Source organism: Passer domesticus, chromosome 1, assembly GCF_036417665.1.
Source record: "Passer domesticus isolate bPasDom1 chromosome 1, bPasDom1.hap1, whole genome shotgun sequence".
NCBI classification, from domain to species: Eukaryota; Metazoa; Chordata; class Aves; order Passeriformes; family Passeridae; genus Passer; species Passer domesticus.
In genome coordinates this window covers 106,719,718-106,863,896 of record NC_087474.1, presented here as the reverse complement: position 1 = coordinate 106,863,896, position 144,179 = coordinate 106,719,718, and the positions used below count along the sequence as shown (strand labels likewise).

Below are 144,179 nucleotides of genomic sequence, written 5' to 3'. Positions count from 1 at the left end.
TGCAACTCTCCATATTTAAAAAGTAATAACTAAAAATGCTCCATTAACATAAAAATAAGGAAACATTGATTTTCAGTCATGGAATAGCATGGATGAGAATGAGAAAATGTCATATATGTTTTTAATTTATCCTCAGTAAATCTCATGTACTTTGTTAAAAAGTCTTAAAATAGACTGATTAGTAGTGTATTAAATTATTTGATAATATTAAATAAAAAATATTCAAAATTATTCTTTTCTTGTAAAAACAAACCTATAAAAATATCACAATACTTGCTTCTGAATCCAACAATTATGCTAAAAATAAATCAAGAAAGAAACTCAGAAAGGTAATATAGCTGTGGTTTCTCTGTTTAGACAAAATGTTGCCCTTACATTTCTAAAAATCATTAAGGATTCTTATATATAAAAAGAAAAAACACAGAAAATTGTTGTAATAAAGGATTTAATAATGAGAAAATATGTATGTGAACATGAATCATCCCTAACAATATAAGACTACATTTTTTTTCTGGCCTTAGATGGACATCATCTGCTCATTAATTCAGATTAACAAATGGGAGTTCATGGCGTTATGTTTGAGGGTGACATATCTCGGACATATTTGAAATCCATAGCATTACCAACAATGTAGACATATGTTAAGTGCTAAGCAGGTTGAACTTCCCCATTTCAAGGTTAGCATAGGTCATAAATCTGCCCAGACAAATACTGAAAAATAAGATTTTTCTCTGGATGCATGCACTCATTTTTCTTGTCTTTCTTGCACGAAAAAATATGTAAATGTGAATCAAAACATACAAAAGATGCAATTCTAGTTTTATGTAATCTGGTAACAAAACTTTTAATTTCATTTGGGCTGCTTTCTATGACAAATATAATAAATAAAATTTAATATATTTTATTATAAAGATTATACTGCAGTTGCATCAAGTACATTAAAATGTAGCCAAAACAAACTTCCCGCTTCCTTGTCTTTGCTAAAGTTTTAGATGAATTCTGAAACCTTAAAATGCAGTTGTAATTTTCTTCACCATAGCAGCAGATGTCTTTCACGTCTTGCAGCCTACCCAATCCGTAATCCAAAGTAAACAGCCTTTGTTTCTGATGCGATTTCTGGAAAAGACCAATTCCCTTGAAACTAAAGAAAATAAAGCTGGTTTCCTTACTCAAAGAGTAATCTGCCATGGACAAATATTTGTAAACAGAAGTAAACCCTAAACAAAGTTAAAAATCAAGGTAGCTCAGGTTATCAAGTAGATACCTAAGCAAACCTGACACTGTATGTCCATAGGCCTGACAGGATGCTTCCACAAAGGACAAGAGAGCTAACTGATGTAATTTCATAGTCACTTTCAATAAGATTTGAATGATCCCAATGAATGGGAGATGTTCCTAATGAATCAAGTCTTAAGGATATTAATTTGTGTTTTGAGATATCTTAAAAATGCCCCATGGAGTTGGATCATTCAGTGTGCTTAATTTATACACTCAACAGCATATGAGACTTTTTTTATGCTCTTAGAATCAGTGTTACTTATATAGTTTAGATAGGCTGGAATGGGATATTTAATTTTAACTTGTTGCTGAAGATTATCAGATCCTGAAAGGTCAGTGTAGATTTCATAAAGCATGCAAATTTATACCAGCTAAGACAACAGTCCATTGGCACTGAAACCCCTGCTTTCCTTGTGTTTCCATATCCTGCTGAGTGAAGAAGGTTAACTTGTCATTGCCTGGATCATTAACTTTTTGGAAAGAGATTTTTGAATGCTCTCATACATAAATTTACATGGCAAGATGAACTTCTCAACTCCATAAAGTAGACATTTCAGAGTCTCCCAAGGACAGCATTTGGAAATCAGCCTTTTGATAAGCAAGTGGGTTTTTTTTCAGAATATAATTTTGAAATGGCACTGAAATACTATTACTGAGGTATAGGGATGATGGATGCGCGAGGTAAACAGAGAAGAAAATGTTCTCTTTGTTTGCTTCATGAAAAGGATAACACTCCCCAGAGAAAAAAATTGTTTAATATATGTGGAGCAACAAACAGGCTACAAATAGTTGCTACTTTTTTAAAAAGTATGTTTTGAAAGAAAAGTGTAGTGGAAACAAGAGTGAAGTCCTACCATGTCTTTTTGTTTGTATTCAAATAATGTCATAGAAGCTTAATATAACTGCATACTGTCATAATTTTCCCACATTTCACCTGTTCTATCTTACTGTCCTGTAAACTTCAACAGCACTATGCATCTGCAGCTACATGCACCAGCTTTTTGACAGCAATTAAAATTGGCATGTAGAGGCATTCTGAGATGAAATCTTATAATTGACAGGCTGAGACACTAGCCAAAGGGGTATTCATTTGGGTTACCCCTGGGCTGAAACACTGCTGGTTTGTCAGCCTCTGAAATTATTGGCAATCTCATAGACTGTATCTAGCAGCTGAGAGGAAGCTGTGCCAACTGGTGGCAGGCTTCAATAGGTTTAGAAACGCCATCAGTGTAATTGTCATCTTTAACACTGAAAAGTGCTTATCTGCCATTGTGATAAGTGTGATAGAAACTGTGTAAATAGAAAAGAGCCAGCAGAGTCTTGGAAAAGGCATTCTGCATTTACTGTCCCCCACTGCTTTGAGCTGCCTGCAAACAGAAACTTTAAAACAACAGACAAATATTCCATCCCATCAAGTACAAAGCATTGTGAGAAAGACCTTGGTGAATTTCTCTGATGTATTGTGCTACATGGCAACAGAGGGATGAGGGCAAGAGCTGTCACTTCTCTGGATCAGACAGATGCAGGATGGGACCATGTCTCTATTTCTGACACTGAGAGAGCTAAAAAGCATGAGGGGTGGATAAACACTTACTGGAGTGTTTTGAGCTACTGTTAGTTTTCTTTATTCAGGGGAGGACAAAGACCTCACTATATTCTCAAAGCTTTAAGTATTTCAATACAAGGGCCTTTGAACTAGCACAGAAATATTAAAGCTATATAAGTCATGCTGCACAGTGTGAAGCTGATAAAATTTTTAGGTGTGTTTTGCTGGTTTTATTTTTAACAAAAAACCAGTCACCTCTTTCATTGTACAGTATGGTTGTATGTTGATGAATGGAAAACAATTTTTTAACCGTCACTTAAAAGACTTTAAGTGTTAAGGCATGATGTTAGAAAAAGTATGGATAGTTATGAACTAATTTAATTGTTAAGTGCCATAGCACTAACAAGAATAAAGGCAAGAGAGAAACAGGTGAAAGTTTTTCTAAAGCAAATGGTATGGAAGAAATTGTCTTTGTGTATTAACTATTTATTTAAAAACAGCCAAATTGAAAGAGAGGAAACAAGACTAATTCTGACTTTTTCAAAAAGTAATTGCTTTCCTGCTTTTACTGAATGATGCAACATATGCACACTTTTGTACACCTGTAGAGGAGCACCAACATCTGTCAAACAGAATTATATATAATGCCTGTCAGCTTCTCTTACCCCAATGCTTTACCTGTTGAGAGACCAATTCAGCTGGGTTGCATGAAATGTCATTTTGGGGAAATATTTTTATTTTTGCTTGATTTATACTGTGGGGATTTTTTCAAGTTAAAAGAGAAAAAGTCATTTGTTGTGTAAAATATATTGGTCAGCACAAATATGCTAAGTAAAATCAAATTAAGATTTTTTTCTTAATTTTTTTTTAATTATGCTAAAAATAAAATTTATGGGGAATTTTACAAGCATTCTCCTCAGTGGAATCCTTCCCCAAGGATTATGGGCCCATTAGACACCCGCTGTGTCACTGTTGGCCTGTTTGTACACAGTCCCCCCTCAAGTGTTATGTCTGTCACAAATCTAATCTCGAAAAGCATTTGAGTCTTCTGCATGGCATTTCCCGAGGTGCCTATGTCTCCGTTTCCAGGCAAGCTTGAATTTTTTATCTCAGGCTCAAGAAGGGGTTTGTTCTTACAAGTGGGTCTGCTCGCACCTGCTGAGTCCTGCTCTATCCAAATTGCAGCAGGAGCTAATACTTCCTTTGACAGAGAGCTGTTCAAAGAGCCACGGATTATTGGAGGAGGCCTCCAGCCCAGCTGGAGAGAGAGTTATGCTGAATTTGCTACTCTGGCACCTCAAATAGCCTCTAGAAAATTGTGATAAAAATCAAGGCAAAGGGACCCAACCAAGTACAAAAGGAGTCCTCAGACTGAAATTAGGTAATTTCATTAAGTGATGCTAGAGATTCCTTGGAATAGAATTAGAATGAGGCTATGTTGATACTGCAACTATTAAAGGAGACTCCTCTACCTGAGGAGGTACAGGGCTGTGTTTGTGTCATTCTGCTCTTCAAGCCAGTTCCACTGGTCTTCCATTGGTGGCATAGTTTGACAATCTGTCTCTGAGACTGGGCTGGCAATCACCATCTTCACATGAGGTGAGGAAAATCCAACCAGCATTTGTATCTAGAGGAGGATCCCCCACATGTTAAACCTGCACACCTTCAAACCTCCATATCTTTAAGGAGTTGAATATGCTGAAAACCTCCTCAGATCCAAAGGTGGGAGTTCCTTTCCTGATTTGCAAAATAAGAGGGTAAACACTGTGTGTTATTACTTAAGAAAAAAAAAATAAAAGTACATTTTCATATTCATTTCTTGTACGGGAGAATGTCTTTACAAAAATACCTAATAAATTTCTTATAAATTTATGTTTTTAAAATAAAATACGTTTTTTAAAAAGTATTTATTTCCAGAGTCTTTTCTGCTCTGTCAAGAAAAGGATGAATAATGAGCATTTGAAGCACAAGCACGATCAGCAAAGGGTATACACTGAACTATTAGTAAGATTGCAGATAGCAGAGCCATTTTAGATCTCTTTGATTAGTAGAGTGAAGCTTTTCCTTTGTACACATAATGTTCCACCATGTATTTACACAATAAATGGAGATGAATCAACATCTTATCTCTAATGGAGATTAAAGCATCTCATTCATAAAATAACAACTCAGAAGCATCTGCTTACCCATCCTTATTTAAACAATATGATGCACAGTTTGGTTTCTTGTGGAAATATAATGCACATGCGGAATAACAGCAGTGGCATTCCCATATTTTACAGACTTACATAAAAGTATAATGTGCTACTGCACAACACTGAAATTATTCTAATTCAACTGCAAGTAAATATGGGTTTTTTCAGTGTTTTTGTAAGATTATAATTTCTTTACACTTCATGCAAATAAGGATAATGAGGTTCACTAGTTTAGTAACATCTTTTTCTAATTTCAGAAAAAATTGCCATCAGACACTTAGTGTAGATTGGCTATTTGGTGAATATGCAAATAGTGCTTTTCCCTTGTATTCACTTTCAGAAAGAACCTGAAATATTTAGGTTTTGTTTGTTGTGAACCAATGAAATAACTGGAGTTTCAATTTTCTACAGGAAAAGACTTTTATAAAATAAACTCACAAATTGCACTGCACTATTCTCAGCCAGTCTTGGATGCTTTTGGTTTACTGATATTGGCCAAGTTAATCACCACATATTTTTGCCATGAAATATATTCTGTGTAAAGCCCAGGAGAAAGCGAACACTTGAAATTTTTATTTAACTCTTAGAGTACAAGCGTAATCACCCACAGGCTCAGAAGAAGGCTGTGCTGTAGGCAGTCTAACCTGCATGCAGAAAGCCTGAATGTTTTTGTGGCAAGTAAAGATTCATTAACAAAAAATATACACACTATATTAATTTAAAGATATTCTGACTTCACTATCTTGCTTTTTTTTTCTTCAAAGGCAGTTGTTCTTAACTTAGATAGTTCTCAGCAGTGCTCTGATTTTCTCAACAAAGCTCTGATTTTCTAATGAAAATTCTGTAGAATTATTTGGTCAATATTTTCTTCTAATGATCTGAAAAGCCTAAAAAATTGCCATAGAAAGACTAAACTTTTTGAGTGCATTTTATTGTAATTGTCTACTATATTTTTTCTACTCTATTAACTTTTAATAGGCATTTTTTTTAAACCCTAGTAGGATCTACTTAAGAAAAAAAAAGTCATTTATTTGGCACAATGAAGCATGTGTCCTTGGGTGTTCTGAATAATGAAATCATAGAATAGTAATGGAATGGTTTTGGTTGTAAGGGACCTTAAAGACTACCCAACCAGGGCTGGGGACAAGATGTCACCTTCCAAGAAAAGGTGGCATGAAGTTTTGTCTAACCTGACCTTGAACATTTCTAAGGATGGAGCATGCACAATTCTCTGGGCAACCTCTTCCAGTGTCCCATCACCCTCACAGAAAAGAATTTCTTCCCAATAGCTGATCTAAATCTCTTTCAGTTTGAAGCTATTATATCTTGTCCTATCCCTGCACAACCTCATAAAACATGCCTTTCCATCATTCTTTTAGGCCCATTAAGATACTGGAAGGCTGCTGTAAAATCTCTCCAGAGCTTTTTCTTCTCCAGGTGTAACAACCCCAACTCTCTCAGCCTGTCTTCATAAGAAAAGTACTCCAGCCCTGTGCTTATCTTTGTGGCTCTTCTCTGGACCCACTCCAACAGGTGGAGTTTCACATCCTTCCTATATTGCATGTCCCAGAGCTGGATGCAGTACTCTGGATGGGGTTTCACCAGAGCATAGTGGAGGGGCAAAATCGCCTCCCTCTTCCTCCTGCCCATGCTGCTTTTGATGTAGCCAGGTTGCTGTTATATCTTTCTGGTATGCAAGCACATGTTTTTGGCTGATGTTGGGATTCTCGTCAACCAAGACAAATTCCTCTCCTCAGGCTCTTCCTGATCTGTTCTTTCTACAGCCTGTATTTGTACTTAGGAGTGCTTCAAACCATGTGCAGGACCTTAAACTTGGTTTTGCTGAGCCTCATGAAGTTTTCACCTGCCCATCTCTCAAGCTTGTCAGGGTCCCTTCTTTGCACAGCATGCTTCCCCACACAGCTCAGTGCTGTCAGAAAACATGCTGAGGGTGCACTCAATTGCACTGTCCATGTCACTGACAAAGATGTTAGACAGCACCAGTACCAATACTGACCTCTGGGAAATCATTCATCACTGGTCCCTGCTTGGACATTGAGCTGTTTTATGCAAGTATTGAGTGTGACCATCTAGTCAGTTCCTTATCCACTGAGTAGTGCATCCATCAAAACCATGTCTCTCCAGTTTAGATACAAAGGTGATGTGCAGGATAGTTTCAAATTCTCTGCATAAGTCCAGGTAGGTTACATTGGTCACTCCGTCCTCATCCACCAACACCATAATCCCATTACAGATGATGTCCAAAATTGACTGGCATGATTTTGCCTTGGTGAAGCTGTGTCGACTGTCATCAACTGCATTCTCATTTTTCAGAGTTTCCAAGAGGATCTGCCCCATGATCTTGCCAGGCGCCAAGGTGAGACTGACCAGTATATGGTTTCCCAAGTCCTTCTTATTTCCCTTTTTGAAGATGAGGGTTATGTCCTTCTTTTTCCTGTCAGTAGAAACTTCACTGTATTGTCATGACTTCTCAAATATGTTGGATAGTTAGTTAGCCACTTCATCCACAAGTGCCTTCTGGATCTATATTATCAACTCCCAAAGACCTGTGTACTTTCAGGTTTTTAAAATTATCTCAGACCTGTTCTTCATCTACAGTGGCCAGTGATTGCTAGTTTTCCCAGTCCCTGCCTTGCCTTCTGTCACTTGGGCAGTGTGGCTGCAGCAATTGCTGGTAAAGGCTGTAACAAATCAGTCATTGACTACCTCAACTTTCATCACATACCAGGGTAGTCAGATCTCCCATTTCCTTTCAGAGACAGTCCATATTATCCCTAGTCTTTCTTTCACCACCAGTATACCTACAGCAGATTATCTTGTTGTCCATGATATTTCTGCCCAAATTTTATTCTGCCCAGGCTTTAGCTTTCCTAATATGATCCCTGGCTGTTCAGGCAACTTCCCTGTATTCCTCTAGCATTACCTGTCCTTGCTTCCACTCTGTGTGGGTTTCCTTTTTGTGTACGTGAACTTGTCCAGGAGCTTTTTTTCATCCATGCTGGTCTGCCAGATTTATTTTTTTTTTTTGCCTGACTTCCTCTTTTTTGGGATGCATTGCTCTTGAGCTTGGATAAACTTGAATATTAACTGGCTTTCTGGGGTCTTTCTTCCCTTAATAAGCTTACTGTCTTCACAAACAAATGAAAGGTATATCATAAATGGATGAAATATCCTAGATTACAAAGGTCAGTCATCTCCTCTGAATTCCTAATATGCAAAACCTGTTTGCTATCCATTTTCTCATATGCTGCAGCACAGGTAGTATAAGGACAGTCTTAAAAAAGTAGATAGAACTGTGTTCAAGGAATGTAGAGGAGAACTATACAGCTGGTTTTGTAAACTTTTTTTAACTTTATATTCTTTTCAGCAGTGATTATTAAGGATTTATCTTTGTAAGATGCTTTAAAGAAGTATCTTTACTAAAATACCTAATAAATATCTTATATATTTATGTTTTTAAAATAAAACACATTTTCTAAAAAGTATTTATTTCCAGAGTCTTTTCTACTCTGACAAGAAAAGGATGAATAATGAGCATTTGAAGCACAAGCATGATCAGCAAAGGGCATACACTGAACTGTTACTAAGATTGCAGATAGCAGCAGAGACTTTTTAGGCTCCGAATTCAATAAGCATTGAAGACCCAGACTTGTCAGGCATAATAGTCTCAGAGTAATCCTAAATAATTTTTTCCCTTGCAAACTTAAAGAAAATCCTAAGTAAGAAAATTCAGTAACAACTTCCTAATCAAAATATGTGTAAAACAACATAACCAAGAAAAAAAGAAATCAAGATTCTTCTGGAATTCAGTTTACTTTGTAAACCCTGCTATGTTTCATCCTGGAAAGAAAGAGATGGGCAAAATGACCTAAAAGAATCAGATGTTTCAACACGGCTTAGTATTTATTGGAGAAAAAAAAATAAAATAAATAAACATGAAAAGGAAATTAGAAGATCAGTTTTATGTGAGCAATAAACATCAATGGTTTTTTGAAATGTCAGCTCAGAAAAGAAGAATAATGAATAACAAGAGCATCTACATTAACAAGAATAGTGATAAGCCAAGATGATTATAGTATTTTGCAGATTGTTTTGAGGCACTTTCTTTCCTTTATATGTTAGAATAAAAACCTATAATCTTTTGCCAGCAGATGAGAAAACAACAATTTTAAGCTATTTGATACGAAACTGGTTGGTATAAAAACCAAAATGCTGTGAATGACGATGAGAAATTTCATGACTGCATTTTATAATGTTGAGCTCATTTAGTAAACATAGGTATGTAGCATATATAATTGGGTGAAAAAAATTCAGTGGAGGTACAAAATACAGTAAAAATCTTCTTGTTGTTACAGTTATCATTTTCCAGATAAATTCTCTGTTGTATGTTGAACTATGCTGGAGCTGGTTGCTTTTCAATTTTATTTTTTTTTACAATATATCATAATCAGACATTCCTGATACCAATGCAGCTTGTTAATTAATATCTTTTTCTGAACTTTGTGGTAGTTAGGGGTTATGGTAGTTATTTCAGATTAACTAGAAACAAATAATTGAAAGTAATTGACTTTGTTAAAATGGAAACTCATAATGAAGTAAAGTAAATGATTATGAGTTTTGCAGAATAATAAGAGATTGCTGAATCTCTTGTTCTAGGCTTCATCTGCAATGTAAAGTTTTGAAGTCATTTAATCAGATTTCATCCATATTTCATGACTTCCTATCAGCAGAGGGGATGATTATCTCTCATGCCTACATTTCTTTGCTGTTAATTCCATTCTCACATAATAAAAGATAGTTTGGACAACTTCTTTACTATCTGGTGTTTCAGGAAAACAATATTGCAAACTCTAATTCATCTTGCAATTTTCTTATTATATTCTTATTGCCTCTTTTCATGTTGCTTTGCTGTGTGTGCTTGTTTTGTTTTTCTGAGACCCTTATATATTGCCTATCTTAATCACACAGGTTAGAATATGTTTTTCCTAAAATCAGTTGGCTCAGATTTCATAGTGATGAAGCTAAAAGTGAATCAGTGAGTCGAATAAATACATTGTCTTGTATTTCAATCATTCAGGATGAAATAGACTTCTATAAAAAAGTTAGAAGATAAACTGGTTTAATTCCTAGGGTACTTTAAGAAACCCAAAATCCCAAGTCAAAATAGTTAGTCTAGAGCTTTTCTGATTTTGAAAGTGTTCATTTTGGCAGAAATAAGTAATTTATATTTTTGATTGACAAACTTATGATGAACACTACCTGTCCTGAGAAATTTACAGAGATTTTTTTTAAGTCTTTGGTAGCAATGCTGGTTTTGGGAAGGTTGCTGGAGAAGGCAGGTGAGAGGGGCAAAATACTGAGGTGGTTCCTACATTTCACATACACAGTCCCAGTGTCTCAGACATCCTCTGGAGAGTTCAGAGGGTTCTCAAGCACCTTGTACCATAGGAGAACAATACCTACAACTACTGCATGACAAGAATTTTATAACTTCAGAGAAAGTCTGGTTAATTTATAAATGTTCATAGGATGTATACTTAATACAGCTAGGAATGGGGATCTCTCATATGTGAGGGTTTCCTTTTGTCAGAGCTATGATGCTCTGATGTATTTCCCACGTGACATATGAAGTGATTGGCATATTGCAAGACTGAATATTTAGGGAGGGTTGAGTTTATTTCAGGTTTAGCAGGAAAGTCATTAAATTCAAATTACCAAATATATTCTAAGAGTTTTAGCTGTTGATATCTTTTAGCTACAAGAAATTGCCTCAGAACATCTGAGCTGAATGGAAGATATACATGCAAGTGCCTTCACTAAAAAATTGCATGTTATTGTCTTAAAATCTTGCTATCTCAATGTAGATTTTAATCAAGACATGCAAGGCACCTAAGAGCTTACCTTGCATATTTCAGTATAGTATAAAACTTCAGGAAATTCAGCACAAGCTATTTAAATAATTTTTCAAGTTCACCTCACAAACATGGAAGATCCAGAACCAAAACCTAAATCTGCTTACAAACCTCTTTCCTTTAGTGAGGGAAAATATTTTTTTTTTCTGATGTTGTTTCTCAGTGAAGTAACATACTCCTCATTAATTTAAAATAACAGATATAATCTTTATGGCTCTTCATACTGTGGGACAAAAGAAAACATTAATAAAATAATCTAGAAGGGAAACATAACATTCGAAGAAATTCTTCAGCTACAGGGCCTTCCTTGAGCTTTAACCAAATACTGAACAATGTTAGATTAGTTTTCCTTTTAATCTTGTACTTCTTTCCCCCCACAATTTATTTAAAATTCCAAATTCCAAGAGTCAGGGGATTTGGTCTCTTCAGCCAAAGAAAAAGGTACAATGCCATTAATAATAGTAATGGCATAATACTAATGGCATTTTAGACTAGATTTAAGTGTTCTTACCAATAAGAAAACATTCATCCTCTAGAAAAAAAAAAAAAAAAGGTAAGTATATGCTGAAATTTGAAATAAATTCAGCATTTACTTGCTTGATTGTTTGGTTTCGGAGTCCTTGTTTGCTTGCTTTTTCACCAGTGCACCTGGGTGCTTTTTTTGGAATACAATCATACTTGAATTACTGTAAAAGAAACAAGATTGAAGCTCCTATTAAAAACAGAGATGTTTAAATAATTGACTTATACTTAACTTCATTTTGAAAATAGATCATCAATGAAAATTAAATATAATGGCAAAGCAGAAAATATTTTGTAACTATGACAAGTTATTTCTCCTATGGTTTCCGTCTTCTACAGATTTTTTAAAAAATCCCATACAGCCTTTTTTTTTTTTTCCTGAAGGCTGGATCTATGTAACCTTCAATATATTTTTCAAGCCGAGTTTATCCATTCTGGCTGCACAGAAATAATCCTTAAGAGACAGACTTAGGGAAAAATTTCCATGCAAATTTTGTAGAACACAGAATGATAATTTTGTATAAAACCAAACCTATAATATAAAAACCACATAATTTAGAAACTACATAATTTAACAAACAACATAAAGAATGAAAGGCAAGATGGCATCTTTACAGAGAGAACTAGTTTCTAAAATACCAGAAAGAAATCTTGGTACTGTTGATGCATAATCTGACTTACAGAGCAATCCTTACCAGAGACACAAGATCATTTTGCTTGGCTCACACTGAACTATTTTTAAATTGAAACTTGAAATAAGAAAAAAATAGATGTTAAATTTACATCATTTATTTTTCTATTGATTTGGAAAGCCCAAGTTCACATATGTGGCAGTCATGTTGAATTTTAAATTTTCCAGGATTTTTGCAACACAGACTATTTTCATAGAACAAGAAGGGTATTCTTCTGCTGGTCTCCAATTTTATATATAACAAAGTAAGGAAGCAAGCCTGTTTTCCAAATTCACTAGCTCTTTCCTTGTCGGTGCTTTGCACCATTTCATTTACCCTAAAAGTGAAATCTAGACCTAAAGGAAAAGATCCCTCCTAACAAGAAAATATGACCAAAAGGTTCATAAAATATAACTGACAGTTTGTCTCTCTTCCCTGAAGTCCTTGCATGTAGATAACCAATGTTTCTGGTTTGTTTGTATTTTGTTTTTTGGTTTTTTTTTAAACGTTGTTAACCTGTGAAATCTTTGATGCAGATATAATAACTTGGATCACAATTATTTCACTCCTAAGTGCAAATGGAAGTCAGCCATGACTGGGTCTCTAGGAGCTATGATAATGCATTTAAAAGTACTTATAAAATTAAAATGTATCTCTGCACATGTATCATAAAACTAGTTCTGCAGAGACACAATTTCCTGCACATGAATTGTGATCAGAATGTTGAAAATAATGTCAAATTCAGATTAAAATCCACAGCTCTGTAAATGCAGCACATTTTTCTCTTGGAACAAAAAAAATGGTATGTACTCAAGTTAAACATTGTAGGTACCAATTAATTAATTCTGAAAATAAGAAGATAAAGTTTTCCTAGTTATTTTTAACAGTTTAACAGTTTATTCCTCAAATAGTTAATGTGTTAGCTATTACAGGGTAATTTTAGTGATGCCAATCAAGATATCTTTAGAGTAATAGCTACTACTGCTTACAAGTGTCAGATGTTTTATTGTAAACCAGGAGAGAAAAAAAAACCAACAAGCCAACAAGTAACACCCACCAACCACTCGCTCCCAGAAAATAAAAACCCTCTCTGCCCTCATTATTTGTGATTGTGGATAGACGAAAAATGGAGCACTTCGAAATAGACAATTTTCATAGAAGCCACAATTTTATATGAGAAGTGAACGCTGACAAGCCTACCATCAAATTAATTATCTGAAATTTGTAAATAAATTTCTGGAAACTTCCCAAGTTCTCTGTAGTTTAGTGATGTCCTTTGGTTCTCATGTTTACAATTCAATGCTAAAAATTTATTGCCAACCTGATTTGGAAGCTAGCCTATGAAATCAATGCCTTTATAAAAGACTGAAAGTCATTTCAATGAATGGCAAGTTCAAGATACTAATTTTCTGTCTCTGAAATCCCAGATAATTTTCTATGATTCTGTTAAACATGGAATAATACACTTCACCAGTTTAGAAGCTACAGAAAATTGTGTTGCAAATGTACCATTTTTAATGTATTTTGCATTATTTTAACCTATTCTTGAGTCAAATTGTACAATAAATTAATTTATGAAAGACTGAGAAAGAATTTCCACTTGCCTAGATATATAATAAAAAAAAAGCCACCTGGATTTTACAGAACATTTTGTATTTTTGAATTGAGGAGTCAATTTAAAAAAAATGTATTCTGTTTCATACAAAGCAGCAAAATATTACTTAATCTATTTTATAGGTAGAAAAATAAATCAATATTGTCTCAAAGTCATTAATATTCCAGAGATTTGAGCACTGGTTTGATTAAGATTCTGCTGCGAGTCAGGCACTCAAATACAGCAGAACATAGGTCATAAACAAAAGGTAAAATCCTAGAATAACTAAATCTGGAAACCATTTCCAGGCACATGAAGGACAAGAAGTTGGTTAAAAGGGATCAGCAAGGATTCGCAAAGGAGAAGCCGTGTTTGACTACTGTGCGAGTCTTCCACAATTAAATAACTCAGTGGGTAGATGAGGAGAGAGCAGTGGACATGGATACCTGGTCCTGTAAAAGGCTTATGGCTCCATCTCCTGTAAGATCTTCAAAGACAAGCTGCTGAAGCACTAGCTGGATAAACAGGGAGGTGGATTGAAAACCATTGAGCACCTGAGCCCGAAACATTGTGATCAGTGGCATAAAGTCTGGTTAGAGGCCAGTATCAGGCAGTGTGTCTCAAGGATTCAGACTGGGTCCAGTCCTCTTCAAGACCTTATTAATGATCTGGGGGAAATGCTGAAAAAACTCACAGTCTGTTCCACAAAACAGAGCGTGAGGAGGTGGAGAGGTAAGAGGGTGAACCTTGCTGGGATCCCCTGCCAACACTAGATATGGCAATGCAGATCAGCGATGACTTATGTGACTCTCATCTACATAATAACAATCTTACTCAAAAAAAAAGTAATTCAAAAAAATAATAGAGTGAAAAGATATGGCTGAGAGGTAAAACCAAATGCTACAAAATCTTGAAGCCAGAGAAGCTATTTCTGAATTAAAATACTAGTTTCACTACTTTGACAGCAGATTCCTAGAGATGGATGTAATATATAACAGAACAAAAATATGGTTTAAAAGCAATACCAATTGAAACAATAAGACAATATCTGAGGAGGAAGTTAATACTAAAAAGAATGCTTGGAAGATTAGATTATATGGAAGAGAAACACACAAAAACAACCATTATTATAGACTAAGACAGCCATGCTTAATCTGGGCTCATGCTGGAGTCCCAGCACACCTAACAAACTCAAATCAATGTCATGACATTGCGTCAAATGTTCATCAGGAAGACATATATATATTTATATATATATATATACACACACACATATATGGAGCTGATAAAACAGTTGTAAAATATGTTGCCCCAGAATCCTCTACCAGGAAGTGTAATGAAAAAAAAACAAAAACAAGAAATTTTAAAAAAAGAATCAATTAAACTGAATGTTCAAGTATCATCAGCTGTGATAGCCAGTGTCACATATTGAACAACCAGAATTTGTCATTCTTACTTGGTGCCAACTATCTTCTCTGGCATACCAGACAAGAACCTGATGGTCAATAGAACCTTCATGCAAATTTTGAAAAACAGGTTAAGGGGAGAGATACCAACTGCATGGGAGCTTCTATCTGAATTGCCTTTTACAGCAATTCGGTATATTATGGGAACTTTTTCATGCCCCTTTCTCAGACAAAGCTCATCATGCTTTAGGTCAGTTCATTCTGAAGCCAGGTGCCTTCTGGCTTTCAGTTTAACTTTTTGCACACTAGGTTTGGGTATCTTAGATTAATCATCAAGCCTAACTTACCATCAGCTGACCATGCTGCCTAGAGTGAGGCACTTTGTGTAAGCTCTTTGTATAAGCTCTGACCTCATTACCAACGAGGAGGATGAGATGGGTGCTCCTTGCTTTTCCCAAGCTCTGGCTTCTTTAAGAGGATGTTGATTGTTTCATCTACATCTCCCTTTCCTGGCTTCTGACTCTCCTACAGAAACCACTGCAGTCCCTGAACAGCGAGAGACCTACCATGATGGAGAAACAGAGGAAGCCCAATCTGTAACACCTCCTACAATTTCCTTTTTCTATTCTTTTATTAGAATTCTTGCTTTATTCTTTTTCTTAGAGATCTTTTAATATAATGCTCTCTCTTGGTCTGATTTGTCAATATGTGCAGTATTTCAAAGCTCTTCATTTAAAGCAATAACATATCTCCATTGGCTGGTATTGTTTATTTTTCATTCTTTATAACAAGAATAATGTCAAAACAGAACAAACAACTGCTCAACTGCAGTAAATTATCTGGCTTTCCATTCTCTGTGCAGAGTAAAAATAGTTGAAGTTTATTTCATAAAGTGAATGTTTTCAGGCTGTAGTATGCCTGACATGAGTACTGCTCAAAGGAGTAATATAACCTTTCATATCTGGTTTAAAGTGCTCAACTACTCTCCCATAATTTCCAGCAATTTTTGACCCTGAGTTTCTATAAGTCTTATATTATCAATTAATTAGAAAACAGAGCACCACTTGAAGAAACAAGTGATTTGTAATGGAGAGTCCACTTCTGCAATTTGCAATGTTATTGGATTCTGTTAAAATAGTTAACCCAAAAAATACTGATGCGTGTTCCCCTGAGAAACTGCTCTTTTGAATTTGACCCCAACAGTAAAATAATCCTCACAGAATTAGTCAGGATGAGGCTAATATTAGAGCACCTCTCTGCAGAGAAGTGCAGGCAGGCAGGTGTAGATATGTCAAGGCAGGCATATGTAAACCTGTTGCGATTTCAGAGCTGCATAGTGGAGCTGCTTTTAGAACAAGTTAGCACAATTTCTTTCTAATAAGTGTTTATTTATGTATTTGAATGATGATATGGTTTCTATAGCTACAGCTGGTTGGCATCTGGACAGCTCAGGGGATGGTGGAAAGATTCACAGTACTCTCTTTTTTCACGCATACAGACACATAAATGAGAGTGACAGGAGCAGAACAACTCCAGTGCAGATCCTGTTTGTGACACGTTTCTTTTGCCACCTTCCCAGCCACATCCCGTAAAGCAGAGCATGCTCCATGACTCCGTATGCTGCATTGGGTACCACTGTTCACAGTGAACTTATCAAGCATTCCTAGTCCCTTGCACAGAAACTCTTATTGTCTATGTATGCAGCAAAGTAAATCATTTTGAGGTGTTGAAGGATGGAGATCAAGATCCAGACTAATAATTTGTTTATATAGTTAGATTTACTCTGACTATATTTTTAGAAATCAGAAGTAAAAAAGTTCATGAGGCAGAAAGATGTTGTGCATACAGTGAGCTAAATAAGAAAATCAAACAAACAGAAAAAGGATGTCAGTTTGTATACCTATATTAAGTTGAATTTATGGTTGTTTCTGAGACAAAATATCACTGCATGGAATATCAGCTGCATGGAATTATATATGTTTTAACAGCTCTACAATACATTCATGCTTATCACAAGAAGAATATCAAATACTTTAGTATTTCTTATACAGAATAGCAACAAAAATATTTATAATTTTTTTCCTCTCCTCCTGCAGCTGAACCTATATAGGTGAGCCACAAATAAGGCTGATTTGTTTACCAGTAGATGTTGCATTAACAGTTATGTGTTATTTCATAGAAAAATCACTTGGAAAAGAAAATAACTGAAATATTAACATTCAAAAACCTTGTTTGAATCTATTCTGAAATGAATCCTTTTAAGAAAGAATTAGAATTATTTGCAGAATAGGTTTACTAGAAGGTGAAAAAGAGGATGTAAAAAAAAAGCATTTTATGTGGAAATTGTGTGTTTGTAACCAAAGTGTTCAACTGATAAGTGACATAAACTTATTAAAACCTAGAATTAAAAATCCCATTCTGTTGCCACTGAAAAGTTAATCACAGCATGAAGCTAATCCTGGATATCAGGATTTTCCCACCAATAAGCTCCACGGTATATAAAGTAGGCCCTACAGTTGCACATCTATGCTTTACATACTAAGACTTGAGCCCATATGAATCATCTTAAGTTAAAAAAAATAGAAAAAATTAAAAAGAACCACAATAATCAGCATTTAAGTTAATATAGGAGCATGAAAGGATGTATATATTCATCTACTTAGTGGAAGCTGCTTGTGGAGTAATTCTCAATAAGCACGGGATCTTCGGGTCTTCTGTAAAGTGATAAAAATTCATTGCTTAAATAGATGAAAAAGCTGTCTTCTGCAACCATCAAAAAAAGAAATAAAAAAAGCTAGCAGACCTAGCTATATTTCATTAGGATTATTTCAATAGCTTTGCAAGATAAGTTCAGTTGATGGAAACTTTTAACACCACGAATACTTTACTACAACAACAAAGATGTGTTAGAGTAGTAGTAGTAGTAGTTTAAAACTCAGGAGCTTAGTTCTATTGTTTTACTCCAAAGTTTTGCAGTAAGGTGCAGAAACCCAATGGACAAATAGCAAGGTACTTAGTGAAGTGTTTAGGCTAGCCCAGAAAATCAGAACACCACTTATATAAAAAGATTGGGCAAACATTATCAGAATTCTTTCAATAGTATAACACTGTCTAAAACTTCTCGTTGTTAAAGCATATGAGTATAGCCTTAATGAGCCAGAGTGCATCTCCAGACACACAGAATTTCCAGCAGGGTAACTGTTTAGTGATCTTCTTCCCATCCATTATTCTAAGGCAAATCTTCATGAAACATAACCCCCAATAAATGACTCCACTATAAAAAAAAAAAAAAAAAAAAAAAAAAAAAAAAAAAATCAACACTATAAATATACCCTAAAGGGGATATTAAAGGGGATATTTTAAGGACTTTTTAAATATGGTTTCTCAGTGTAGAATGATTGATTGTTCCAGCCAAAAATCTTCTCTCAGTAAAAAGAAAAATACCTTCCAAGAAAATCAGTAGACATTTGTTTATTTTCTACTTGTTTTATCTAAGACAGGGTTAAGTACGCTCTAGGACTTCAGAATACCAGTTTCAGGTGGTAGGAATTTAGAACATGTGTTGTAAATTGGATAATTAGGTTGTTTTTTGTTGGTTTTTTTTAATTAGCTGTTTTGATAAGGAAGCATGCATAGTCAAAAAAGGCATCTGAGAGCAGAAGAAGGAAGTTTTTGAAAGCTATAATGTCAGATTGAGCTGGACTGCTGCCTGGAATGTGCTCAAAGATTAGCCTAAAAACTCAAAGTGTAAATAGCATTGAAGAAAATAGTTTTTCTGTCAGAAAATTACGTTTTTCTCTCTTTACACTGTTGCCATGTATGTACTTCTGAAAACTCAAAGGGTGGTTCAAGGTATAGTGCCATTTTAAAACAATCACAGAGAAAAGAAAATTGATGTTTCTCTTTCAGGTTCATCTTTAAAGCTTGCCTTTTAATGACTTTTCAAGGTCTGAGGTTTTTCTGGTTTGTTTTTATGCTCTGTTATATAATATGAGTTATGACTTTTTTTATTCTTATTTTGGTTTTGAGACGCATGATATTTGTTTTCTTTCTTGTCCTCACACATTCTTTAAGATGCAGGTTGCAGGGCTTCCCTTCAACTACAATGAGAGATAACAGCAAATGGGTAGGAATACAACAAGTCCTTTGGGTATGCCTAGGTTTAATCTAACGTTTTTTGGGGCATGCCAGCTTCTGAAAAATGACAGAGAATATTAAATTCCCAGGAAGTCAGAAGCAATCAAACATATAAAAATTGCCTAACTGTGATCAAAGAAAGAAATGAGCAAGAATTGTTTGAATTAAGATGATGTTATTTATCTAAAAATACAGTTCGTATGCATTTTTTTGCCCACGTATGCATAATACTGTTTTCACCTCTTTAAAAAAAAAAGCCCCAACAGATTTTGGGGTGGTTGAAGTCCAAGAACCATTGGAACTTGTCTGGTTCCTTCTTGTTCGTTTGTTTGTTTTAGTTTTAGTTTTTTTTGTTTGTTTGTTTGCTTGTTTTTTTTTTTATTTTTATTGTTTAAAGTTTGTTTTGTTTTGTTTTGTGCAAATTGACATAAAGAATTCATTATGTCTTCTGAAGCATTACCTGTAGACAAGGACCACCCATTCTTGGACTGCTAAACTGCAGACTTCAGAGGTCAAATTATTATTTCATACATGAAAAGGTAATAATAAAATCAAAGGAATATGAGATCAGGTAGTTTGTGTTTAGCCATCCTGATTGCATCTTTGAAATCTTTCCCATTTTCAACTCCCAAGTAAGGATTATAAACAATGCTTCTTACCACTCTATCATGAACTTAAATCTACAGTGAAATATCTGTAACATATCACTTTAAGACAACAATATAATGGAAATTTCTAATGTCCCAGGTCTCTGCAATAGCAACAATGCTGTTAGGTGTCTCTAACCATATTTTTCATCCTACAAAGATAAAAGAAGGCTTAAATTATTTTTTTATTACAGCTTAAGTTGTAGAACTCCCAGTAGGTTCCATTTCTGATTATCTTTCAAACTGCATTCTACAATGACTCTTTTGCATGCTTGCTGAGGTTTTGGTCCTCCTGCTCTTTTCTTTTTTTCTCTCTTCTTTTTTATTTTTTCCCTTAAATTTCTTCTTCCTTTTAGAGGTGCACATTAAAGACACATCAAGAAAATACTCAGAGCAAAAAGTGCGCACTTGTCAGAATCCTACAAGCCAGTAAATCAATAAGGACTTGGAAAGAAAAAATTGTTCTGTGTGATCTTTGGAGAAAACCAATATAAAAATGCAGTGTGTATTTTGCAAGGAATGTCAGGAACAGTTAATTTATGTCCTGGATAATGCAAAGGAAAATTAGAAAGATGGTACAAACTGGATTTAATTTTCAGTGCCAAGAAATTATTTGTTTCCATTTACACTGCTATTTAGTATCAACCCAACATATTAACTATACTAATAGTCTGAAAACGTCTGCTTTATCCCTAAGGAATGAAGACTCCAGAGAGCTCTTCTGCAACAGCTATTTGGTGCATTTGGCTGTCCCTACAATGACTTGCATTACAGAGTTATTTTCTTGGACAGAAGAAAAAGCAGGTAAGAAAGTATCAGCCAAGTATATTCTTTGAAATTTTGCTTTTCCAAAATCAGCAATCAGTTTGTGGATCTTTTTTAGAAGACTGCTTCTCTAATCATTAGGTTCTCATTGTCTCTGCCACTCTCCAATAATAATGTAAAATAAATATTATAAATATTTCAATCCTGTTGTAATAAATCTTGAAAACTACTTGTGGTTAGTTGGTTTGTTGGTTGGTTGCTTGGGTTTTTTACTGAATCCAAAGCATCTATCACATAGAAGCAGTTAGACAGCAGAAGACCAACGAATCTTCTGCTGGGTAAAAGAAAGATGCATGAATAAAAACATGGTGAACAAATAGGAATTTCATATTACAAACATACTCTGAAGAAATAGCAAGGGTGAAACTACATTTCTGAAAAATATATAACAATTATAATATTCTAATATTGTTTACTTTTTCTTTGTAACGTAGACTAACGTAAAGGTAAGGGGTATCTTCTCTTTTCAGGGAAATTCCTCGTCCAGACATACTTGAGATTTTAGCAGATTAATTCTTAGTTTCTGAATGTGTTTTCTCTTTCAAAACATTCCAGTAAATGTAGATGTGTAGGTAGTAACTATGCAGATGTTACTGTTTGTGAGATGCTTGGTATTAAGATAACACAGGTCAGCTATTCTCTGGATTTATCTTGGCCTGAGAGAAGTTATGGCTTGTTTAAACATAAAGAATTACATAACCATCAGGTAACCATTATCTGATTTGTTTCAGATCAGTTTAGCTTTCATATGGTGTAACTCTATATATCTCTATTTGCATTTTTGCATTTGTTTGAAAGAATTATTTGCTGTAGAATGAACCTATTATCTTAAAATAAAAACCCAATTAAAATAAAATCATAAAATGAGAAGAGGCCTTGAAAATATTGCTCCAGGATTCTGCCATTGGAATAGGATGCTACAAGGTGCAAACAGCTTACTAGTGCTTAGTTTCTGATCACTGAATGGATGCAATATTGCAACCTGGCTAAAATGAGCTTTAAAATAAAGAAGAATTCAATCTATGTAGAACAAACAATATGAAATATAATCAGACTTGTAGACCTTCTTCATTTGCAGTGAAGAAAAATAATGAATAAAAAATTCTAGCATACATATAAAATGTCCTCAAGCAAATATTTTGGTCATAGGCCAAAAATCTTTTTTCCCAAAGACCTACAAAACCAGAACTGACCAACTCAGGTGGATATAGAGCTTTTACATGAAATGTTGTAGTTTAAAATTAGCTGGGAATTAAACTCCAAATAAGCTGCACGCCCTTCGCTGTGTCCCCTTCTGGTGAAGGAGGGACAAAGACAGACCTATGGCTTATAATAAAAATTTACTGAAAACAAATATTAATGGGATGAGAAATGAAAAGTAACATCAATATTAACAACAAAAGTATACAAAAGAGAGGGTGATTTACACACAAACAAGGTGCTCACCATCTTGACTCAGTTCCCCACAGACACTGAGACAAAGAAAATTGATGGATGATATTTCAGGATCTACAAGTTAGTTTTTTCCAGCTCAGGAGCTAAACAACTATAAGAATTATTTGACCTCTTTTGGCCTTGATTTCATGCATCTTTGTATTTCCTGAAATTTGTGATATCAAAATAGCTATCTCCACGAGGAGCTAACTTGGAAACCTTTAGCTGTTAGCAAGAAAATATAAAGCAATAATAATAATTCAAGACTGACAGAGACTATCACCAAAGAAAAAACATAGAGTTTTTAAAAACAAATCCAAATGTACATGAAGATAAAAGGAGTTAGATGGGTCCTTATACCCCTATCTGATTGGGGAAAGTAGATGAAGCTTTAGGTGATCATTATCAGTGAGTTAGTGTTCACAGTGAGATGAAGGAAAGGTATTAGGAGGAGTTCTTTGCTGTGGAAGGTCTACTGTGCCTAAGCCTTTCCCATAAGAAAAGATGCCTCTCTCACTTTGAAGTCCTGGAGAGTCCAGCCTGCCTTGAATTTCTATGATGTCTAAGGTAGTGGCAGCACAGAATGGGAAGGAAGTTGAATAACTTACTCCAGATTTTTAGGTGGCTGAGGTTGAGTAAGATGTACCACAGGGGATGCAAGTGCTTATAGAAGCTGTCTAGGATGTTTTCACATTCAGTGGTGAAAAAGCAGAGTAAGACTTTTGTGATAACAAGATACAGAAAGAACCTGGAGGATGTATTACTTTAGACACTAATCTTTGAGAATTCTTATAAAATAATTGCAAAGTAATGGTACTAATACTTTGAAGTCATAAGTGATATAAGTAAATTGTCATATCCAACCAATGAAATGAGGTCCATCAGATACCAATGAAAGGTGGGCATATTGATTTAGATTGTTGAAAGTCTACAAGGAGGCGTTTAAGGATAGCTTATTTTATCACATCTCTTATATCTCTTGGACACCTTATCTTGGTTTGCCAAAGTGTTTGTACATCTGCAATAAAGAATAAATTAGAAACTAGATTTTTGTGAAATGAAATATGAAAATATTTTATAATAATATTGGGACTGTTTTTGGCATTCTGTATAAATGAATGGGTGAATTGCAGAAATAATACTAGTGTGGCTGGTCAGAGTCTGACAAACAGAATGACCTGTCAAATAATTAAACAGTTCAGTACTCTATTATTGTTTAGACACATAGTCAACATTTTATATTATCTATTGTATTGTACAGGTGCTGTTTATATTTGATTTTTTTTTCTTTTTCTGGAATTAATGTTGTTGTCATTTCGTAGTTATTTTAGCAGCTAGGCCATCCTTGTCCTGTTTAATTGCCTACTGGATTAGTGCCCAGTATAATAGCAGATTTTTATTTTTTTTGAGTACTATTTCCAGAGTGGATGATCTTTAACTTTGGCAATGCAGTTTAACCATTTTCTATTTTTCTTCAGGGTCATCCAATTTTTGTTTATCATTCAGGTGTCCCCACTATTAGTAATGCAGGACATTTTTGACATTTTTAAATCCAATTTACTGAATCAGTATATAAAAAATTCCTCTTCCAGCTCCCAAGCTACTAAAATTTGTTGAAGATGTCCATATGGGTAAGTCTGTATCCTTTTAAGCTTTAATGTAATAACTTTTGTAGTATCCATTAGGTCAGATATATGTATGTAGACTTCATTGTCTCTCTACAAACCAAATATATTTCAATTCCCATATGCTCATATGTGGAGTATTACTTAAATTGTGAACTTTAATATTATGAAAGTATTATCTAAATAATAATTAAAATGTATGGGGAATTAAGATCCTTTGATATCCTGTTCCAGTTTCTTCTATTTGAGAGTTTTTTGAAGCACTGATGTTTTCTAATTATATTTATTAAGTTTTGCTCTTAGTGCTATATATCTAACTGCCTTTGCTGGCAAACGTCTCGTTGAGTCCTATACATATTTCTGACTAATGTTATTATCTGTTTGCTGCAGGTAAGGTGTTTCATACTGATGTAAGCAATCTCTCTGTAAGCATGTTTTATCCTTCTCTACATATCAGAGTTAAAGGTTACTGTTCCTTGAACTCCATGTGTGAGACAGAAGGTCGATATAAGATCATACATGAAGAATTTGTCTTTTCCCAAACAAATACAAAAGCAAACAAATTATTATTTTCAAATGTGTCTTCTTTTTTTTACAAACATGAATTCTCTCTTTTTTTCTCTCTAAGACATAGGTTTACCAGTTTTATGGTAGAAAAATATTGTAGACTTTACTAATAGCTACTGTTTTTTTCATATAAATTTTATTCTATTTTTTCGTAATCCGGATCAAGGTGAAATACCTTCATTTCAAGAGTGCAAAATCACATAAACTCCTCAACTACTTCTCTTTAGAGAGCATATATTAGATCTGACTTTCAAGCATAAAATGCACACTATTATTTCAAACAAGTGTTACTCTCCTCTGACAGGGTGACCCATTATAATTAAGAATGATTGTTAAAATAACCAGATTTTCAATGAAGATTTTGAAAACAAAGCTAGGTGTGTAATGACAATACCTGTGAGAAAAAATGAGGTAGGAAAATTATTGAAGATGAAAGATTGAAAATGAATTGAAGAGTAAGACTACTCTCAGTAATATGCAGAACTTCTTCTCAGTGTTATGACAATAAAAAAACCTGCATCGGGATGTATGAAGTCAAAACCAAACTGAAACACTTTATTTTGGCTTAATTGATTAAAAAATATATTTTTTCCACTCACAGCAATGAGTCTGCAGCTACAATATGCTATTAAGTGATTTTTTTTTTTATCTTGAGACATCTGAATGCTAATTATAATTATATCTGCGTAGCATTAATTTCCTTGTATTTTATATAATAAAACAAAACCCACAACATGCTGAATCTTCATGAGACTGAAATAGAAAGCCAGTCTTTTATCTGATATTTCACCAGTTCTTAAACTCTCTTTTTACCAGGTCACAGATAAAGACATCTATAGGAATATCTCTTCAAACATTCATATAGAAAAGCAGTGTATGTGAACATACTTCCTTTCACCATAAGGAATTCACAAGCAAATAAGTCTTCCTTGTATTCCCTTGGGCAGGTCATGAACAGCTGAATATTTTTTTTATCATTTGTCATCATACCTGCTCTCTTCAGTTCGGCCAATAATACAGTGAATTCAAGCTAGTAATCAAATTTTGAAAGATAAAGATAATGGAAGATTCTATTGGGAAAACCATGCCACATTTTATTATATTTCATCATCTGAAACTCCAGCTTGTAACTTATCCTTTATTAAATTAATGATACTCATGACTGTAATCTCTTGTATGATAACTTTTTTCTTAGAATATTTACTTCCTACAAATGACAAGACAATTCTAAAAACCTTTTTCTACACGTTGTTCAGCAAACTTAAGGGAAGTGTGAAGTTAAAGTGTGAACTAAGTTCAGTGGTCCTTTTCTCACATGTGGAAATTAATTGACAAGGCTGGGTTAGATTGAATACCTGGAACCTAATAAGGTGTGGTCCAGTAACAACTAGGAATAAATTCTTGTTTCAGAGCAAAACATGCCCTTTGGCTGTTATGTAGACATGATCTAAGGCTTTTTCATCTAAAGATCATTTAATATCCATAGCAAGCTATTATTCTTTTTCACATAGAAATTACTCACAATGGCCTACACGGGGTTAAAAAAACTGTGTTAGTGGTATGCACTACTTACAAACATTATTTGTTGTTAAAATAGCTCACAGTAAAGACAGAAAATTACAAGCACAATGGTTTAGTGTTGAGGGCTATTTTCCCACATAAATGGACAAAATCTCTGGATTGAGAAAGGATCAGACGCTGTTATCCTTTTTGTACTAAATACAACCTGAAAGCACAAAGAATTCTCTTAAAGCCACTGGGACCATCTGTGGAACAAGGATTTGTTTAGGGTATAACCCACATAAATCTATAGACCTAATCCTAAACATGTAGTTTTCACTATTGTCAACAACTACTTGTGTGTAGTTGTTCTCTCTCTAGTCCTCCCCATGAAGCAAAATATTAATATGTAAAATATTTTCTCAAATAAAAGTAATTTTGCCACATCTGTTTGAAAGTCATTGGCATATGAGGTTACAGTCATTAACACAATGTTTTTACTTTTAAAGATTATTTTCAGCTTCTCATTCACATTGGCATCCTACCATGAGACTGGAAAGAATCTTTTTTTTTCTTATGAAACAGGTGTTGCTTCATCAGCACCTGGTCAGACGGCCACTCTGTCCCTCTACCCCCCTATCCATAATTTTACACCTATGAATATAATTAGTAATATTTCTGTTCTTACCAGACCTCACACTGGAAATCTCTCCTGATTTTCAACTACCTCCATGTTTTATTTTTAGGTACCAGGAATTTAAACTGCACAGGCACTTTTCCACTTAGCCTACATACCTTGGTGTTATTCAGTGAAGAGCAGCTGTAGTAAATATTGCAGAATTTGTTTGTTGGGGCTGGTTTATTTGTTTGTTTCTTCCTTGCATAAGCTTTCCTGAATCTGTAATTCAGTTTCACTTACCTAACTCTTACTTAGAAAAAGAAGAAAAAAAAGAAAAACAGAAAGAAATATGTTGCACAAATTGATTTATCATGATGCCAGCTTTTAGGTGATTGAAACAGTTGATTGCAGGATATAATTTCTGTAAAATGAGTATTCAGTGAAAGAGAGGTGAGTAAAATACAGGTGGGTTGTTTTTTCCAGACAGACCATTTTGAAAACATTTGATGACCTCAGTTCCAAAATTGCTGCTGGGTAGTGGTTTCAGTAAAGAAATGTTCTGAGACAGCTATATATTTGTTATAGAATGGTTGGAAAAAAAGTGTGAAATTAATTTTGAAATCTTACTTGAGTCTTGCAAAATGATTCAGGATCATTTTCAAAGTGGATAACATTTAAAGCATTTTATTATGTTATTATCTAATGTCATACATAAAGTTTTATAACCATCATTTAGCATTTTAAAGATTCTTAATATTGTTATAATAAAACTGACTACTGCAGCTAATTTTATATTCCATAATAAAAAAATAAATCTGTGCTGGTAAATCAGTCACTCTTTAAACTCTTAATAAAAGGAAAAAATGCCTGTATTTGGACAGCATTTTGTTCTAAGTGCAGTAATATATAATGTGGTTGATTGCAGTATTTAAGTTAAATATTGATTCTTTTTCCTGTCTTATTTGCTAAATTAAATATTGGTTTACTCATTTTCCAATAGCTTCATTAAAAACTAAAACGGCAGCAAATACTTGCTGATGTTGTAATGTGCTTTAATTTTTCTGATAGGAAAAGACATTTGTTTTAGTTTTATCATTCTAAGAACAATAAATAGATGATCTTGTAAGCACTTCTGACAATGGTATTAGAATATCTAGGGTCTACCTTTTCACAGAATTATATTTATATAATGAAGCATTATACAAATATGCATGTTTAACTTTGGTTAATGTATATATTCAACCACAACAGCATAAGTCTGTCAGCTTTGGAAACTGTTTAAAGCTTATGGATGACAGAATTTTTACAACATCCATTTATGGCTTCTACTCCTCCTTTTATACTAGCAAGATCCAGATTTTCAGTACCCAGAAGAGGATCTAGATATCCAAAGCAGCAAGGTTTGCATTTAAGCACTTAAATTACCAAGGTTCTCAAACTATAACCTCCATCCCATCATGTGGTAATACCCCTTGTGTGTTTTATTCTTTCAAGAGGTTTCCACATCCAAAACTTTCCATATTAAAACCCCTGGGCTCTTATTTTTCCTGTTTAATGTGGGATGACCTCCTTTTTAAATATCCACAGTTGCGTTTGGTTGCTGAGACTTAGGAAAACAAAAGAACAATTCAAAAAGTGCCTAATCCCCCATAGTTCTATGGGAAGAATACATGCCTGAAAGCTGCTTAAAGTGAGGTCCCCAGTCTGCAAGGTAGTCATAGCTCTGATCCATGTCTGAAGTGTTTGAGCCCAATGAGCTGAGGGATCCTGCCAAGGAGCCAGTCCCCTCAAACGCATAGGTCTGAAGTGAGTCATAGGGAGGAACACTAGGATCTGTATTTGCTTCTTCGAGCTTTTCTGAAATGAATTGCCTGAAGATTGCACTGTCTGGGCCAACCTGCAGAGACTGTCTGTAGAGGCTCTGGATTTCGGAGGCCACCTTCTTCCGAGGTTTGTGCGTTCTCATGACAGTGCGCGTCCTCAGTGCTGAAATATCAAAAGCTTCTGTGTCCTCCTCACCCCCTCCTTCATCGTCGTAACTGACAATGTTCTCTCTGAATTCTTCCATCTTCTCTGAAAAGGGAGGCTGCTTCTTCTGCTGCTGCCTTACGGTTACAATTGCCAAAAAGAACACTGACAAAATAAAAAGAAAAGGGAAGGGACAAGAGAAAAATTAAGCAGAACTAGAGACTATGAATGTACTTGGAAAGATTAAAAGAATAATTTCTTATTTTAGAATCAAGGCTGTTGAAAAGTGAAGATATCTTAACAAATTTATAGAGCTGTAATTTTTATGTGTTTTATGGTTTTGAGAAATGGGTGTGTTGGAAAATGGCTACAAAGAGACTTATAAAAAAAGGCGAATTAAATGGAGCAGTTCTTTTGGTAGACGCAAATTTGAAACTGGTGGAAACACAGGTTATGCTTTTTGAAAATGCTTCTTTATCACATAATATATCTATTTCACATTCAGAATTTAAATTCTTAAACTTTATCAGTCTCTCTGATAAAAGACCCATCAAGACCAAATGAAAAATGAGACAATGAGCAAGATATCCTCCTCACCTGGTTGAATCATTCAGTTCCACAAATTATGCAGAATGGTGTTCAACTATTTCTGTTGTGCTAGTTTGCAAATTTGAAGACTCAGTTCTGTGTCATTATACTGTCAAGGCCTATGAATCAGATGATCTTATTTCTTTAATATGTGAAAGGTTTCTTAAATTTTCTTTTAAAACATTATTTTTTAATCCCACATAATTTCATTTTAACTGAACCATCCCTTTGCAATACTCTATGACTTTCAGAGAGATTAATTCTTTCAGTTTTTACATCTTGCTGCAGTTCTACTTAATAAGTAATTTGTGGACTTTAGTTTTTTACTCAGCACATAAAATGAGTACTACCAAGAATTATGACATTTTGCTTAAGAATATGAAGAACCTGAAATAGTTATTTTTTTCTACCTATTTACAATAAACTATTCTATTTGCTTTAGAGATACCAACACAAGGCTTGAAAGCACTGAAAACAATAATTTCTACTATGTATTCACAAAAGAGGTGGTTTTCCAAATGCTTTGCCTGGTGAACTCTTCTCAAGTTATTTTCCTACTTGAAAATTAGTTTTCAGAGATAAATAGCAAACTTAATAAATATAGAACATTTCATTATTTAAATTTTAAAAATTACAAAAATATATTCAAAGAATTAAGGAGTTTAAAATATGTGTGTTTGTAAAGAGTACAGTAGATTAAGTTTTTTTCTTCTTTTGGACCAATATATTTATCTATATTCCTGCTTTGACTTTTGTGATATGAACAGGCCCAGTAGATGCTATGGGTTTATTCCACTTGGAGAGAGAATCTTTCTGCAAGAACCCAAGAAATCATTGATTAATAATTCCCCTCATGGCCTGGATAATACAGTGGTACAGTTTGCCTGATCCTGAGTCCCTGAAGTCAATAACACAAAGTGAACCTATTCAGATACCCTGCAATTAGCAATCAAAACTTGAAATGCACACTGGCTTGTAAGCGTAAACTGACTAAAAGACATGAAGCCGATATGTAAGCTCAGATTTAAATAAGAAAACTCTGGAAGTGCAGGCAAGCCTAGAAAAAACAAATTCTTTTTATGTTCCCATGTCCTTGATTGGAAGCTAGGGCATGGATGTAGGAAAAGTAGTGCATTCCTGGGCTTTTCTACGGAGTCAAGAAATGGCTGGTGTCGAGAACAGACTTGAGTTGTTGGTTTGGTTTTGAGTGCTGTTTGCCAGTTGTGCACGACCCTTTACAGGGGTACTAGAAAAACTCTTGTGCATTTGGACCACTCTTAATCTCAGTTTTCACATTCACACATTCCCAAATGTATTGGAGGTTAAGCTAGTGTCTCCTGAGAGGAAAAAGGAGATGTCCAACATTTGGAGAAAATGCTGTCTAGAGATGTAACCTTAACTGGCAAAGAAACTCCCTTTGTCTGGAACTTTGACTTTTTCTTTTATTATTTATAACTGATCTCAATTCTACATTTGCTATTCCTTAGGCAGAATGAGTAAGGTGCTACTTCTTTTAATATATTCCTACACTAGCAAATTTTCTTGTGTAATGCTGTCTTCAGCTTTACCTGGGATCAATACAGACTTTGGGCTGTGAAATCTTTGTTATTGCAATGCCAGGAAAGTAAAGAGGACCATGACTCAGCTACATCCAACTTTTAGGAAATTGTGTTAGAATTCAAATTTTACTGAAAACTGGGGAAAGGAAGGGAGAAATTATAATTAAGAAAACAGGAAAGAAATGAAACATTTGCCTTATTTCAATTTTTCCCAATGGCCCAGTACTTCCAGTCTTCACGTCAAGGGTCTATCTTTGTTACTTAAACAACCCCTCTGTAAAAGGAAGCAAAGTAATTTTTCTTACTTGTACTTACCTAGGAATATTAATATGCAAGCCAAAACAGCAACTAAAGCCTCTGTGCTGAGACCCAAGGAATACATGAAAGCTCCGTATCGGCAGTAGAGGGTGTTAACTTCAGTGTCACAGTCGCAGACAGTGACAGTGAGAGTATTTGTGCTCGTCAGCGGTGGGGTTCCATTATCCTGAATTAAAATTGGCAAATAGAAAAAAAACTGCTCTTGCCTGCTGAAGCCACTTTTTCCCGTGAAAATTCCAGCTGTGTTATCTAGAAGATAAATTATTATGATGATATTCATTTATGTATTTTGTAACCACAACAATATTTAGTGTAATCTGACCTATTTAAAAGCAATAGTACTCTGCAAAGCTATACATTAACAAAAGTTAAAAATGTAAAAGCGGGCACTGCTATTTGGTGCGTATTTTGTCAATTGTGAATAAATTGTATTTAAGTTTTGATATATGTACTCCAGGGGCAATAGTAAAATTTGACCGAGGATCTCTGGTCTTAATGTACAGAGCTAAATAAATTTACATATTTTCAGTTCCTGGCACCTGCTTAGACTAATTAATTGGTTCTTAAAATGGTTCCATGTATCCAGCTGCTACCAAGCCAGAAGTTCACAGATAAAATACAGACAGCTTGTCAATCAAAAAGGTAAAAAAGTGTTTCTAGCAGCACATGGTGAGAACAGGTGGCAAGGGAAAGAAGAAAAAACAAGAAAAAAGTCCACTAAAATGGCTTTTTATTGCTTTCCTTAGCACAAAAACTGGAGCTAGCTGGACTTCTACCACCTAAAATAGCAAAAAAAGTTTTAGATGCTTTCACTTTGCTTTGTATTTAAGTATTAGTGTTTAGAAATCTCTTCTGTAAGAAATACAGTAAACAGCATAAATTCAGGTCCTGCTGTGTATTAATTAGAGTAAGTAACTTAGATTGCTGCAAATGAAATAGTCCTGTTTACATGTGTAATGAAAGAAGAAAAAAGAATCTAGAAATATTTCTATGTCAGAATTATTTCACATGGCACAGTGAAAGACTGCACGTGTGTATATGTAGAAGTAGGGGAAAAAAGATTTTCTACCATTATTTGCAGAATAACTCTATACAAACAGTCTACTGAAGTTAACTCTCTCACATATAAGTTGTTCTAGGTCTCTATCATAGTTCAGAAAGTAACTCTGAGTTAAAATACTAGAGATCTACAGTCTCTTTCTCTTCCTTAGGGCTATTACAATTCAACCAGCCATTTCTGTTGAATGTGGCAGAAAGGGGCAGGTTGAAATCTGATTGCATCATATTTCAAAAAGTTTTGTTTTCCCCATTAGTAGCCATCAAAAGGAGCTGAATGGGTTGCTTTGTGTGAGGGTCTGCTTAGGCTTTGGGCAGAAAGAAGAAAGGTGGGAAAGGCTCATGGCTTGTGCACTATTTGACCTTAATATAATGACTTATCTCTTCCTGGAAGGGAGTGAGAGATGAAGATAGGAATTGAAATTCTTTATGATACATTGACTAACTTTGAAGATAATTGAGAAGTACTTTGCCATATATTGTATTTGGAGTTCGCCAAAACTTATTTCCATTGATTTGTTCCCTTAGCCAGAACATTCAAATAATTAGTGTGGTCAATAAGAACAATGTGTATTTTAGCTTAGTCTGATGTTTTACTTTGTAATCTCAGCAGACTGACCCTAAATGGTCATCTCGTTGAAATTTCATCAGATATCACACCTGTATTTACATCTCACTCTGGTTTAGCTTAATATTGTATATTATAAAATAAGATTCCATTGTTAGTTATCTGTTTTTATAATGTTGGTCATGCTGAATAAATGAAATAACAATTCAATACTTATATCAATCTTCTCTTTCTAATGATCTTATTTCTCAGGTAAATAATTTTAACAAGAAAGTTGGAATTGACAACCATATTATAAGAAATATCAGTGTATTTTTCATCTCAGCTGTTTTTTCTTAACCTGAAATAAAACTGCTTTTTGCTGTTAATATTATTCACTTGAAAAGAAAATAAACTTTTTGATATTATTGAATTATTGTATTGAAATGGACCTCAGGACATGTCTAATTTTTATAACAAAAATTTCTATTTAAATGGAAAATTTTAAGAAATTAAGAACCTCTTGGAAGCATGCCTCTTCCATCAGGCAGGTCTTAAAAAGCTGCATGACTGACACTACCTTGATTGTCTTTGACAAAAAAATGTGAGCTATTTCCATCCTCCTGAGCCAATGAGAAATAAAAATGGTGACCTTCTGCTGAGTCATCTTGATCCACTGCACTGACACTTTGAATTAGCTGGAAAAATAAGAGAACAGAGTTGTTTAAGAGTAAAAAAAAATTCCATGTCCTTCAAAACAATAAAAAGGATAATAACAGGTATGTTAAAATTAAACTAAAATTAAACTTCAACTTCATGTTGAAGATGTGATCTGTGAATCTGTATTGACTGCATAATATGCAAATATTCCCCAAATATCCAAATAGGCTTATTGAGATCAAAGGACCAGGAGTAAATGAAGTCCATAAATAAAAAAAAAAAAATATATATATAGAATTTTTTGTTCTTTTTTTATTTTTTAATCCAAGGTGAACAGTACATCATTCTACATTTCAAGAAATCTTTCTATGCAAAACCCTTTCCTTTTGAGTCCACAAACACAATGACATCACTCAACTGCTATATTGTAGCTCCAGTAAGTGACATACTTTGACAAGTTCACTTGCTGAATTGTTGATTCTGGATATTATAACAGATTGATTATGGAAATTTTTGGCTGTTTTTTCTCAAGAAATCAAAATAGCTTTCATTTAGAAAAATGTTAAACCAGACAGTTATTGCAAGATAAAATAAAAAATAACAGCATTTAAAAGAATGTTTTTCATCTCTGTAAATAAGCAACCACATAGTTAACATAATTAGCAGTATTTCTGCTTAAAAAGTCTATAATTCTTATATTTATCAGTAAATATTTAATAATCAGCATATATTAGTGAACATCCTTGCTGATCAGGAGGAAAGCAAACTGCTGGAAATCCACTGATTTTCAGAAAAGAGAGCGTCAAATTTGAACTTTGGTTCTATTTTACCAGTTATCTCACACTTTGTATATATTTGTACACAAGAACTTGAACCCTTAACTTTTCTCAAACCACACATCACCTGAATGATATAAGCAGGGCTTTAAGTCAGTGAAAGTGATTACTGCTGCTTTCCATCTGTGCCTTTGACAACTCTTTTCTGGTTAGATCCTTTTTCAAAGATCTAGAATTTCATCACACATTCTTTTTCTCTTTAAAAAGCAGAGTTTGATGAAGTCATCACAACAGAATGCAAAATGTGGCTTACACACCAAAAAGCTTGTATTCTTAATATTCTTCCCTCTTTATATGTGAAATTTATTTTAAATCTATATTTTCTCTCTATGGAAATATGAGGACCCTTGAGTTTCTTAGTTTGCGGGATTCTTTTATTGCCATTAATGAGAGAAATAACTTTTCAGTGATGTCATAGTGTACAAAGGAGAGAGATTCTCGAGGGATATTTTTTCCTTTCATCAGAACTAATAAAATAGCTGAAGTGATGCAAATACAGGTATAAAAATGCAGGTCAAGAAATCAGTCAGGATAAACTGACAGCTAACATTTCCTTGACTACCACAGCACCATTTTTATAAGGACATGTAGTTCCCAGAATATGGTCAATATGAACAGAAAAAGGATAGGAAGTTATATATACAGTCTAATTTGGAAGAAGGACACATTTTATAATATTTTACCATCTACCTCAAAAGAACTAAGAGACCACACTGGTTTCTCTTGAAAATTTGCTGGTTACATGTCACAGATTAGGATAAATCTTGGTATGAATGTACGCCTGTCTTTAAAGTTCAGGGTCTATTAAGATATACTAAATATGCAGAATAATATAATGATCTACAAAGACATCTTGGGCACATTTATTTTGTTCTGTTTTGTTTTTATTTCAGTTACTTGGTAGAGAAAACTTACCTACCTGTACACTAAAAAAAAAAAAAAAGTGATTTTTATTCAACCAGGTATTACCAATGTCTTTTGCAAACGTATTTTTAGGCGTTTATAATGTGTGAAAATCATAAAATTAAAGCAGTTGTGAATTAGATACTGTTTTGCTATCTCATTATTAACTTCCATATTTTACATACAGAATGTATTTGGCTCTGTACATTTTATCTATATCTGACTCAATCAATAAAATTCTAAGGAGAATGTGGCTAACTGAAAAAAAAAGAAAAATCCAAACCAGCTTCCCTTGCTTGATCTGTGTTGTTCTGCACAAACCTAAGATTCCTATGGTTGTTCTAGATATATATATACAGATAAGTGTATATATATATATATATATATATATATATATATATATATATATATATGTGCCTTCAATATGCCTTCAAGGTTTCACCTTAGCAGCAGGGGAAAAATTGGAAGGTAAGGACAGAACAAATCCTTATTGTTTACTTCTTGTTCTACTAAGATTCAGCAAAGCCCACATTAGTCTACAAAATATGCAGAAACCAATAAGTACCTCTGATTTTACTGACTTGGAAGGAAAAATCACCCAGAGTGAAGGAAATCCCTTTTTTTTCTGATTTCCTAGGTTTTTGTACATCTAACCTTAGAGATTCTAGCCTTTTACCAGGGGAACTGGAATCACCATCTCAAAAACTTGTGTGTTGAGGCTTACACACTTCCTATATTTTAGTGTATAAACAAAGAAAATATAGTGGATAATTTGTTGCTTTTGCAAGGTTATGTCAGTGGTTGTGTTGATGTGGCTGAAATTTCATTGCTTTAAAAATTCTTACTTCAAGTCTCATTAATATAGAAGCTTTAAAGATGCAGCAGTTCATTTAAAAATGGGTATTTCCTTAAAACAGATATTAATTATTTGATTAATTAATAAATTAATTAATTGACTTTTTGAAAAACTGATTTAAATTTATGATGGCTTTTGAAGAGTTAAAGAATTCAGTGAAATATCTCAATGTGTTACCAGAAAAGAAAGTTTCCATAAGATAAGCTACCACAAGCATAGATGGGTAACAGAAAGATGCTCATTTTAGGCCTAAATGGAGGTGAAGGTTTGGAATCTGAATATCGGACAAAAATTCGTGTGAGGACTTGTAACTATAACTGTAGATGGCAACAACAGGAGAATACCAGACATGGTAAGTCAGTTGTGAGTGATCTATCTGAACAAAAATTCCTACTGTGGCCAACTGAAAAAGGAAGAAATTCCTTATACACATGCCAGACCAGGATGTTGGAATAGCATCTTGTAAATAAATTATCATAATTGATTGTATTTATTCATCTTGTAAATAAAAATCAACAACTGTTCATTATGGAGTACTTGACTGCCATGTAATCTTGATAAAACTTAATTGGAAATTTATTTCCTCATCTCCAAATGGTTTTACTAAACTGGGATTATGGAGAGGTGCAAAAGGAAAGTTCAAAGCTTCTTTGTTGCAGTCCTTTTGCTTCTATTGGCTTTCAACCAAGTTAAATTTTAGGCATAAATTGTCCATGTGAACAACAACAGTACTCTTAATTTTAATGCTAGAGAACTCTGAGTGTAGAATTTTGAGTCCTTCTTGTGTTAGTCTTACCAATCCCATTAGAGAAATGGAGGGAAGTAGAAACATTTGCCACCTCTTTTTCCACTTCAGTTTCTTTGTTTTGTTTTCCACAAAGCATCCTACAATAAGAGTTCTGCTGTGGATCATAGGATGTAAGAGACCTAGTCACCCATTTTTTTGGAGTACAGAACTGATTTTGTTCAAATTGGCAGGAGTCTTGTAATCAGTAAGATTTTTTTCTCAGTGTCATAATATTTAATGATCATCAGAGTTTAGAGCAGGTAAAAGATTAAAGTGTTGATTACTATAGTCAGCACTGCATGTTCCAGGTAGACCTTTTACCTCAAGGCTTGGGTTCTCCTGTTGGCTGCTTCTGTTTTGAAAAGCAAATTGGCACAGTATTCAACTGGTTTATCTGGGTCTACTGTAAATGTTTCTGCTCAACTATAAATAAAATTGTGTACCTATCTGCAAAGGATTAACAATTACAAAGCTCATGCCATGACACTGAGGTGTTTTTTTATGTTTGCTCACATATGCTAATAAACTTCTCCCACCTGTGTCATTCTGCTAAGAGATAATGTTGTGGAATCATTGTCCACATAAAACAGAAAAAGGTATTTTCCATGGGTCACTGTGCCCACTGTTTCAAAACATCACATGTTACACTCAGTGCACCTGCAGGTATAGAGTCTGTTATATTATACATTGCTTTCACAGCTTCATGTTTTTACACTCTAAAGGATGCATTAATTGTTGAGGGGTTTTTAACTTTTTATTTTCTTATCATTACTGCCCAGATGCTTTTTATAAATGTTGAAGAAAACATGCAATATGAAATAATAAACAGTGTCTTACCTCTCACTTTCATTTCTCTGCTAGGAAAAATATTTTTGCATCATGATTTGCTAGAAACGATCTGGTTTAGCAAACTACTCATTTTTAAGATTAATCATATTCTCATAGAATTTGTTTAAAGATTTCCTCTCTTTTCTTCTGTCAACATTTCATTTTCTAGAGAAGTAATAGCAAATGAGTACTTTTCACTTACACTGTAACTGATTATTATTTTATTATGTGCCAAGTACTGAGTAAATAAATTTAGGTATTTTCTTATCTCTCACTCAAAGTTCCTGCATACTCAATCACTTCTTTGAATCTAATAAAAATTGTTAAGCAAGCTATAAAATCAAAAACACTTCATATGTGATCCCCAAATTAAAGGAACTCAGAATTACCAGAATAAATATGCATTAGAGATGACAGATTAATTCAGAATATAGGTAGTTCAGTATAGTTTATCTTCAGCTGAAATCAGCTTCCTCTCTGATAGGAAGATCAATATTCACAAAAGGGCTAAAATTACCATGCATAGGTACATTATGGATGATCAGCTTGCTTAGGTATAAGGATGTTGATACAGTCTACATCAAACTTTCAAGCTGCATCTTCCAGATGAATTAATTTATTAATATCTTGGGAATTAAGCTTTTTTGAGATCCATTCTTGATGAGATGTCTCTAGTGTTTCCTTTGGTGCGGATTTGGTCATCTTGATGTTTTGACTATTTGTAAAGAATATTTCCTTTGAAGTGCAAAGTTTTATATTTACTGTACATGCCCATAAATGGTAAATATAAAAACTTAAGAGAACATTGTGGTCATAATTTACTGTGTTTACACACAGTTATAAAGTCAAAAAGTCTAATCAAGAGGAAATCATAGGTTTGGACGCCTTATTAATGTTGTTCTATTTGATCTGATGGTAACTATTGGGATAGAAGACGATTTAACAGTGCAACTTTCATGTTCAATTCATTTGTAAAACAATTTATAGAATGGTGGCAGTGCAGTGAAAGTGTTTTTCAATGTTTTAAAGAAAACTTCAGTTGTGGTGTGGTATACAGCTGACTTCTGCATTATAGGACAGTACTAAATGATAACATTAAATGGATAGTGAAAATTCCATTCAAAATGTCCAATAAACATGATGAATGCATTCAGTATGATGCCAAAAACACCTATCTATCTTCTTTATACCCATTTTTATTGTCAAATTTGGATTATAGTCCTACAGACTGAAATAAAATCCTTTTGTTTGAATGACTTTTGGAAGCTAATCTAAACATAGCTGTAACTCACACAAAAACACCATACAGGGGCTTGAAGGTCAGCACTTAGTCAATAAAAGCAGACCAAGAACTTTCATAGTCTTTCAGAAAATCCAAAACTTGAAAGCAAGCCTTCTCATCTAGACTGAAGTAATTATTAACTGTGTCTGCGTCTGGATAATTAGGACAACAATTAGTTTTACTCACGATGTGTTTTATATTCCATATCACAAATCAGCATACTCTTAGGCTATGTAAAAACAACTTAATTGTGATCTCCCTCTAAATTACTTTTTTAGTAAACTAGGCTGACCAAGATGAAGTCTAGATTGAATAAGTCAATTCATTTTTCAGTGGTATCTTTCCCTCAGTAGTGCCTTTCCTTCCTTTTCCCCTAAACACTGTAAATTCATGCAAATATATTTTGGAATGTCCCATGAAACGAGACACAACTCAGCTCAGATGAGGGTAAGAAGTGAATTGCAGAAGTGCAGAACATTTCTGAAAACATCTCTCAGCACAGTGATTCCAGCTAAAAGGATAGACAGGTGTGATAGTGTAGCTAAGCAATCTTCAACTTAGCATGTAAGCAGATTCCATAGCTCCTTAAAATTGATTGCAGAAATATGGTTAAGATAAAAAGGTATGTAATATCTTGAATAAGTCCTTTAATTCCTTAAACTAATTCTTCTGAAATGTAAATTTTCTTATTGAACAATTTCTTTCATTGGACAACCAGGCCACCTATAAAATCACATTTGAATCTTTTGGTTTCTTGGTGAGGAAAAAAAAAAGATATTTTTTCTGTGAATAAAAATGAAAAAAATAAAAAAGTTAACACCAAAGAAGATACATCAGCTAACAATTTGGTTTTAATCTTAAACACTGAATAAAATATCATAAAGCCTGTCTATGATAATTATGCACTTCAGTAGCATTTTCCTGTTGTTCTTAAGATAATTTGTTAATGAGAAAATTATTTAACATTACTGTCACAGTCTCAAAAGACTAAACTAAAGATGCCTGTGATTCTCAAAAACCTATAAGAATGAAAATAATGAAAAAAAATAAAGTAACATTACGCTTTTCTGTAAGGCGAGAAAAATCACATTCATCCCTCATTCATATATTGCAATGTCAAAGAATTATGCAGTGTACTATACTTAAATAATTTATTATTATTGTTAACAATGCTGTTCTTTACAGAACAGTTTTATCCAGTGATTCTCAAAATACTTATATATATATATATGTAATTGATATTGAAAAGTAGCTATTGATAGGTTAGCATACAGATATTATTTATCAGTAGACAACTATGAAATACTAAAAACCTTGAGAAATAAATCACCTGGGTTTTTAACTTGTAGGCAAGTATAAAACATGTATAACAAATATCCATGTTATAAGCATCCATATTGAATTCATGGTGTCTTGAAGCCAAGGAGCATAAAGTGCAGTTGATTTAATGCCTGCACTTTTACCTGTCTATGAGATAGCCAAAGAGCAATAGAAATGGCTCACTCCAAATACCTCCTAAACAGGGGTAGCCTTTGCAGACAGGAAGATTTTCAAATGCAGAACAAAGTAGTTGCTGATAGAGAAATATATAAATGGATTAAAAAGGCCATAAAGAGATCACTTGAACAACAGCAAAAGCTTTATTTAACTGCAGAGTAAACGAGGTGAAAAGAAACCAAAATAGCATAAAAAGAGAGACTCTTTGACTCAGAAATCAACATAACAAAATGTTTTAACAGAACCATCACAGATAACCTAAAAGGATATTTTTTTTTTATCCAATTAGTGTTTTAGAGTCATGGAAAAATGTATAAAATTTTCTCTTTATAGCTTTTTTTTTTTGGTTGGTTGGGTATTTTGGATAATGTTGTTTATTTTGTATCTTTTTCTTTTAAAAAGACCCAATCCAACCAACCAAAAAACCCAGAAACTAAATCCACCTAATGAAAACCCCAAAACCCATTTTTTGAACATCCTAGAGGTTTGTTTTTTTTTTTTTTTGTTTGATTTTTTTTTGTTTGGTTGTTTGTTTTTGGCTTTGTTTTTTTTTTTTTAACAGGAGGAAAATGGAAAGTCAGCAGCATAACTGGGAATTGGGGCAGCTGACTGATGATACGCCATTCATGTCGATATCAAGTAGGAAATGGAAAATAACCTCCTGGGAAGGATGTTAAATATAACAATAGATTAAGCTGCCAGCTAAGGAAGTTATTGTGGAGTTGTGTCTTAAACATTTTCAGACTTGCACTGAACTAGTCAGGATTTGAATTCAGTTCACAGTGAAACATTTCTATCTGAAGGACACAATGGATCTGGCTTGAAATGGGTCTAAGCCTGGTTCTTAAGTTGTTGCTGAAATTACTGGCCACAGCTTTTTCATCTGTGACCTTAACATGAAACAAATTTGTGTCTTGTATTTTTTCAGAAGTTTCTGCCTGTACTTTATTACTTTTTAAAAAATTCAAACAAGACACACAGATTTTGTTTTAAAGGGGAAAAAATACACATCACTGTACGGAAATTTAAATTTCATATTATGCATATGTCAACAGAACTAATTTTGGAAGTAGAAAAAATGTATTCTGTACTCACAGAACTGAAATCAAAGCTAAAATCTCAGACCAAATCTTCATTATAGTGAGAAAAATGATGACTAAGTATTTTATGCTCACCTGTCCAGAAACTGCATTTTCACAAACAAATGTTTCATAATTTTTAGGGAATTCTGGTGCATTATCATTAACATCAAGAACTTGGACATAAACATTTGCCTCTGAAATTTTTTCAGGATTTCCTAATGGTTGAAAAAAGACAGAAATAATAAAAGTTATAAATTATCTACTAAATATTTTAAAGTAACGTAAAGATTAGAAAATTTTATCTATATTCTGCAGGGAAGAAAATAATCACAAAGACCTTATAGACATATTTTTATACTATTATAAATAATACAGTACCATTATAATAGTATGTCTTGAGATAAGATATTTCAAGTAAAATTTTGGATTTGTTCATGCTTTTCTTTTCCCAATCAGGAACTGATTTAAATGTAAAAGATAAAACCTGATCAGGAAAAATTAAATAATGTTTTGCTGATGAAAAAAAAATTACTGTACTAGCAATATCTAAGGTTATGTTGTAAGAAAGTGTCGACTCTTCTAAGGGTATCTGGTCAAGGACCTTTTCCAGTGAAACAGGAGTTAATGCGACAAAGAGGAAGCCATAAACAAGAACATACTGGATCAAAAACCTAAGAGACAAGTGATAAAGAGAGGGGATGATGAGCACCTAACCTGGTCAGATGTACTATTTGATGTAGGCACCTGAAGTGCGAGAATGTTTTTTCCATCAGATCAATGGCCTTGACAATTGATAAACCAATGGAGAAAAAGGAAAAAAAACCAGATACAAAACCAAGAGACAGACCTGACAAAACAAACACAGAGACTATGGCAAGGAACAAACCTAATGATAATTGATGGGTTATCCAGAAAACACAGGGCAATTCCAGCTAGATCAATTTGGACTTTGTAACTGGCAACACTTTAAGTGAGAGGTACTCCAGATCTGGAGAAATGGGGACTCAGTGGAGATGTATGGATCCATGGGAAACATGCAGAGAGGAACAAAGAGAGTTCAGCTAGAAAAGGGTATAGAAGGGGCTGGTTGTGTGCAAAACAGGGCCAGCCAGTGCATTTGTCTGGCTGAGCCTTGCACCTGATTACCAGTCTGTTCTATCAACTTACATCTTAATAAATGTTTTCTTAGCCATGTTTCTGCATAATCTCATTCTTTCTCACAAGTGTGCTACAAGGACTAAGTGGCAGCTACAGGTGTGACCTCCATATGTGTAAGTGAAAATTGATTCCAGATACTGGATTGGGAAGGGGGTCTTTGATGCCAGCTACTGACTCAGGAGCACAGGAGATAATTGTCTCTGTCCTCCTCAGACTGGGTGTGCATGGGGTTTGTGTGTGTTTTTACTGACAAATTTAAATTGGACTCAACAATGGTTAGGGATCTTTGGGTCCAGGAGAAGTGTTTGGGAGATCCACACTTAGGGAGGACTTGCAAATGTGGGGTGCATGAGGGATTAGTATGTGAGTTGTGCGAGTTTCAAACAAGCATCAAGTGTGCACTGTCTGGTGATTTGGGGGCCCATGAATTAGATAAGAGGACTTGGGATAAAGGAAGGGGTGTTGAGCATACAGAAGTAGATACTAGAGGGATCGATGAGTGTGTGTGGTGCTTGTGAACCTGGAGAGTGTTGTGCATCTGTGAACATGTCTGCATCAGTGATCTTCTGCCGTCCCAGAAGAAGAGGGGAGTGGGCTGCCTGTGCTTGTAGTCAGTGGGAGTCCTGTATGTAGGTGCTGCTGAAGGTAAAGCCTAGTCTGTGTCAATCTGAGTTACTGACTGCTACTGGCTGAGCCTGCAAACACGTTAGCAGCATTCCTGACCTGGGTGTGCTGGTCAACAGCAGCTGAACATGAGCCAGCTTGTGCCCAGGTGGACAAGGATTGTCTAAGGGAGCTGGGCTTGTTTAGTCTGTATGGCCCCCAGGGGCAGAAGCCCAGCGGGGAGGCCGGCCGGATAGCTCAACGAGGGTCCAGGATCGCCCAGCGGGGGGTTCAGGCAGCCCAGGCAGCTATAGTGATTTGCAGCTCAGCTCTTTAGTGATTTCAGCTCTTTTAGCTCGCCTGGGGCCGTCACCCTGGGTATCGCCGCAGCAGACGCAGAGAGAGAGAGAGCAGCGCTGTGTGGGTTCCGCAGGGTTCTTTATTGGGGTCTCCGCGAAGGTTCCATTGACAGCTCTCCTCTGCCGAACCGGGCAGAGTGAGGGGTTTTTATACCTTACAGGGGGATTGAAAACTGTCCAATAGTAAGGGTCAGGGGAAAGTGACCTATGGATGTACAGAGAGATAACAGGGTCCGAAAGGCGGAAGAGAGGGGCTTCTAAAACCTTAGTCATGCTGACTTGGTATTTCCTAGCTGAGGCCTCTGTTCTCCAGGGCCTTGCAGGCCTTGTGCCTGCTACAAGTCTGTAGAAGAGGAGTCTCAGGGGAGACCTTATCACTCTCTGCAACTGCCTGAAAGGAGGTTGATCTATTTTCCCAAGTAAGAAGTGATAAGTGGCCTCAAGATCCACCAGTGGAAGTTCAGATTGTATATTAGGAAAATGTTCTTCTTGGAAAAGGTTGTCTAGCATTGGAATAAGATGCCCTGGGAAGTGGTTGAGTCACCATCCTTGAAGGTATCTCTAGTGCCAGATACAGATCAAGCAGCAGGCACATGGTTAAATGGTGGACTTAACAGTGCTAGGTTCATTATTGGATTCAATTACCTTACTGGTTCCTTCCAAACCAAATTACTCCTTAATTATTTGATTCTATATTTGATACCTCTTGGAAGTACTTTACCTATCAGCACATTGAATCCTGACATGCACAGCATAGCTTTAAGAAATATCTGCTTCTCCGCAATGTAATTTATTATTCATGTAGGGAAAAAGTTCCTCTGCAATAGTAATGCTCATGTTAACTTGGATGTGTTGTTGAGTAATTAAGATGTTTTTCCAGAGATTAAAGTAACCTGAAAATATTCCGGGAATACTTATCATTTGTCAACAAAAATGTCTGCCAATATATCACTCACCTATATCTAAACCAGGAGTATGTTGATAATTACAGTTAAAATATGTCTCATGTTCAGTGCTTAGTGTCACTGCGTCTACCTGTTCAGAAGTTCTTAAGGCATTGATTCAAATTAATCAAATGGATCTTTAAGAAAAAAAGCTAAAAGTATTCCTCTCTGCCTCTTGTCAAACTACATCAGTTTGGTTGGTTCTTACTCTACTTTTTTTTAATGTATAATACACTAGGTGCTTGGAGCAAACATTTGTTTTCTTGGATCTTATGGAATCTATGCTGATAGCTTTGAGTCTTTTGCTGAAGGAAATAGCAGCAAAAGCAAGTACCACAGAGCTAAATGCATAGCTACTCAACAGTTTCACATTTCTATTCCTCCTGTGAAGTCATTACAGCTGTGCTAATTTACCAAACTTTGTGATCTGTCAGACTCATTTCAAAAATACTTCTTTGTGGGATGACATTTCTCTTGTTGAATCAAACATCCATAATAATACATAATAATACATAAAAATAGTGTTCAGCTTCCTTTAGATTAACATAAAAAGTAGCATACCTTCCTTTTAGAAATAATATCAAGATTGTAGGAGTTACTTTAATTCTTTTACTGAAGTCAGAATTGGCTGTATAGGGCAGAGATTTGACTACATTGTCTTTCAAAGGAGAGCTTTGTAGTCTTTAATGGAAAGCAGGGAATATCTTTGGTGACTTCACTTGTATAAAAAGTGGCACAGGAAGGACCTAGCTAGGACCTTGCCTATTCTTACCTTGCTTGTTTGTAAGATTCATAGATACTATATTGGCTTCCTTGCACAAAACTTTTAGATAGCACATTGTTGGAATCACATCTGTATTCTTTCAATAAAAGGTTGGGGGTTTGTTTTTGTGTTTTTTTTTTTTGTTGTTGTTGGTTTTTTTTGTTTGTTTGGTTTTTTTTTTTTGGGGTTTTTTTTTTTTTGGCGGGGAACAGGGGGAATTTTGTAGTAGCCTTGTTTCTAATTCTTTAGTATATTTGTCTTGTAGTGTCATAGCTGCCTTGATGGGATTTTTTTTTTCCTTAGTTTAGGGTTAAATGACAAGGAACAGCATTTCTCTAATTTCTGTATGTATGGAATTTTTAATAATATGAAAATTTTTAATTTTTCCAAAATCACAGCTGTTTTGTTTTGGGAGGGAGCAACATATTACAAAACCACTCTTGAAATCAGTGCTTAGGGAATATTAATGACAGTTTTGATGAGGTAGAGTTACTGCATTGTTTGCATTTTGAAGAGCAGGTAGGCAACATGCAGTCAGCTAAAGTACCCATATCCTACATTATCTAAATATCTCCCAGTTGGCAGAAAATTTTTTTGTCACAATCTCTACAAGAGAGATCAGGACTTGAAAAACAAGGACACAGAGAAGAGGATGTCAAGTGCAACAGGCTGGATCAGTGTGAAAATTAAGATGACACTTAAATTGCTAGAGACACATATTAACAACTTGCAAAGAAAAACAATGACCATCTCTAGACACAAAACAGAATTCAGTATTTGCAGGGGATTAAAGAAAGCTTACATTGACATCAGCCAGTAAACAAAAACTTCAAATTATAACAATAATGCTAGCACTACTAATAACAACAAATGTTATCTTTTTATAAAAGATATATCTTATAAAAATTTATAATTTTATAGCATGACTATCATTTATGCTAAGGCAAATTTCTTTACTTCCTGAAATAAATGAACATAAATTGTTTTTAAGAAAGGACTACTCCAAAATTTAAGAGCTTATCAACAAAAATATATATGTGACAAAAGGCAGGGTGACATTTAATATTAAATTTATATTATCCATACTGAAATTATCACAGAACTTCAGTCCTGTATCCAGGTCTGGAGACCCCCATAAAAGGACACCTGCAAGACTCAGTAGTAAAATGACTCTTGTCTGTTGTGAGTTAATTTTTTTGGGACTGACTGTATTAAGTAAAACTGATCACAGAATCATAGATAATTGAGGTTGGAAAAGACTTCTCAGTTAATCAAGTCAAAATGTCAACCTAACTCTGCCATATTCACCACTAAACCATGACCCCAGGTATCACATCCATGGGTGTTTTGAACACTTCCAGGGAAGGTGACTCATTTACTTCCCTGGGAAACTTATTATTTTCCAATGTTGGACAACCTTTTCACAGAAAAAATATTTCCCTAGTATGTAATTAAACTTCCCCTGGTGCAGCTTGAGGCCCTTTCCTCTCATCTTCAGATAAGACTGACCCCCACTTCCCTGCAACTTTCTTTCAAGTACTTGTACAGAAAGTTCCCTGCCAGCCTCCTTTTCTGCAGTCCAAACAACCCCAACTCCCTGAGCTGCTCCTCACAGGACTTGTGTTCCAAAGCCTTCACCCTCTCTGTTGTCCTTCCCTGGATGTGCTCCAGCACCTTCTGGCCACTCTGCCCCCGGCCTGCAGTGCTACACAGGGTTGGTGACACAAGTGCAGGACCTGGAACTTGGTCTTGTTGGATTTCGTACAATTGGCCTTGGCCCATCAATCCAGCCTGCCCACATCTCTCTGCAGAGCTTTTATACCCTTCAACAGAATAACCTCCCACAGCCCAGCTTGTTGCTATAGATAAGGTGACTGGGACTGTACTTGATCCAATCATCCAGATCATTGATAAAACATATTGAACAGAACTGACCCCGGTACTGAGCTTAGGGAAAACCAGTACTGACTGACTGTCAATTGGATATTAATGATTTAAGGATTTCTTGCTTTCAGGCAGGATTAGAATGACGTTTGTACTTCAGCCTTGTACTTCGTGAAAGTTTCTTACAACCAAGTAAAAACTGATGAAAATATATTGATTTTTCTTGAGCTTTAAGCATAAAGTGGAATGAGAGTCAAGAATTTGCAAGTTCTCCCTGCTCACATTTAAGTTCCAGCAAATTAGGCCTACCTCTGGATACTTTTAAAACATGCTCCTTCAATGGCACGAAGTTAGGATGATCCACACTACAGGTCCGAAATAACAGAGTTAAGCCTCTCTTACTAATCTCTGATCCCTGCAAACATTGCAATGGATTCAAAAGTCTTGTATAGTGTATGAATGTCAGGGCATATCAACAGGCTCCTTGGGAGGTTGCTGTTGTAATGTCGTTTCAATACTTGACTAAGCAACAATGAACTTCTTATTTGAATGAACTCTAATGGCATTTTGATTGTGCTTCAGTGGTGCCACAATGTCATCCACCAAATGTCTCATGCACACAGTATATATTATAACTATATTTCAAGGAATAATATGCTGCTAGTTCCTGATACAAATCCTTTCACGTGTTTCCAGACCAAGATGACCTAACTTGAGATATTTTGAACATATTATAGACATTGACCTCATAATCTTAAAGAAATAAAGAACAAGAATTTGAACATAACGAGGTCTCCATTTCTCTATAATAGCTTTCATTACCGTGAAAGTCTTACTTTCTTTTGCTGCAGGAGACGGTTATTCATTTGTAACATTTTGTTCTCTCCTGTTTTATTGTTTAACTAAACAAAAAAGTCTAGGCTAAATTTATCCTGCTGTGTTTCCACAGAGCTGTTCATGACATGCCAGAGATCAAATTTGCTAACACCTGTCATCTGCCCAACAACATGAGAATGAAATTCATGCTTAAAATCTCAGAGAAGGTGAAAAGGAAGACAGTACCATCAATTCCTAAATACAAGTTAAAGACTTCAATGAAAATTGATACTGACTATCCTATAGTAGACTTCCAGCAGCAATGTTCTACAGGGAAGTCTCCCTTTTGGCAACAGTGAAGTTTAACAATATATGTTTAAAGTGGTCATAGCAATAAATGGCATTTAACTGAGATTCAGGAATAAAGAACAGACTCTAAGAGTATTTGGGAAAAGCTCTCTGATTTACTGATTTTACTCTAGCTTCACATGGTTTTCCTCCTTCCTGAGGATAAATGGGATTAGTTTTTAAATAATATCCCAGTAATCTTGCTAAACTGCCTTATAAATGAGGATCTGTTAAATTTCTAGTTCTGTCCCAGATTTAGGGCCACCAGATCACCAAAAACACAAACAGGGGTAATTTGCATTTGACTTTCAAATAAAATTGACATGTGAAATCTATATAAAAGGTGCTTCAAGGCTCTAATTGTCCCTGAATAGAAGTCTAGATGCTTAGGCCTTAACATTCACAATTAATTTGAGCCACAGGTTTCTGACTGGTGTTAAATTAGACCCTGGCTAATTTCACACTAGTCAAAAATCTGGTGTGAAATTAACCAGGGTCTAATTTAACATAAGATCTTGCACTGCAGGAGCAATTCTTATGCTTCAGTGTAACTTGAAAGCCTTACACTCTCGATCCTATTACAATTTCTTTTTTCATAAGGTCATCTTTTATGAAAAAGCACAGGACCTTGGAGCTCAAATATATTCCACTTCTATTTAACTAATCATTTTAATAATGCTCCTTAGTGTAGCAAGCAACAGTAATATAATCAGAAAGAAGAATGTATTCGCCACTTAAAAGAAGGCACATACAAAGGATAATTACAGTTCACAGTGTAAAAACCCCAGCGTTCCTTACATTTCTTACTCACTTGTTTCTGTGGCTGTAACAGTTATGTTGTGCCAAGAAGCTATCTCTCGGTCCAGAGGTTCAGTGGCAATGATTGCTCCATTGCGTTCATTGATGCTGAACAGTCTCTTTAAACGACTGCTGTGGACAATAGAGTACCTGCACCAAAAAAAAGGAAAGACATTCTGTAGTACTGAAAAGTTCCATCAGAGGCAAGGACATAGAAAGCTATTGTCAACTGAGAAAACAGAGCTGCGCGTATATGCATATAAATGTGTGCTGCAACAACTCGGAAATCATGAAAAATGTACATGTATAAACATTTAAAATTCACTGCTGCCAAGATCAAAGCTCTTCCTTTTATAAAACTAAATACGTCTCAGATCTATATTAATATGAACTGAATCCAAATTGCATTATTCATTCTTACTTCTAAGTCAGTCTCACAGCAGGTGAATGACTTCATTGAAAAGAAACAGCAAAATTGCCACTTGTGAAATGAATAACAGCAACATCTAAGTGGAGGTATAATGGCAAATCTATTTTATCATTGCTGACATGCTCTGATGCCAAGGGAATAGGCATTATAAAGATAGACAACTATCTGTAATGAGGTGACACTAAGGCAGAGTACAAAATCCTACGGCATGAGATGATTGCAGGAAAGACTCAGCACTCCCGAGTCTTTGCTGAAAAGGCTCCAGATGCTGAGGACATATACATGTGCACATACACATAAACTCAAGCTGTTAAAATCTAACCACTTGTCGCAGGGCAAAGATGAACTGAAAAAGCAACCAAAGACATTCAAATCTCTACTCAAAGATATTCAAATGTAAAATATATTTACTGCTGTTTTTAATGGTCGGCAAAGCAGAGGACCGTAGCATTCACATTTTTTGAAAAATCTCTTCACCCAGCTGGGAAGCTGAGAAGCTTCAGAGAAAAAGAAAAACAATTTTTATCTCATTTGCTTCTCCTGTGCTGTGCTCACATGTGAAATGTGTTTGGAGATTGTTTACCAACAGATAATTGTTTCATTGGATTCTGGTGTGAGTTGTTTTAATGCCAATCAGTGCCAAGCTGTGTCAGGACTCTGGAGAGAGTCAGAAGTTTCCATTATTATCATTTTAGCAATCAGTAAGTACCCTCTCTGTATTCTTTAATATTATATAGTATCATAAAATAATAAATTAACCTTCTGAGAAAATGAAGTCAGATTCATCATTCCTTCCTTCATTGGAGCACCCGATACAAATACAATAGAAGACAATTGCAGTTGCTAATAAAGTCCATTTCATGGAAATAAAGCCTGTTTGAATAATAGGAAGATTCTTTCCATTCCAATCTGGAATACCCACATGCAACTATTTCTTCTTATTTGACCTTTAATTCTGCTTGTCAAAGCATTTCTGTTTCCTGTTGACACTTAGGGTCCAGCTCAGACAATGTGTTAGCAGTTAAATGACTCTCTAATTTGTTATCTATAGATACATTTTGTTTTTTTTAAAAAAACTCAGTAAGAAGATAAATCGAAGAACCAGCACAATACCACAAGTGAAAGTTCTTATTATCTGAACCAAAGTGTGGATACTTATAAACTTCTATTTAAGGTATTTATAATTTTTTTCTGAATATAGTCATTTTATTTGGGCATAATTTGGCAATCTGATTCTTGATAAACATTTTTCAGAAAAACAATATTAGGTTTAGGGTTTTTTTAATTTTTTTATTACTAATGTGATGTTTTGTTGCACATCTTTTTTAACTTGATTGTTTGAAATGTGGAGTCCACAAAGCAACACAAGTTGTTTTCTATGTTATAAGTAACTGCTGTCATTTATTATAGGAATGATTTCAAAATTAAATTCATTTGCATGGTGCTTAGCCCAAAAAACATATCTTTATATTATAAGTGATATACTCTATTCTAAAATAACTGATTGATGCAATACCTGTGTCACTGTTTTGGAACTATGTGGACATTTTCAGTTTGAAGCCAGTTCCTCCAAAACATTTCTGACTAAGTTATAGATATGTGTTAATGTTTAATTGTTCCATAGGAGATGTTGAAGTCACCTAGTCAAACTACCAAATGAGCCCTTTTAGAGGGGGGAACAAAAAAAAATCCATGTACATTTTTTTTCTTATTTAATTTAACATATTAGTAGTCTAATAAATAATAGTAAATTAATAGAAAATCATAACAAATCACCACCCACAGCTCTGAAGCCTTAGCATAATATATATGTATTTCTCCTATTAGAAATCTACATACCATAAATTATTTTGTGTCTCAACCATTTGTCACTGTATCCTGCTTTGTCTAAATTGCATAGTACACAGTGATGTCAGGCAATTCAAGAAGCTATTTTAATTATAAATCCCATGTTAAAGATTAATTACCTGTTTTTTCCTTTAAGAGACAGCAAAATTATTTATCACCGATATTATAAATAGCAGAATCTGTTTTTGCTGGGTTGAGTGGCTAGGTGTAAACTGGCTTGTGGTAAGCAATTGTTTTGGGTCTTCTTGCATCACTTTTTTTCTTGGAGATTTGTTGAAGATTTGGGTTTTTCCCATCTCTTATTTTCTTTGATACTATTATTGTTTTTGTTATTGTTATTATTTTGATATATAAAATCATAATAAACAACCGTCCGTATTTGAACCCATGAGTTCTCACAACTTTATGGTTTCAATTCTCTTTTACATCCCAGTGGCTGTGGGCAAGTGCCTGTATGGTCCTTACCTGCCAATGGGGGTTAAACCATGACATCTGCAATAACCTTGTCTATCACAGTAAAAGCAATTAAGACAATTAACTGTACTTATGAGCTATGGTAAGGAACAGAAATACCCTTTGGAAATACCAACTGTATTTGCTTTTGAGGCCAGTTCATATTTTAGGAGAGGTACCTGACTGGACTCTCATCACCATCTGGATCTCTTGCAGTTACGACCCCCACCAGTGCACCCCTCATAGCTCCTTCAACAATCTCCATCACATAGTTGTCCAAGGTGAAAACTGGAGGTTCATCAGAATCTTCCACATTGATTTTGACAATGGTTGTGTCTTCAAATGGTCCTTCTTTCAAAAAACGCTCATCAATGTATCTGTTTACAGCTTTTACTTGAATACTGTATCTCCTTTTGCTCTCATAATCCACTCTCTGTTAAGAAAGAAAGAAATAAAGTGAAATTTGGAATATTTCTTTCTCCATATTTAAATTAAATATAGTTCAATAAATGATGTGAGATTAAAGACAAAGCAGTGTTATACTTCTTTTAAGATTGTTCAAAAAATGGTTACTACTAAAAGTTAATTCTAAGGCTTTCTTTTTATGTTAAAAACATTTTCAAATTCAAAAGTGCTTGTTTGCTTTCATGTTTTGCTCTGGCTTTAATGCTGCAGTCAAGCAACACTGTAAAAAAGAATTCCCATAGAATGTAACCCCTAACGACATAGTTTCATTTACAATTTTAGTAATTTTCTTCTGAATTAAAGAAATAAATAAAACAAAAAGGCCTACTAAATAAATAACTTCCCAAACTAAAAAACAAAACCAAAACCCACAAAAAAAACAAACAAACAAAAAATATCAAAACACAAAAACTGCAAAATTTTCACACTTAAAGCATTCAATTTTTCAAGCTCCTACATTTCACTAGGCTATTGAACTCTGTCTTCATTTCAGATGATCCTGGAGATGACTGAGAAATCTTCCTGAGTGTTTCCAAAATAAATTACACAGTATCAAAGAATATAAATTTTTGATATTCATAAACTGTACTTTTTTGATTGCACTTAGTATATTTTTAAAGCTATGCCCCAAAAATACTCCACTATCTAGTATAATAATAAATTCTTGTTTCAGTTAACAGGAGGTATTGAAAGTGAGGTGAGATTGCTTGCAATTTATTGATAAATATTTTACAGGCAATGCACAGAAGAGAGAACATTTTCTCACAACGGGATGTACTGTGTGGCACAGTTAGGGATAACATTAAGATACTCTGACTGTCGCTATTATATTCAGAAGTAATAGGAAAGAGTCAGAAATGTCAACAGAAAGTAAAGGCTTTTTCTTTTTTATCCCTAGTAATATTCCAATCAAATCACAAAGCCTAAAGAAAAATGAGTAAGAGAATCCGAAGTAGTAGACCTGTTTTGCACATCCAGCTTGCTTGCGGATTTTCTTTCAAATATTTAGAGATTTTTTTTAAAGTTTCTGAGATCCCACCTTTTTTAGTAAGATAATTCCTTCTTGAGTCTCATTGTTAGTAATGATGTTAAAAACATCTGAGCTGTCTGCTTCAATGAAATAGTCCATGGCTGCGTTGTCTCCAATGTCTCTGTCTTCTGCGAAGACTTTTCCTACGGTGGTGCCCACGGGAGCTTCTTCAGCGACGCTCATGTAGTAGAGCCCTAAAGAAAGAAATAATGGCAATGTTTAGTGATCTGCCGTGGTTAATAAGTGCTGCAGCTTGAGGTTCTCAGAGAGCTGCGAAAAGCCCCAGATTCTACTGGAGCAATCAACGTGATCTGGCATTGTATAGATCTTGGGTGCAGGGCAGGACAATCTTTTCCCTTGGGAGCCCTTCCCTCTCAGCCCTACTTCAGCAGTGTATAGAGCAAAGGACTAAAAAAAAAACAACAAACAAAACAACAGCTAATGGTTTTAGACTGAAGGAGGGAAGGATTAGATCAGGTATAAGAAAAATGCTTTTTACTCTGAGGGTGATGAAATACTGACACAGGTTGCCTAGAGACAAGGTGAATGTTCCATCCCTGAAAAAATTCTACATCAGTTTGAATGCAGCTCTGAGCATCCCTTCCCAAGGAAGGTTGCACTAGATGGCATTGAAAGGTCCATTCCAACACAAACTATTCTGTGGTTCTGTGACTGAGCGTGGTGAAAAAACAGCCAAGGACAGCACTTCCCAACAGTGCAGTTTTTTCCTGCTAGCCCAATAAGTATCTCCCACATCTGCTACCTGGACAGAGAGGTTCACCTCATTTGCCAAAAACTCTCTAGCATGTGTCAGAAAAAAATGAAGAGAGGAAAATAAGAAAGAAGGTGAGTGAAAATGAAGCTAAATATCCTGTTTTCCAGATTTTAGGCTGAGGTAGTGCAAATTATAGGGAAAGCCGTTTAACAATTTGTCTCCAAAGTCTATTAGTAAGTAAAACCAGCAGACTTGAGATTTTTGAAATTATAGCTTTTCTTTTCTCTTGATTTTTGAGCTTTTTGAGGACTTTGTGATTTTTTTCCACTATTTTTTTTTTACAGCTGTATGCTAAAGTCAAAGCACAGCCCTGTTCTAAAAAGACCTACGTGCAAACCTAACAGAGCTACAGTGAATCTAAACTTCCTCAAGAATTCCATTACTGTAATTAGCCTCTACTCACGCTGTTGAAATTCAGGTGGATTATCATTGATGTCAGAGAGATTGATGGTAACAGTGGCTGTTGCAGAAAATGCTCCTGGTTGCCCAACCATATCTTTGGCTTGAATGATGACCAAATACTGATCTTTTGTTTCTCTATCCATTTGGGAAGCCATTCTAATGACCCCTAAAAACAAGAAATATAATACAATGGCAAATAAGTCTCATTTTTTTCTCAACATCTGACATGGGTATATAGTATAATACGCATGTAACATGTATCACTGCACCTAGCTATAAATTTTCATTCTAAACTGCACATAGCACAACTGTTCTTATACTGGGTATTAGTCCTCATGGTAGCAAGTACACTCTATGTCAAACCCATTCATATATTTAGAGTTCTGAGGAGCAGAATACTCCATATATTTCCTCTACCATACAGAGCCATCTCTCTTACTCAGAAATTAGGTTTTTGGAGGGATGTCACATATCTGCTGTTTCTCAACATACGATAGAAATATCGCATGATGTGCCACTGAGATGTTGATTAAGAATCATTTCTAGATTAATTTATAAAGTGTGATATTCAGAGTCTAGCTCTTTAACAGGATAATTTTCTAATAAATTTGGATTTGCTAGAGAGAAAGAATTTCATCTTCCTATGGGAAAGAAAAGTGGGGGTTTTTTTCAGATATAGGATCTATACAGAGATGCAAAAGTGTAGAGTGGTGCCAGCTGATCTTTGTGTTGAAATCAAGAAAGACCATTTTGCTTGCATCCATTTTATGAGTTTATGAATGTACAAATCCACTTGTGGTACCTGTCTTTGGCTCCACAGAGAAATAAGGCTGTCCATCAACAAGACTGTAAATCAGACGAGCACTATTCCCATAAGAAGGATCATCAGCATCTGTAGCTGTTACCTGTGTAACCGAAGTACCTCAAGGAAAAATAAAACAGATTATGTTTGTTTTCTTCTTGTACAAATTGTCTCATAATTACAAAACATAAGTTCTTTAAAAACCTTTTAACATACCAGTTATACTAATACAGTCCTAAAAATTTACAGGAGCAAATGGCACCTATTACATTCACCATTAAAAAGGGAAAACATTTCCTCAGCAGCTGTTCTTGTTGCATTCAAAATTTCAATTAAAATAAAAATAAATCATATATGTTTTTTCAGCACTACATTTATATTGCTTAAAATGCTACATCTATCATGCCTATTTTCTAATATGTCAGTGAAGTAAAGCAAATTGTTTCTCCTCCCCTCCTTCAAAGTATTTTACGGAATGCTCCCATAGGAATGAGAAAACACAGTCGCTTTATCATCAGTAGGCCCACTGGTGATAAAAAAAATTAATTGTTAATAAGCAAAGCAACCAAGAAATATAACAAGGCTCAGATAAATTTTTTTATTCTTGAGTCTTTAATGAGCTTGTCCCTGTGCAAAACTTGTAGCAGAAATCCCAATGCAAAAACACAGTGGAATCAAAATACAGAGCTTAGTTTCTTCTTTGATGGGGAGCTGCTCATATCCTAGATAGAAGACTGACAGTAATCTCATGGCACCTTCTCTAATGACTGTCCTTTAAAAAAAAATATTCACAGTAAAATAATTTTTTAAGGTAACCATTATTTTTTTCTTTTTTTTCCTCACCTAGATTCTGCATTAGCAAACAAATATCAGTTCTTGTGAGGAACAGCAGGAAATCAAGCTACTTTCTAAAAATTTCTGGCATACACTCACATGGTTGCACCTGCTTATCAGTACAGCAGTATAGTTAGGCTGGAGGAGAAAAGATGAAGAAAAGGTGGAGTGTAAGGAGTTAGACCAGAAACACCATTTTTAAATGACAAAAACAAATGTGATATTTGTCCCAAATGAAACAAATATATTCATTGCTGGGTTTTCTAGCAGCTAAATATTTTTATTTTTAAATAGAAATGAAAAAAGCTTTCTCATATAATTTGCTTCTTAAAAAAAAAATTTTCTTTTTCATTTTCTCTCAATTTATTGAGCAGCATTTGAAGTGATTCCATAACACATGTTATCTTCTCTCAGGCAGAGAGTAAACTAAGTTGTTATTAATTCAAACCAAATTTTGGATGTATATGTCCTTAATAACTTACATACAATAACAAATATTTGACATGGGTTTAGATGCATAAATATAGATGATTTAGGTGTGTGTATACATGTATAAATACATATACAGATCCTATTGCTTTGGAGCAATTTTAAAGATAAAATTACAGATTCATATTTAATCAGGGCAAACATATGCCTCAGAAAATACAGAATTCTTTAATAAGTCGGAAGAGCAAATGGAATCTTCAGCTACATAACTGTTAACTTTGTATCAGCTGTGATATATGAAAATTGCACTCACAGTCACAGAAAATTAATCTTCTAAGAAAATTTAGCATTACTAGAACACAGTTGCTTTGGAAAAAAAAATTCTAGTTAGGAAAGGATCGGGCACTATGGATGATCTGACAGGTTTAGTATGTTATTAATGCCATTTTCTACTAAAAAACTCAAGTGTCCACAACTATGGAAATTAGTAAATCAGGATATTTATTAGTAAATCAAGAATATTTAATGAATCAGGAATATTTAGTAAATCAGGAAAAAAAGTAAATCTGGATTATATTTAGTAAATCAGGAAAAAAATACAAAATATATAGGACTTCAAAGTCATCATCACAGCTTTTGTACATCTCACATTTAAAGGTAAATCTATTTTCTGCACAGTTTCTAAGCAGTATAAAGAAATATTGAATCTAAACCAGCATTTCCTTCTTCTCTGGGACCCACACACTTTTCTTCTTGTCTGTTAATTCTTCTGGAGTATTTCAGAACACAGTAGTAAGGACTTTGTTCAGCTGGAACCAGTGAGATGAAGCTGGTGGATGTAATCAATGGAAACGTGAATAGTCAAAAGGAATCTAGTAAAGAGGGAGCTGATTTGGAAGGAAGAAATAACAGATATCCTGCACTCCAAGGAGGAAGACAATTAATTCCTAAAGCTGAGTCACCGGAGACCATGTAAAGAGCAGGCTATAATTTTTTTAGAACAAAGATTGTGTGATAACTACATGAACCTCTACATTAAGTATGGACTATATAGCAAGAAGAAAAATGTTACCCTGGCTTTAGAGTAGTTTCTCAGTTTTTAGTTTTTCACTTTCATGAAACTTGTATTTCTTTATACATTTATATAACCATGACAAATAAAAAAAAAATCCACCAAAATGAGCTAAACTAAAACTGAAACAAAACCCCGACCAAAAAAAACAAACAAAACAAACAAAACAAACCAAAAACAAACCAAAAAACAGAACCCACAAAACCCCCCAAAACCCAACTCAAATCATTTGCAGAATGAAATTATATTCACCCAGCATTTGTATTTGGATTCAGAAATTGATATGTTAATATTCTATATTCAAAAACTCCCAAGAGCCATTATTTGTAACTACATGATTGTGAGAAGAATTATTGAACAGATAAAAAAATTATATATTTTAAAACAATCAATTAACTTACCCCCCAAAATTAAGAAACTTCAAAGCCCTAGTCCTGACATTGCAAATATCACATGATATAACTGACAATTGAACTTTTTGATTAGCTTTATTTAAGTCAAACTGCTACTTTCTATCTTTGCAGCCTTGGTTTTACCCTTCTTGAGTGAAATACGGTAGAGTGCCACTCATATGCTGCAGCCCATTAGGCATACTGTGGGGCCCTCATATGGCAAATAGCTGTTCATTTTTCTAACTAGAGCTTGAGATCTATAAAGACATTAAGTACTGATTGATTATTGCATCTGACTCTTAACCACTCCATCAGATATACTGCATTTGTACAAGTGTAACAGTTATAAGGAAGACAGTGTAAAATTGTACCAAATGCCTGAGGGTAAAGCAGAGTCCTGTGTTCTCAGAAGAGAGTCCATTTGCTGACACGCTTTTCATTTACTGTGACACTTGCATATAAAACCCTAATAAAATTTAGTACTGAATATAAAAGAGAGCTAATAAAGAATTAAAATGTATTCTAATTTGTTGGCACATTTGTGTATACATTGGTACTTGTAACTAACTTCAGGCACAGATATTTGAGTCTGTTTTCTGGTTTTGCTGTGGTTGTCTGAGGCTCTGAATTATTCTCTACCTGCTTTTTTAGTTCCAGAGAAAATGTGACCTCCTTTCCCAAGTCTTGACCATGCTTCCTAAGAATGTTTTCTTTGAGGAAATTATCAGGAGACCGAGCATCAGTGAGCTGAACCAAAGCTAGAGAGCACTGAAACAGGGCAAAGAGCAAGCCTCTCTATTGAACTGCATCATTTAAATTACATCTGTTCTTCACCCCTTATTATGCAAGAGTATGTTTTGGTTCACTGGGAGAAAAGCACTAATATAATCAACCGCTATGCTATCGATACTGTAAACTTCAGTGGGATGCTCTTCCCCTCTGCTAGGAGTTTATCAATTTCCTTGTAAGATTGGTTTAGAATGCACACTGAAACAGGTTCCACCTCAGTAGTGCAGTCCCTACCTTTTGAGAAGCAGGGTAAGTGAGGCCCCAGAAGTACTCATGGTGTGTGGCTCTGTTGTTTCATGTTTTGAAGCTGACCACTATCAAGGTACACACTCTACTTGCATTTTATATTCCAGACATATGCATTAGTATTCCAGTAGTGTCTCCATGAAAGAAGTAGATGAAAGAATGATGTCTGGAATGGCTATGGTATTAGTGCTAGAGAGGTCAAGTGTAGAAGCAGTAATGCAGAAAATATTTCAAGATCCTGGATGACCTGGATTCATCTATCATACACTGGACGACCATAAATCTGTGAGTTTACTATTTCAGGAAGTCCATGTCTGAGGGAGAAGGCAAATAGGGTTTTTACTTCATTTTTTACCCATTCTGACAAATGCGACCTGGCTTTACTTCTGATTTTTAATTAATTTTTTCATTTCATTTGTTTCTATATTTTACTGGAATATTTTTTATTTATAATATTACAGGAATATCACAAAGTAAATTACATTTTCTGCAGTTTAATTAATCTTATGCTTAGGTGATACCATGTTTTAGGAATCTAAATATATAATAGATGGCACAGGACAGTGGACAAAGACAGCTGAGCCTTCTATTTAGAGTGTATCTCTTTATAGCAAACTTAAGGCAGTATACAGTGAAACTTCTCAATGGTCAACTTCTTGTTGATGGTTTCTGGTAAGAAACAGTATACGGGAAAAGTTTACTACCATTGTTTTTGGTCTTAAGTACCACCCTACTTGACTATTTTTTTTTTTTCTTTTTTTCCCACATAGCCATCATAAAGACAGAAAGATAAAATGGAAGGAATTCAGTTGTTCATACATTTATATGAGTGGTTACAAGTCTCTGCGAGTATAAATGAATACATAATAAATAATCAGCCATTTAAAAAACATTTTTATAAGCGACTAAGGAGACTATACACAGTGTTTTACCACAGAGGGGGAAAAAAAAGAAAAAGAAAGGAATTATAAATGTCCTAAATTTTTGAATTTTTCAGATTATTCTAGACAATGAACTGTACTCATTTTTACTATAAGCACATAAAAAATAAAAATGCAAAGGTCTTTGACAAGTCACTTGTCTCCAAACCTGAGCAAATGAACAAGATGCAAAAGCTGGAAGAGTCCTCTGAACTAGCAACTGATTCTGTTAGAAAAAGTTATTTGAGCAAGAGGTCAGGTGCGGAATTGAGTCTGTCTGCACAGAAGAAAATGGCAGTGAAGAAACAATAAAAGTGATTTCTCTGGTGGAAAGTGGTATAAGCAGGTAGCAAGTATCACTAACAAATAAATTGACAAATGCATGTCTTTTGCAGCTACTGCTGCTAGTGATGATGAGCTCCTGCATCCTGGCAGAAATTAGGATACTAACCTCACTTCCAATTAAATAACAGGCATGAATATAATTTTCTTTAACCTACCATCGTGGCTGGTAGAAGATAAAGCTTATGTCTTTCTGTCAAATATTCACTGATTCTGCTCTAAAAGTTGAGCAGATAATGCTTTACAGCATCACTGATGCTATTACATTAATGACCTCATTGATTCATACCATTTAAAGCACCACAATATTGAAATTTCTTTTCAATATTGGTTGCAATAAAAATAAGCAAAAGAAGTAGGTGTATAAATGTGAAAGATTACTGGGATCTTTTATGTAAGATCTGAAGAATCTTGTTTCCTTTTGATTTTGAAGATAGGTATTTGGAGATATTATCTATAACATGCCTGTTTACATCAGCTGTACCAACACTTTGGGATTTTGGAAGGCTTACATGTGCACATATTATGAACGGATTTGTGTATGTTATGAATGCATTTGTGTATGTAAACATATATATACATACACATATACCTATATTTGCCAGATGTTGTCTTTGCTTTGCATTTGTTGTATTGTTTCCAGATACATGACAGATCCTAGTATAGGGCTGTCTGATCATGTCAAAGTGAGAAAGAAGAGGTAGAGGGATTATGTTTTTCCTCTTGACAGGAAAATTACAATTCAAGTATTAAGAAATCAGAAGGCAGAATGTATTCACTGCACACTATCTAATCCAAACAAGGAGAAGCTGACTGAGAGGAAAGAGGCTTGGCAGTGTAAATAAGCAAGCAACATGCAGACAGTGAAGGTGGCCATCACTTCTTCCCAACTGGCTGCAGTACTCTAGCTATTTCTACTGAGAATATTATATTTTTAAACAAGTGCAAATTTCAAGGCTGAATCACTGATGGGAAAGACAAATGTCTATGCTCAATCCAAGCATGTATCCAGAATCTATAAAAAGACTTGGATAGATGTAGGTACCTAAATATTTAAAAACAAGAATGTTAAGTAGAGGTATTTACAACCGTCAAGTTAAGAATATACCTTTGCAAATTTCCAAACCTGTAAAAGAGTTCCCTTCCATTTTACTGAGATACAGTCTATAACGTATGCTATTAAGATTTTACTTCAACATAGCTGTCTAGAAAAAATCAGGAAATAAAGAGTTTGTTTCATAGTATATCATACCTTCAGGCGACATCTCTGGAACAGTGGCCACATAAGGTCCATCCAAGAACTGTGGTTCATTGTCATTGACATCTCGAACCTTGATGATAAATTCTGATTCAGGTTCAACAGGAAGATGAGTGCTCCTGTTAATTGCTTGTGCTCTTAGAGTGTAGAAAGGTTTCTTTTCTCGATCCAGCTTTTGTCTTAGATAAATTTTGCCATCATATTCATTAATGAAAAAAAAGCTTCCAGCTCCCTCCCCAGTCAAAATGTATTGTAAGCTGCCATTCTCCTTGTCTAAATCTGATTTCAGCTGAAAGTAAAAGGGAGAAAAACAAGTCACAGTTTGGGAAGAATGAAGTTTTGAAATATTCATTTTTTGCTTTGTTTTGATTCTACAGTGAAGTCTGCTGCTAATGAGCCTTCTTGGACACTATTGTTTGAAAGGAGGTGCTGTAACCTTTTCTGCCAACCATTTCAATTTTAAAATATTTAAAATTATTTTATTTAAAAGTATTGATATAACAGACTTATAAATGCATGATATACCTGAAAAGAGATGCTTCAGCTACTTTGAAGTGAAGGGAATGCATCTATGTATTTATTTAGTTAACTGTTTTTTCAGCTTCCCTACAATTCTGCTGAAAACAATGCAAAGGTCATTAAACATTGTCTAATTTTTTATTATTGCAGATGACACATGTACTTTTTAAGTTGTTCATATTTTTTACTCAACAATGCAAAGTGTAAATGTGTGCAACAGTGATGTTCTGTTTCTATTGAAATATTAGAGGGGAAAAGACATTCTGTGGTGAAAATCTGTATTGTTTATTCCAAAATAAATTGATAGACATTTTCCATTTCCTTCCAGGATGGTCTACATCCTCTGTTGTATTGCTAAAATGAAATTTATGGTGATGATTCCTTTGACTAAGCAGAGTCTTGGAGACAGTTTTGGTCCAGCTGCATTTGTTCATGACAACCAAATAGTTCTGTTAATGTTAGTGATATATAATGGCTTTATTTTAAGAGCAATTTTAAGAACAATATTTAAGAGCAATAACCTAATTTCCTAAAATAGCAGGCACCCACAGTTGAATTTTATGGGAACAAAAAATATCCAACTGTCTAAGAGCCTGGATACTAATTGAAAAATCCAAAGTTTAAAAAAAAATATTATTCAACTTGCTTCTCTTATGTTTAAAATGCAAATAATATGCCTAAATTTGAATTTAATTTTCTCACTTTTTGCTTATATTTATTGACCATAAAGGTCACTGTTACTTGTGAGGCCATAGAACAGGAAAGTAACATTTCCTTGTCGAATATACTCAAATATTTTGTAATAACTTCTCAGATTGCAAAAATAGTTTTAACTTTTCTTTGGAAGAATGCCTATGCCTTTTAAGATTTTCATAATGCATAATTGTCTGCATTCATCAGATGGATAATTTATTCAGAATGTGACTGGGACACTGCTCTGAGATATGAGGAATGGTTTTGAGTTCCTACTCTGAGTTCTGTAAAGGTATTTAACGCCTAAAATATTCAGAGTTAATTATCCTTGCCAGTACAAAAGACAGAATTTTCAAGTCTTAGGGTGTTTAGAATAATTTAAAATACGAACAACTTAAATATTTTGAACATAAGTAGTTGTGTGCTAAACATGGACCATGGTCAAACTCATTTTAACACCATCCAAATTTGGCATCTCACTAAGGGACAACACAGATTCTTTGTTACCCATAAATCTTGTTTTCCTTTTCACATAACCCAGGACATGGGAGAAGTGATATCTATCTAGATCTTTAAACTAACATGAGGCTCAGATGTGACCACAGAGTGTATCAAACCCTCAGGGTCTGGGACAATGCCTTTGACTGGCTGCTAAGACATAGCCTGTGTTTAGCAATTTCACTCAGAATCATTTATCCACAAAAGATTTCATGACCTTGAACATGTTAAATGAGAGGCCCCTTACAGATGACATTTGGTGAGAAAGAACAGCAAAGGTTCTAAGGTTACTTGGGTTTTTTTGGGCTGGGAACAAAATAAATGGTCTTACCATTGTAAATGAGAACTTAGAACAAGTATTTTTGTACTCATCCTTATGTATCTGCCGTTGCAGTGCTGATGGACACATTTATTTTTTCTTAATCTTGATAATGGAAAAGGAGTCATGAGTCTATGTTAAATGAAATTTGAAATTTATTTCTCACTGAAAAAAGATTTTGATATGTAATAGTGATTTAAAAACAGAGACTGTCTACCTTTGTATTTTCGTTGATGCAGTTTTCTTCTGGGCCTTAATTACTAAAAATTCATGTGTTGATCATAGACTACCACTTCCATTGCTGAAAGCAGCGCATATTCTACTCAATAAAAAGACACAAGTAAATATGTCTTATTAGACAATGGTTTCACTGCAATATATTAAAAATAATCTTCAATTAAATCCCCAGTTAACCTGTGAGAAATAAAAAGGTGAGATCATGAAAATACATTACATTTATGAAGATTCTGTGCAGGAAATACTTTTCCAAAGTATTGGAAAAGTAATAATAATTGTTTAAAAAATAGACAGTATGTCTTCACTTGTTCTTTCAGAAGTGAGACATCACACTTCCATAGTAACTACTTTGAAAGGGCTGTGAAAAAGTAATTAATGAATTTTGAGCACTTCACCCTTTGGGCCCAATTAAATTTTAGTGCTAGTTAATTAGCAGTTAAACTTATTTTGGTTCATTCATCTAAAAAGGGCCTTAAAGAAAAGAAAATAAGATCTCAAGATTAAAATTACTTCTAGCATACAAAAATAAATAATAATAAATATAATAATAATAATGGTAACCAGAGAGAGAAGAGCAGACAAACCCTCATTAAGACAATTATCTTAAAGCACATTTTTAAAGGAGGGTAAAAAATAATTGCTCCTTGTGCTAAACCTACGTTAATCTAATGAACCATGCAGATTCCCATAGTTTCTCAGTGGTAAAAGGATTTAGTATTAATCAGCTTCATTAAAAATTAATGAGGGGTAAATCAGCTGCTACTTAGTGTAATAGAAAATCAAGCTAAACACTGTTTGTAAACTACACCACATTCAGTATGGCTGCTTTGATGCAGTGCCAAAAATAGCACAAGCAAATTGCCAGATGTTGATAAATGAGTCTTAACTTCCACTCAGAAGGAAGAAAGGAACTTTTCAGCTTTATACCTTCATCTGCTGTGCATGGAGCTAGTAACAGCAATGCATGTGAAGTTGCCTTGACAGCAGCCCTCAGTGAAGGAAGGTGCTTGGTACTGCTGTGGCCTACAGCTCTCAGACTTCTCTGACCTTGAGAGAGGTCATAGGAAAGGAGACATGTAGTACTGCCTTATTACATCTTCCTGATCTGCTCTGTCTACTTTTCTTGTTATTTCTGCATCACTGGAGATATTTGGCCTTCAAAGTCTGGGTAGAAGCTGCTACTCAACATGCTAAATCTAACCTTGTACTGTGCTTGAATCATTGCTTATCATACCTGTCCAATATACACAGGTTCTGGTGAAATCTGTTCCTCAGTTGCAAAAAGAGGTTCCCACAGCCAGCCACGTTTCACTCTTCGAGCTGGTATGAAAGACTCGACCGTATTTTGAGCACTGGAGTTCTGCGTGCTGGGAGAACAAGGCCAAAGCTGAACCAGCATCACCATGAGATGCAGCAATACAGAGGAATTCATGCTGAACCGTTCTTTCAATCAGTCTTAATCTGCGAAAGAGGAAAAAAAAAAGAAAGAAATCTTTGACATAGCATCGCTTTTGTCTTTCTACTTCTATATATTGATTCTGTGCTAATGTAAGAGCTGATTTGCAGTGTTAAAAATCTCCTCCTCTCCTCAAACGTAAAGAGCTGAAATGAAGTCTGTTTCTTATTAAAATTTCAATAAAAAATTTTAAAAAGACCTTTCAGAGCCTCTAACATGAAAGTCAAGTGCTTAACTTTTCTTTATGAATATCCTACACAGGGACTTTTTATGAAAAAAAAAAAAAAAAGGGAAAACAATCCTTCAATTAATTCATCTTTCAAATTAAGCTGGATAATTGTATTGTGTAGCTTAGGAATAATTTGATTGGAATAATTGTACGTTTCTGCTTAGACAGGGCTCATTTTGAGATGCAGTCACAAAACTGCCTGAAGGGTGAATATCTAGCCTGAGTAGCCCTGATGTCTGACAGCTGAAATGGAGTGGTGCAAATATTTTTTTAACCACTTCTTACCCACATTTCCAGCTCAGGAAAATGGCTGCAAAAATGTTAAAGGTAATAGGGTACCAAGAAGAAGCAGCAAAAATTTATAACTTTCTCCTTCCCAGCCAAACAACAACATGGACAAGGTAGATGTGTTTAATGGATAATTTGCCTGTGCCACTGGCACAGAAAATGCACCAAGGGGTTCCCATAGGCCTGAGCTGCAGGACCATGACTGCATCAATTATCAACTCCCAGTCAACTCTGAAATTGTGCAGAAACTGCTGCTCCAGCTGGATCCCTAAAAATCTATAGGACCTTATGAGATTCATTTGAGAATCCTCAAAGAGCTGCTGATGTCATTGCAAAACATCTCTCAATGGTTTTTGAGTGGTCATGAGAATTCAGAGAATCCCAGCTGACTGGAAGCTGGTGAATGTTGTCCCATTTTTCAAGAACAGCATGAATGAGAACCCCAGAGACCGCAGGATTGTCATTCTCACTTCAGTGCCTCATGAAGTTACGGAGAACGTTATTTTGGGAGGTACTGAAAAACACCTGGAGGACAACACAGTAATGGGTCACAACCAGCATGGCTTTATGAGAGGAAACTACAGCTTATCAAATCTGATATCCTTTTATGACATGGTGTCTCACCTAATTGATCAGTGGAATCCTGTTGATGTAATCTTTCTGGATTTCAGCAAAGCTTTCAATACTTTCTCGCACAGGATCCTACTAGACAAAGTTTACAGCACACAGCTGGATAAACACAGCATGGGTTGGTGTTGGTTGAGAAACTTGCTCACGGGCTGGGCACAAAGTTACAGTGAATGGGGTGACATCAACTGAGAACCTGTCACTAGTGGTATTCCACAGGTCTCCATGCTCAGCCCTGTATTTTTCAACATCTTTATGACTTTCATGCAGAACTGGAAGGAATATTAAACAAGTATGCAAATGATACAACACTGCGGAGCCTTTGAAAGCAGGCAGACCTTGCAGAGAAAACTCAAAAAAGTAGGGGACTAGACAATCTCCAGTTGTATGCGCTTCAACAAGGGAAAGAGATGGATTCTGCACCTGGGATAAGGCAACCCTGGGTGTATATACAGACTGGGGAATGAGATGTTGGAAAGCAGTGCCACACGAAAAGACCCAGGGGTCCTGGTTGATGGCAAGTTGAACATGAGTCAGCAGTGCCCTGGCAGCCAGGAGGGCCAAGCCTGTCCTGAGGAGCATCAGGCACAGCATCACCAAGGGGGCAAGGGAGGAGATTGTCCTGCTCTGCTCTGCCCAAGGGGCAGCCTCACCTTGAATATTGTGTACAGTTTTGGGTGACACAATTTAGGGAAAATGTTAAGCTATTTGAGAGCATCTGAAAAAGAACCATGAGGATGGTGAAGGGGCTTTAGGAGAAGCTGTATGAGGAGAGACTGAAGTCACTTGGTCTGTTCAGCCTGGAGAAGAGGAGGCTTAGAGGAGATCTCATTGCAGTTACAACTTCCTTGTGAGGGGAAGAGGAGGGGCAGACACTGATCTCTTCTCTGTAGTGACCAGTGACAGTTTCCAAGGGAATGGCCCAAAATTGTGTCAGGGGAGGCTTAGGCTGGATATTAGGAAAAGGCCTTACACCCAGAGAATGTTTGGAGACTGCAGCAGGCTCCTCAAGGAAGTGTTTAGAGCACCAAGCCCATAGACAGGGTTCAAGAAGCATTTGGACAATGATCTCAGGTACATGGTGTTGCTCTTGGAGATGGTCCTGTGCAGGACTCAGTGATTCTTGTGGGTCCCTTCCAACTCCACATATTCTGTGATTCTTTGAATAGAAGTTTTCTTAACAGATTTTACCGCCTCTAACATTATTTTCTCCAATTAAACTGTCAAAGGGCAAATGTATCTTAAAAGCTGTAGGTTTCTATAGCTAGTTTCATTTCCACTATGTAAACATTCAGAAAATTAAGGCTTTTTGCAAACTGTAAGTCATTACTGGCTTTACAGTGATTTTTGGCACAATGAAGGAAATTTTAAATATAATTCTATGCTCAGTTAAGAATAGCCATCTTCTGTGAGGCAAAAAGAAAAATTTTGAAAGTACCTACCCATATGACAATGGCATCAGCCATTCTTTTCAAGGCTTTAGCATTGAAGGATAACATTTCCTATGAAGGAGAAGTCTAGTTTATGAATTTGTGATGCACTAGTCTGTTTGAAAAACACACTGAAAAAAGTATATTTGAATGAATTTATCTTAGACCTGAAAAATCCATAAGTCTTTTAGCTGTCCAGGATAAAATATGAATCTATGTATTTTAAATTCATGATTTAAGTATTAATGATGTAAATACCCATCTTTATCCAAAGGGAAATGCCATAATTGCTTAAAAAATAGACAGATAATACAGAAAACTACTTCTTTCATTCCAGCAACTTTACATGATATTGGACAACAGTTTGTTAAAATGTAATTTGCAGAGATAGAAAGAGAAAGAGGAGTTCTAATAGGAAAGTCAAATAGAAGCACAGAGACTTAAGTGTACTTTCATATTTCTTCACATTTTTGTTTTTTGACTGTAAAGCCATAACAGAGGAATACAAGATTTGAAGAGAAGAAATGTGACTTGGGTACCCTCCTTTTTCAGTTCCCTGTAGAAAACTTCTTATTTTCCCATGGCTGCAAGAATAATATTTTTGACATGGAACAAAAGTCCAACAAAGCTCAATTTAGCTCTGAAATAAGTCTTGAGTGGGGTTTAGAAGGTCTAAAGACCTTGGAGAGTGGTATGGGTGTACTTAATGCTAAGCAATAATCTGCATAGAAAGTAACCTTGAAAAGGAGCATTCATTTCATTGCAGCACATTGTGAAGGACAGACTACTCAAACAACAAAAGCTGAACAGTCAAGGAGACCTTTCTGAGGAATCACAAGAAAATGTTCTTCAATCACTGTTTATATGTGAAGAGAGGTGTTCAGTCTCAACAATAACAAATACTTCAGGCTAGGTTTTTTTGTTGTTGTTGTTTTGGATGCTTGTTCTGTCATTTTTCATGTTATTCAACAAAATACCTCTGGCTTGTGGGGCAGTATTTCATGCAGATTGAATGTCAAACAAACGGTCATTATAGAACTTGTCTGAAGACACCCTGTATTGACAACAACATAGTGAGGGTGCAGAATATGTCTATGCTAGTCTGCTGTTGGCCACCTTCTTGTAAAGAGCTCAGCAGTTACATACGAGCAGCATAAAGCATGCAATGAATGTTTTGGAGCATTTTGGTGTCTGCTTTTTCATAATTTACGTTAATAACCTGTGTTACATGGAGTTAAGCATCATGTCTCAAATTAATTGGAACAAGTAAATATTTTTAGATTCTGATATACTGCACACACTGTTAGTGTATAAGAAGACTAACCTGAAAATACAGATGGTAGGCAAATTCCTTTAAAAACAAAGCTATTTAATGGAAATGAGATCTATATGAATCTCTGTTTTTCTCTCCTCTGCTATAGCAAACATTTTAAATTTGCCTTTACTTTCAGGACCTTTCAAAGCCTATTTGCTTCCAACATCTTCCTACTCATTTGGCATTGAGACACTGCCTCCAGCTTCTGGTCAACATGTGTTGGCATTTTTTATAGTCCAATTATAGTTCTTGTGAAACAATCACCTTCTTTCTTTTACACTGATTGTAGCTCAGTCTCAGAAGTCAGCCTAATAAAATATCCAGAAAGTAGTTTCTTATTCCCTCATCATTTTCTATTATTTTCTTTAAAAATCCAAACTTTAGTATTACCTACCTAAAAGAAAAAAAAAATATTAAAGGGCTCACACTGTTTATGATGATTCTGTGCTGAGACTGTTGCCTATTACTTTGTCTAGCATACATCATTATTCCCTTGTACTTTCCTGTCTTTCCCTATCTGTCAGTTGTCTTTTGTTTTACACTCATTTGCTATGGTCTTTGTAAATGAAATGACCTTGTACTCTGTTATAATTATAGTATGCAACAGAAGGGAGGATTAGTGAAAGCACTGAGCTTTTGGGCACTGTAAAAATATGCCCTAATAGATGATTGGTTTTTTAGTAGTATAGTTTCTTATTAAAAAAAAAAAAAAAAAAAAAAAACCAAACAAAAATTCCCCAAATATATTTTCAGAGATGAGCAAACAATCTATCATTAAAACTTTCCCAAGAGGAAGAAAGGAATGGAAACCATTGTTCTGCTCCTGTCCTTTTGGAAGTATGTCTCCGGTTTTTCTCATATGCAGTGAGTTGCAATAATAAAGTCTGATAGTAAGAATAGAGTAATGAGACTATTCATTTCAGTTGTAATAAGTGGGCTGAAGCTTTTAAAGCTTATGGAGCAGCATCTTCCTTTCATACCCAAGTTAAAACATGAGTTTCCTGCAGACTAGAAACAGACTTTCCTTCTTGGAACAAAGTTGATGAGTCCTTTCAAAAGTTTATTTTGGAATCTTCATCAAGTGACATCCTGTCTCTGTTTGAAACTGGATTTTATTTTAGGTGTGCTGGTAGTCTGACTTGGTTCTGAGTTGCATTTGTTTCAATTTTTTTTTCCAATTATGATTGTGTGATTACATTACAAAATAATACATGCTACTGCCTAGATTTTCAACAAAAACAACTGAAAAAAGCAGAGGTCTAAAAAAGACTACTTCTGGGATACAGTGAAGTTATATATTTGTTGGTGGACAAAAAAAAGATTAGAGCTGGAGACAAACAACAGCTTTAATGCTGTCTAAAGCATTAAAAAAAATCCAAACAGCAGGTTAGAGTGCAGGTGGTGAAAAATTCTGTTCCAGTTTTCTAAGTTGAAAAATAAGGAACAATCAGCCTAATTTTGTAACAGAAGTCCCATAATTTGTTATAAGTAAAGCCTTTTAGTCAGGAAGTAGCAAAACACTGAAATAGGGTAACAAGGGATGTGATAGATACTCCTAAGTAGAGACCATTAGGACCATCTCCTATACATGTTTGGTGCTACAATTTTGAAACTGATTCCTGAGAACAAATCTCTCTGTCCTTGAATGTACTCAACCAATTTTTTTTTTTTTAAGCCAGACTGAAATATATTCCTTTTCTGGAATTTGGTGCTGTCTTTGCTTGATTTAATAAAACATCAAGCAAACAAGAAGAATAATTCATGTAAGTCAATCTAATTCATTAATATGCAGCTTCTGAAACATTTCTTATCTCAAGAACAGCCTTTACATGATGTTGTTTCAGTTGCATGTTCTGTTTTATGCCTTGGTGTTATTATGATTGTAGTGAAATCTGTCTCCCTTGTATGTTGCTATCTTTAATTTTGGCTTAATAAGATAAAGAAGAAAGGGTATGTGTAACTAACCCCTACAGATTACTGTGTTATAAAAAGCTTAAAGGAATATAAACTTGCGTATTTCTCCACTACAGACTTGTCTATTTCTTCTATGTCTACTGGCTATTCTTCTCAATTGCATTTAATGTGGTTGATTACTGAGGATCCTAGTGTATTATAAGTGCTGCTGCTCTATCTTTTTTCCAGAGAACATTAGATATGGACTCATTTTCATTGACTAGTTTAGGTCTTGCACAATATGATTGACACCTAAATTATATTACTTATGCAATTCTCAGAGAACTAGTAACACATAAGAATATATTTTTTAATTAATGCATATATTTTGTGGGTTTGCTAGTTTATTCTTTGGATTTATAATCTCTGCAGAACAATGATAAAATATTCTGGTGTGTGCAAGTACTAGGCTTAATCCTATTCTTGCTACTTCTTACCATTGTTGAATTTCAGCTAGAGTAGGATAATCATTTTTACAGGTTTGATATGTTAAAGCTCTGCTTTACCTTTTTCATGTATGTCATCTGTGATTTGATCTTTTGCAATCAGTACCAAGATGTTATTTAAAGTAAGTTTTTCATTCTTCTTGCATTTTGCTATTTTATTTGTAGACATTAGAAGAAGGCATACTAAACACCTAAGAAATAAATAAGGCATATCCAACTCCAATTATGCTGTAAGTCACTATTGTGACAGCAAAGTTTAACTAAGCTTATAATAAAGCAGTAGTGAAGAGAAAGTACTAAAATTTACAAGAATTTACCTTGAAATTTAAACTTAATTTTTGCTAAGTACAATTGCAGTTACCATTTACCACATGTACATACATTTTGTGACTGAGTGATTAACTGATTTTTGTGACTGGGTAAAATTGACACAAGTCCTGCTGTAGCTTAAGGCACCTTTTCTGCAATCCTCTCAGCTTATATTTATCTGCCTGAATGCTGTTATTTGCAGTTATCTATATTAACTATTATTTATATTGAATCTAAATATTTTAATTTATTTTATTTGACTTTCTTGTTTTTCACATATTTTTCTTCTTAAAATAAATTTGGACTTCTATATCTAAGAAGTATTCTGCATTTAATTGTATAGTTGTTATCATAACTAACACCTAAATGTAATATTCTCTTCAGTCAGTTAATTAGAGGCATATCAAAAATTGTCTTTCTAGTCTGCTGCAAAACTAGCCACTTTAAAGCTGCTACTTAACCTTGAGAGGAGTTTTCTTTAATGCACATCTTGATGTGACATTTGACCAAATTATGTTGACTGGTAGTGCATATTAACACAGTATGGCTGCAAGTGTCTCCACCAGTCACCCAGAACTTCACTTACATGGAAAGCAATTACTTAGATGTTATGAATATATTTAAATTTCACTTCATTCTAATTGGCACATTATTTTCTTCATTTTTAAAATATACCTTTGTTCCATTAAGGAAGGCCTTCAAACTGTTATATAGAATTAGCAGTGTAATTATCTGTCAGATATACATGGACAAAATAGCTTAGAGAAACGAACCTTTTAGTTGATTAGTGCCTTTAAGGCTGTGTATTTTAATCAGTGTAGAGTAGACTCACTAGAAATCATGTCATTCTTAGTGTTTTATATATATTAACACAGTATATTAACACATCCCCCATATTTTACTACAATATCTGTTGCACTGTATGAAAAGCCCAAATGCCATTTGTGATGACAAAACCCTGAGTCTTCAAAGCATGACAAGCAGTAGCTAGATTTCTGTCCCTACTAGATATTCAAAACATCTTTTTCAGTGTCAGATTGTAACATTTATTTCTCAAAATCCTATGTCTTCCATTAAAAACCTATGACAACTCCAGGCAAAGGTAGAAGATTTGTTTAAATTGAGGGGACAGGGGGCTAAGGTAAAGGATGAGATTTCCTGAAATGAGAAAAAAATAAGTAGAGCTGTTACTTGTTAAGCTCACAAGTCAACAGAGATTATATAGAGGATGTGATGACACACTGTATGTTCTACAGCCTCATTCTGCAGTATCATTGGTGGCTCTCATTTTCTTAGTGGAAAACTCTCTATATTAATCACCAATAGACATGAGTAAACCAATATTCAAAAAACAACTCTTTAATTCATTAAAGTTGGTGACTTCAGTTGTATTTTATTTCATCTGAACTTTGGCATATAAAACTGGCTCCACAGTTCCTATTGCCTGGTGGTCATGAGCATACATGATGATGTAACCATTCTCCTGCCTTTTTCAACTCTGAAACGCCACTATTTTTAGAACTGATTAATTGATTGCTGACCTGTAAGTTTGCTGAAGATATATATAGCTGGAACCAGCTCAATATTTCTGTGTGTGGTGCAGCATTCTTACGTTTGGCTTAGGTGCTTGCTGCCACTCACTGCTGTGATTGTGTGAAGATTCTCATGAATCTTGGAAACACATGATTATCAAAACAAAAAATAATTATTGTATTCTCTGTTATCAACCATAACAGAGCTGAAAGCATAGCCTCAAACATTTCAGAAGGCAGGAGACTTAAGTCCTTGTCATGGTTTGGCCCAGAAATGTGTTGCTGGAAAGGTCTAGGTCAGGCCAATCAGTGGCCAGATCTGAAAATGGCAGCTGTGCTGGCCACTGAGATTTGGATACCCCTCTGAGAACACACAGGGGTTAAAAGCAAAGCATTCCCAGAGGAGCTTCCTCTTTGATCGGGCAGCAGGTGAGCTGGTCTGACCTCCTCCCCCTGCCCAGCTGCGTCTGGGTGGGGGAGTGGGAGGCCATGCAGCCTGAGGGGGGAAGGCCAGAAGCTCCTGCAGGAGGAGGTGTGGAGGAGAACATGGGATGGTTTGGGCATCCCCCCTGGGAGAGAATGGCAGAGACTATCTCGTGCCAGCACCCGGCCAGGAGGAGAAGCCGGGGAGGGGGGAGGGGGCAAGGTGCCCAGCCACTGGGAGACCGGGCTGAGCTTTTAACCCTTTTAGTGTTGAAACAATGGAAGCTGTAAAAACACTGATCTTCCCCAGCTGAGGATTGAGAGGGGACGGAGGATGGGAAAGAAGAAGAAGGTTTGAGTAGGTGAAGAAAATACCAGCAGATGACAGTGCCCCAGATGGAAGAGATGATTGGAGTGGCGTTGGCTGGACTTTTCTCTTACATAGCCACGGGCGAGACCAATTTCTTCAGATAATGCAGAGACTGCACCCTGGGGGAAGCGGTTGGCTGGAGGCCAGGAATGATAAGGCTTCGAGGAGAAGTAGAGGGAACAGAGACTGAGGGGGAGGGTGTGGTGGAGCCTCTGCCTTCAGCGAAGGATCTCTGTTCCCGAGACCCAGGCCCCAGGGGAGTAAAAATATGGGGGGACAGACGTCCCAAATGATAGGTGGCAGCCATTTCTTGGAACTGGGCGACAAAGCATTCTTAAAAAGACCCAAGGAGCAGTTTGGATCCATGGACAGTGGTGAGAGCACAGAACATGGCAGGAAGATGGTCACCACGGCAGATTTTCTTGGGGCGGCTGCCGCGTGTGACGCAGAAGCACAGGAGGTTCCACTGTGTTTCCAGGGGAAGCCCATGGTGTAAGAGGGAGACTTCTCTCTCTTGATGAACTGGGGGGAAGCTTGTGTGAAAGATGGTATTAGACTGAGAATCGATGTGTTGGAGGGGATTTGAATGTTAGAGAACGGGGGGAGGAGGAGTGGTTTGGGAGTTCCATTGTGGATTGTTGTGTGTGTTTTTTTTTTCTTTTTTCCCTTATGTTTCTGTGTTGTAGATTATTAAAGTGTTGTGTTTTCCCTCCATCCCCAATTGGGAGCCTGCTTTGTTCTGTTTCCGGGTCACATCTCACAGCAACCATTTTGGAAATATACCCTTCATGGGGGGCCCTGGCATTGTGCCAGGGTCAAACCATGACAGTCCTGTCATTGTAATTTTTTTAAAAAGAACCTGAAAAATATGACTCAATCCACCTAAAAATCTCTAGGTACAAAGAAAGTCACCCACACCATTCCCATCAACAAAATAGAGAGTGTATGTGTAAGGATAAACTTATGTTGGGCAGTACTCTGTCAGACAGCTTTTTCTCTGCAAAGGTGACATTTGGAAGTGGTGATTAAGGCAAACACTGCATAGGGACTGAGCCAGAGTCAAGCCAATGCTTCTGTAAGCTTTCTCCGTGAGTGTTTCTCTTAGTGTTTTTAAGATAATATTAAAATTAAATCTGTAACATCACAAAGTAATAAACTAATTGTTTCATTTGGAGTCTACTGACATCCCCCAAAGGGACTGGCAGGTATCACCAAGAACATCACATTGACACACACACACAGATGCAATTGAACCTTTGAGATGGTTTCCTGGTTGATGTGGCATCTTGTGTTCTTCTGGAAGCATAGCTTTTCCACATGTTATTAACTGAGGTATGAAGTTATTTGCTGAATTGTTCCACAGACAAGGCATAGAGATATTCCTACTTCACTTTGTAGGGAAGAAAAATGAAGCAGGAGGAATATCTGTGTCTCTTTTCTAAACACTGGTAAATTAATGATTACATTTTGTTCTTTTTCAGGGACTTTCTTCCATACAGTTAAATTCTACTTCAGTCCAGATGCTTCCTAGCTAAGGAAAAATTGAAAAGCTTACCTTAGAACTTAACTTTATAAAAAAATTATGTTCATTCTCTGCATTCATTCAATAGCTTCAGCAATTTTATTCTGATATAAAAATCAATTTTGTTAACAGATGCTGAGATGCTAAAAGATTCAGTTATGCCAGTACAAGTAGTTGTGGTACACCACACTGTCTACACTAAAAATAAGCAAGCATTTAGTTTTAATTGTAGCTTTCCTTAACTAGGACTATTATTTATTTCTAAGATAGTCTGCACTGTAGAAAATGACAACTAATCCTATGTATTTTAGCATAAATATTTTGCTGCTTTAAAAAGACTAATGCATGTACACAGTAAAAACAGAAATTCTTGCCTTCTGGCATTTGCTTTTTATTGTAGGCAAGCAGCAAATCCAATTACAAGATGTTTGATTCACTGGGCAAATCCTACTGGAACATTTTTGGCTCTGCAGGATACCACTCAGTACTGAAGAACCACTTGTCAGCATAATGATGTAAAGGACCGCATTCTGTGTTTCACACTTGAATCTGTTTGCCAAATGATTTTCAGGATGGCACTTCACAAACTGCTCCAAAACTCTCTGTAGGATTTGGGTTCTTTAAATCTCTTTAATTCATAATTATTCTTTGCATACATTTAAGCTAATAGTGCAGTGAACTCACCTTTTCCATGGTTTTGGAGGAGATTTAATTCCACCAAACATGAGATAAAAAGAAGTTCTGATATTTAATTTAAGAGGATGCTCTTTGCTAGAATTTGACTTATGTTAAATTTCTGAGTTTGGTTTTAGAGTTAATTTCCACATAATACGAGGCAAACCAGAAACACCCTGAAATGAAATAATCTAGTATATGTCAATGGAGAACCAGAATGAAATCAAATTTTAATGCTTATATTTGAGAAAATGTACCAGGATGTTTGTAAAGTAAATAAATATTGCAGAAAGCAGTCCCTTACAAGCAGTTAAGGAAACCATATCTTTCCATTAAAAAAAAAAAAGGAAAATAAATAGGGAGAGGAAACAAGACCATTTTAAAAATTCATTGTTAACGTAATCTGTTCTCTTAATTTGTAATGTGTTTATTAATAAAACACATAAGGTAAATAGAGCAAGGAACAACTACTTTTAACCGTATGTAGAGTTTTTGTTAAACTAGAAAATCTGCTCTGATATGTAATCCAGCTATTCAATTTAAAGGTATAATTTCAATTCATGGACGTAAAAAGTCTGTCCACCACCACTGTGGAAGTCATTTGGAAAAATGCTGAAAGAATGCACTGCCTCAGAGAATCTGCAGTTGCAGCAGATGGGAAAGGGTAGAATTTGTCTGTTTTTTGAAAGAGACAGCACATTGAAGGGTATGCATATAGAAATAGAGATAGAAAATATATAACTGACAAAATTCCTGAAAATATAATACATTTCCTTGCCTTTTTGTTCTCTTAATCTAGTACTCTGCTGATGAATCTTTCCTTACCTCCTGCAATGAAATAAACTTCGTTTCTGTTTTGCATAAGTCTCAATGATCAGAGGTTCCTTTACCTCTGATTTCAATATTTCACTGTTTTTCTTTACTACTAAGAATGTATCTTTTCTTCAGTCATTCTATGAATTACATTGAAGGCTGGTATCTTTTTCTAACCTCTAACATATCAAAAAGATTTTAATTCAATGAGGTCCTTATTGGATCCAATTAAACACTGGAAGCATTTTCCAGCACTGAGTTAGTCAGGACAGTATACGAACAGAGCATTAGGTCATCCAGGCAACACAAAGGGTGTTGTACAATAAGTTTCATACAAAAATATTCAAAAAGGATTTCGTTTCTGTCATGCTTCAAGGTGTGGAATAAAATTTTACAGATAGGGTCCAACAAAGTACATCGGATTTGCAAACCACTTTCATTTTTTAATGAAATAATATTTTATGAGTTATAAATAGAAAAAATTGTGAAAATGGAAGGTAGTTTCTAGCTATTGATATTACATGCTCTAAAAATTCTTGAATTAAAAGCTATTTTTGAAGAGTATGTGTGAATATAGATATTTCTGACATCCCTATATTCTGACATATAATCAAGATATGCTATCAGGTTAAGCAAAAATAAAATTTAAGATGCATAATGTCTTGGACTTCACTCTCCATAGTCAAGCTGCCTTGTGATATCTCAGCATAATTTTTATCCATTACTTGCATGCTCACCCATAGAATTTCTGTTATTACCTTGCTACTGAGTACATGCAACTCTTTCTATAAAGAGGGGGGGCAATGCTTTTTATACTTCCATTGTCATTCAACATAGTCCTTACAATGAACCAAAATAGTATAACTTTGGATATTATTATTAATTATTAATCCATTTTGACTAAAAATCCATTAATAATGAAGTAATGAACATCATTGAGTATGTGTTGAAATTTGCTTTTTCAAAAATAATTTTTCAGGTTTCACCCTTGTTTTGGGTGAGTTGTGTAAGGTCTCTATGTAAGAAAAAGGCTTTTAAAAATTACTGCTATTATTTTGTGCCTGAATGCCTACACATGCTGCCTTTTCAACATACTTTTATCACAGGTCCTTACATTCTAGTCACTCTTCAAGATTTACCTTGTTTCAGAGGGTGAAAGTAAAAAAAAAAAAAAAAAAAAGTGATAGCCATGGAAAATTTGATTAAAAATTCAATATGGCTAAAGAATTCAGAGTAACCCCCAAAACTCAGATGATGTTAATTCAGTTAACTGTTACTGTTAGTTGTCAACATTACTTAGGTTCTGGACTAGTGCTCCTGATAGAAGAAAGCCAGACAGCCAGATCTCTTTGAATCTGGAAAAAAATATTGGGTTTCATTACTCCATATTTTTTGTTCTGCTTTTTTAAAACTTTTCATTGATTTCTTTCATTTTACAACCATTTTTTACCTTACTCAAACATGATTCTTCCTCTTTCTAGCCTATATTGAAGACTCCTTTCTCACTGAGAAGCCAAGGCACTGAATGTTCCACCCCATTTTTTTTTTAAATTTTTTTTCATTTAAAAACATTTCCTGTTTGCACCTCACATTAATGAATTACCTATTCACCTGTCACTTCTGTCCCTGCTGCTGTAGGTCGTCTGCAATAACAATTTATTGCATCTTTTTCCCTCTTTATAATCCTTGTGTGTCATTCTCCCCTTGTTATCTGTGTGACCCTCTGCTGCTTCTCTGCTCAATGTTATCTCTCAAACAGACCTCTCTGTGCAGATTTCTTTTGATATATTACTTCATAGAAGCCTATTATAAAAAATTATATTGTTGAGCCAAAGTCCTCAGGAGTCATTCAGAGGGTAATTTTGCCAATTTCAAAAGCTCTTATGTACTTTGTAGCCTTAGCTTTTGTATCTCTAACTGAGCAGGTAGCATCAGGACTTTATGTATTATCAGAGTATTGAAATGCACAGTCACACTTAAAATTTTTACATTTCATTACCTACTTTTTCCTTCACTTTATGAAGATTCTTAAGACAAGAAGCAAGTAGAGGAGACAGCTAGAAACAGAAGGAAAGTAATTCCTGTCTAGGGTGCCTTTAATAGAGTAGGAATCATGGTGAATGTTAAGTGACAAGATGTGAGGTACTGGAAAAGTCAAATGTTTGAAATGCAAGACTTCATTCTCACACAGTGATTAGGTAAGAGAGGAGCTATACATGGACTAAGGCCTGCATCAGAAAGGGGCACCAAGTGTACTGAGCTGGGGGATTTTCAGTCCACAGGAGACACTGAGAGGACAACTTCCCTCCTGGTCAGTACACAGTTCTGTTGAGCAGGGCTTCAGAAAAGAGCAGACAAGTCCTTTGCATGTTCTAGTTTTGTCCACAGTTGAATGAGCTTGAATCTATAGATATGTTCAGTATAGCTCAACTGAAGTTATTCTGAAAAATTACTCATGGGATAGTTTTGTGTCCTTTCATCTGATATATTTATACCGGTTATTGAAATTCAGTGAAAGAAATGGCAGAAATCATCAGAAAACTCTGTTAAGTATGAAGTACTCTCAGTTGTTTCAAAAGAATATTGAAACCAACAAAGGCTAGTTCTGGTGATGTGGCATTGGTGTGGTGCACTGTGTGGTCAATATAGAATCTCTAGAAAAAAGGAGGTAAGAGAAAAGATTAAGGAAACAATAGAAATTATTGTTATCAGCCCTTGATAATGAAATGGCTCAAGACATACTACCCGAAGAAGCTGTGCAGTCAAGAAAGGAGCAGAGTTTGTGGAAGGCAGATGTAATCTGAGAAGATCTCAAAGAGCCATGAAGAACTGTATTGACATGCAGGAGGCAGAAGACTTGGGAGTTGAATTAAGTTGCAAATAGACAATTTGTTCAAAATTATGCATGTTAAAAGAGGCTAACAGGATAAGAATGAGTAAAGGTGAAATATTAATTTCCTGAGAAAAAGTTCTGGATAATGAAACAAAGTAACAATGTAGATTTTTTTTTTTAAGGTAACAATATAAACATAAAAAAAAAAACCAAACCAAAAAAGAAGAACAAAAGCAAAAACAAAACAAAACAAAAATAAAACAAAACAAACAACAACAAAAAAAATCAAGAAAACCCCCAAAAAAATCAAACAAAAAAAAACCCAAACAAACAAAACAAAACAAAAGAAAAAAAAAAAAAAAAACAAAACAGAAAAAAAACCAAAGGGAAACCTACCAATACCAAACTAAATGAAATTTAAAAATATATTAGGGGTAAAATTGACTTTATACAACCAATTTCATACCATTATCTCTATTGATTTTTTTAAGTAGAAGAGACTGTATAATAACCAATAATTCACCTTGGAAACTTGACTATAAAAATTAGAGACTTATGGTTCTAAGTTGGCAAAATGTGACCAGGACTATTTCTGCCATGACAGTTATCACTATTTATTTGTAACTATTTTATGAGTCTGTAAATTAAAACAACAACTCATGGAGAAGGGCAGAAAGAAAAAACATGGATTGTAATTCCCATCTCTCACTACTTTAATGACTAGATTTTTGAGTTACATGGGGGAATTTCCTCTGGGAAGTAATGTTTTAATAAAATCTCAAGACAGAAGATAGGACACCTCTTCATCGATGTACACATTTATATTTTAAAAGTGATGTGCAAGGCTTTGGGTACTTTTTTTAAAGTTAATCCCTTCACTGTGGTGCATGGAAATTAGTATTGGAGAAATCACACTTCAGGGTTCATTAATGAGTGGATACTTTTCAAGCCACTTAAAAATCACTTCTTGGCCCTGGACATGGGCATCAACATTCCTGTTTTGTAGAGTTTTCCTTTCCTTCATCAGGCTATAGAGCTTCATTTGGTTCCTGTGGAGCCAGCTGGATAACTTCAATGCATATAAGTGCATGAATATGCATGAGCTTTCAGAGACATCATGATTCACTAAATCATAATTTGCCCCCAATATAAGTTCTTACAAAAGAAATTACCATTATAGGTTTTTATGGATAGCTCGCTATTTTAAAGCAACTTCATCCACATAATTCCCCTTCTTTCAGGCACCTGAGTTTCTGACTTTAATTCATTGCAGGCCAACAGAAACTGGGAAGTCCATGAAGTTGCCATAGTAACTCAATGGACAAAGACTTAATTCCCTAGTTTATAAAAGACAGAACTCATATCCTGCAGATAGTAATGGGCTTAAATTATTTAGGTCTAAAAAGTCAATGGATTATATATATTTAATAAATAAGTGTCAGCTCCTTAGTTAGTGAAAAATGGGCTTTGATTGCCCCATGCTGTCTCAAAAGTGTTTGTGTGTGAGATAGTAAACCAATCAAAATGCCAAGGGGAATAAAAGGAAGAGGAACCTGGGTATGGTGAAAGTAGTTCTTTCCATGTTAAGAGAGACTATGAACTATGCTATTAACTTATTAAGAATTTATTTTGAAAAAAATCCCTCAAACTGAGCTGTTAAGGTCCATAAAGGCCATGTGGATTTAACAGAAAAAGAGGATGGCACACTTGGAATTTTGCAATCTAGTGAAAACAATGGGACTGGCATGAATTGTTGTTTACAGTTCACAAATATAGTTTGCACTAACAGTGCTGAGGTAACAAAATGTGATACAGCGAAAGTGAAGAAGTCTGCTGAAAGATGTGTTACGAACCACATAATTTTTTCATGGGCAGTTTTACTGAGGGCCACTACATAATTTTTGATTAAGAGTGTGGCATAATCAACAATTGGGCTGGGTTGTGTCAAGATGGATGTGACAAAAATAGTGAAAGAAACTATATATTTGCTCACTCCAGATAATTTCTCGCTTCTCAACTTCTTGATCTCAAACTGAAAATCTTTTACCTAGAACTGATTTGAGATGATCCACTAACAGAACAATAACAGTTTTAGTTTTTTGTCTGTTTAATTTTGCCCTCCTTCCTCACACCGTCTGCTTTATGCCATATTTAGCAAGTGGATAGAATGAAACCATAAACCAGGCCTGCTGCAATGCAACTTGCCTAAATAGCATTGGTAAACATAAATATAATAAACATTCTTTGGGAATATTGCACTAGTAAATGTATAGGGAAATTTTCATCAAATAATCATCCAATCTACCAATAACTTCAAGTGTCTTAAGAAAATATATACATATATAATTTAATTCCCTTAAGTAATGAACTCTGTAGGTCTTTTTCATGAAGTTCCTGAGGACATGAGTTATTTATTTTAATCCTGCAAGTGCAAAAAAAACCAGCTCATGGGGGAATTACCACTACAGCTTTATTGTATTTTTTGCTGCTTCTTTTATTCTTTTCTGGTATTTTAATTTATATTCCAGATTTCAATAAGATATTGAGCCTGAAAATTTCCCATGCACATTTAATTTGAAGAGCAGACTGACAACTGTATTTCTTCTGGGATGGAAGCTAATCATGCAATTAGATTTTATCCTTGTATTTAATTTTTTTGTCATTCCAGCTATCTCCTATCATTCCAGTGTTTTGGGTCCTTTCACAATTTCCTGCTCATGACTTGTAAACTGTAGATAAATTACATGAAATGCACCAGGACAAGAAATACTGTTCAGACAAGTAAACAGAAAATTGTTACTTGCAATTGAAGTAAACAGGGAGCAGTTAGATATGCCACTATCATAAATTCCTTTGTTGCTCCATATGATAACAGAAGGCTTGGGGATTTTTTGCAATTTTAGGTAAGTTTTGCTTTGTTCAGGAAATTCTCATGAATTTTGAGATGCCATAGGCTGTTGCCTTAATTATAAGTTTGCTTTCATCTCCCTTTTTCAACCTCAAGTGCTATTCAGTGCACTCTTGAGTTTTTAGGGTCTCTTACAGAAAACATCATCTAATTCTGAAACTTTTATATATTTATGTATATATATGTATATATATATGTGTGTGTGTGTATATATGTGTGTGTATATATATATATATATGAGTGTGGGTTTCCTTTGGTCATGTGTTGTTGGTATTTTTTTATCTCATAAAAATATTTTGTTTTTTGTTATGGAGCACATGAATTTTACATTTTATATGCTAAAACCTAGTAAGCCTTTCACTGTAAGCATTAATTTAAGTGAAGTTATCTGTCATCTGGACACTCAGAATTAGAAGACCACTTGAGAACTTCGTGTCTAATTCATTACTTTCACAAAGCCCACCATATATGCCAGTGTAATCAATGGAGGGTATTTACAATATACAGACGTGCTTACTTAATTTGGGTTGAAACTTCATTTAGAAGTGCTTCATAATTTCACTAGGGTTTTGTTTAAACAAAAATCAGGTCAAAGTATCTAGACAACTGGCTGAAAATTCAAGTAGAGATACTGGGATTACTCCCTGGTCCCATGATTTTTCTACAGGGAAACATGTAAACAAAAGGGCAATAACAATATTTTAGTCCTGAGTTTGTGCTGTTATTGGCAATTCCTGTCAGCCAGGAAAGTAAATTCTGTACATTTTCACTTTCATTTTCCTTCAAATTACTTTTGTGACCTCCTTGCCCCTAACTGAAATATGACTCCAAATATACATCGCTAATGCTGATTATGTTATTGCACTATTTCACCTTCACTGTGCAGTATCAAAGGAGCAGAAACGGGGACAGGCTATTGGCATGGTGCTATGGAATCTTAAACACAGCACAGAAATCCCCCTGTTTGGGAAGGGGCCAGGGCCATTATCCATGCTAAGAGAGCCAGCATAGCAATGAGAAAACAAAACAAGAAATACCCGCTGGATATAGAGTGTAGTTTTCCAAACAAATAAATACAAGGGTTTCAAGTTTTCTTAGTAGAACATTAAAATAAGCTCTACTCTGTAGAGTAATGAATAAATCTAGTGTGTTGAATCTACCCATTGCTGAAACAGTGTCAGGAAGGATTAGGTGAAACTAAAGGAGACAATGTATGAAGCATTCATGTACAACCTCCAAGAGAAAAGAGGCAACATGCCAAAACAGGGAATAGCTAAAGAATTTTAGATCATCTGAATTTGTCTTTTGGGATGTCTTGCCATTTCCTTCACTTGATATCCAATGAGATTTGCAGAATGCAAACAGCAATATTTAAAATAAGCAAATATGGAAGTACTACAGCTTAAAATTGAAATATGCTTGAACAAAATATTTTACCTTGAGAAAATGATTGAACTCGGAGCTATTTGAATGTTGAAAATTTTCAAGTTAATCAAATGATCTGAAATTTTTCAATAGATTATTTTTCTCTGTGGAAGAGACTAAGAAGGGAAAAATGATCTCATAAAAATCCAGTTAATTCATATAAGGAGAAAAAGAGGGTGGACTTTTTTTTTTCTGGATCACACCACTTGATTTTTTTTTTTCAAATATTGGTGTCAAACAGGATGCTGAACTATTTGCAGCTAGGATCAAGTAGAGACTCAGCAGCCTTTGTGAAAAGGTAGCCTTAAAGTAAAATATGATCTATTATCAGGATTCTTGCAGTACAGTCTATTTGGGCTTATAATCTTTGTGGAAACAGCAACTAATTCAATATACAGGGCACATAATTCATATGTAACGAAAGCACTTCACCTTGAAGAGCACTTCCACTGGCTCTCAGAAGAATATTGTTCTATATTGAGAAGTCAGGGGGGAATTGTGCTTAATAGTGAATGAATTGAAAGAGCTCCCTTTTTATCCTAACAGAGGACCATGCTGCTCTTCTGCAATCTTCTTGAAGAATAGTTTACAGTTTATACCATACAGTTTAACAGTTGTTTTCAGTAGTCTGCCTTTTCCCTCTCTTATTACACCAGATACTTTTGCTGCCCCCGGTCAGTCCCTCTTGTTCTTTGAGTGGAGAAATTGTATGTTGTGAGTTGAACAAACTATAAGAAAAAAAAGCAAAACAAAACAAACTAAACAGCTTTTTTTTTTGCCAGGTTATTTACTACTTCTACAATAGAAGAGAAGGTTTGAAGGAAGAAAATGCCTGATAAGGTATGAGAGTGACTGTCATGTTTACAGCATGTTTTATGGCTTCAACTCCTTTGTAAAGATGGTTTCTTTTGAAGGCTAAGGTTAATCTCTTTTCACAGGACTTTTTTTGTACAATGTTGAGTTTGTTGAGGGTTTTAGTACAAGGTCTAAGAATTACTTCCAGCGTCATACATATAAATCCAAATGCTCATTCCTGTACAGAACGCCTGTACAATATCACCAAAACGATGGGATTTATTTCTGCTGAGGAAGCAGAGGGATCAAAAGAATTGAAAAAAAAAATTATTATTTCAAGGTAATATATTTTTTATTACTTTAGCACATTTTCCTAAGTGAAATGCAATTGTCACAAAGTGGAAAGTATTGGAGTTTAAGTCCTTTCTCCATCTGATAACCAAGATCCTTCCTGATTTTCTCTTTCTTTATAGAAAGAGGTCTTCAACTAGGTTGAGTGTAATAAATTGAGCTCTATAAGTTGTGTTTACTGAAATCAGAAAACGGCAAACTAATCTGAACCCATGCCAAAAAATTCTCCTGCTATAATTGTAACCTGTTTTCTTTATCACAGACATAGAAATGGGAGAGTTAGAGTGCATTATGACTATTTGAAAATGGAACACGTACATACAAACATCTATATGGAAATATTCTAAATTTTATAAATAGTTTAGAAGTTCCAAGTAGAAAATAGATTCCAACACAAGAAGTGATGTTTTTTTTAACACACCATTAGCATCTCTAGTGGACTATTTCTGTACATACAGGTTGTAGCCCTCAAAGGACCAAAATCAACTCTAAATTATCTTTGCAAACTGAGGAGCTTGTATGTGATTTAATGGGAATGCTATCAATTTGATTTTGTTTTATACATGTATATGTAATTATTTTTCAAATGGTAAATAGTGGTAAAGCATTATTATATATCAGTAACTAGCTGCCTAATGAGGAAGACCTGAATACCTAAAAAAATTACTGTTGAGCTATGCCCTCTTAAAGTCTTTAAGGTTTTGTGTCTTCAGTGCCAGATACTTGAATTAATATTTTTTAATACAGTAAATTGTTTTGATGGTATTTTATGACCATTTTTATAAATATCTTGGTATTTAAAAATAAAAATGGTGGGGTTTCTATATGAAAACAATGCATCTCTGATTTTTAAAACTTGTTTTCTTCAAATTAATTTCCTCTCTTGAGAGAGAGATGTGCGAACATACAATTTTTTTTATTTTATTTTTTTTTAATTTAACTGAGCTTTCATTAACTGTAAAGTAATTTCAAACTAATCTTTGACTAACTCTTTAGCAATGCCGGGCAAGAGAGAGCAGGCCGTGGCTGCTAACCCCATCCCCCGTGGTTTGCCAGCAGCATAGCTGTGGGCTGAGTGCCTGAGCTCCACACTGTGACTGGCAGCAGGGCTGGCTCAGCATCCCTGTTATCCCCGGTTATCTCCTTCCCCCAGCTCTGGGAGGCAGCGAGCCACCAGCGGCTCCTGAGGCTGTCACCCATGGTTCAGCCTCGATCAAGCAATCGATGTGTCTGATGGGCAAATACCTCGCAGTGTCTTTTACACAGATGAACTTGCTGCCACTTGACAGAGTTCCAACCTTTTACACCTATTAAGGAAGGAAACAATAATGCTGTCCTCTTCTCTCCAGGGTTTTCTATATGCTGCCCCTGACTGTGTCCTAAATGAATCAAGAAATCAATTTGCAGCCTCTCAGCCTCAGTTAAATCAAACTTATTCACAGTTTCTGCTGAGTGAAAAACATCCCGTGCCTCTCTTCAGTGCCCACTGTCATTTTAACAAGATCTAGCAGAGCCTTGGCCAAGGCTGCACTGTCCAAAGTGTTTAATTTTGCTTTTGTTCCCTCTTTTTATCTTTCCTTGTTGCCTTTTTATTATTTTATTACTTTATCTTTATTAGTATTATTTGTGTAAATTATTTATTCTCCTAGAACCATTGTCTGCTAAATACAACTGCCAAACGAGGTATAAAATTAATTTTATGATCAGAAGAAAGGAACATAATATGGAATAAAGTTCTTTTATTGAAAAATAGTTACTACAAGATGAAATATTACAGTGTTTATTGTGAATTTATAGATATTATAGGCCTGGTAATAACACAAGAGTTTATCTAATTTTTTTCATGCAAGTATTTACTCTTCACGGCATAGATAACATTTTTGCTTTTAATAATAGAGAGCCTGAGGCTCTCATGCTTTCTTGAGATGGCCTTTATTAATGTAAACACCTGAAAGTTAAAGACTTACTGTAATGTCCAATGCAGCCTCCCTAAACAGTCAATGGAAAGAGAAATGTATCTGTGCTTTACAGCATTGTAAGAAAGGTAAGCAGCATATTGAGTCTAAGCCACCTTTTTTCTGTCCAGAGAGAAACTTGGCAATTAACCTAATGATTTACTTAAAGACATCTACAGAGAGGTCACGTGTTCCTCTATTAAGAATGTTTTCATTTCAGGTAGCAAAAGATGGTTCCAGTAAAGGAATATTCTTAACTAATATGCTATTTATCTTCTTGGTACAAACTACTTTGAATTATAATATAAGCTCTTATTTTTTAACCCATTTTTTCTAGATTGAACAAAAGGAATGATGTTATCCAAAGAAACTGACATTTCTCTTTTTTTTTTGTCAGTATAAGTATATTTTAAAAAAAGATAAAAAAATTCAGAAAACTTTTTATCACATATTTTAATCCCTCCTTATCGCAGCTAAGAATTGTCAGAATGCTTTTTCTCCATATGATTGCTAAGATTTATGATCAATATAATCATAATGTCATAGTGTTGTGGTATCATATTAACACATAAATCCTAACAACTATGTCATGTAGAAAGAAAAAAAAAGCATATCTCTTTTGGATATGAGAAAACATGAAAACAAAACATTATTACCTCATTTTATAGTGATTTTGTCACATATACATTAAAATTTTCCCATTTTTCATTCATTAGAGGTAAATATGTGTTCAGTCTTTCACTGACATTAATTCATTCTCCAATAGGTTCTGCTATATCAGCCCATAGCACCACCTCATTTCCCTGGTTTGGCTACAGTGGACATTGCTCCAACATAGCCAGACATTAAAAAAAGAAAGCCTACAGGCAACAATTATGAATTACTAGAAATCTAAAGTTGCTGCCAGTGGAAGGCCACTGAAATAGTTCCAAGAGAGTTTGTCTTAGGATATCCTACTGAAATAGTGTGCTTTTTACTCCCTTTGACATTTATGATTAGTAATACTCAGGAATACACTCTATCATTTTTATGATGCAACAGTTTTTGCTGTGCTGTCTAGTTTTCATTTGAAATAAAATAGGCTGAATCCGATTGTAGTAGCTCAGACTTAAGCAGTATTTCTCCACTTGGAAATCAGCTATTATTCTGAAGAGGCTATCTATCAGGAAAAATAAAAAAAGAAAAAAAGAAAAGAAAAAAGGAATAAACAGGCAAACTACACTACAAAAACCCAATGGAGAAAAAAGCAAAAATCCATTATTTATGACAACTTAACAGTTATTCACATCTCTGAATTATTTACTTTTGCAGTTTGTGTAATATAGGTGGAAAATGTGAATATAAATTTTTATTTCAGAGTCTCTTTGAATGTTTCATGCATGCAACAATACTGTACTTGTAGACACTACTTTTGGGAGTAAGTTCTTGTTTTAAATTTTCTTCTCTTCTGAGAGAATAATTTCATTTTGGCGGGAAATAAGCAATATTATCTGCTGAAAACAACATCTTTTTTTAAATATTTAATTATTTGGAGGGGTTTAGGTTATTTAATCTCAGGTTTGCTCTTTAAGGGCTTGGTGTAATGGAAACCTAGGCTTTTTGTTAGTGCTGGGTTGCTAAGAGCACTCAGTTACATGTCTGGGTCCTTCAGATGATGGTGGTGGAACTAGCTCTACCCATCAAATGAGGATCCTTCATGATCCAGTCTTGGACTGTCACCTGAGGGTGGCTTGGGCTCCCATTGTAAGCAGTTTGTGGTGCTGCTCTGCAGGAGCCGCCAGCAGAGGACAAAAGCTCTGAAAAGCCCAGACATAGCCACAGCCGTGGGCTGCTGCAGAGTGCTGAGTGTTGGAATGGGGAATCCCTGCCAGTATCCACCCGTGGGACCAGTAGCTGATGGGGCTGGGCTTGCTCAGAGAGTTGCATGGGGGAGACACCCCACAGTACGTGAGGAGAGAAACTCTTTGTGTACCTGTGGGATGACTTAAATAGGGAATCGGAGACACCCATCTGATGCTGTGCACCATGTGGTGGAGACTGCTCTGCTGACCTGCCTGAACTTCTTCCTGGAGAGCAACATCACTGCCACTGCCCCAGGCTGCAGGCCAGAGCAGTAGTATCACTCATAATATTTCATATAGCTCTGATTAAAATGTTCAGGTAACTGGGCCTATTTCTTCTGCACACTGTGAAGTTGGCCTTATGCTGTGACAGTCTTCGAGTCTAGGCTCTGTTTTCCTATTATCTTTAAGTAGAAAAAAAAAGTTTCCTTAATATGATCGCTTCACAAAACAGTTGAGATAAAGAATCGAGTGGAAGAAAATTACAAGTGAGACACCAGAAAATGGGTCTAATTTTGTAACATTTGCCCACCCCTGAAAGACTGCATATGAAAAGCTGAGCAGTCATTGTAGTTTATCTCTATGTGACATTTCCAAATGCTGTTTATACATTTTCTGGGTCAGTCTTTTATGAAAATAGCCATGTATTCCAGCTATATAATGACCTGGCATTTGAAACCAATTCAATTTATATGTTAAATTTGATGTTAGGGGAAAACCAATACACTTACCACATTTTCGTTCTGTAAGACTAGTTGTTGTCTTAATTTGTCTGGAAACATCTTTTTATTTTCCAGGAGTATCTCATGAGATATAAAGTAGCATAAATCATTCTAGCTCTTCTACTACTGGGAATTGCTGGTAAGGGTAAATTTTGGCCTAGTCAATATACATCGCAGTGATACTTAAAAACAGCCCAGCAATGCCCTTAATGTTCTCCAACAACTATCTGCATCTCATAGAGGACTGAGAAATCAGCTGTTCAAAGCTGAACTGGGCAGTAACTGAAAGCAGCACTGTTTTCTAATTTCTTAGCAAAGATGGACAGTTTACATCCTATTCACCATTCTGAAAAGGTTCTCTACAGGGAAAGGGCTGTGTAACTACAATATCTTTATCATTTGACAAACATTGTCTCTTTAAATTACTTTTAATTTTTGTAATCTTGTAGTTAGAGAAAACTCATAATTTTGACTAGACCATCCAAATGCTAACAATGAAGAGCTTCAAACCTTCTTTTTGCTGTGTGACAATGAGCACAGAGCATTTGAAATAGCTTTTAACATCACAATAATATCTATTATTGCTTAATATGCTTGTAAACCCAGTCTCTAACAGAAAATTTTTAAACAAAATAAAATTTCAAGAACTTTTATTTTCTGTTTTATTTAACACTTTCTAAAAGATCAAAAAAATTTTTGCAGACCTGGTTAGATTTTAATCACATTAATACTAAAGATAGTATTCAGTCACACAATTCAGTTATTCTTTTGCTACTTATATTTTATAATTTATGCTACCATGGTGTCTTTTGGCTTCCAATGTGTCAAAATTACATGTAAAAAGTGAAATGTTAAGTGACATCTTACGCTTCCTCTAATGTTTAGTTAACAGTTTTAAAGTTTTAACAACTGTCATTCCCTAGTAATAAAAAAATATATACAGTGCCAATGCAAAAGAGTTCTCCCTCCACAAATTGAACATTGTATCAGAGTACATGTGTTAGAGTTCTCCCTCAAGATAGTCTCAGTGATCTTTAGGTATCATGTTTAATTCCAGTACTATATTTGTAGGTACAAAATCTTTTACTGAGGTTTTACTTTTTTCTTTTTTTTTCTTTTTTTTTTTTTTTAAATTCTTTTATGGTAATTAAATATCCCTTTTTCCTTAATTATGTTTTTTCAAAAGGAGTTTGCTTCAACAGTTAGGTCAGTGGCCTGAGACTGTAAGACTCTAATTTAATACCAAGGTCTGCACTATGTTTGTGTCTCTAATAGAAAGCCTGGGAGAAATGTTCTTTTGCAAACATTGTTAACAATTACATCTTGTTAGCAGCAGCAACTGCAATTTCTTTTGTGCTAGAGGCAATGCACATCAGAGAGGAGACCTTGACGTGTGTATCTAAAGCAGAATTATGTCCTCTGGTCTGTCCCATGTGGTCCTGAGTCACATCAGATTCCTCTGTAATGGATGTGTACCATGCCTGCTTAGCAGGGTCTGTAATGGAGAACCAGAATAGCTGGGATGACTGTAGACACTCTCTGGCCCTTTGATTCACCCATTTGCAGAAACAAATATGTTGTTGGATAAATAAAATTGGAAGGACAGATAAGAAAAACATTGTGACACATCTCATTCCCTTTAGCATCAAAGGGGCTGGAACACAGTTGAAAAAAGTTAAGGGACTGTGGTGGAACCTATCTCTACTGCTTGTGGTAAAAATCAAAACTTTCCGTGACTTACAAAGTAAAAACAAAATAATAGTTTTTACCTAAAAAGAATCTAATATTATCTATTGTATTGTTAGATCTGTTGGCAAAATTACCTTATAAATTAAACTCATTTAAGTAATAGTCAAATATTTCTGATTAAGTTAAAAAGAAGATTCCAAATATATTTTTAGAAGACATGATGCAAAGACTACAAAATGGAAATTTCATGCAAAAGTATATACATATAAAGTACCAAATCAAATAAACCAAAGAATAATGATGAAAAGCAACAAGTAGCTTAAACCGCAAACATCATTAAAATATGCCTGCATGGCATATAATGTATTGGTTTCTTATTTCAATATCAAATTGTGCTGATATGGTATGAAAATTACTTCATATCGGTAAATGTAAAACATTCTAACACATAGAAGAACTGTATAGACTTCATTTTTAGGATACTACACATTTTTCAGTTTGAATATAAAGAGTGCATTGTAATTCCATAAATTACCTTACACTGGGGTAAAAGAAGTTAAATTTTACTTCTAATTATGTGTGGCTTTCCATAATAGATTTGTGACTTTGTTCTTTACTGTTAAACTACTTTTCTTAGAGTGTTTTTTGAGCAAGGCCCTCTCTGATCCTCTCTCCACTATCTAAAAATGAGTCCAATAATAGATTTTTGTTGTCTACCTCTTTCACTGATGCATTTTTTATTCTGTAAAAATGCAGAAAGTTTGAACTGCAGTCACAGCCCTATATTCATTTTATGTAAGTGCTTGGTTCAACACTTCCAACAGAAAAATGCTGAACATTGAAATATATCTTCATAACTCTTAAAACTGAGTCCACAGATCAATTTTTGCACCATAGTGCAAATTCATCCAGATATGAAATAAAAGTAGTTTCTCTGGATGCTTTTGCAACCATAACTGATTCTAAGTAACAGTCTATTAAAGAATAACATTATACTCCAAAAGCTGTGTAATTCCCACCAGTTTCGTAGTAAAATAATTTGCAGAAATGAACAAGTTGACAGACATTCAGTATGTCAATAACAAATAAACAACTATTAAATACCTCTGGGCTATATTCTACTGGATGTTTTTTTTGCTACAGTCTATTTGAAAACTCTGAGCTTTAAAAATAAATTTTAACTATACCTCCTTATAGAAGATTACAAAAGAAACATGCAATGCAAATATTTTGCCAGTGTATGTAATGCACTGTTTGAAAAAATCATGTTAAGAAATTGCCATTTCACACTCAAGATCTGACAAAAGTAGAGGCACATATTTTCTGTGATCTGAAAGACATTGCAATTTCTAGCTGGGAGATTATAAAGAGAAATGGAAACAGAAATGTGAATGAAAACAAGAAAAAATATATTATTTCTGTTTCTGGAGAGAAGAGTAACAAGACAAGGAGTATTTCCTACTGTTCCTTTAAAACAACGCAATTTTCATTTGCATAAGTGCACCTGAAACAGCCATAAGCATTCTGTCAGAGCTGGGGGTCTTGCAAAAAATTGATTGATAGCATGAAAATTTTAACATGTAAATTGAACACAAAACAAACATAGTGAATATTTCTTCTGATAAATCCAATTTAGAAATTTGTAATTTCACAGATGTAGAAGTTAGATTGTAGACTCTGAAGAAACAAAAGCAGACCTCTTTTTCTTGAGGTTTTGAGGGGCTTCCAGGTTTGTCTTTGCCTTTTGTGTCTTTTGCACTGGAGATACCCAGATAAATGTTTTAAGTTTGATTTTAGAATATAATAAATAAATAAATAAAAATTAGAGACGTATCTTACCTGTGTAATTTCAGGGCCTTCTAGAGAAATAAAGAATGGATATTGCAAAAGTTTCATGAAACATGGGTTGCAGAGGAGTAAGCAGTCCTGTTTTACTTCCCAAATCCTCAGAAAGCTCTAGGAGTTACAGCTTCCTGCCAGTATAAGTCAGTTCTGCTTTTACTTTTGAAAACTCACAGTATGACACTGCTTACTGCATGCTATTTTGGGTGCCCTGAGTAAAACTATGAACACAGGCACTTTTGTGCAAAACATCATAAAGCCTCTCTGATGTCCATTCAGAGTCCAGAATTAAAATGCAGAAGGCTCTAGCAAGCAAAATACAAGCTGATTTTCTTCTTCCTAGTGGAAAAATAAAGTACTCCCTGGCAAGTAACCAGGGTGGTGGGAAGGTAATTTATTTTGTGTGAGAGCATTTTGCAAGTGAAAGGGATAGGCCCTCTGTTTAGACATTAGTCAGGGGAAAAAGTGGTCAATTTAGAGCAGTCACAAAAGTTAGTCAAAGAAAAGAGTTTTTATAGTCTGGGATTTGCCCTCTGGCCATTTTTTTCCCCACCAAATAATTTAGCTTCAAAAATCATACAATCTTCACACTGAGTAAAAAAATATGTATAAGATATTGGCTTATCACATTACATCTTTTTAGGAACATTAAATGAATGTCTTTTCTTTTGTTATAATTGTCTGTGAAAACTGAATTTTATCTACTAGCTAATGCAGGGGTTTCGCAGTCAAATGAAAAAATATAATTAAAATAATACAATAAAAAAACCCTAAAAATACTGTGGAATAATTATGCAACAGGTAATAATTTTCCATAGACATCAGCTTTTATCTTAAGTCAATTAAAAAAATTTAGAGGATTAATTCAAATACTCATTGTGCCTTAAAAAAAAAAGAGGATATTTGGTGAGAAAACAAGAACTGTGTATTCCAGTAACACTTCAGTAATTATTATGGAAAACATGTTTATGGTGGGATAACTTAGAGTCTAGTGCTACATCAGTTATAGCTCCAGGCCAAGAAGATTTCTGAGAAGTCTTAAATAGAAAAAAAAAAAAAAATTCATACATAATGTGTCTAATTAATGATAAAGCTAAAACTAAAAAAAGCTCCAAGCCACCCACCTCAAGAAAAATCTCTCTCCCTTTTTCTTCTTCCTCATACAGTCTCAGAAAATTTAACATCTGTTTCTGTGTGGAAATGGAAAACTTCTTTTCTGTACTTCTGCCACATACATGGTACCTTTTTTTTTTTAAATAAAATAAGTTATGGACAGCTACGCAGATCTTAGTCTGATGTTCAGAAATGTCATGGGCAGAACACAAGAGGTAGTAAATGAGGAAATGCAACACTTTAGAATGGATAATGCTGTCAAACAACATGGTGAGATCATGGTCTGCAATGGGAACAGGTCTGGTTGATGCAGTTGTGGAATCTGGCACATTGGCTATTGCTGAACCCCTGTTTAATTTATTTACATCTAGATGTCAAGGCCAAATTGACTTATATCAAATCAACACAAGCACCCCTAATATCACAGACTTTAAAACTTGAATTGAATGGGCTGAAGTAACACAGGAAAACTGTCCACCCATCATTCCCATCCTGACAGAGTCAGAAAGACTTGCTTTCTATAGGAAAGTATGATATAAATTATCTGAGCAGCTTGATTTTTGTAAGATCATTCAGAATCACTTGTGAGTCTTTTGAGGATGATCTGAAAATTTCTTCAGAATTATCTTGTCCTAATCACTTTAGTATAGGTAACATAATTTCTGTATCAGGCTGGAAATGAATACAGTTTATCAACATATATTCACTTCTAGCTTTAAGATAGATAAGATAGATCAGCTAATATTTTTTTTCTCAAAACAAAGCAAACATTATGTTATACAGCTTAAGGTTCTTTGACAACACTGTGTTTCTAGTACACATTATTTAATTATTCATGAAATTATATATCGAAAACAAGCTGACAGAGATGCATTTCTGCTTCTCTTACCTCAAGCATTTTTGTCTGAGCTAGAAAAAAACTTGATTTGCCTAAATCTTGTCATTACATTAAGAATCAAAATGAACTAAGATCACATTTTTATATCATCTGCACATTTTATCAAGCTTCATTTTTTGTTGCTTGTTTTAAGAATCAGGAATGTTTGGTAGGGGCTGCTGTTTAGTAAGAATGGTTACTTCTTACTGTTTATTCATGGTCTGACTGATTGAGGTAGAGCAAACCAAAAGAATGTGAAGAGGAGACGGACGCTCTCCTAAGCTCTGTGGAAACTGAAGAAGTGTAATTGGAATTCAGAGATATGTTGCCATCTACTACTTGGGAAAAAACCTGCTTTTTTATGAACTATACTTCTCACTGACTTTCTACTAATAAAGAAGAGCTGACAGTTTATTCACCAAGGCAGAATTAACTAGACACAGATGTAAGACAGGGCCAAACCTATTGCTGACAGATGCTAAACAAGATATTCTCATTTACTGAGAATGCTGGATCTTGTCACAGGATATAATCTAAGTAAGATGTGCCATGTGAAGCAAACATAAATGAACTCTAGAAGGTAAACAAAAATAGAAATTTCTTGGAAATGCTTGTTGAAGAACTGATGAAGAGGGCTGGGTAGAACCATGGCCAGATTTTTACAAGGTGAAGACAGTATGCAGCTATAAGGAAAAAGCTAAAGCTGGTTGTACAGGCTGCACCTTAAGAAAGAAGTCAAATCAAGGCTAATTCACACAATTATGAGGAAATTTTCTAATTCAGAAGAAAACACATACTTATTCCCAGTACAATGTTCTCATGTGATAAACAGTCTCCGCTTCTCTTTGTGTAGGCACCTTTTAATGACCAGCAGGCTTTTCAATATTATCATAGAGATTAAATAATTTGGACTGCCATCTGTGAAGGAAAACTTTCACCCTGTTAGCTCTTTCCTGATCTCACAGACCATGATGTTTCCTCTAGAGAGGGACCTCAGCTAAATGGAAGAGTTCAGCAGAATAACTCTACTCATCACCTGAGCAAAACTTTTCAGGAGATTTGGAGGAGTTGAGTGAATTTTTTTTACCTAATAAATAAACAAATTAATAAGTTGTTACAGACAAAATGATAACTAAAAAATACAGTTAACCTGTTTGGAGCATTTTCTTGCACTGTCTTTATTGCAATTTAAAATAGGAATTTTATCCATTCAAAACATAGAGCATAAATTAGGTGTTTGCTTAGAAGTAAGAGCATAATAAATTTGGAATTAAAATAGCTATATAATTTAAAACTTGGTTACTGACCAGCCAGTTATAACACGATACTTATTAACTTCTTTTAAATATAAACCTGAAATATAGTGATCAATCATATATTATGGCTATATCTGTACATGCTATAACAACTTGAAGAGAGAGTCTTAAGAATTCAGTAGAGTTAATTACTTTTATTTTCCTTTTTTATTAAGAAAATGTATTCCATTTTCCAGAAACTGAACAAAAATAAAGATGGAAAAACTCTAGAGAATTGTTTGGTTAAAAAAAAACCCAAACAACAAAGAACCCTGTAATTTTTTTTAAGGGTCATTTTTCATTCAAGGAGATGTGCTCTTTGACATTTACCTAATTGGACTGATGTAATAAGATTTCACTCTCTTGGGTTCAGTCAGTAAGCTCATATCAGAGTAAATTGAATTTATTCAGTGAACGAAAGGAAGAATATTGGGGAGAGGGACAAATTTACATTATTTCAAGGGGGATGATACTACCTATGTCCAGATCATGGCTCCTTGGAATTTGCATTTCAAATTTTCATTAAGCTAAAAAGAATTACTCCAGGATAGGTAAATAGCCAGCACAACACTTCTGGAAAGTGGAAGTGCTATGAAAATAGAAGGAGTTTCATTGCTCACAATATCAGTGAAGTCTTTCATAATAGTTGCAGCTCTGGAGACTCAATACTGAATTGGTGAGATTTGTGCTGTTTGTTTTGTTTTGTATTGTTTTCTTATTGTTGGGATCTTTGTCATTTATAGAAGGAGTTTTTAATGGGGATTTTGCTATGCAGCTTTCTCTAAAGCTAGTCTTACTTAGAACCACTTAAGGGAGGTGCAGCTTCAAGAGGAGCCAAGTGGAACCAAGAGAGAACAGAAGTGAGGCCTGGAGGGCTTCACAGGCTGAAATGCAATAACTTTTTCTTTCACTCCTGAGCAGTCTCTTGTCACTATACAAAATAAATATACGATGCTGAATGAAGGAATTTCTTTTTTTTAATGCATCTTTTTCCCCCCCCTTCTTTTCATCTTTAATAATTTTGCAACTAGAACTCCATTCCCACTAAAGTATCTTACAAGTCACAGCTTCTGGAAGAGAAGAGAGAAGTTATACATGAGTCACTGTAAATACAAAAATGCATGGATTGATCTACAATACTAATGAGAGTCTTTTTAATTGAATTATCTGGAATCTATTTAAAAATAATTTTGTGTATTTTCTAATATTATTTAATGATAATCTTGTGTATTTTTTGCTTTCTGTGTAATGACTTTTTTTTTTCCTAGAGGGAAAAAAGTTTAATGAATTGCAACAAAATATAATTACTTATGTGTGCACTTATTGGCTTATTTGAAAAGTCTGTAGAAATGGTGCATAAGCAGTCATTAAAAGAATCGAATATCTCACTGTAATCAGATCTTTCCAGAGATGTTTCCTTTCACTTTTACTTTCCTTTACCCTTTCCTTTTCTTTTCCCAGTGAATATTGTTATGATAGAATACACTGTGCTTGGAAAATAATATGCAGATACTGATTGTCTTTTCCCCCTCTGTTTCTATTCCCATCACAAGATAGAATCAAATAAGAATGAATTCAGAGCAGGTAAATCTTCTAGATGATCCCCTGAAGGACTGGAGTTCTCTTATTGTTTTACTATGAAACAGTGTTTAGCTATAAATTGAATGAAATAGGGGATGTCATCTCTTCTCTATCTTTAGCCTGAGGTCTCATGCTGATGATCAGATCCTAAGAGTCTGAATTGGGCTGGTGTCTGTAAGTAACTTGTTCATATTCTCCCTTCTCCTGCAGAGAAGCCAGTGCCTGTCATGAGATACAGATCATATGTAGTGCAAGGCAGAATTAAGCTGTGAATAACAAAATATGTTGAAGAATAGCAAGACAAATATTTTTTCCATTTGTTTACATATCCCTCGTACATATTTTCATGTACATGATCAGTCACCTACAAGTGTTAGAGTTTTTATACTTCGATATAAGTACCAATATGTCTTAGTACACCTATTTACAGGTAGAAAAACATTAAGCATGAAAAAAGGAATATTAGAAATATCAGATGTATGTTTATGAAGAAAAAAATATAATTGTGTCTGATCAGCCCAGAATTCTGCTGCATTTTAACGTCCCAATTTGAAAATAAATGTAGAAATTAGTACAAGAACTGGAATAGGGACTACAAAGCTGGGACATTTATGGAACAGACACTTATGTACAAATTTCAGTGACAGAAATGTAACTGTGTTGGATTAGTTCAGAAAAATGAAATTAAATTTTCCAATTTCGGAAATGTCAATGTGTTTTGGTTTGTTTGTTTTATTTTGTTTAATTAATCTTCGTGACATTTCAATTCTGAAAAATGAATGAAATCAAATAGAACAAAATAAAATGAAGGATTCTCACTTGAAGAATTCCATAATGTCAACACTTCATCTCATATTCCATCAGCTAAGCTTAAATGGTATCTTAGAAGACAACTGTCTAAATTTTAAATTCTTTGAGATGAGCTGCTGAGTAAGGATCCAATGAGTAAGATCCAACAAGATGAGATGCTGAGTAAGGACCATCACTTTTGCCATGAGGAAGATGAAAATTGAATGCCAAATATTATTTTATTTTTGTTAATGGGTGCTAAAAATATTACATAGGACAAGGTACTCCCAATCTATCAGTGTACCACCCTAAACCTCTACCTTGTTTTGATTTCTAGGGCATAGAGGAAAGGAGTAGCACAATTTTTTTGAGTTGTCTGATTTCTTAGAATGAAAAAACTGGGCTTTTGTATTACACCCTGAGAAAAAGCTTTTCATCCAGCAAAAATGAAAGAAGAACCTTGCTTTTTTTAACACCAATGACATCTCCTATTTTGTTTGGTTTGGGGTTTGTTGTTTTGTTTTTTGGGGTTTTTTTCTCCCCCCTAAGAATTCTCCTTCTTCTATCTGTTTTTAATTCAGAGAGAAAAACATTTTCCTTTTTTTCTACATTGAGATTCAGAGGTAGACACTTAACAGAAGAGAATTTATTACAGTCTACAGTTGCACTATGGACACAACAAATTGTGATTATAATGACAATTATACTAACTTATTTTCTTCAATTTTTACCTAGAGGAACCTGTGACTGGGTCTGCACCATCTGCACTGTGTGGTGGGCCAATGCCTCCACCCAAACAGAGCTGTTGAAGGGGGAGTCTCCACTGCAAACCTCAGACTGCAGCAAGTCGCAGGATCTGTCTCTTGGGTAGCAATGGGCAGCAAGGAGGCGTAATGGCTTTAAGGAGGGTTAACAGCTTTAAAGTGAAAGAGGGTGGATTTAGATGAAATATCAGGATGAAATTCTTTACTTGAAGGTGTCAAGACACTGGAACAGGTTGCCCAGAAAAGCTGTGCCTGCCCTGTCCCGGGAAATATTTAAGACAAGGTTGGATGTGGGCCTGGTTTAGTGCAAGATGTCCCTGCCCATGATGAGGAGTTGGAAGTGGATGACCTTAAAGCTCCCTTCCAACTCACATCACTGTGGGATTCTTTTCTGTGATTCTATGATCTTTAAATATCAAAGACATGAAAGATAGCGCTGAGTAACTGCTGTTTGCAAAATGCTCCTATTTGATCTAGGAGCAGGACAGGCAATGCAAATGTACTTCGCTTCACTGGCCACTGTATGCAGTCTGCCAATTAGACCAGCTGATGCCCTGACGTGAAGTCTACATGAGTAACAGCATGGAAATGCATTGACCTCGAAGAGTCAGAGCCAAGCAACAAACAAGACCTTGTGTGACAAAATCTCGTGTGAAATATGAGCTGGTTAAATGAGATATTTCATGGTAAACTGAAAATATTAACAAAGCCTTTTCCTTTTAAAAATGTTATCTCTTCATGTGTTTTACTCTTTGGTATCAAAGATATTTGTTAATATGTAATTATTTCTATGAATTTGTGTTCTAAATATCTTTACCCACTGGAGAGAGAGGAATGTATATATGTATGTAGTTCATAGTGGTGTATCAAAAGAACAATTAAAATATAGTGCAAATATAAAATACAGATTTTAAGCTGTTCTGTTTTTTGGAATGGGGGGTGTTTTCACAAAACAGCAGAGAGTAAGCAGGAAAGTTGTGTGATGATGCTGAAGTGATCCTGTGAGGGACAATTTCACAGGATTTAGGAAACTTTCTGCTGTTGGAGGACACAAAAGAATCAAAGGGAAAAAAAATTGGGGGAGATGTGCAGGGTTGGAAACCACATTTCTTCTCCACAGTTATGCAGAAGTCTAGCCAGAATTAAATACATGTAGATGTAAGTAGGCTGTGGAGAGAGGGTAGGAAGAGATTGACTGTTCTAAATTAAAACATCCAGTTCATCTTTCCAAGAATAAACCAGATGGAGAAACTGTGACTGGATTGGTTTGGACACTAGCCAGATGGAGGACCAGTTATTCTGGCAGCCAGGAGAAAGGAGAGAGCAACCTATGGGAAGCCCAGCAATGTCCCAGACAGATGAAGATGTGAGTAGCCCAGGAGCAAGGTCAGCCCTGCCTTGGGTGCTGGCCAGCTCACCCGCAGCAAGATGGAGAACAGCTTGTGCAGCGGTCAGGCTGCTGCCTTCAGGAGCCAGCCCACCTCCTGTGTCAATGGCAAGGCTGTGGGGCTTCACACAGGGAAAGATGTTGATAGCAGAAGCAACTATTGTTGTCACTGGATGATTCTGCTCTTTAGGGAAGAGTTAGAGAATCAGGAAACTAAATCTAGCAAGGATGGAATGGGGTGCTTGGATTCTGTTGTTTCATGCAAAACACTTAAGATCTACTTTTTATTTTTCACCTTAGCCAGATAACATGCTTTCTGAAGTGGAAATTCAAATTTCCCAGTATTTTCAAGATCAGCAGTGAAATGTATTTTATGTCCAATCTCAAATTTGACCATTTTGACAAAATTTTTCTCTGTATTGTGTTTTTGTGTGTGAATATTATATATGCTGTAAAGGTGAAGTCTTCCTTTCTTCTGAAAAAAAATTCCATGCCTGTATGCAAATGCAGATTTGAAATCTGAAAGTTTGCACATAAAACTCTGAAAAAATGCATGTAAAAGAGGAAAACTGAGTTAGTAATCTAGAAACTAAGATATGTGGATGATAAATATTTGTGTAGCTTCGTTCACAGTACACTAAATGTACCTAAAAGCAGGATTTATCTGTTTGGTTGCACTTCTGATTTTCTGTGATTATATGCAACCTCATAAAATAGATATGCTTGTCAATAAAATGGCCCACACTGGAGTAGTGATGAGTATAGCTCTTTGCCTTCTCTCTCATATTAATTTCAGGGATTTGTGCTATCTGTGCTAGAAAGCTAAACATATCCTGGTACACAGGGCCCATACGTACTTTGGAGCATGCTCACAGTTATGGTAGCTACCTGGTCAGAGTATGGAAGATCACTGAAACTGATATGAAAAGGAATATCAGAGCTAAATTTAATAAAGAGTGTAGCCATAGCTATCTAGTTCTCCACTACATTATATGGACTTGACAATTTTTTCCTTCAGCCATTGGTATCTTCATTTTGCTACCTCTGTAGAACTCTAGTTTCCCAATAAAGTAAGCTCCTAAATCCAACCAGTGTTTCAGGTCTTTGCCACCATTAGTCAGGAGTCTATGAAGAAAGTAGCAGTTTCAAGATTTACAGCTTGTTTGTTTAAACTGTGTTACAGAAAACAAAATCAAATGGCATGCACCACTGCAAGCTCTCTATTAAATATATGCTCCAGGCCTGACCTGCAGAGAATAATTGCTGTATAGCCTCTCACACAGCTCTATAATAACCAAAAAAAGGAAAAAACAAAAACAAAAACAAAAACAAAAAACCTTGACTATGTCTGTGTCTAACAAGAAAATCAGTTTATCAGATTTATCAGATTTCCATTGTTAATGACTTGGTGTATGACTTTAGAATACTCAGTCAGTGAGTGATTATATAAATGCCTTATAAATGGACTATATCTTAGGACCTCCTTTTTCAAGAAAAGAAGCTCAGCCTTGAAGCTCTGCAGAACCAGGTTATTGCTAGTTATGGGCTACAGATTTTGGGTTGAGGAAACATCACATGCTTTAGGATTTATCATGCTTTACCTGGATTCATGTCTGAAAATCTTTTTTTTAGCTTGTTTAACAAGAAAAGAGGTTATCCTCTGACCAGTTTAATAATTATCTGATTTTTCTTTCTCTTTCTTTGGCTTTGTAAAATTGTGTTACAGTGTATAGACATGCATTTTTGTGTATAGCTCTACACACTTTGGTAGCTGATTTATATCCATATTCAGCAGCTGTGTTTGGTGCAGAATGAACTCTCTATGACCCCGGAGTGAAATGCTGCATGGAGAAGGGGAGGCACAGGATAAGAGTTGAGACCTTAAAATTATGGACAGGAGATGGTGCTATAGATGACATACCATAGCTTATGAGGAGGATGTAACTTGGTAACCTGGGTAAACATATAAAACATGCATATATAGTGCATTTGGATCAGATAAGTTCCTGCAGACCAATGAAGAAAGATCAAGATAGTACAAATGGACCCCCCAAAAAAAAAAAAAAAAGGACGTCAGGCAGTGGTGGGGAAGACGTTATCCCTCCCAAGAGTTAGCTACTTCCAGTAAAGGGCTACAGATGCTGATGCTTCAATGCAAAATTTCCTTCAACCTTCACTGAAGTTACTGACCTCAGCAAACAGCAGGGGACTAGAAAGGAACACTTCACCAGAAAAATGAAGTGAGCATACCAGGAAATTTGAGCACAGTAATTTTAATTGTCTATATTTTGACCTATGACTTATTAATATGGTAATTGTGATAATAGTAGTTATTATTTCACTTGAGTCTTGAGACGATAATTAAAAAAAAAGTTCTTGATTTTTAAAAGAATGTATTTGTTGCCCTTTGTTTATTACAAGATTTGAAACTAATTAATTCCAAAGGAAATTAAGTAGCCCATTCTACAAATCAGGTGCACCAAACAATCTGCTAGCACAAGTATGCATTTACCACAGTGTTTTGGAATTTGAGATTCTCTGTTACTCAAAAGATAATATTTTTCCCTATCTTATATTATATAATATTTTCCCTACAGCACAAAGCTTTTGAGGCAGTCAAATAAAAAAAGGAAAATGCTTATAAGTACCTATTTACATGTCTTTCCTCAGCATTCTGAACATAGTAAAAATTTATTTAGTTCACACACAGAAAAAACCAATACAGATAATAAATGTAAAAGTGTTGCCTTCACATTTCAGCTAAGAGATTCAAGAGGAAGATTTAGGAGGGTGTTTATAACTTTAGTTTTGCAATCTCTTCCTAGGTCAAAGCATATATTCTGCATGTTTAATTATTGCTGTGAATAAAGTAATTTTCATTAAATTAAAAAGTTCAATTTTATTATTATAAACAATAAACTATGTTCTCAAAAAAATGGTATATAAATAGCATATCACATCAATTGGCTGCTGTATAAATTGATAGTTTCTTCTGTATCATAAAAAAAAATCTGGAACCTACATTTCTAGGAACATTAGCATTCAAACGTTTCTTCTTCAAAACAAAAAAATAAATTCTCTTTTTAGTCTAGTAATGATATTTCGAGAGGAATTTATTTCATCTCATATAACAAATTATTTTTTCTCAATTAATTTATCTGACTAACCAGACACAATATTTTTATAAAATACTATATGCCATCAGGATTTTTCTAAAAGATCATCTTCAACAAAAGTAGAAACCAAATATACAGAATAATACCCTAAGGTTCATCAAACAAGGCAATAAGTCTCTCATCTTCCTTTTTTAATGTGACTTAATATTTACGTGTAATATTTAGCTTAGTAATTCTTATATATACATTTTTACAATCATTCTTAAAATAAGAAATATGGAAAGGGAATGCAGAGAAATTAAAAATGTAATTTGTGGCTGATAAAATTAACACAGGAATATTACAAGGAATAATATTAGTTTTCTAGAGGTCAATGATACAGCATTTCATTTTTAGTTGTATTTGACTTTCTGCCCTTTTTGCTCCAAATGCAAATACGTTGTCATAAACTAATTCCCTCTTTCATGTTACATCTTTACTATTTGATTTTATTTCATAAAACATTCAAACTACTAGAAATATAATTCTGTAAAAAAAATAAGGGCATTGCTCAAGAAATAAATTTATTCTGAAGTGTTACCCCAGAAGGTTAATAATATTATTAGTTTTTCCTAGTATGAGCAGAAATGTCGAGGAGAATCTAAGAAATACATTTTCACCATGTTAAGTACTGTACCTACACAAAATAAAGTTCCTTCATGCAAAAATATATATACCCTAAATATTTTAATTAAAAATCAGAAGTTCTGATGCTCTTTATAAAGGTTGTCTGATATTCACAAATTAATAACAATAATTCATCACCTGTATTTGATCTGTTTGTTTTGAGCATAATAAGGGAAATATCACAAAAGGGATTCTTCTTTCAACAGAAAAAAAAAAAAAAAGCTTGGAAAAATTTGTATGTTTACAACAAAACACTTCCAGTATAGAGAAATCTTTGAATTTACCAGTGTCTGTGAGTCTGAAAAGCTAAAAATTTTCTAAGAGCTTATGGATGCGTAAGAATTTGAATATTCTGTTTAGTGACCCTAGCAGGTCAGGAAGAGGTATAAAATGTTCTGAGACCTCAGCTTCTATGTATTGCCATTCAGGAAGCATAGCTACAAGCACAAATGAAAACTATATATTCACAGATTTTTTAAAAGTAAAAATTTGTGTACCTTTTCTTTCTCTGTACTCACTTCTTGGTTAATTCAAATTACTTTCTTGTCCTAAGGGAAAACAAGTATTCCTGGTGTTTTGTACACGTAAAAATGCATCTTGGCTGTGTTTACTATACTGGTCACTTAAAATAATTTTGTACCAGAATTTTGCACCAATCTATTGCATCAGTATTTACAAGGTACATTCTTCCTATTCACTTAATGCAATATCCATCCTTCTTTATCTATACTATAATAAAAGTAACAGGGATAACTACTTACAAAAATCTTTAAAAATATTTTTTGCAGACTTTGCATTCTTCTGAGAATATTTATGACCATGAATTTGAACTTTCCAGCAGAAAGTTGGAATAAATGCAAGTACCAGGACAGAAGTAATTGCAGGAACGTTGGAATAGTAACACTGGATGAGACTGAGATTGGCTAGAGTAGGAGCCAGTTTTTAACAGTTTGTAATGTTAACAGTTAATTTATCAAAATGAGGTAGCAAGGCATTATGGGATAACATGATTCTCTCTTCTTTTTCTGTACTATTCTTATCAATAGCCTGTTCAAATCCTTAGTCAGTTTCAGCTTTCTCCAACACCTTTATCTTGAAGACAAAAAAGGTAAAAAACATTTCCAACAGAGCAGAGTAGATCTGGAAGAGAGAACAAGTTTTTGAAAAGGTGATAATACTTTAGAATAGCCCAAATAACTGCAGCTTTTCTACAGAGTAAGTAAATTGAAAATGTGTCATAATTCCCTCCATGATGGTGGGAAAAGGACTCTGCACAAGGAAGAAAGAGTGGTTAAGGTGCATTTCTTGAAAAAATAAGAGCAAGTTAGGATCTGAATGAATAATCCCTATAAAGTCCTAATATGTAAACACTGATAACTAAACATTTACTATCTCACCCATAACACTGATGATTTGGGTTCAGAATTATTCTATTTATTGTTTTTGGAGAAGGTGCATTAGCAGTCCAGGTGCTGGAGTGATTTTCCATGTGAGTATCATAAAGGTGTTTGGCCCAAAACACAAAGTCTTCCAAACTATAGCATAAATTAATAATTAGTTAATTAATTAATTAAATATTCAGATCCATGTGAAAGGTAGTTACTAGAAAGAAACAGCACTGCTAGGTATTACATATCAGTCGAGATATCTCCAGATTGTAGCACATTTAAATTCTTGCTCAGGATAAAATGGGGAAGTTGCTAAAATGGTTGTGATAGTTTTTTGGAGTTTTTTTACCAGGCTTGAAAGAAAGCAGCCAATGGAATAAGAAAACAAGCAGTGCTATTCACATCATCAAATATACCCAACATGAGAAAAACAGAAATCTGTTATAAGCTAAAGCTCAACTATATAACAAAGGAAACAAAATCAGCTGCATAGTAAAGTACATAGAAATGAAATATGACTTGACATTAAATTGGGAGGCTGAAAGCTGGTAATTAATTTTAAATATAGCACCAAATTAAGAAACAGTTGGTATTTGCAAAGAACAGATGTTTAAGATCATTATTATAACCACTGGCAATATTGTATCTTATAATATGCAATATACCAGCACAAAATAGCGTAGAAGGAAAGTAAACCTCTGTTGAAAATACAATTTTATGGGCAAAAAACTGTCTTGGTTATTATTAATTGAGATCCTAAAAATACAGTACATGCCTAAAGTCATCTAGGAGTCATACTTTGCTTATTAAAAGATAATGTAGAAAAAAGTTAATTGAACTCTCTGAATAAATAAAGAAACATAAAAACCTGAAAGAGTGACACCTCATGTAGTGATAAGTGGAAAAGAGCTTCTCACATCTGCAGCGGAACAGATGACAAACATCATTACTGTGAACATCCATATCAGCATCTAAGTTACACGCACATTTGAACAGTGCAAATGTACTACTCCCAAAGGGAGATGTCACTGCTGGCTTCCAACCATGGGAAACAACGATGTTTCTTATATCCTGTTGTAAATATACTGTTTTGGAGTCCATGAGACATTCAATTGAGACCTTAAAGGAAAAATATAAAAATATAAACCAATATACTATCTAGCTCATAGCTTAGGCAGCTAATATATGAAACAGCAAAAAATCACTTGACAGAAATCAAATATGCATACAAAACCTACAGAAGAGTTTCCAGGAAAAAAAAACCAAAAACAAACAAACAAAAAACCCCACCTTTTTAAGCACAGAATGTGTCCTAGCCTCAGTAATACCAGTGTAGATTGTAGGATGGAGAGGTTTATTTTTGTTTTGTTTTGGTTTTTTTTTCTCCTGGAGTAAAAGGACTGTCAAAAGATGACCAACCAGATGAGCTTTGAGAAAGGCATTCTGGTTATGGTCCACCTTGACACTTTCTTCTATTTTTTGCTGCTTTGTCTTCCTAACATGGGTTTTAAAAGAAGAGTCTCTTGAGAAAGTATGCACCTTCTTTTTGTTAAGGATGGCAGCAATAACTTCAGTGCGCATATTAGGAAAACAGATAAATGAAAAGCCAGAGATTTTCAGGCACTAAAAATATCTTCTACAGCTTGAACTTGACTTGGTAGTCCCATGTTGTGTTTTAATGTTGCTGCTTATTATACTTATATTTTATTTGCTCCTTTCCTACCATCTAATAAGGACGCTGAAACTGCAAGGATAAAAAAGACAGAGAGGGAAAGACATACATAATGCAATTCATACAAAAGTGCTCTAAGTGGCTCATTTAGATATAGTTTTGACATATGGGCTAAATTAAGACTTTAAATAGTGCAATACATCTTTTAATGCAAAAGAAATAGTATAAATGGGATTCAATTAATGAGCGGAAAATGTAAAAGACATTCTGGAAAAGCTATAAATTGCTTACTAAAATAAACCAGCAAAATTAATAGATAATGACTCTTGCAGCTCACTGTCATGTCCTCTTAACCACAACATCCATCAGAAAAAAAAAACTTGCTTAGACCCAGTTATTTTACTTATTGAAGCTGCATGATTGAACACTCTGATGAGGATAATTGAAAGTCTCCTAAACTGCCAACACAGAGGTAAAACAGGACTGCAGATACAAAAAAAAAGATTAATCCTTCCAAGTCCCATGTGTTAACACCTGGCTCCCTGCTTCTGCATAAAGAGGCTTCTGTCAGCAAGGCATGAATGCTCAGGGTGAGGGGATGGCTCAGGGTGTGTGCTCCAAGCAGAACCTGCCTACCTCCCAGGCCGCTGCTCCTGCAAGAGGAGCTGGGCTGCAGATGGATGGCAGAGCAAAGGCACAACGGGCAGCCCTGCGGGAAGGGGAAAGGCGGAGTGGGGCGGGCAAGGGGCACATCCCTGCCTCATCCACTGGCACTGCTGTGTCAGTTTTCCTTCCAGGGAGGAGGGGAATGAGGCAGCGGGGTACAGCGCTGTGTGTTTCACCACAAAATGATTAAGACAACAGAAGTTTTTATTTCCTTTCCTGTAACTGTTGATGTTACCGCTATTGCTATCTTCTGAGATAAATTATTCATTTCAGGCTTCAGCAGTTTTATTTCATGCTTACAGAGGAAAAACTGATGAGGCGTTGTGATTATTTATATTACTGCTGGGGATGGTGACTTTGACATTCAAAAATGATGTATACTTCTGCTTTACAAAAGGTACATGTGATAGTTACCATGTCATCTTTGATTAGTGAACTACCATTTAGCTCCTCAATGAACAGTGATTATTTTCTTTTTATTTTATTAGACAAATATGAAAAATGCAAAATATTAAGATAATTTCTGTTCTTTGATCTACTTGTATGAAGACTTTTTCTTGTTACAGTATTTTTAATTACTTCTAAGACAATCTAGCCAAGCATGTTTAACCACTCTTAGCAGTGCCCTAGACTCCAATGAAGTTTTATGTATTTTTACTTAATTTATCTGGTTTCTCCCATAACTACAATTCTAGAGCTGCTTTTTTTTTTCTTTTCCTTCTTGATACTTATCATACACATGGCACTCTCTGACTATTAAGTTATATGTCATTTACTATAAAACTCTTTCTGAGATTCCTAGAATGCTCTCATTTATTGTCTAACTTCTCTGTGTCTTCAAATATTTATAATTTTCCCCATTCTTTTTCCAGTTCTCTTTTGAACACAGTTGGAATTGGTCTTCTTTCTGATATTTAAATGACAGGAAGCAGAGAAAGAAACTATATGGGAAATTATAACGGGAAGCAGAAAAGAGAAGTAAACTAGACACAATATACCGCACTTTCAGAGTACTTTTGTGAAGCCAAAAGATCCTTAGTCGGAAACTTGGCATATGATACAAGAAGCTGCTTTGGAGAAGAAAGGTAGGCCATGGTCTTCAGTAACTTCCAATGAAAATATACCTTGATATCTGTTTTCAATGCATCTCAGATTTGACGAACTCATCTTTTCGCTAAAATTTATCATTATTTCTAGTCATCCTGTAAGCCATTGAGCTTGCAGTGGGCATTGCATTGGGTGTTTTAGAGTGATGTTGTCTTTGGCAGGGAACTCAAGGGATGTTGGGGGAGGGAAGGATGGAGAGCAGTATTTTTGCAGTGATTCTGGAGAAAATTTAAAAATTTAGAGAGACATGACAAGCATGACAAGTTATAAGTATGTGATGATGTGCTTAGATATATTATGATCTGGAGACAGAGCTGTCAAAAATTAAACACTCATGATAAGCCTATGAAAACATGGGCATATGGAGGTCTTCATGTATACATCCTGTTTCTGTGAGCTGTAGATAGGTGTAGAGGAAAGACGAGGTAACATTTGTATATTTGCTTTCTTATAACAGAACACATGCATAGACCTGAACCTTTTGATCTGTAGTTTATCACAGCCAGTTTAGTTGCATCATTTTGTTTTGGTTACACTAATAATTTCACATATAAATCAAATGTGTTTTTCTGTTTTTTTGGGAGCTTCATCAAACTAACTAACATCAATATTAATTTTGGTCATTTACACAATCCCAGGGATAAAAAATGCAATGATTTAGACATAAATTGGCAGAGTGGCAAAATGTGATTGAGAGCAAATATTGGAATCAAACTCTTGAATGGAAAGTGCAAGTTTTTTTAAGGAAATTTAAACATCAAAATGAGGGTAATATTTCAAGCAAATTAATAGACATGTTTACAGATCATTACATCTGAATGCTTCCAAGCCATCTAGGCAATACAATTATGCTGTGGATTAGGCCATAGGTCCACAGAATTGAGGAAAATCTCACCATCCAGAATATTTTGAAAAGCCTACACAGTTATTGTGGTGTTTAATAAAGAAGAGCATAATTGTTAAAGGGCAGTCTATCACAATATATGACTTTTGAAATACTGAAATCTACTAAGAACATAGGGAAAAAAATAGAGAAGCAATAAATGAAGGAGTAGGATAAAATATACACTGTGATCTTCATCAGAAGAAAACATAACAAAGAATATAATTCTGTATGAGACAGCATGAGTATAGATAGAAAGGGAATAAATCTAGCAGTGAGAATACGTAAGCTATTTCTTGGTTATAAACTGGTAGGCATTGAGTTAAGGGTTATTTATACAGGAGTTTACAATGTGATGTAGCAAGAAAAAATTTGATGGTGGTGGAGGTCTAGATGCAGGAGGGAAGATATGTGACAATATTTGCCTTTTAGACCAAACTATTGAAACATCTGTCAGCAATGTTTCAAGTGCAGATGATTCAGGTTTTTGAAAAAGAAAACACTTAATGATGCCTTAAGGTCCAAGCCAGTCTTGTTTTCTATTATACGAGGGGCCTGGGATATAAGGTTATCATAAAATCATACCTCTAAATGTCAAAAGGCTGCAGTAGCAATTTGTTCCAAAAGTCAGTTTTCAACAATGTAATAATTGTCCTCAGCCAATTTTTCTACTCATTATCCCAGAGTTAGAGATTGACTTATGTTGCATGGGTGAATATATTTTTAAGCTTCAGTAATTCATAAACTCATTGAATAAAATGTGGAAGGAAGGATCTTTCTTTCAAAATTTATTTCTCTATACTTCTCTGAAATATTTTAAATCTTCTTATGTCATTTGCCTTAGACTGTACCTTTTTTCCCCTGTTCTTATGCCATTGTAAGCTTTCATCAACATCAGATAACCTGGCACAAGAACTGGTATGAAGACAGTGATTTTGATTTGCACTAGTGACTACAGCAGCTGGACCTCGTATGAAACTCTGTTCCCATTCTGACTTGATTATAAAATGAGTAAAAACATAACCTTTTTGATTCTTGCTAGATAATGAAGACAATCCAGCGAGGGCTGACCTCAAGTTTTATGTTTACATCCAATTTTATTTCTGAAAATCAGTGAAATAGAACAATCAATAATTTTTCTTCCTTCTGAGAATTTAATTCAGTTCTGAATTAATATTAATTTAAAAACATTCCTAAGGCTTCAAACCCTGGCTGTCAGATAGAAATTGCAGTTTTAGAAATCTGTCAATGCATGTGCCATTCACTCCTACACATAATAAAGTAACTATGTCAAGTCAACCAAACAAAAGAAAAAGGTGGGAAATTTGCTTCACATATTTACCAAAATACATCTATTTTTGCACCACTAAATATTTGAGAGTGGAGAAGTGATGTCAGAGCATGAGGCTGATTTTTAATATGCAAGTAAGTTTATCCATTTTAAACAAAAAACCTTGCACTACTCCCGAATGCCTTTTTTGCTCTAAGATAAATAGCCTAATGGCACTTATGGAATATCCTAAAGTGCTTTACATCAACAAAAGTTACTATCATAGGTATTTGAGTGAATTTTTACTTCACATTGAATTATTATTTATGTCATCCCCTACAGATATATAACTCCTCTACAATGTATTTTCATGAAGATTTAATAGGTTATTCCTAATGAGTTGGCTTCTTCCTTTCTTTGCAGCTTTTCCCCCATAGTAAAACTTGTTACTAGAAAAAATCTTGTGTTTTTAAAACTGTATACCTCAGCGATATGTTTTTTAGTGAAAAGTGTGTTTCTGAGCTCTTAGCAGAGCAATACTTCGAAGATAATATCTCATAAAGGTTGGAGTACTCTCTATTTTTCATGTGGCGGATAATAAGAAAAAACATGACAGGCTGGGAGGAAGAACCTTGAAGTGATAGCTACCTGAATAGAAATGAGAAAATGGGGGGAAGAAGTTGAGTGACCTTGCTCTGTCATATGTGTGTCATACTCCCAGAGCAACGATCAATTCCAGTAGGACACAGACACTTGCCTTAGTGACCTCAAATTGCTAGTGCTGGTGGGAGTCACTTACTACTGCAAAGAACAAAGAAAGAGGTGGACTGATGATAAATAACAGAGAATGGAGGGAGAAAAAAGAAAATGGTTGGATAGAAATCTCCAGATAGTATGAATCCTTGGAGAAGGATTGGCCCAGTAAGTGTCATATTTCCTGACTCTCTCTTTCTTTCTTTCTTTCTTTCTTTCTTTCTTTCTTTCTTTCTTTCTTTCTTTCTTTCTTTCTTTCTTTCTTTCTTTCTTTCTTTCTTTCTTTCTTTCTTTCTTTCTTTCTTTCTTTCTTTCTTTCTTTCTTTCTTTCTTTCTTTCTTTCTTTCTTTCTTTCTTTCTTTCTTTCTTTCTTTCTTTCTTTCTTTCTTTCTTTCTTTCTTTCTTTCTTTCTTTCTTTCTTCTTTCTTCCTTTCCTTCCTTCTTTCCTTCCTTCCTTCCTTCCTTCCTTCCTTCCTTCCTTCCTTCCTTCCTGACAGCAAGTATATTTCCCATTTAGGTACGGCCTACTATTCTTTATTCATTGTAAAAATAAGAATTATTCTGATGAAAGAACAATTGAACAATTCAGCACTTACCTGTTTCTAACACAGAACTCAAACAAAGAAATAGCTTAGCAATGCACCACAATACTCTGCAAAGAAAAGGAATCTTGCTTTGCAAATTGAGTAAAGATCATATCAGATACAAGATGAAATAGCAAAACTCTTATTCTGCCTTTCAGTAGACTGTGAGTCTTTTTGAACTCCAGCATTGTCTGGCAGATAAGTGAATAATAAACTTGTCCCAATTTTCTACATTGTCTAATCTGTTCATTGTGGGCTTGATTCAAAGTAGAAACCTCATATTTAACATACTTTTTATATTAATTCCATCTTAAAGTGAGAACATAAACCAAGGAACAATTCAGTATTTGAATATTTAATTGCAAATTAAGTGTGTAAATTGAAAGCAACCTGAAAAGGAGTGATCTAGCCCAATGAAGCATACTGTGAAGACAAAATTAAATGAAAATATGTTATTGATAAAGATAAAGACATAAAAAATAAAAATAGGAACATAAACATAAATTTATAAAGATAAATATAAAAATAGACACACTTCTTCTGTAGGAGAGAGTTTTCTTCTCCCATATGTATCCTATGGAAAATATCATGGGGAAGATCCTTAACAACATTTTAATGTCCAAGACAGGTTCCAATGTTAGTTTTTCAAAATCCTTTATAATTTCAGCCTTCTTTAACATTAGTCTCTAATTCTTACTTGCTTTCTGCTCTCTTGAACATGATGCTCAAAAAGAATATTTTATTTCAGCATAACAAATGGTTTCCCACTTGAATTCTTTATATTGAACAAAATATTTATCCGCATAATTCTGCTTCCTGAAAAAAATAATGAAGTACTATACATGCTTGTTGGGTTTTTGTAATGGAGAAAATATGAATTTGCATGAGCAAGGACTACAGTCTTCTTCCAAAATGTTCTATGGGTGATTCATACACTATATCTTTGACTGTTACTTGGTCTTGTCTTTTATGGTTAGTCCCTATTTTTCTGCACTCATTAAATAGAGCCAGCCTCATGCAGCACTGGGAGATTATGCCCTCTGCCAAGCAGAATGTCTCTGCCCTGGAGGATGCTGAATAGTACATCTGAGGCAGTTAGGAGGACAGATCAAAATCTATGCTCTTGTTGCGTTGCCAAGGGTACTTACACCTTCACCAAGCAGAGGAGGGTTTTGAATATGTTCTTTTTTTTTAATGACCCTTTCTCTGCCTATGAAAGCTGCAACTATATCAGGCTCTGTGTCTAGTTTTGTTGCAGAGCTATGTTTAGGCTTACTTAAAAAACGATTATGGAAATTAAGTAAGTGACAAGACCTTGGAAATATATACACACACACAAATGAACACCCATTTGCATACACATAGGCACACATATTTGCATGCAAAATCAGTACTGCTAAGATTTGTTACTTCCTCCTGTAAACAGGTAAAAAGGACTTCACACATTTGTTCTTGAACATGGCGAAGATCAGTTAACAAAATATATGAATTAAAGGCAAAGATGCATGAATCATGTTGCCTGCCTGTATCATGTAAGTGGACTGTTATCAATGTGAGCAGGCGTCTGTCTGTATTTGTTTGGAATTACTCTTGTGACCTTTTTTCGCCAAGACAAACAGAACGATAAGTGCAATAAAATAAATTTTTATTGTATGAGAAGAGAAATAGTATCAGGATGTTGCTGAAGAAGTAAAAACCCCATAAGATGGAGTTTTTATATCTCCTAAAAGATGGACTCCAGAAACATAAGGAAAACCACAAAAGTTTCTGAAAAAAAGAAACAAAGAAAAGGTACAGGGATAAGGGGAGAGGATCAGCCCTGCTGAGGTGAAGGTTCATTTTCCCAAAAAAAAAGCAGCTTAGAAAACTGTGGCAGATGTCACCCTGACAGGGGAAAGTGGCAAGCGGCCATCTCAGCTCTGCTTGTAACTTCTTTCACAAGAGTCAAGCTGTTTTTTCCACTCCATTCAACATGTTTGTGAGTGCTGGGTTTGTTCAGAAGACAAAAAAGGGCAAGAGCTCTAGAATTCAATAGAAGGTCAGAATGGCAATCTTTTTTGTGGGGCCGGGCTTTCTTTTATACTGTGACATCTGGAGCCATTACCAGAACAAATTAGACCAATTCAAACCACCAGCAGGAAAAAGTGAGTTTTCTGTTTTCCATACAGCAGAGCTACAAATTTGAGAGCAGGAACTGGGGCTCCCAACAACTCAGCATAGAAATAGATTTGCTATACTTGTTTTACAGATTCATATGGCAACAAATGTAATCAGTGATTAAGTTAAAGATGTCCACCCTTCAGCACAGCTTCCACAAAAAGAAGAGAAGAAATAATTACATTGATGAGTTTGCACTTCATTTTCAGCCTGTTAAAGCATGAAGTACTAATAGTTCCTAGGAGGCATGCAGCAGAATACAGAGCACACCTCCTCTGCCTGTCTGGCATTTTAATATCAGTGACTAATGTAATTTTTTAATTCCATATTCCAGTAAATTATAATGAATATTTTACTTGTAGGTATAGATGTAGACTTCCTAGATTATTTAGGACATTAAGTCGGTTATTAACGTTAAATATTTTTAATATTTGGCTGAATTTAATGTTCATATTCTTTTCCATTTTAGCTTATACTTAAATAGAAACTCTTTCTACTGCCTGTAAATAGGAGAGTTGCACAGTTAATACATCTTCTAGGTACATTAGCTGCAGGCAAAACCAGGTCTTACACATGTAATCTATACTTGTTAGTGGGACTCTGTTCAACAGTAAAACAATTTATTGTGTCAGATTGGACTGAATCTCACTTTCAGGAGACTTTCACAGCTTTTATTGTTAAAATCTTTCCCCTGTCAGAATTCGATTTTCATTCTGATGATATAAGCTTTTTTTTTTTTTTTTTTTTACAAAACATATCTTGCTGTGATTCAAGCAGAAAAAAAATGCATCTCGATGAGGTTGAGCAGAATTGTACATGCAATACCAAGGTCCCTGGTCTATTAATAAGAAATATCTGAATATCAAAGATATTATGCTCTGTTAACTCAGCATTCATAAAAATGTTCCCTTCAGGCACCAATCTCACCTTCAGGCTGAGAGCCTGTTCTGGCATGTCTCTGATGTCTTGATATTGGGCTGATGGCCAGCAGACAATGCCTTTTACTTGTAGTGCTGAGGGGAATTGGGGGGCTCAGACTCACAGAATGGCTCAGTTTTGAAAAGACCTTAAAGATAATCTAGTTCCAATCCCCCCTGGGCAGAGACAGCTTCCGTCAGGTTTCTCAGAGCCTCATTCAGCCTGGTCTTGAACACTTCCAGGGATTGTGCAACATCTCTGAGCAACCTATTCTAATGTATCACCACCACCACCACAGTAAAAGATTTCTTCCTAATATCTAATCCAAAGCTACCATCTTCCATTTTGGAGACATTCTCCATTGTTGTGTTACTACATACTCTGGTAAAAAGACTCTGTCTATTTTTTTTTTTTTCTTAAGACCTCTTTAGGTTCTGGAAGGCCACAGTCAAGTTCTTCTGATGGCTTCTCTTCTCCAGGCTGAGCTGGCCCAACTCTCTCAACCTGTTTTCAGCCTCTGATCATCTTCACAGCCCTCCCCTTTGATGTACTGTTTCTCTCAAACTGCAGATTATTTTACCACCTACTATACTTACAGAGGGGTCCTGAATAGATATATATAATAAAAAGCAAGCAAGTGAAAGTACATATTTTACCACATGCAGGCACCTTCTAAATAGAGAGGATCCATTTGTTCATGCATTGTTATTAGGAGGAACTGCACTCAGTGCAGATTGAGTAGGATTGAAAGATCTAAAAGTCAAATTTCAGTGACACTAAAATTAATCATGGAGTAAATCTTCTAACGCTACCAATAATAGCAAGTTTTTCTCCTGCCTTTTATATCCTCACTTGCAATTTTTAATTTTGCCAGAATTGTGATCTCATGAAAATAACATGTGTTACTGTCTTAGTTTATAGGGGCATGGTGCAAAGTTTTCACCCTGCTGTGTATTACTTCTTATCTGCCAGTGTTTTCCCATTACATCATCTTCAAGAAGACATGCTGTTTTCTCAACAGAACCCTTGATACTGAAGGACATCAGTCATCCAACACATCAAAATAATTTTGAAAAACTGTCAGGAAACTAGTAAATGATCTCCTATAATCTAGTTTTATAGAATAATTAAAAAAAAAGTCATTACTGGTTATCCAGAAGACTTCAAATGTCCCTTTAAGATGAGGCCCTCTACTCAGAGATGGGACTCAGTTATCTATGATCAGAACAGAATATGTGTGTTGTTTATGGAGTGTCTTATGTTAAGTAGGACCCCTAAGTGTGAGATTAGCACTGGATAAAACGAGTTTTTTTCTCTATAAGAGGTAGGCTACTCTTCTAAGGAGCAGGGAGTTGGATTCAATGTTCCTTATAGGTCCTTTCCAACATGAGATACCCTGTGATTCTAGGAAGATGTTATACTTTGTATAACTTGCAAGGTGAATCACTCTAACCAGCTTCTGTTTTGTTTGTTCATTTCTAATAGAGCTGGACATAACCTCTAGAAAGACACATTTAAGCCTTTTCTGATGGAATTTTACTATAAATGTATTATTTTACATGTTAATCTATTAACAAAACTACTAGAGCTGATATTTGATACATAGCTATCAAGTAGAGCCCTTCTTTTCTCACAAAAATCATAGCAGAAAATACAAACCAAGAGTTCCACCATTAGGCATCATCTAATATTCACTTTCCAGAATAAATCAAGCTGACCATACAGTTGCAAATACAAAAAAACTGAATTTACACAGATGTGATCAGTTTATCCATTCATCCTATGCAAAATATGCTACTATGTTAGCAGGTTGTTAAGATTAATTTACAAGCCAATATACGGCTGTGTTTGGTCCCTGCCAGAACACAGGATTACCATGATGAGCCACCCGAATTATAAAAGAGTCTATGAATATTAATTTTTCAGAATTTGGCATGAAAGTAATGGATTTTAAAGTGCCATTGTCCCACTAAAAGTGGGACTCGAGCTGAGTAAAACAGTCACCAAGATGAGAAATTTGCCTTTTATTTAGTACAAACTGTGGCATAACTTGTTTATAGCAACCAAAAGTTTTAGTTTCAGGTAACCCATAAAGGAAAACTCCATGTCCTATGCTCAGCTTAACCTAACTAAAAAACATCTTAACATAGTAGATATGCTATATTGCTTATTTACTGGTGTATACTTTATCTCTTTGGAAGTACTCAGGAAAACAGAGTTTAGGATCTGTGGCAGCACAAACCTATATAGGACTTTGAGAGACCCGCATTTCACAGAGCATATTTTTACCTAGAGGCATTTACTTAATGAAACTATTTATTTCAGAGTCAATATTCCTTGTCTTTATTGTTTCATAGGAACATACAGATTCCTGCAAATAATTAATATCAGCGAGTCCTGAGGAAAGAAGCAAAACTATCTAGAGTCTCCTTGACACTAAATCACTTCATGACTTTTGACAGTGACAACTTCCTTAGAGAAATTATGTTTCAGGATACTTGTTTTACGTATTTGTTTCACATTCAAAATGACATTTATTCTAGTTTTGCTGCAAAGGAACCTACACCTCCTGAGGATGCTGACAGAATGTGAATCATATTCAAGGTTGATAACACACTTTGCCGTTTAAAATACATGCCAACCAAAATAGAACTTTGTTAAGTTCTTTCATCTAGCCTTCCTCCCAGCTATTCACCTTTAAACAGATGACTTTTAAATGCTCTGTAATTAATGTTAAGCTGGTCTAGTTAAAGCAGAAGAAGAGATCCTGACATGATCGATATCAAAACACTCTATTCTCCAAAGCTGAATCAAATGACCTGTGAAAAGTACTTTCTATTTTTATAGCCTTACACCTTCATATCTGAAGACAGTGAGCAGAAAGTATAACCTCGATCTAAAAGAAAATGGCCTGTCCATCAATATCCAAAACTGAGATTCCCAGCCTGACTAGTTATTACAACAAGTAAAGCAGAAATCAACAGATTAATCACTCTCAGATGATAATGATAATGCAGGGATTGAAATGAATGCATATAATGTATTAAAATAAAATTATTTTAAATTCTACATTAATCACCTACTCATGCTTACTAGAACACTGTACTGCAGAGCTTACTGAGGTATGGGATCATAAGATGTATGTGTTTTCAGGTATATAATTATCTCATTGCTTATTACTAGAAATACTGCTGAAAGTGTATTCCATGTTGTTTTTCTCTTTTTCCCAACCATTATATACTCTGAGTGCATTTATTCTCTCAAGGAAAACCCAAGCTATATGCCTTTATATGCAGAAAGAATTTTTTTTATTCACCAGGGTGTATAAACAGGATAATTGTGCATGCAAAGGCAAAAACTTGTATAAAAAAGGGCAGCAAATCTCAGCTGAGATATTCTGAGGCAGGTCACCTTCCAAGGGCAGAAATCCCTCTTCTTTCACCCTCAGTACACAGAGAGTCGAGGTTTCCCTTCTCTAATACATAAGAAACACATCTGCCTGAAAACAAGGTTTTTTTACTGATTTGTTGTAGAAAATAAAAATAATGGTTATTAAGCTGACTCTCGCAGAGAAAAGTCAATCTGTAATTCTTTGTTCTGTATGTGCAGTGCAGCAGTCTTACACTGTCCTGATAACAGTAGCCTGGCACAAAACCAGCCTAGTTTCCCTCTGGGCTTACAGTCAAACATTTTGTACAGGCTAACAATAGAAAATGATTTCATAGGCACAGGGTCTGCCCTGATCTCACCCAGAGGCTTAAAGTCATTCACACAAGCTTCCTCTTCCACTCCATCCTTTCCCTCTTGTACCCTTTATTGACATCCAGAATCCAAACCATCCTGACTAAATCTGAGATTTATATGAAGATTTCTCTTGCCTGAAACTGACAGATTTTCAGTGCTTTTCAGTAAGTACCTCGCTGAAACCTCAGTATGAATAATTGGAATTCTGAGACCAAAAATAACACATCATTAAGTTGTAGAATAAAAATTTTGCAGCTTCTTCAAAATAATTTTTTATGTAGAAGAGCATACTTCTTTTAAATGAGGTTTAGCCTTTGGATTGCAGCTGTAGATTGTAGTGTTGTTGTTGGATGCCATGAAGAACCCTCCTAAACTTCAGTTCTCGCTTGACAACACCTGTACATGGGTGCAATGGTGAGTCACACAGGTCCCACTTCTCAGACATGACTGGGAGTTGCTACTGAAAGAGGCTGTCTTTCTTCAAGAAAAGTAAAATGAAAAGTGGGATTTTCCAGCTATTAGAGCACTAGCCAAGGACTCAGGCACTCATTCTTCTAATGTGACACTTGCTAGAAACTACCTCATTTATGTGTCTCAGAAGTGTTATCTGCTGCTTGCTAAATCTAGGAGCTGTGTACAGCCTGGTTGGAGTCATGTGGCTGGGAAAAGCTTCTCATGGATATCTTTGGGATCCAGAGAGCCACTTACTATATGCAGCAGGTTCATACATCTAAAGAAAAATAAGAATCCTTTTCCATCATGATCCCTTACAAATTCATGTCTCTGTTTTAATTTCATTTTTCAGAACTGGGGAAGTAGTGCACAATGTAGGTTTTATACTGTCAGGGGTGAAGTGAAAATATCAAATGCCTAAATAGAGGGCAATGCAAACCTTTTTGAGATTGCCTATCAGATCCAATAGGAACCTAATAAAGCTTTTAATCAAAGTTTTTGGCTGTTGGAGGGTTGTTTCCATCTCTTGGGGGGTTTAGCTTGTTTTTGTTTCAAATTTGCCTATCCCTAGAAGGCTGGATAACTCAGAAATATGACAGCTTCTCCTTTAAGAAATAGCTTCAGCCTCCCAAAATAATTCTGGTTTTAGCACATAGGGTGTAACTTTCATAATAATATTTCATAGATAGTATTTTCTCCCCAGTTTCTTTAGGTCTATATAAAAACCAGATATTTAGCTAGGAACTGTGTCCCAGTGTTTGACAGCTAGATGCTTCCTGCCTACTTTGGTGACAAAGACTGAAACCATGATTAGACATCTTAAATGTGCTTCTAACACAGATTTGAGATTAGTCTTAATAAGTGGATATGTTTTATTTCCTCAGGTTTGTAGAAAAAAACTGTAGTGCTTAGCTGAAGATTTTTTGTACTCTCCCTTTCTTTTTTTTTCTTATATTTCATTTAGAAAAAGAATAAATGTAAACTTCAATAGCACATTAACTTTTCCTTTGTAAGTTTTCATTTTAGTATGCTTTTTGGTTTTCTCTCTTCTAATTTTCAGTATTTATTTAGCTTTGCCTCTATGAGAAGCTCTTAACTTCAAGGGCAGAAATGGGTGAATTGGTGTTTATAGTTTGTTTTGCATCCCACTAGTTTTTATCCCACTAGTTTTGCATCCCACTAGGTTTTATCCCACTAGTTTTGCACCTCTGGTTTTAATTATCCAGCATATTTTTTGCATTTTCATATGGCCTTTTACACAGCACCAGTACAGTAATTCAAACATATTTGTAATATGTGCCACAGCATTTCCAGTATCTGTTGCTATTTATAGTCACTGTTGATGCTAACTCTTTGGAATTACTGGGAAACAAAATGTTCTTATGTTTGGGGTTTTTTCCCGAGCATTACTTGAAATGATGTCTATTTTCCACTCAAACTGGAACATCTAAATGTACTTTCAGATAGGATGTCCCAGTTTCCTTCACTCACATTGCTACTATCAAGAGACATCAGTAATGGAGACATAAAGTAGAAGGCAAAAATCTGCAAAGTTGAGAAACACTTCGTAAAGTTGTAGAATCACACTTGTGGTACATCTTAGAGGGGAGAAGATTCCAAAGAAAGTGAAAAAGGAGAGATATATGTAGGTGTCTTTTAAGACCATATGATATATATGGTGTAAAAAAGAAGACTGTATATGTTTTAATTATATTTACAGTCAGGATATCATTTTTATTAGAATGTGTATAATCTCTAAGTTTTGTTCAAATTAGACTAAATTCTCAGGTACAAACTCAGCACAAAGAAAAAAAATATGTCATGGACATACTGGAGCACCATTGCTTGAACACTGCAGAATTGCTGGGAGAGTTTTTGTCAGCTTTGAATCCCATAAGTCATGAGTTTTCTGGTTCTTTTTATGGACATTCTCTGTCTCTGCCTGAGGTACATGAGATATGAGCTTCCCCTAGTACTCTGATAATCCTTTGGAACCAAAATGCCCAGAATGACTGGGTTCTGGAAATAAAGTTTGCCTTCCCCAGACACCTCCAGCAGCTCTGGCTGAAGATTAAATTCTTCCTTTACAATAAATGTTTTTAAGAATTTGTGACAGGTGTGAGTATTACACATATGGGCATTTTGCTCATACCTGAAAGCAAATTGCTGTCAGACTGTGTGTCAGACTACATTAGAAGAACCAGACAAAACCAATAAACAACAAAACACTCTTCTCTGACTTAATGGTCTCATTGCTCTGAAGTGTTCTAGGATACTTCTGGGAGCATACTCTTACGTATCCTCTGCATTTAATGGATTCTCTAAAATAAAATGCCTTCGGTACTTTATGAAGCACACAATCACACAGTGTTAAGGGGTTGAAATGAACCTGTAGTCTTGATTCCTCACCGTGGGCAGGGACATCTCCCACTAGACCTGGTTGTTCAAGGCTTTCCCCAGCCTGGCTTTTGGCAGGGTTGGGGCATCCACAGCTTCCCTGCGTGACCTATTATAGTGTCTAAACACCCTTACAGTGAAAATTTTTTTAATATCTAATCCAAATTTTCCCTTTTTTAATTTGTACACATTACTCCTTGTCCCATCACTACAGTTTCTGATAAAAAACCACTTCCATCTTTGCCATAGTCTCCTTTAGATACTGGAAAGTTGCTGTGAGGTCTTCACATAACTTTTTCTTCTCTGGGTTGAACAGCCCCAACTTTCTCAGCTCAGTCCTCTTATCAACTTCAGGGCCTTCCTCCTGACTTTCTCTAGCAGTTCCATCTCCTTCTTAGTTGAGGGCACCAGAACCGGACACAGTACTCCAGGTGGGATCTCACAAGTGCAGAATAGAGGGGAAGAATCACCTCCTTCAACCTGCTGGCCCTGCTCCTTTGGATGCAGCCGAGGATTCCATTGGTTTTTCAGGCTATGAGCGCATTCTGCCAGCTTATGGTGAGTTTTTAATCAACCATCACACTCAAATCTTTCTCTACAGACCTGCTCTCGATCACCTCTTTGCCTGTTTTTTCTCTTGTCCCATTGGTCCTATAGTTAAACCAGATAATCATTCTACCTCTTCTCTACCTTAAGAGGATAATTTCCCAAATGCAAGAAATCAATAATTTTCTTTTCTTTTCAAAGTATTCTCAGTGAATTTGTAGATTTGACCCATTTTTTCTCATTTCCCCAATAATGTGTTTCTGCCATACTGTGTCCTACAAATTTTCTCTGCTCAAGTTCTAGTCTCACAAAAGTTACATTCCCTCTGAAACAGTTTGAGAGCACACTGACTCCCTAGGGCATCACCATGGCATGATAAGAACACAGGCCTGATGATCTCTTTGTTCCTGATCCCAGAAAGATTTGTTTCAGCTTCTCTTTGCCAACAGGAACTTCCACACTTTCTGAAGCATTCAGTGATACAACAGGAAGAACATAAATGAATGGAACTTCACAGCCTGTATCTGATCTAATAAACTGTGCTGGCATACTGCTTTTGTTTGCTTTGCAGGGGAAGCTGAGGGTGATTTTAAGTTTTGATTGCTGGCTGCTTTGTTCTCTTAGATGTTTGGGTTGCATGGAATACAATGTCTCAAAATATGGCACCAGGGGCATATTTCTAGCTCATTTCTAGACATTCAAAGCAAAAACTCTGCAGCTAGATTTTGCTGTTGTTTTTAAAGGATTTTCAATTTATTTGTGCTTATCACACAATCCACTAGCCAGAGGAGGAAAGTTCATGCTAGAAATCAGTCTTAGTTTTCACACTTACAATAACTAAATGCTGAAATCCTTTCATCAATAAGCTGTTGTGCTCGGCCTCTGTAAGTCTTTAATATTAGACTCAGAACCTTTCTAAAAAAAATTTGTAGCTCCACCAGTTGTTATCTATGCTCATATACTGAAATACTATGTAAAAATGTAACGGCTTAAGATAGATACAAAAACTATGGGATAAAATCTGTCACCTGTGTTAAATTAGGTGACAAAAAATATGTATTCCTGTGGCTGGAAATTGATTAAAAAATAAGGATGCCTTGGCATCTCTTTTCAACCCATTCAGTCTTACCTTTGAAGAGAAATGTAAAAGAGACTGCAGAAGATACACTCCACACCATAAAAATAATCCTTTATTTGGATTCAATCTGAGCTTCTATTGAGACTGACCTTAGAGGTGCTCTTCAGCAAGAGTGAATAACTGCATAGCTAAGATGATATTATTGAAAATATGGTATCTATAAGAAGTAGCATTTTAAATTCATCCAGCTTTCTTCTCCCTATTGATTTTTAACTAGTAATATTTTGAGATGTATACATTTATTTTAGTGCTCCCTGACTTCCGTAAGTATCAATTTTTAAGTTTCTGAACATATATTTCTTCTCTCAGGAAAACTTCAACATCACAATCTTCTTTGTGTGTTCATTTGTGCCTAACAGAGGTTACATGCAACACTAATTTAAAATTAAATTCCTTTCTAAAGTAGAAATTGTGTCTAAAAGAAAAAAAAAAACATTTAAAAAGGATGACCACTGTTTTCCTTAGATCTTCTACCATTGTTCTTTTTTGTCTATGAGGTATTGTTTTTTTTCTCTGCATAGAGGATAAAGGACCTCAGAAAGATTCCAAGCAACCATTTAGATGCAGCAGACCTTTAGGGACTTAGACACCCCTAAACTTGAGGAAAGCAATTGCTAAAGTGAACACTGTCATTCAGGACAGTAAAATACAAACACTTGGAAAATAGAATAGAATCACAGAATCACAGATTTGTTCTTTTTAGAAAAGACTTGAAGGCCACTGAGTCCAACCTAACATTGCCATAAAACCATGTCCTCAACTGTCTCTTCTACACATATTTTCAATGCTTACATGGATTGTTCTAGGTACATCAATCCAGTCTGTTCAAATCCCACTGCAGAGCCTTCTTACACTCCATCTCAGCTCATTGGGGAGGTCAGCACTCCCACCCGGTTTGGTGTAATCTGCAAACTGTTTTAGGATGCACTCAGTCCCTTCATCCAGATTATAGATACAAGATGTTACACAGGATCAGCTTTAACACTGAGTCGAGGGGAAACCCACTTGTGATCTGCCACCAGCTGAATGTAACTCCTTTCACCACCACTCTCTGGGCCTGGCCAGACAGCCATATTTTTAATTAGTAAAATTTTTTATCCATGCTGCTTAGAGCAGAATGTGGTTGGTTGGAAATCCAATCCTTGATAGTTGTCTATCATTCAGCTCCTGCTGCTTCAATTCAAAATCCAAGCACCTCAGCTCAAATAATGACAAAAGTATATTAGAACAATACTGTATGCTCTTGTACTTAAGGAAAGTACAAGATATCCCAATGCTGATTTGGTATTATTATCAATATTGAACAAGTAGAAGGGAAAAACAAGAGAGTAGCAGATGCAGTTACAACAATGTCAAAGGAGAATGTAAATCTGTTTCTTATATTACTAATTTAATTTGTATTCAGGATTTAGAATTTACTGATGAATATTTTTGTCACATCATCCATCATAGCCTGGCACTAGAGAGAAGGAAGATAGAAAAATTAAAAACTTGCTTGTTACTGTAAACTAAAGAGCATGAACAACATCCATCAAAGACAGACAGATAGAAGATAAAAGTGATTGCCAAATCCAAGTGATCTATGCTGATTTTCTTTTAAACATTTATTAAAATGCTCTAAATGCAGATCCACTTTTGCATACTTTCCTTTGGTAAATATTTATTGTTATTTCTTTTACCATGGACTGGAAACTGTGAACAGTGATAAATTAGTTGTAGAGGTCTGTAATTTTACTCTTGCTTTTAAAAATACATTTACATCTTCTACTGAAGTGCTGTTTTTTGTCTCTGATTAGCAGGGGTGCATTCTATGCCAGCTGTTAAGTAAGATGCTCTTCTCTTTTTGCTGCCAAAAGGATCACAGAACAAGGCATAGGCCAATAGTGGAGGGCAGATACTGCACAAGGGATCTGCTACAACGTTAGCTTCTGCCAGTGAAAGTGTTTTCATTGATTCAGTAGTCTTTAGATTAAGCTAGAGATCAACTCCTTTGTACCCTCAAACAATAAATATTTGAGCTTTAACTTACACAGAAATGCATGCATTTTTTTCTTAAGAGGTGTTCTGAATGCCAGTCTGTTTCCAAACTGGAGCTGATGCAATTGTACCCTCAGATTGGACGGTATCAAAACATATACAAGAATGACTTGCCTCTTAGAAAAAATTACAAGGTGCAACATTCCTGACAGCAGTGCTACTCGGTCTTAGACAGCAAGTGCAAGGGTGGTGTGAGAGTGCAAAAAACGTGTTCTGACACATAGTGCACAATTGTGTCCTTTGTTTTCTCCTAACAAAGGAAAATCAAATGTGCACAAAACAAAATTGTCTTGTCACAAACAAAAAGAGTCTTACTGAGAGGCAACTCAAATAGCACTACCCAGCAACTGGACCAACAAATTAAGGGTAGCTCAAAAAAAGGAGCTCTTTTGACTGCAGCCAACAGAAAAGAGAAATGTGTTTGTAGAGCTATACAATTAAAGCAGAGATGAAAAACAATCAGGAGGGTGAATAGAAGTCAAAGAAACTGTCATGAGCATAGCCCATGCTCATGTTAATGAAAAGCAGAGGGACTATGTGAAAACAAAAATGAAGGCACTTGACAAGAAATTATATTTGTTGTCATCTAGAGCAATGTAATGCACCTAGCAGGGAGGAAATAAAATCCATACAAATTAATAGATTTAGAATTTGTTTTAATCTAAGAGGAAGAAGATCTATGTGTCAACAGAGGCAGAATATCAAACTTGGTTTCTCAATACAAATATGTGCTCAGAAAAGCTAACAATTTTTTCTTTAATTATGAGAGGGTAGAGAATAATATGAGAAAGTATGTTGGTAAAAGCTGACACTCATTTTCAGAACAAGACTGATTTGTAGTACATTATCCAAGTTCTGTGTCACCAAAGCTCCATTAAATCCTATGCTACCACAGAGTACAGATAGACAGACTCCTGCATCACATTTTGTTTGCAGCAAAAGAGTTCATCTCTCAGCAAAAACATGTTGGTAGCTGCCATAATATTCTCTGTAAGAGATTCCTGCCTCTGCAGCTGGTTGCTCTACAAGGTCAAAAATAATCTCTTGAGCTTCTTCATAGACTTTGAGAGAAACTTTGAGATCCCTGTTTCTCCACTGGGCTGTGCTAGAATGAATATTCATGTCTTAACCTCATTTAACTTTGGGCATCTGATTTAGAAATCTACAGACTCTTAGATTCTTTGCTGAATGTTGAATCATTCTTCAAAAGAATTCTTAACACATTTTAAGGCAAAATTTAATTTTCAGTATTTTAAGGTAGCTTTATAAAGTCTGATCATAAGGTAGGTATTTATGTGACAATACCACATCAAATGTACTTGTTATCCTATCCAAACTATCATATCCTAGTGGTGCAGTTATGCAGAAGCCTGAGATGACTTAGGAGCTTTCTACCTTCAAATGGGAAAGAAAAATATTCCACTCATCCACCTCTGCTGCTTCACCACTTCATACTCTACAACCCTTCCCAGCCTTGAGCCACCAAAACATTGTCTGTGTGGTAAGTCAATTCAATAAACTAAATCTGGCTGAAAAAAAAAAAACCAAAACAACAAAAACCCAAAAAACAACAACCAACCACAAAACACAAATTCCCCCAGCAAAAACAAGAGAGTATTTTAGTATTGTTATGACAAGTAGAATAGCTTTAGCAACCCATTGCTTTCACAGACTCTTATGTGCATTTGCCTTCTAAAGCAGATGTGTCACAGTGCACACAAGATAAGGGAGATTACTGCACAGAGATGAATGCAAATATGAAGTGAAAACAAAGGAGCTGGAGAAGAGAGAGGAATGATTGGACTAGGAGGAAGACAGAGATAAATCAACCCCTTGAAGTAGTTATGTTGTATTATTGAGCTACATCCAAAGAAGGGGTTAAATCTTACTTTATGTCATATGTATTTTCACACTTTCAGTTTTAAATGTGTGGTAATTTTGATTAAATTACCACATAAGTAACACATCATAATTACTATGTAAGTTCCCATTTCCCAATTTTCAGGGCACTTATCTACCTATAGAAGGAAGTCTGAATAGTGCTTATACTTAGTCAGGAATTCAAAACAGAAGGTAAATATAAATAACTCCACTGCCTCCTGGAATGGATGGCATTTGCTGATTTTCTTGAAAACATTTTATTTGTGCTGCTGGGGTTAGAGGAACTACACTGCAGTAAAAGATTCCTATCCCACCAAGACTGACACAGAGATAAATCTATATCAAACATATTCATATACCAATAAAATAATATAAATATTCTAATTATCTCTGCCTAAACATGCTTCCATTCTCCATGCAAGATTTTCTTTGTTCATTTCCCTTGGGAATTTAAAACATAATCAGTAAAAAATTCTGGTTGCCTCTTTCCTTGATGAAGTGTAAACTTAAGCTTTAGCTTTCATTTACATCTAACTTCATTCATATTCAAAGCAGGAGACTTCTCCCTAGACCTAATAAGCACCTTAAGTTCAAGCTAACCTGCCAGTGTGTTATTCTCAGTTCAAAATCAAGAGCTCAGTTGTTATGTACTGACATTGTGAACACTGAGCAGTGACTTTGCAAAGGAGTTCACCTAAGTGTTGAAAACCTGACTTAGCATCAGTGTGGAAACAAACCAAGAGCTTGGATAAAGAGCTGACCTCAAGATCAACCTAAACTCTATCACGGCCTCAGCAGGGCATTGCAATTGTCAAAAAACAGTAAACTTCACTAAAGTGCCTTAGAACAGAATTAAGTCTAACCCTGGAAGAAAATTATATTTCTAAATGCCTTTAATTCTCAGTCTCTTTGATGAAGTTCCCAAAAAATTCCAGTTCTGATGATAATTCTCCTGATGGACACTTGCCTCCCAGGAAGAGAGCTGCTACAGGTATCGCAGTGATTTTTACAGAAGCTATGGAAGAGACACTGAACTTCAAAAATGCAGTTATCTCTTTATTTAAGTTAGGTAAGCATCCATGAACTACAGATTAAAATATTTTCCCATCCTGGAGGCAAGTGGAATTTTCAGTCAAACAAAATTAAGCTTTTGTAAAAAATTGCAAAAGCATTTCAAAACACTAGGCAATGAGTTTCTATACTGCATACATCTACTAAACTCTTGTGTATACTCTTTATAGAGAGATAAAAATCTGTGTATGATGGGAAAGAAAAATTAACCAGTTCAATGTTTATGGGGTTTTGGGTTGGTTTTTGTTCTTTTTTTTGGGGTTTTTTTTTTGTTTTTGTTTTTTTTTTTTTTCTGATTTGATTATGTGGTTAAAAAGTAGGTCTATGGGAATATAAGTAATAAAATATGTCCCCGTTTAAAACATTATGTATATTTGGTCAAAACATAAAATGTACTTGTATAAATAGAGAACATTCTTCAAATTTCAAGAGTTGAATCAAAAGCCTTTCAGTTTGAAAAAGAAACTCATAGCGGTTGGTGACAAATTTTGAATCTGAAGAATATTTTGTAGCATTAAGGATTTAGGAGTAAATAGAAAATTAGAGCAGGGCTTCTATAAAAAAAATAAAATAAAGCCATAGAACAAGGTTCAAGGTTCAATAATAGAGTATAAATGAGTTCAAGAGATTCCTAGGGTATAATTGTTTCTCAACAAGGAAGAAATTGATGGATATGATGAAAAGGTGAGAAGTTGAATTCTGGGAATGAGATAAACCTGGGGAAAAAATACACATGCTGAGTTGCTTGGGCGCTTTGTAGTTCAAAAGTGTTTCATGTTCACTAACCTCTGATAGAATTCTTTATCAGTTTGATTTGATTGTACTTCAGGGTGCACTGTGGCAGACTTTTTCCAGAGCTGCCCATTGCTTCAGCAAGAACTGTTAGCTAGAAAGTGCAATGCTGTCTAATTATTTCTCTTGAAATATGAAGCCCTATTTTATGTATTGCGTATTATTTTTAAATATGGTTCAAGCCTTTCAGAAAGCCACAAGAGGCCAAACTTTCTGAGGCACTCCTAGGTTTTTGTATGCTATTTTAGGAAACGTGCTATCTTTTCTATGGGAAGATACATGTGACTTGGTTGTCATTTTGTCAGTCAGGCTGCCCAGGATTTTGCAATTGTTACGTGTTTGTTCAAGTCATATCATCACCCTGGTAAACACTGTTGCAGTCCATTTTCACCACCTGAGTTGTTGTGATAGTTACTGTTTGAAGAAAAACTTGCAGATTTGCCCAAAGATTTGGCAACCTCGACTGATGATAATAAAAGAAAAATTGGTGCCAACCCTTTGCTGCTGCCCATCAAGAATAGGTGAGTGGTGGAAGCATGACAGGTTCTTTCTCTTCTCATTTGCTTCACTTTTTGAAAGACCAGTATGGTTCATCTGACTTCTTTCAGTAGGCTCCAGGGCTTTAACCAGGTCCTCTTTACACTGGCAGGAGCCAAGGGAAGTTCCAAACAGGTATACCAAATGATAAAGTTAATAGTATTTATATATAATGCTGAAAAGCACAGGTTTGCTTTTGCTTTTTGAAATATTCTTTGTTTCCTAAGTGTACTTTCATGTTGTTTTCATCTGGAACAGCATCAGACCCATAAGAATATCACTTGCCTCTAATTATATAGCCTGCATTGTCTGATTTCAATTGATGTGTATTCTGTGAGGGTATTCTCATATGCTTAAACTTAGAGCCTTCTTGTTCTTTTCAATTACAGAATTAAGAGGCCACAGCTAAAATCAGAAAAATTTGGCTAAGGATAAAAGGGAACATTGTTTGCCTCTATCTCTACTCTTTCACTCAAATTCTGCTGCTTTATCTATATCCCAGTCCATGCTCAGTCATTATGTGACATGAAAAAAAATTACTATCTGAGCCTGGGAAAGTCGAAGCTTGGTTTTTGTTGGTTGCTTTGCCTATTTGTTTGAACATAAGGACCCCAGGATTTATTAATCATCCCACCCTTCTGAATGTTTTCAGTCTGCTTATTATATTAACATCCTTTCCTGACAAAAACTTTTTTATGTATTTTGTGAAGTCTCACTTGAAACAGAGAGGAAATGCTCCTCTCAGACTGTATTTGTATTCACCCTATACTGAGCACTGTGGCTGTGATCCAGCAAAGCATTTAAGGTTAGTTTATCTTTAAGCATAATCCCATTGAAGTTAGTGGCATGATCCATGTACTTAAATTTAAACACATAGCTGAGTGCTTTGCTGGATCACAGCCAGAGTACTCAGTACCTTACAGGATTGAACACTCTCTTTTCCTTGACACTGGCCTAAGGCAAGATATACAGACACGTGTGAATATATGTTCCTTATACTATAGAGGTTAAACAGTATTATTCAGATTCTTTCATATTCCAGTCAATAGAAGATATTCTCCAGTTTCTTAAAACTCTTGCCAGTTGTACTGAAAGTGGAAACATTAGAATTTCAAAAGAGTGTAACCTAGACTGTCACTTTCCTTTCTCTTTTTTGATCATGCTGAATTTTATAGCTCAGGAGATTCAGGTCAAGTTGGTGTTCTGAATGAAGGTAATTTGTTAACACACGTTTAAATCCCTGCAATGTTCTGCTGACAAAGGCTAACTTAATACGCAACAGATTCAACACCTCTCCAGTGGTGGTATGTGCTTTAAATGAAAGTGCTTTTTATAGTTTGGACTAACTTGAGCCATTTGGGGCTGACTGAATGGCAAGTGCTTCAGGCAGCTGAAGTTAAATGTTCCTATACAAGTTTGTTTAAGGCTGGTTTGGTTAGTAACACCTATGGTTCCTGTTGAAATGGGGGGGATATCTTGAACATTTGTACATAATAAAATATACAGTCCACTAGACAAACGCTGTTTCCATCAGAATAAACCATGAGTATAAATAAAATTATACTGTTACTGAAAATATTTTTTTTACTGGCTGCATCTCAGCATATTTAAAGGTGATTTCAAATCTGACTAATGTGAATAAGTTTGGAATCAAACATGGATTCACTTGAAAGGTGTTTTTCTTCTCCTTCTTTTTAATGTTTTCTTTTTTTCCCCACTCTTAAGCACCCTTTTAAAATTCAAAGTCCATATTCCTTATCTGAATATCATCCAATCAGACTTTGTATCTGTACAGACAAATGATACATTCCAAGTATTATTTGCTTGATTATAAAGCCTGGTTTGATGGGATACAATCACTTTTCTGTTCTCAATGACCCACTGAATGATGACATTACTCAGAATTCCATTTAGATGATGCAAATGACCTAATCAACTTGTCTTCTGCCATGGCACTAACTGAACTCAAATGTCAAAGAAAACTTAGTAAACAAAATCTTCCTTTTGTGTAACTGAAATTATGCTATGGGAAACTTACGAATATCAGCTATAGAAATTGTTTTGTTACTTTCATTTGCATGACATAGGTGTAGAGGTCCATACTCTTTAGGATGGACTTAGGATTTAGGATTTTGTTTTTAAGCAAGGAAAGAAAAAAACGCAGAGCAGAAAGTAAAATTACATTATATGAAAACTGCAACATGATTATTTTGTTTCACTTTCCATAATAAGCTATAAACTATGTCTTAATTAAAATTTTGCACCAAGTTCTCAACAAAGTAAATATTCTTCTGCATTTTCAAGTACTGATCATAGTTACTCAATTTCCTCTGTTTCTTACTTTACCATTAAAAAAAAAAGCCTGAGTTATGCAAGCTATGAAACATCATAAGAATTGTACTGGTAGAATAAGCACGGCTGTTCAAATTTACTTCTATCAAATACTATGATACATGTCACACAGACATATCAAAATTAAACTGTATATCATAGTAGTAGTCTAGTTTCAACAGCACTGAGATTTCTGGGAAGCAGCTACTTGTTTTTGGAGGCCTACGTAGCTGAGTTTAAGCTGCTTTCCCTAATGTTCAAGGTTTCTAGTGAAAAATAGATTAGTAATATTTATGTGACCTGCTCTCATGTCTTGGTTACAACATATGTTTCCACAAAGTTGTCACCTAAAAATATGGAGTTAGTCTTCTAGATTGCTTCAGACACACAGGGGCTTTTCCATAAGCAAATGTTTGAAATTCCATTCCAGTCCTTGCTTGCACATTAATTTGGCAACAGAGGGCAAAAATCTTAATGTTAAAATCCTGCCAGCCAGTTTTCCAACTATTTAACTTCTATTTAATATAATACTCAGTTAACTGTAAAATGATATTTGATTGTTTTGAGGGAGTTCTTATGCTGAAGAAATGTTAATTACCATCTTTGCAAGAGTGACAATTGAAAGTCACTATCAGTGTTAACAGTGGTTCATTACAAGTGATCCCACCGTCCAGGTTGTCTGTTCATTTGATTTTAGGCAGATATACATGTGCCAGAGGACATAATGATCTTTCCATAATAAGATTATTTTCCAGAGGTATTACATGTCTTCTTTTAAGCTGAAGATCAAGACTGAAGTTTGATGGTCTGCAATAAAAATCATCCTTTAGATTCCTTGAGAGAAATCAAGAGTACTTGATCCATTACATTTAAAGCATGGGTATGATACAGCTAAAATCATCAAATAATGCATACTGAAGGGTGAATAGACTGATGCACTGTCTTGCTCTAATATCTATGATCAAAAAAGGCATATGAAAATATTTTTTATGCTGTGGAATTAATCCATTATTTTAGAAGTTGTATGCTAACTTAGCACTAAGCACTATTTTATTTGTACCTTTGATCTGACATATCTTCCACTTACAGTTGTCAGTCCAGTTTATTAACTTCTAGTTATGGTCAGCAGCCCAAATTAATAAAGCATCTTTTATTGTTATGCATAAATATGTTTATACACACACACATACGAAATAATATTTATCTTTAGTAAAAAAATCACCCAGAAACATTCTGAAAAATTCAAAGTATGATAAAATCTATTTAATGAAATTAACTTAAAATACATTGTGCAATTTAAGGGTTAATATCAGCCTCATAATTGTTTATTTCATCTGTGGTCTTCCAGCATATTTTTATTATTTGTTCCCCTCTTTTTTCCTCTCAATTTTATTTGAAATTGGAGTAATTAAATTTAAAATCCTAGTGAGTCTACAACAACATTCATGGTAATGAGATAATAAATGTCCTACAGCAGCCAAGGCAAGTTATCAAAATTGTGTTACTGCAGCTTGATGTTTTTTGCCATAAAGATTATTGTGCTTCACACACAAAAAGCTCTGTTGACTATCAATCTTACATGTATCAAATTGTTGCTTCACCTTTTTCTTCTTCTGTAATACTCTTTACATTCAATTGAATATTGTCTAATTCCTTGGTATTATGATTTTTTTAAAAAGCAGTAAAACTTTCAAAGCCTTGATCTCAAAAGGAAAAAAAAAAGGTTAGTTTTTATATTCACAGGAAATGATACTTGGATTTTAAACAATTTTATTTATCATGAGTGTTTGGACTTCATCTGTCACCACTTTGAGTTATTCATTTCATATTTGCAAATTATAAGGTGGGGACACTGAGAGTATAAAGAACATCATTTCCTTACTGAAACAATCAAATATAAGTATCCTTAAGACTATTCTTTTCCCTGGATTTGGTAAGTAAGTGGTGTGTGACAAATTAAACCATGATGAGACAAATTGCCCATCCGATGTAACAGAGACCACACAAATCAAGAGCTCCTCTGAAATCCAGAATCTAAGAAAATTCTTAGTCAGAGTCTGCTTTATTCATTATCAAGGTGTGTCCTGGATAGTCCAAACCTTGAGATCTCACTTTTTTTGTTTAGCCTAGGGATTTTATTTTTGTGTTTTCTGACAAACTTCATGAATTTTATTATAAAAGTCTGAAATTCTATGTTGATTATATCAATTTTGCTTGTGGTCTAATGAGAGATGCTTAGATAACAGTGTTAGCTCAAAAATTAAAATCTGAAAGAATTAAACAAGTTTTGAGGCGTAGATGTACCTTTCTGTCCCCTTCAACCTCACAAGTCCAAACACTATTTCTATGTGTGAGAATGGCTGATAAAACTAAAGAATATGAGCATATACCCCCTTATATACACACATATATAGACTCAGTGTTTAGAAAAACAAATAAAAAAACCCCCTATGTTCCCTAAACATTATTTCATAGAACACAATGAAAGTGTTGTATGGATTTCAATAAAGCAGTATGTATTTCAAGAAATGTGATAATTCAAGCAATTTGGTCTGCTAGTTACCTGGAATAAAATGCTTTGTTCTATTACAACAAAATCTTTCAGGTCTTCTGGTTTTGGGTGGGTTTTTTTTTTTTTTTTTTGGTTGGATCTCTCACATCCCTTACATGGGTCTCTGAATTTAGGATGAACTAGTAAGGTCTGAATAGGTTACATACCAGGAAACGGAATATGCAAACATTCTTTCCAAGAAGAACACCACTGCTAATACAGAAATATGATTTTACAGTAATCTTCAAATGATGACTGAAAGTTAACAGAGTTAAATACTTCAAACTGTTTCAGTTAATATTTGTTGTCATTGTCTAAAAGGTAAAACATCATTTGTTATTTTGTTTAAATGTGGAAAGATATAATCACACAAGGCCTATATTTTATGTTTGTTTAAACACCTTTTAATTTCTCTGTCACAGCCCAGAAGCAAGGTACAGCTGTGGAAGAATGGAAGAAGGGTATTATTGCACTGTAAATGCTTTGGCAGACTTGAAGAAAAGGCCTGAATAAGTCTGTTTTGCTTTGCTTTTCTGTTTGTTTCCATTTTTAAAATATAATTTAAGAGAGTTGTCATTAGTGTTTTAATCAAAATCCCAACAAAAACTTCTCTTTGTTATACTCCTCTGATATGGATGTACTCTTGAATTTTTTGTAAATGTAGCCAATTATACTAAATAAATACCAGGCTTCACTTTACTGACTTCTACTATCAGGAAGTTATCTTCAGTGTCCCAGATGGTTACTGCACAGCAGAATAACAACCACAGCCAAACTCAGTGAAAGACAGTCTTATCTTACTTACGAGTTTTCCTCTTCTCTCATCTCGTGCGATTAGCCTCAGTTAAACTCAAACAAATATGTTGCACAAGTATAACATCTGATTTGTAAAATGTCACTGAAATAACTGTAAAACTTTACCTACAAGTTGGTAAAAATGAATTTAATATTTTAATTATTGTGTACATTTGGCACACTTCAATATCTCCTTTAGAGCTGCACTGTATATTAATTCTGGATTTGCATATAAGAAAGACTTGAAAAAATGCAAAACACAAGAAAACCAGTGTGTACACAAATCTTCATAATGGGCTTAATTTTTCCAAGTATGCTGAAGACAAAAGTAACACATCTCCAATCTATTCTAATTCTTGATATTAAGGCTTCTTTATTTGTGGATCATTGATCTGACACTGAAAAGGCAAATATTTCTTTTGGTGGCTTACATCAGTCTATTGTGAGGAAAATAGACAAAGCAGTCAGATTTGTGTGCACTGGCATCAGACTGAACTCTTCTGCTTATGTCTGTGGTTGTCCTCTCAAGGAGGACTGGGATTATATCCCATCCACTGTGTGCACTATTGCTGGATGAGTCGTTCATACAAGCATTTTTAGAAGCAGTTGCACAGTTTTTGTGTACTGTAATATACTGAAGTTTCTAGGCAAATGAGCTTTACAGTGGGGCAGTTAAGCCATCTTGTTCTTTAACAAATTGATACAGGGCAATGTGGGTATTTCTTTACAGTCCTGAAGAGACGCAAGTAATTAATTTTTGTGGCTAGTATGTGTCTCATAAACAAGTAAATTGAGTCACCCAATGCAAGACTAATCACAGGTAGGCAGATAGTGTGAAGAAAAACACTTTTTCAAACTCAGCCTGCTTCCATGGGACTGATAACTCGGGTTCAGGATACAGAAGACAACTATTAGACTGTGAAACATAAGTTTCATTGATTATTCTGTTAGATTTGTAATTTCATAGCACAGACCCCAGGAAAATATCCAAACAACTTTTCCCACCCCATGCATACAAAGATTTCATCCTTCACACCGGCCATAAAACTTTCACTCATTGTTTGATTTTCTTTAGGATATCATAAACAATTACTGTGGTGATGTAGATTTTGTAGCATCCTTGTGGAAGAAAAAGAGTTAAATATATCCCAGACTTAAAAAATCTACAAATTTCTATCTCTATGGGATGCAAGGATAAAAATGTGATTCTACTGTAAGGAAGAGAAAGACCAGACATGGATACTGATTACTCTTCCCACCTTCCTTCATGCTCTTTTTCTGGGGAAAAGAGGAGATTTTACTCCTTTCTTTTCCATTTTAAAACATGACCCTTCTTGCAGCAGGGAGGAGAGGTAATTAGACCCAGCCGTGTATCTTGTTATGACCCAACCCAACAATTAAAGTCCCTTTGTTTAGTCAGCCTCTCTACTAATGAAAGGAAAGAAGGGAATGGCTAAACACTTGAGTTGCTTCTCAATGTCAGCATGCATTAGAAGAGAAAAAATTATTGTAAAACTAGTGCGATATTTGGCATAGAGGCCTATAGTTATTGATAGAACTGAACTGAAAAATCATACTCCTATTTGTGGCTTCTCAGGAGTGAAAGAAAATTCATTAATCATTCAGCACCACAGTCTGCTGTTATATCACACCTTCCATTGAACAAATGGATCTATGATTAATCGGGTTAATTGATTTTGTTGCTTAAATCCAGACTACTTTGGCCATGAAATAATTTGGGCTCTAGAACTAATTCTGAGAGAATGAACAGGGCTAAAAGAATACATTATCTTCTGATGATTAATATTGTTCTTCCAGTGACCAGCCAAATTACTTTCTGATCAGTTTGTACCTATTTAATCTTGTTTTGAACTGAATATGGTGATAATGATCAAGGGAGGCGTGACATGACTTGTAACATTTTCTGTGTTCATATTATGAAGTGGAACTGAGAAATAAAGTCTATGAAAATTAATGGGAAAAATTTTGCTTAATTTATTCACTTTTCTCTTCCTATCTGTAAACCATTATATATATATATATATATATATATATATATATATATATATATATACACATATATATATTATTTTTATATATGTAGTTTCCCTGGCCCTTAAGACTCCTTATTTCAATGAAAATAAAAATGAATCATAAACCATAAAAGATAATAACTTGTTAATCACCAGCATTTTTTATCTCATCAATTAATAATTAATTTTTAAATTTGTATTCTTTCTTCCTAAAATAAAATAAATTCCAAAGTGGAAAGTCATTTCAATCAAATAGCTACAAATTGGACAAGCAACTCAAACCTTAAAATGTTAAAACATAATACTTTAATAAATCAAAAGTCTTTTTTCCCTTCCTGTGTAAGAAAAAGGAATTTGTGAATACTTACATTTCTTGACTTATTCATATTGCTTTCAGCAATTTTTTTCAAAAATTAAAATTTCATTAGAACATTCCCCTGTATATGTCAGCAATTGCCCAAAGAGACGCAATTTTTAAAGAAAATATTTTAGCATCAACAGCAAATTAAAACAAGCAATTTTTAAGATTTTGAGAACTATGTCCTCATGGTTGCTGGATCATACCACTTCAAGTGGATCTATAATCACCTACACTGGGGTAAATTTGAATCAGTGTCAGTGAGTCACACTTTAATACTCAGAACTGTTTGGTTCTGAACCTAAGAGCTGAGTGGATAAAAGTCTGTGGTTTCTTTTAAAAACTCTCCTATTGTTGCTGGAAGTAGATCAGAGCCTGGTATAGCATATTGCAAATTCTTTGATTTCTGCTTTCAAACATCAGTGTTTCTGAGAAAATTATGCCTATTCTATTAAATATATGCCACACCGTAGTCACCATAGACTGTAATTTTTATATTTCCCCATAAATAGCATCTGACATAATGCAGAGCCAAAACTCAAAGGGTTCTTTATCTTCCAGATCTTACACAAGCTACTGAGCTTATAGGTCAGGATTTGAAGGTGGTTTCAAAACCAGGTATTGAAGAATAGATAGAGCCAAGATTTATAATTGAAAGATAATGACTGAAGCATTCATCTGTGAAGTTCATGCGTGTTTTCAATTAGTTGCAAATGTTCTTTACACAGTTTAATATATGAGACAGGTTAGACTGGTGTCACAGCTTAACCCCAACTTGGAATGAAGCTCCACACAGCCACTCACTCACTCTCCTTCCTATCAGCTTGACTGGGAAGAGAATCGGAGAAGGGAAAGCTTGAAGACTCAAGGGTTGAGATTAAGAAAATTTAATAGGGAAAACAAAAGCCAAACACACAAGCAAAGTAAAACAAGGAGCTAATTCACTGCTTCCCATGGGCAGGAAGGTGTCCAGCAACCCTCAGGGGAGTAGGGCCCCATCACATGTAATGGTGACTTGGGAAGACAGATGCCATCACTCCAAACCTCATCTCCTTCCTCCTTATTTCCAGACCTTATATACAGAACATGATGCCATATGGTCTGAAATATCCCTTTGGTCACTTGGGGTCATCTGTCCTAGCTCTGCCTCCTCCCAGCCTCCAATGCACCCCCAATATCCTCACCAGTGTGGCAGTACAAAAAGCAGAAAGGACTTTGGGTCTGTGCAATCCCTGCTCAGCAATAACAAAAACATCTGTCAATTATCAACTCCCTTTTCACCACAAATCCAAAACACTAACCCATACCAGCTATTGTGAAGAAAATTAACTCAACTTCAGCCAAAACCAGGAAATCCAGAAAAAAACTGTACAACCTTTCAAACAACAGAGATGTTCTTTAGGGCAACTTGATTAAAAATCAAAGTGAAAGGAGGAAAACTAGGAACCTGCTATCCATTTCAGGGGAGTAAGAGTAAGGCATATTGAATCGCAGAGCCCCTTTTAAGTCTGAACACTGCTTTCCCAGAAGAGCAGAACACCTTTTCAAGACCTCCCTACACTTGATCACATCTATACCTACATAAACCCATCCTAGGCACAAAGAAATAATGGTTTTGCTGTCATGCCCAAATTCTGTCTTGAAATAGAGCATGCAAACAAGTCCTAAGTTTAAGAGAGAAGGAACACAGATGTGCAAAGGAAAAATAAATGCTGTACCTGCTCTCTTCCTTTAATGAGTTGCCTCTTTCTGTGAAGGAATTCCTCCTAGATATCCTTTTCTCTGCTTGGCTGTGTCTCAGCATTCACTTGTGTTGTACATCATTTATCAGTACCAGCTCTGGGAGATAACCAGCATCTGTGAGATGTGTAGTATGTTTTGGATGAAAGCTGTCCCTGTTGCCTTTAACAATGCCAATTGTTCTACATCCCCAGTGTTCTGCACTTGTCTTCAGTGGTTAGAAACAGCATTCCCAGCTGCAGTGGGAAAGGTTTTTGAATAAATATTAGGCAGACTGCAAACATGCTATATATAAGTTTTGCATGGATGGTTTTTCAAACTGTGAGTAACAGTAGGTTTTGCAATTTTTGAGTGTCTAAATTAGGGGCCTATTTTCTTAATTGTCAGAAAGGAAAAACCACCATTGTCCTTTGTTTTTTGGTCAATAAAAAGAGTTCATAATTTCTGATTAAAGATATTGGATTCAGACTTGAGATCCCAGACCCTGGAGGGTCTCAAACACCTGACAGCAATTCCATCCACACTACACTTTGGTAAAAACAATTTTTTCCTTCAAAAATATCTGCAGAATTTTGTGTCACAGTAGGATAGCTTCTCTGGTACAAACCATCCTATCTGCATCATTCAGAATGATGGTCTTCAGAAGCGCTGGGCATGAGGAAACTTTCTGCTGCATGAAGAGGTCTGACTCATCTCTCGCCATGGTGTCCAAGCAAGCTGTCTGTGGCTGCTTTGATAGCAAGAAAAACAGCTGAGATCTGTAAGAAGGAGACTGCCTCAGAATGTCTGTGTTCTCTATTTAGAAGTCACATGGATCCAAATTTAAGAAGATGGGATAATTTCTCTATTTCCATTCTAAACTCGACATGGGGAGTTTCTGAAGGTATTCTCCAAATGGGATATTACAAATCTACATTTTTGGCACACAAGGTCATAGAAGTGTTGTGTTCACCTTTACCTTTTCAGTAGTAGTTGTGGAAGACAGGGCTGGACAACACCCAGAGGTGGGATCCCATGACTCCCATGTATACATGCATACATGAATGATTTGGATAATAAGATGTCTTGGTTTGAAAAGACAGGTGTCTGCTAAGGAAGACAGGAGCCTGTCTTGAAATGGAAAATGTAAATCCCCTCCTTCTGAATTATTACAATTTTGAAATTAAGGGGCTCTCAGGCAAAGATATGGGAGTAGGAATAACAGTTCTTTATTAGGAAAAGTAAAAACAAAAATGCAGTAATACAAAACAATCCTGACAGAACACAACCTGACACACTGTGGGTCAGGATGTTGGTAGCAGTTCAATTAAATGGTGGCTGCAGTCCTCCTGGAGTGACAGGTGTGGTTCTGTGGAAATTGTGATCCTGTAGAAGGGTATAGTTTTCTTCTGAAGGTTCAGTGATGATGTAGATGGGCCGGGTTTTCTTCTAGGAGTCCAATGGGAAAAGGTTGTGTGCCGTGTTCTAAATCTCAGATTATATCCAGGTAGGAATGCTTGGCTCCTCCCACTGGGTGGAGCACCTCACAATGGGATGATGCCATTTTATCAGTCAGGCAGTGAAACTCAATGGCCCATTAACAGAAGATATTTTCTGGAGGGAGGATTGGTTTGTGGAGGAGATAGAGAAATCTATCTGCCACCTGGTTTTAACAGGTGGCCCAATTAACAGCAGATAATTGGCCCACCTCTAACAGAGGGCAATAGAATACACACCCCTAGGTACATCTTGCATTTGCAACTTAAGACTTATTAATATAATGCAAATCAAGATAGGATGCTATTACAAAAAATTGTATTGGACCATCTAATTTAAGGGCCTATACTCTGACTTGTTTTTTGAGCAACTTACCATTTCTCATTACCACTCTGGAGCTTATTATTAGCTTCATAGATGAGACGATGGGGACTGACATACTGGCTGACTTCACAGTTGTTCAAAGACACTTCCACTGCAAAAGAATCTGTTCAAAACTAGGGCTTTACTCTTTCTGTTAATTTGAAAATGTGAAAGTCAATGAGAAGACAATAACAATGCTTGCAAGTCTGAGGAAATTGGTCCTTTTTCCTTAAATTGTGTTTCCAGTTTTACCATGATGTTAAAATACTTGCTACAGATTCGTTCTTATTAGTTGATTTTGTTATTGCCTTGGACTTCAATAACTATTCTGCAATCACAAAAATGGAGGTTGTCAAGGAGAACTGATTTTCTGCTTAACTACAGGCTATTTATCATTCTTGCACTGTATCTCTGTGTATTTGCTGAGACATAGGTACATCAGTCATCTGTCATGTGCTGGTTTGCAGCTAGGTCTGGATTGTCCCTTTTTATTTTCATTCCATGCACAAGGATGAAAGGACAAGGCAGCAGTGACTTTAGCCTTGCCCTGAGGTGTTGCCAGGGCACAACTCAGAAGTAATACCAAGTTCTGCAACCCAGTAAAATTTCCATGTCCTCCACTTCTGAGCTATGTTCTTTGTCTTAAGTCTTGGCAGGTTAGTTAAGGTTTAAGGCTCATTTAAAATTTGATTTATTTCAGGCACTCTCAAGAGTTTATTAATACTAAGTGCAGTGGGAAGTCCTGTGATTATCATTTATATGATCAGATGAGATAAATAATAGGCAGATAAGCATTTATGCACAGATAGGCAGAAATACATCTTAAATAAGATGCTTACAATCATATCATCATGGACATTAAGAAGTTGTTCTCATTTGCAACATTCCAAACCCATTGCACAGAAATGAATTTTGGTGACCAGTAGAATAACTAAAATGTAGAATGAAACACTGTGAAAATTAAAACTGCGAAAAATATCAATAGGCTTTCACCTGTCTGTGTTATTTCTAATTTTTATTTATTAAGTTTTATTAATCTGCCTCCATTAATCCTATGTGGTCCAAACACTGCTTTATGAGACACCAATGTTTTGCACAGTCAACTTATCTTATCAATCCACTTGATGTGGATTGATAGTAAACAAGTGGCTGTTACAAAACTGAAACAGGGACAAAAAGAGGAGGAGTATCTGTAACCAATGGAGCTTCACCATGATGCTTCCAAATGTATTTAACAGTAGTTTTAAGAATTTTTATACCCAGAATTTTCCAGCTGTTTATAATGTCAGATGCAGCAGCTTTCTGTGTGGCAATTCCAATCTTCTTCACTGGAAAAAAAAAATACAACCCAAAACAAACCCTTCAAGCCTATTTTATGCTTTGCTATGTCTCAAAGAAGCTGTCAGCCAATAGCATGGAAAGTTTCTGATCATTGAACCTATAGTCTGTTGGGAATCTGGGTGTTCACATGAATACTATTTTCAATATTATCCTGGAACACAAATTATT

The 144,179-nt window shown here is 35.1% G+C and overlaps 1 protein-coding gene and 1 long non-coding RNA gene across 5 annotated transcripts; one reads left to right on the top strand and one right to left on the bottom strand.

The window, feature by feature from the left end:
- Positions 1-27,446: 27,446 nt before the first annotated feature.
- On the bottom strand, positions 27,447-140,942 carry CDH19 (cadherin 19). 4 transcript variants are annotated; one of them, XM_064432708.1, is made up of 12 exons: positions 140,810-140,942; positions 64,927-65,153; positions 61,421-61,715; positions 55,145-55,264; positions 54,344-54,508; positions 53,175-53,359; positions 51,850-52,103; positions 48,953-49,089; positions 41,360-41,481; positions 33,116-33,233; positions 30,930-31,181; positions 27,447-28,632 (listed from the first exon to the last, which is right to left on the bottom strand). In XM_064432708.1, exons 2-12 carry the CDS (start codon positions 65,122-65,124, stop codon positions 28,139-28,141), a joined length of 2,340 nt encoding a protein of 779 aa, XP_064288778.1. In that variant the 5' UTR covers positions 65,125-65,153; positions 140,810-140,942; the 3' UTR covers positions 27,447-28,138. The 4 variants fall into 4 exon arrangements, with proteins under 4 accessions (XP_064288778.1, XP_064288785.1, XP_064288792.1 ...); XM_064432715.1 differs by lacking the exon at positions 140,810-140,942 and adding an exon at positions 93,439-93,624; XM_064432722.1 differs by lacking the exon at positions 140,810-140,942 and adding an exon at positions 74,142-74,495.
- Positions 73,423-101,017, top strand: LOC135308033 (uncharacterized). The gene is made up of 4 exons (XR_010368597.1): positions 73,423-73,706; positions 85,029-85,086; positions 98,427-98,481; positions 99,832-101,017. It is a non-coding gene; the product is annotated as an uncharacterized LOC135308033 (long non-coding RNA).
- Positions 140,943-144,179: the final 3,237 nt, after the last annotated feature.

What these genes read in the sequence shown, in the direction of transcription:
- CDH19 (XM_064432708.1), bottom strand. Translation starts at nt 65,124, where the DNA reads ATGAATTCCTCTGTATTGCTGCATCTCATGGTGATGCTGGTTCAGCTT. An exon ending in TCCAGAGATGTCGCCTGAAG is followed by an intron (nt 55,265 to 61,420) that starts GTATGATATACT and finishes TTTTTCCTTGAG; the next exon opens with GTACTTCGGTTACACAGGTA. An exon ending in GGTGATGAGAGTCCAGTCAG is followed by an intron (nt 49,090 to 51,849) that starts GTACCTCTCCTA and finishes TTTTTGGTGCAG; the next exon opens with GTACTCTATTGTCCACAGCA.